The sequence below is a fragment of the Xenopus laevis genome, chromosome 8L (genome assembly GCF_017654675.1).
Source record: "Xenopus laevis strain J_2021 chromosome 8L, Xenopus_laevis_v10.1, whole genome shotgun sequence".
Lineage (NCBI taxonomy): Eukaryota > Metazoa > Chordata > Amphibia > Anura > Pipidae > Xenopus > Xenopus laevis.
In genome coordinates this window covers 126,462,722-126,606,900 of record NC_054385.1, presented here as the reverse complement: position 1 = coordinate 126,606,900, position 144,179 = coordinate 126,462,722, and the positions used below count along the sequence as shown (strand labels likewise).

At 39.8% G+C, this 144,179-nt stretch overlaps 4 protein-coding genes and 1 long non-coding RNA gene across 8 annotated transcripts; 2 read left to right on the top strand and 3 right to left on the bottom strand.

The window, feature by feature from the left end:
- The first annotated feature begins 1,956 nt into the window (after positions 1-1,956).
- Positions 1,957-11,678, top strand: LOC108699416 (high affinity immunoglobulin gamma Fc receptor I). Of its 2 annotated transcripts, none has more exons than XM_018231491.2 (3): positions 1,957-2,542; positions 8,099-8,380; positions 11,276-11,678. In XM_018231491.2, the coding sequence occupies exons 1-3, from the start codon at positions 2,449-2,451 to the stop codon at positions 11,419-11,421; spliced, it is 522 nt and encodes a 173-aa protein (XP_018086980.1). In that variant the 5' UTR covers positions 1,957-2,448; the 3' UTR covers positions 11,422-11,678. The 2 variants fall into 2 exon arrangements, with proteins under 2 accessions (XP_018086980.1, XP_018086979.1); XM_018231490.2 differs by having other exon boundaries at positions 8,099-8,398.
- Positions 11,679-33,512: 21,834 nt separating this feature from the next.
- LOC108699135 (high affinity immunoglobulin gamma Fc receptor I) lies at positions 33,513-54,976 on the bottom strand. Its single transcript, XM_041573593.1, has 11 exons — positions 54,866-54,976; positions 50,383-50,409; positions 48,828-49,088; positions 46,858-47,115; positions 43,810-44,091; positions 42,035-42,172; positions 39,686-39,757; positions 37,907-37,934; positions 36,996-37,063; positions 36,460-36,531; positions 33,513-33,690 (listed from the first exon to the last, which is right to left on the bottom strand). The coding sequence occupies exons 1-11, from the start codon at positions 54,969-54,971 to the stop codon at positions 33,677-33,679; spliced, it is 1,326 nt and encodes a 441-aa protein (XP_041429527.1). The 5' UTR covers positions 54,972-54,976; the 3' UTR covers positions 33,513-33,676.
- Positions 54,977-67,728: 12,752 nt separating this feature from the next.
- On the bottom strand, positions 67,729-105,717 carry LOC121397214 (butyrophilin subfamily 2 member A1-like). 2 transcript variants are annotated; one of them, XM_041573603.1, is made up of 6 exons: positions 105,520-105,717; positions 88,701-88,807; positions 85,104-85,139; positions 82,234-82,578; positions 69,780-69,912; positions 67,729-67,755 (listed from the first exon to the last, which is right to left on the bottom strand). In XM_041573603.1, the coding sequence occupies exons 2-5, from the start codon at positions 88,783-88,785 to the stop codon at positions 69,791-69,793; spliced, it is 588 nt and encodes a 195-aa protein (XP_041429537.1). In that variant the 5' UTR covers positions 88,786-88,807; positions 105,520-105,717; the 3' UTR covers positions 67,729-67,755; positions 69,780-69,790. The 2 variants fall into 2 exon arrangements, 1 of the variants encoding a protein (XP_041429537.1); XR_005963591.1 differs by lacking the exon at positions 67,729-67,755 and adding an exon at positions 80,927-81,130 and having other exon boundaries at positions 69,827-69,912.
- Positions 76,019-78,033, top strand: LOC121397215. The gene is made up of 3 exons (XR_005963592.1): positions 76,019-76,499; positions 77,098-77,156; positions 77,926-78,033. It is a non-coding gene; the product is annotated as an uncharacterized LOC121397215 (long non-coding RNA).
- Positions 105,718-117,568: 11,851 nt separating the features above from the next.
- LOC108699409 (butyrophilin-like protein 1) lies at positions 117,569-138,923 on the bottom strand. 2 transcript variants are annotated; one of them, XM_041573599.1, is made up of 6 exons: positions 138,773-138,923; positions 124,868-124,962; positions 121,776-122,120; positions 120,377-120,637; positions 119,950-120,079; positions 117,569-117,922 (listed from the first exon to the last, which is right to left on the bottom strand). In XM_041573599.1, the coding sequence occupies exons 2-6, from the start codon at positions 124,944-124,946 to the stop codon at positions 117,844-117,846; spliced, it is 894 nt and encodes a 297-aa protein (XP_041429533.1). In that variant the 5' UTR covers positions 124,947-124,962; positions 138,773-138,923; the 3' UTR covers positions 117,569-117,843. The 2 variants fall into 2 exon arrangements, with proteins under 2 accessions (XP_041429533.1, XP_018086970.1); XM_018231481.2 differs by lacking the exon at positions 138,773-138,923 and adding an exon at positions 138,071-138,301.
- Positions 138,924-144,179: the final 5,256 nt, after the last annotated feature.

Here is a 144,179-nt window from a genome sequence, read left to right as displayed (position 1 = left end):
ACTGAATTTGGTCATCGAACGACCAAAGTAAAATTGTTCGAACGTACGATTAATTAAAATTTTAGAGTATGATCGAACAATTTTACTTCGATGTGTGAAGACTTAGAAAAATGGCCTAGAAGGTCCCCATAGGCTAACACAGCACTTCGGCAGGTTTAATTTGGCGAAATATTGAAGTCGAAGTTTTTTTAAAGAGACAGTACTTCGATTATCGAATGGTCGAATATTTGAACGATTTTTACTTCGAATCGAAGTAAATTCGAAAGTCGTAGTATCCTATTCGATGATCGAAGCATCCAAAAAATGACTTCGAATTTCGAAATTTTTTTCTAAGAAAATTCCCTCGAATTCACTTCGACCCTTGATAAATCTGCCCCTTAGTTGCATCTGACAAAAAAAGCATTTTGGTTGTAGGAGATACTTTCCTCATTCGTATGCAAAGCAGAAGGAATTCTGGGAAAAAGCCCAGTTCATCGCTAATGATCGGCAAATAAATTTGCCAGACATGACTTTGCATCGAATTTTCACATTTCACTGCAAGGGAATTAACTAGGGAAACAACGGCGAAAATTCTCCGGTAAAAAATTATTTTGATGCCCATTGACTTCAACGTGAACACAACTACGTTAATTTCAGATGTATTACTGCTTTGAAATATTAAATTTTTTTGTTTTTTTCTCTAATCTTACCTTTTTTTTGCTTAATATGAAAAACGCTCCATGTATCTCTATGGGTAAGTGTATACTTTTACTGTTACTTTAAGTTGTATGACTGAAAAACAAGTTTCGTTTATATCTTGAGCACTTTGTTATTAGTTTTTTTTGTTTTTTTTTACAAATAATCATTCTGGACAAAATTACATTTTTAAATGTTATTATTAAAAATATAAATGCTCTGAGTGTTGTCTGACTCAAATTCTGCTTTTCTTTGCAGTTACAGGTATGGGAAATACAGGTGAGAATTTCTGTAAATTCTAATCTAACTAATCCCCCAGAAATATACAAAAGTTCTTCTACTAAATTCTCTGTTCTATTTCTAATCTATCTTGTTCTCTTCACAGTGATAAATATGTGTTTTCATCCTGGGTGATGTATAAATTAATAGAAAAAATAGTCAATCAAGTTATATTTAAAAAGTAGAGAGGGGTCATTTATACAATTGTTTAGATAATAAGGGTAGTGATGGGCGAATTTATTCACCTGGCGCGAATTTGTGCGACTCGTCGCCAGCAAATATATCCGCGAAACGCCCGTGAAAATTCACTTGCAAACATTCCGCGGCGTCAAAAAAAAATTTGTCGCCAGCGTCGGAAAAAAAGGGGCGCCGCTGTTTTCGGCGAAATTCGCAAATTTTTCATCGAAGCGAAAACGGAGCAAATTCGCCCATCACTAAATAAGGGCATGGAAGTTCCAGTGCAATATATTTGTAAAATAGCTGTGTTTTCAGGAGCTGAGGTCAGGACTGTGGTTTCCTTCTCTCCAAACTGGGCCACAATATCTAAGCAAGCAACTATAACTCTCACATGTAACGTGAGTTCTACTGCTCCATTAACTCAGAGATATTCCTGGTACAAGGACAATGAGAGGATAAAGGGAGAGGAACAGAACTTTAGAATTGAGAATACAGAAGAGAAGGACAGAGGGAATTACCAGTGTCAGACTGGAACCAGTGAGAGAAGTGACCCAGTGACACTGAACGTTATTGGTCGTGAGTTTCCGGACTTCCGGGCTTCTCATACTGATCTGATTATATGTCACATAATATTTTACTCTGATATAATGTTTGGTATAAATATACTACGTACATGTATCAGTAGATCCAAGTCCACATGCCATTAAGATGGGATTCCATGATACCCATTAATAATGTGATATTTGTTTCTACATCTATAATAATAAAATCCAAGTGTCTCTGCGTCCAGTCCGTCCCTGTGTCCGTGGAAATGCGCTACTGCGCATGTGCCCCACGGACCGTCTCTGGCGCATACCTCCCAACTGCGCATATGCTGCATATATGTAGCCAATGAGCACGCCGTACGCTCCCAGCCAATGAGCGCGCAGCACATAGACGTACGTGTTAAGACTGGCGAATGTAGAACCGAGGGAGAGTCAGCACCGGGTGTGATGGGACGTTCAACTATAGACTCCAGGGATTCAGATGTGAGAGCTGCTAATTTACTTAATACAGCCCACAGTGCCGGATCGCTGCTGGAACTTACCGCAACGCCGTTAACATCCACCTCCTTGGCTCATCTCGCGAGACTACGGCGTCACTGCCATGCGTATAAAAGCGCAGTGACGCGACACGTACAGTAACCGCCTTTGAAGGGGGGGAAGTGACGCGTGAGGTCGGAGTGGCTGGGAAGTGCACTGGCTGGGCTGACAGCAGAGGGGAAAAGAGAGCGGAGCTGACAGCAGAGGAGTATCACCACAGTTACAAGTAGTGCTGATGCCTCAATCTCGCGTGATGAGATTTGTGACGTCGGGCTTGGCTGTCAGACTGGAGGCAAGGAGCTGGATAATAACGGCGTTGCGGTACTGCGGTAAGTAGCGCTCCGGGACTGCGGGCTGTGTGAGTAAAAACAGGACAGCTCACAGATAGCGGGTCTGTTGGGCAGCGGGACAATTCTCTGGGCAGTGACACAATTGCTGGGAACATGGCAGAGAGCTGGGAATGCGAGAAGAAAGGAGGGAGCTGAACCACAGTTATACAGGGACTGCTTTTGTTGAGCTCCTGTATTTCACGGCACTCACAGCAGCAACTGCCTCACCTTTACTTTCCCATGGACTTTCTGGCGAGTGAGTGACTGAATAAGTGAGTGAATGATTGAGTGACTGAGTGACTTACTGAGTGACTGTGTGAATGAGTGACTGACTGAGTGAATGAGTGACTGAGTGAGTGAATGAGTGAGTGAATGAGTGACTGACTGAGTGAATGAGTGACTGAGTGAGTGAATGAGTGAGTGAATGAATGAGTGACTAAGTGACTGAGTGAGTGAATGAGTGAGTGATTGAATGAGTGAGTGACTGAAAAAGTGAGTGACTGAGTGACTGAGTGAGTGAATGAGTGAGTGATTGAATGAGTGAGTGACTGAGTGAGTGACTGAGTGACTTACTGAGTGACTGTGTGAATGAGTGACTGACTGAGTGAATGAGTGACTGAGTGAGTGAATGAGTGAGTGAATGAGTGACTGACTGAGTGACTGAGTGAGTGAATGAGTGAGTGAATGAATGAGTGAATGAGTGACTAAGTGACTGAGTGAGTGAATGAGTGAGTGATTGAATGAGTGAGTGACTGAAAAAGTGAGTGACTGAGTGACTGAGTGAGTGAATGAGTGACTGAATGAATGAGTTAATGAGTGAGTGACTGAGTGAGTGAATGAGTGGCTGAATGAGAGCTGGGCTGACAGCAGAGGGGAAGGGAGGAAGGGCGGGCTCACAGCAACAAGCATGTATGTTCTAGCGCCCGTTAATTTAACGGGCTTAATGTCTAGTTATAAAATAATAATTAGGATTAGGTATATAACATGCCCCCAATACCCTCAGCTCTTTCACTGCTTGCTGAACCTTTATACAATGCAAACAGTGTCTATGCACCAGTGTTATGTGTGGTCACAAGATGAAGGTATAGACAGTTTCTGGTGTCAGGCTTTGTAGTCATTGTGTTGCAGCCAAGCTTGCTATCTACTATGGTTTCTAACTAGGGATGCACCGAATCCAGGATTCAGTTTGGGATTTGGCAGGATTCGGATTCGGCTGAATCCTTCTGCCTGGCCGAACCGAATCTGAACCCTAATTTGCATATGCAAATTAGGGGTGGGGAAGGAAATCGCGTGACTTTTTGTCACAAAACAAGGAAGTAAAAAATGTTTTCCCCTTCCCACATTAGTATTCGCATTTGGTTCAGTATTCGGCTGAATCTTTCACGAGGGTTTGGCCTAATCCAAAATAGTGGATTCTGTGCATGCCTATTTCTAACATCAGTGATTTGTCTCATCCACACTAAAAACCACGTGGGATTTTTTTTCTTTCTCCTTTAGCTTAAAACTTTCTGTATTGTCTGGCATTTAATTCATTCATTTGATCACATATAAAGATGGATTGCTCAATGCACATTCCCTGGACCTGTCTCTCTACAAATACTTTATACTTAGCATATGTATACATTATTAAAAATAGTAGGTTTTGGTTACAAATTACAGATCATAAATATCATGCCCTGTACTCAAAGGGCATCAACTCAAAATAACTTTATTGTATGGGGCCAACATTTAGGGGCACATTTACTTAGCTCGAGTGAAGGAATAGAAGGAAAAATACTTTGAATTTCGAATTGGCTACTTCGACCATCGAATTGGCTACTTCGACCTTCGACTGCGACTTTGAATCGAAGTAAAAATCGTTTGACTATTCGATCATTCGATAGTCGAAGTATTGTCTCTTTAAAAAAAAAATCGACCAACTACTTCGCCACCTAAAACCTACAGAACATTTTCGATTTTACATTCGATGGTCGAATATCGAGGGTTAATTAACCCTCGATATCTGACCCATAGTAAATATGCCCCTTAGTCTGTAAAACAAGCCTTTCTCGTGGTGAGATAAATGTGAAATGAAAGTCGTCTTATTATAATTTCATGTACTACTATCCGCCCTAACCAGAAGCACAGATGGACTCTTGTCACTTACCTAGGCACCTAGTGAAGTATCTTTTCTGAGGCCCCTTTAGTTACTTCTGCTAAAAAGGTCTTTGATTTAGTAAATGAGGGACTTCCTTCTGAAACAACCTGCTCCTCTGTGAGTATTACTTGTACCAAACTGGTCTCTAGTGATCAAAATTTGGAACTGAAGTTAATCACTACAAAATAGGTACAACATATACTTGGTAAGTATTATTACAAGATTATATACACAATGTAACGTATGCCTGAATAATTACTGCATGGACTGACCTAAATCTGTCAACTTTTCTTGTGTCTAACCCCTTTGTAATGTGCTATTCAGCCGTCTAGTCTCTCTCTCCACTGCTGAGCTTCCGGTTCCTACACTCAGGCAAACCTCCAGTTAGTATAAGGTGTTTGTGGCTTTGATTCATCAGAGAACCGGCCTATATACTGTACACCTATATACAATCACATAGATAAACTGTATATTTATATATATATATATATATATATATGAATACTTACATTGACTGTAGAAACCTAAGATCACAATAGCCTTGGATATTATGCTTGATTAAAAAAAAATCATCCAATCACTTATGATATTGCAATTCCTGTATGTTATATATGTTAATCAAAGTGTTTAAAAGGGATATTTGCAAAGTGAAAAAATGCCCCCACCACACTTGCATTTACTTATACTTTTGCACAATTTAGCATCACCCACAAATACATACAGATACTATTTAAATGGGTTGTTCACCTTTAAATTAACTTTTAGTATGTTATAGAAGGGTCCAAGCAACTTTCAACTGGTATTCATTTTGTATACTTTTTTTGTCATGGAATATCACTCTATCTCATACTAAAAGTTAATTTAAAGGGATTCTGTCATGATTTTTATGATGTATTTTTTATTTCTAAATGACACTGTTTACACCGCAAATAATTCACTCTACAATATAAAATGTCATTTCTGAACCAACAAGTGTATTTATTTTAGTTGTAATATTGGTGTGTAGGTGCATCTCAGGTCATTTTGCCTGGTCATGTGATTTCAGAAAGAGCCAGCACTTTAGGATGGAACTGCTTTCTGGCAGGCTGTTGTTTCTCCTACTCAATGTAACTGAATGTGTCTCAGTGGGACCTGGATTTTACTATTGAGTGCTGTTCTTAGATCTACCAGGCAGCTGATATCTTGTGTTAGGGAGCTGTTATCTGGTTACCTTCCCATTGTTCTGTTGTTAGGCTGCTGGGGGGGAAAGGGAGGGGGTGATATCACTCCAACTTGCAGTACAGCAGTAGAGAGCAACTAAAGTTTATCAGAGCACAAGTCACATGATTTGGGGCACCTGGGAAATTGACAATATGTCTAGCCCCATGTCAGATTACAAAATTAAATATAAAAAAATCTGTTTGGTCTTTTGAGAAATGAATTTTAGTGGAGAATTCTACTGGAGCAGCACTATTAACTAATGTATTTTGAAAAAAACACATTTCCCATAACAATATCCCTTTAAAGGTAAACAATTCCCTTAAAATAGACATGTCCTCATTTGTGTAGACAGATGAAAAATAGCAGTTGAGAATCTCTGCTTTTTACCTGTTCTCATCAACCAATTGGCTACCCTCAGATAGGAAGGGTCCTACCCCTTCTTGTTCTGTTTTTTATTTACATTTATATATAGGGAGCATTACAGAGAGAAATACTGTATCAGATAATATCCATTCTTGTCATGCAGAGTTTCTGCCAGTCCATTGCATCATACAGTAATTTTTATGTATCTTGTTTCTTCATTCCAGATAGTGTGATTCTGCAGACGCCCCCAAGTGTCTATGGGTGTTTCTGGGGCAAAAACTGCTGGTGGAAAAAAACCTTGAATTGGCAGATGTCCCTATCCCACTTAGAAGATACTTTTGTATGTGCTGGGTTTAGCCCGATAATATGAACATATCGGGGTTTTCAGGTGATAGCCTGAAAAAAAAAATTGAACGATTTGGGAGTAAAGTCCAAAAAATGTGTATGATTCAGGTTTTCGCTCGATTTTATCCAATCCAATTTTTTTCACGTTATTTTAATGACAAATAAAGTAAAATCGTGGATGGGAGTTTCGTCAAGCTTTTTTTATTTATTTAAAAATTAGATAAATTCGATTTTAGTAAATAACCCCCTAAATGGCATTAGTAATCTCTTTTAATGTACATGTTAAGGGCGGTAAATGCACATCCTGCAAGTCACTGGTGGGTGTGGAACAAACTCTGCCTCTGGCCCATCCCCTGTGACATCATTATGTCCCAGTTATGTCTCCAGCTTTCACGATTTATATACTCATGTCAGCATCGAACTGCCCTCTATAGTGATGTCATACGTGGGCAGGTCAGAGGATATATAAGTAGTGAAGGTGCAGTGTAAGGGTAGGGTTTGGCTTGGAAGCGGGCAGGTCGGGGTCAAGTGTATGTTGACTTTGATGACCTGCACATCTGTAATCTCATTGGGGTATATTTATCAAAGAGTGAAGTTAATAGTGAAGTTCCACCACTAGAGTGAAATTCCGCCACTCTCCATTCATTTCTATGGGATTTTTATAGGCGTATTTATCAAAGGGTGAACTTTCACTTTCACCCATTGATAAATACGCCTTTCAAAATCCCATAGAAATCTTGTTGATCATTTTTGCAGAAAGAATGTTTTTCAGATGCCCCCAGACACTTCCTATGAATTCCTGAGCGGGAAGCCTGCCCATATGTAAAATTCTGCCATGGAGCACCCCTATGTCATAAATATGCATACAATTACTCATTAATTTATTCACATCTAAAGCAGAGAATAATGATCCTTTAGAGAGGAGTAACCTCTCCAAAATGTCCCCCAAAAAAATCAGCTGTTAACTAGCTGCCCTAAATACGGATATAGTCAGTTTTTCTCCCGTAAAAGAAAGTCTATTAGTAGTCTCCTCAAACTAAAATGTCACCCTCCTCCTCTGATTTACACATATAATTAAATGTTAACATCAATGTATTCTAACGATCAGTACATGATAAATCTCCATTATGATTGAAAGTATAGGTGTTTTATAAAGATAACATTTTACCTTTGTTTCATTCCTGAATGCAGCAGGCATCTGCAGGATAGTAAAATGGTCATGAAATGTACAGTATAGTACATACACGTTGGGTTAATTAGGTGTAAAGTGATTTCTGGTGAAAGCTTTGGGCCTGGGCTCCTCCTTCTGACACAATATCATGTACCCAATATCTACCACATTCTTTACCATATACACTGTAGGTATTTTAATCTATTTTTTTTGCTGGTTCAATATAACAATCGTTGCATTTTAAAGAGACTTTTATACAATACGTTATGTGGTCCAAGTCAGGAGAGTGAACATGAGCAGTGACCCTAGCTTTTACTAACATGCAGATTGTCTTCTCCAGAACTGTTTTCCAAGCCAGAGATCAGAGCAAATAATAATTCATTACAGGAGGGAGATCTACTGACCATAACCTGCCATACAGTCCTTAATCCAGCCAGAGCCAATACAGAGCTACAGTTTGCTTTCTACAGAAATGGGCACAATGTGCAGGGATTTCATTCATCCAATCATTACACCATCCAATCAGCTCGGCCTCAGGACTCTGGCAGTTACACCTGTCATACAGCAGCTCCATCAGTCAGTGTAACGAAGGGGAGCAAAGAGCTAACCATCTACATACAGGGTGAATATGAAATGCCAGGTAAGGATGTATGCATTACTTTGTATCACTGGCTCATAAGAACAGGTCCAGGAGCCCTTTCCCACATACTGGTTTCCAGTAGTCACTAACGCTGATTTTCTAAGGTTACTAAATGCTACAGAAGAGGGTTTTGCCACTAAAAACATCCCCTTATTATCTAAATAGTGTTCCTTCTGATTTGCCCTTATTATAAGAAAATACCCATGCTGTGTATGGTATAACTTCATATAGACATATATCAGCCTATATCATAATTTTATATTACAGTATCTCTCCATAAAACTGTCAGAAATGTTCCAGGGTTGGTCAGTAATGCATATTACAAGTTAAATGAAAGATGTACAGCTTTATACACCAATCTATTATTATTTATATTAGGTAGCGGAAATTAGGGTTAAATTGATCTTTACATTTATTTGTGAGAAACAATGTCACTCACATATAATCTGGAGCACAATTTTTGCTTTGCCTTCCTCTGGATCAACTGGTGGTTAGGTTAAAAAAAGTAAAAAGGTTGAACTTGATGGATGTGTGTCCTTTTTCAACCTAACTTACTAAGTTACTATGTTACAATGAACTTGCACATCATTCTGATTACACATGCTTGGGAGTGTCAGGGGATGCAAGATAATGGACAGCCCCATACTTAATGCTTGCTTATAATTGCTGTTAAATACACGGCCCCTTCACCTGCCTGAGCTGCGCTCTGAACCTTGTCTTGGATTTTCAAGTATAAGATGTACTGTGCAGCTTGCAGGTGAATAATAATACAGGCACATGCTTCATTTTCCACCTTGTCTACTTTGGCCTCTCCTATTCCTGTTAATACATGATCTCTAGATATTTTTAAATGTTTTTTACTTAAACTCCAACACAACCACAACATTTCACTTGTGACCAAAGTGTTGAAACTTGAGTAGTCTGAGAAGATGGGTATGATATATTCATGGCCACCATAAGGGGGCACTGGCTTCTATATGTTAAGGGGGGATCCTGGCCATTCTGCATTTCCTGGATTAGCCCTGCCCCCCTTGAACTGCAAATTAGGAGCCGATTTGCCCTAAAGGAGCCGAGTTTCTCTGAAGTAGGAGCTGAGTTGCAGCGAAGTAGGAGCCGAGTTGCTCTGACGTAGGAGCTGAGTTGCTCTGACGTAGGAGCCGAGTTGCAGCAGAGTAGGAGCCGAGTTGCTCTGAAGTAGGAGCCGAGTTGTGGTGAATTAGGAACCAAGTTGCTCTGAAGTAGGAGCTGAGTTGCTCTGAAGTAGGAGCTGAGTTGCTCTGAAGTAGGAGCTGAGTTGCAGCGAAGTAGGAGCCGAGTTGCTCTGACGTAGGAGCTGAGTTGCTCTGACGTAGGAGCCGAGTTGCAGCAGAGTAGGAGCCGAGTTGCTCTGAAGTAGGAGTTGTGGTGAATTAGGAACCAAGTTGCTCTGAAGTAGGAGCTGAGTTGCTCTGAAGTAGGAGCTGAGTTGCTCTGAAGTAGGAGCTGAGTTGCTCTGAAGTAGGAGCTGAGTTGCTCTGAAGTAGGAGCTGAGTTGCTCTGACGTAGGAGCTGAGTTGCTCTGACGTAGGAGCCGAGTTGCAGCAGAGTAGGAGCCGAGTTGCTCTGAAGTAGGAGCTGAGTTGTGGTGAATTAGGAACCAAGTTGTGCCAAAGTAGAAGTCGAGTTGCTCCAAAGTAGGAGCCAAGCCATGCTGAACACTATTTTTTTTTTTTTTTTAATCCTTTAGGCACTAATTTTTTGGGAGGCCCTGGCCGCTGATGCTTTTTTTTTAACTTGGGGGGCCCTGGCAGCTGGGGGGCCACAAATGTTTTTTTTTTACTTGGGGGGGGGGCTGGCCACCAACGTTTTTTTTTTTTACTTGTACCAGTCCCTGGCCACCAATGTTGTTTTTTTTTTAACTTGTAGGGGGCTACGGCACCAGTGGGTTTTTTATAACTTGTAGGGTGGCCATGGCACCAGTGTTTTTTTTTTTTTAACTTGTAGGGGGCAACGCAACCAATGTTTTTTAAATTGTATGGGGCCCCAGAAAATTTTGTTGTATGGGGCCCGTGAATACTGATGGTGGCCCATGTTTGTGTTTTTCTATGTTATGCAGGTATATGGAGGCTAGAATCTCACGTATGGCCTTAACTTAATGTCTTCCTTTTGTGAAGCCTAATTGAATTTGAGTAAGGATTGTGGGTAGAATTTGTTGCAGTCTGTCTGCCATGATTTTTGAGAGAAGCTTTAGGTCTTAGTAGTGAGATGGGGTAGACATGACTGCAGTTTGGTTGGGCCATTTTTTTTGGATGAAGGATAATTTGGGCTTCATTTGCTTCTGGCCCTAGTGGGAGATCTTGAGGTGTATTGTTGAAGAGAGTTGAGGTTATGCCGGGTGCTAGGATTTTATACAGTTCAGCACTTAGGACATTTAGCCTGGAACCATGATCTCTAGATACTTGTTTGTTGATACTCCATTAACCTCCTTGCTAAGGTGATAGCTGTCCATGCTAACTAGCCTTGCTGCCTCACTCCCCTTAGATGAGCTTCACAGGTGTAACCTTACACACTTTGTTTTCCTATTTATATTAGCATGCTCCATTTAGACTTGAATAGGGGAAGCGCCAGCTACAATATAATGCCAAAGAGGGTCTTCATTCTCCAACCCCCTTATTTAAGTTTTCACAGGCTACAACTCCCTTTCCCAAGAAACTTCTCATGAGACTTTGGCTTGCTGCTCTCTAGTGACCAGACTTCAAAGTACATGTAACATTCACACTTTTCTGGATAGAAAGTTATAGTGGGATTCTAGTGAAATGTACCAACCCTCCAATGTGTACTTTATGTTGTCATTTTACCGAGAGGTGCAAGTCTAATCTGTTAATATTTTTCTTGCAGGTGGAACAGTGAGAGAGAGAAGTTACACCATAGAGAATATCATAAGGCTTGTCCTGTCTGTATGTATACTCATCTCTGCCTCATTTCTCTGTTACTTCCATAAAAATAATCACGTAGGATTAATAAATCTTCTTATGCGGCTCTAATTCTACTCTCAGATTTCCTTTAGAGACAATAAAAAAAAGTGTAGAAGTGTTAAAACCTTTTAAGTTAAATAAATTAAATTCTTGTTTTCTTTTTGCTCTCATTTGGAACTCTCAAGAGACACATTTTTGGAATTTGTATTTCTTTCATATCAAGAGAGAGAGAGAGAGAGAGAGGTCAACTAATGCTTAATAGGTGTTATCATTCTATAATATTCCTCTTTGTTTTTTTGTATTCAAAATAAACGGTTTTCTGTCCCATAAGCCATCTCATGTTTTTATAATTACATATTTTGTACCATGCTTTGTTGGTTGTCTCTTCTTTTGGGTTCAACTAAGCACTTACAGTGTTTTAAAGCATATAATGCTTCAGACAGGATCCATGTGCATTGTGATGGCATGGTCTATTATAAAGGTAAGTGCAACGTTTGCCCCCAAATCTAATCTGTGTCTGAAATGTTCATGCTTCTTTAGTTTCTTCTCCAGGAATATTTGTAATAAAGAGCACTTCAAATGAATTTTTTTAAAACCCTCTTTATTAGAACATTGGCCATGACTCAGAAAGCAGCAGCATTTCAGATCATTTGGTCTTTTATCAAGCTGCTAAACCACTGCATGTGCAAGAATTTATAGTCAAACATCATAGTTCCATCTACTGGTCATTTATAGGATTGCATCGTCCACAAGCTTGTCTGCAAAAGTTAAGGAATGTCTGACAATTCCTATCCACAGCAGTAAACGAAGGGAGAATTTCACTTCATACAGTCAGGTTTCTTGTAAAAACAGTAAACATTTAATTAAAGTATATTGGAGATAGGTTTCTTTTTCATTAAAGAAAGTAAAAATGGGATTTTATATTTTTGCCTTTCCTTGTCCTTTAAAGCTGCCTATATCGGTCCTTTAGACTGATTCGTGTGTGTGTGGGGGGCTCCCGACACGTCATCCCAATATTGATCAGACAACTTTGATTTTTCTCTGCGATCCAGGACCACATTGGCTAGTTGATGTGGTCCTGCGACCCGTCTGCGCCCATTTGCAGCATTGTAATCCGATCGTTCGGCCTCAGGGTTCACCCGATATCGCCCAGCTGTTAGTGGGCATATCGGGTTAAGATCGCTCGTTTGGCGACCTTGCAGATCTAATAGTGTATGGCCACCTTTAGACAAAGCGTATTGGCTCCAAGAGTTTTTTGAAATTTTCCGACCAATCACACAGGCTAGGACAGACAATGGAGCCAATTTTCCATCTGGCCTCTCTGCACATCTTTCCCTGTCTACACTCTGGGAAAATGAGGGACCTGCTTTGGGAAAACTGGGGACCAAATTACAATAAATTCATTGTGCCCTATTTTTTTCACTCACCCAGCAGATGACTGCACAAAAATAAGTGTCTTTAGGAGGGGCTGTTGAGGTAACGTTTGCTTCACTTGTGGGGCCCATCAGTTTGTCCATAACAGAAAGCAATACCCAGGTGCTCTGGTGCCTCTGTTGAGAAACTAACCTCCGGCGGCAGCAACCTGCAAGTTACCAGGGGTGGCAAAAAAAGCTGCTCCAGGTAACTTTAAAAGCTGAAATTCTGTTTTTAAAATCAGAATTTCAGCTCTGCTAGTGTAGAGTCAGAAAATGAAGGGGGACTGCACACTCTGGGTCTGGGTCATTTATAACGAACAAAAGTTACATAATGCAGTAACAAGCCCAGAGGAGAGCAATTGTGTTCTCCACACAAGACCACTGGAACTGCAAGCACTGGGTGCATCAGAAAGGGTCACCTCATGGCGGCAAGGACCCTTGGATTTCTTATCACAAAATTATTTCAACTCCATGGACCTAGAGGAGGATCAATATTAATGTCATAGAGCCTGAATCTTTGTATGATCTTGCATTTGGCATGTTATGGTACAGTTGGAGAAGCAATTGTGCTCCTGGGGGATGAGTAGGTTACAATCGTCATACATCTACCAACATTTCTGGCTTGTTTGGAACTGGTTACAGAAGTTGAAGTCAGTTGGGTTCATAAATGTACAAATTATCTGCCTGAAAATAACCAGCATCATTGATTTGCTCTATAATCCAATGGCAGAAACTATTAATGAAATAAAGTTCTTCTGCTCACACAAGAATGGAATCAAAATAACAATCTAGATAAATACAAATATCCATATAGCCCAAGCAAGGTACCTACAATTGGTAATGGCCAAATAACGGCCCGCATGAAGGAGGTGTCCACATTTAATTTATATTGACATATTTACCCACACTGATATGGGACTTATCCTCCAAATGCGATTAAACAATATTAGATAGCCAGGACCATGCAATTTAAATTAAAAAGCGATATTTATTAACACCATGCCAAAATTACTAAAACCATTTAAAATAAGCAGCGCTGCTTGGGGGGTGGGGTTCCCATTTCTCCTAAATATGTATTAATAAACAGTCCAATGTAGTATGAGAGGCTGCGTGCACGCTTTGAATCCGAGCCTCCACTGAGTATCAATTGTAACCAGCTTCTAGTCAAAAGCGCCCATCCATACGAGGACCGTGGTTAAACTTTCATAAGCTGAGGAGAGCAATAGATCATCACAACAGATGAAAATGAAACACCAATGAAGTGCTTAGTTCGATGGAGAAAAGGAGATTAGTCCAATTCAAGTTGTGGATAACAAGTGTAGAGCGGCATGTGAGGTGGAACCGGTGTGGGGTTAACACATTGGTGCCCAAAATAGTACAGTTCTGAATAACAGAGACATGGGCTCTAGAGAAGGGGATATCCCCTAAATACATCCGGTGGACATTTGGATTCCAATGGTATGGTGGTATAACAATTACTATGTAGTTGTATGTGTCCCACCGCTCTGCAGCGATTGCTGCACCGAATAAGAAAATTACTGACCGTAGCAGATCACCTCCCACACCGGTTTGTGCAACAGTCCATACTCACATCCGTCTTCCGATATCACTTGTACCTCTGGTGCGCATCATCCCCACCGGGAAGGAGAGCAGAAGAATTCCCCTGGCAGCGCTGTACCTCGACAGCTGTTTCGCCGCTACCCGCGGCTTTGTCAAGAGGCCGACAGACCGGAAATGACATCCTTTTAAGGGTAACGTCACATGACTTCAATATTCGTGATTGCCACACTGTTGCGTGAAATCTTACAATGTCACTGATATCCAGATAATGACATTATTGCAGTAAGTTGCAGTCTAGAGACATCCTTTCCACAAAAGATGAATAGATGGAAAAGTTATAGATGATTCAATGCAACCTTATTTGTATCGATAATTATATGGCCAGTCACTATATTTGTGTACCCCTAAGGCATGGTGATAAAGTACAATTAAAAGATTAATTGACACATAGGCCCTGGACCTATACAGTACACTCAATTATAGATATAGATATATATATAAGTTTAAATCTCAAAGGGTCGCAGAAAATTAGTTAGTTCAATAGCATATAAGCAAATAAAATAAATAAAGAAAAAAAGAAGGAAAAAAGCAAGAAAAGAAAAGGATATTGATACATACACCACATTATTCCAATCCAAAACAAAATTATAGACAAACAAAATTATAAACAAAAATTGTTACATGGATTATGGTCAATAAACTTGCCAATGTGGGCAACCAACTATTCTGCCCATATAGTAAGTAATTAAGTATCCTATTCCGTCATTTATTTACAAAGGCCTGGAAGTTTAAGTGGCCATTGAGACCAAATTCGGATTTATAGGCATTGAGTCTAAAAATCCATGTTGTTTCCAACTGTAATAATTTGTTGTCCAAATCACCCCCCCTGATATCCCCATGTATGCGGTCAATGCCCTGGAAATAGGAACCTGCATAATGTCCATTATGCATGCAAACAATGTGTTTGGCAATTGCTGATAGCAAATTACAATTTCTGATATCACGCATGTGCTCGTATATGCGTCTCCTAAAGGGTCTTTTTGTTTTGCCCACATATTTGCTGCCACAATGGCAAGTGAACAAATAAATTACATGTGTGGTCGTGCAGCACGTATAATGGTACATATCATAATTTACTCTCCCATTTCCAAAACTAGTAGACACTTTGATATATTGGCACTGTTCACAGGCCCCACATTTATAGCTGCCCAATGTTTTGCAGCATGTCAATCTGGATTGTGGTTGGAAATTACTACGAGTAAGTGAGTCGCCAATACTCGTGTTCCTCCTGTAACTGAACTGAGGATAGGGGGACACCAATTTGCCCACAACGGGGTCCTTTGCTAGTATGTTCCAATGTTTGTGTATTGAGGAACGAATTTCATTATCATTGGTGTTATAGGTCAGTACCAATCGTGTTACTTCCTGTGTTTTGGGGGGGGATATTTGGGTGTTGGGGTTCCGACGTTTGTAAAGTAAGTCGTCCCTGTTGAGGGACAGAGCATATTGATAAGCCCTGCGAAGGCAACGTGTTTTATAGCCCCGTAATTTGAATCTCTGATAGAGGGAATAGGCCTCTCGTTTAAAGTCCTCATCTGTCGAACATATTCGCCTCAATCTTATGTATTGACCCTTAGGGATACCCTCAATGCATCTATAGGGGTGCATTGATTGGGCATGTAGGAGGCTATTGCCAGCTGTTTTCTTACGATAAAGATTGGTGGATACGTAACCATCCTGACCTACTTTTATTTCCGTATCCAAAAATTCCAATCTGGTACTATGGTAATTTAAAGTTAAAGTTAGGTTAAATCTGTTGACATTGAGTTTCGCTACGAAGTCCTGTAGTAGTTTCTCTGGGCCCTGCCATATTAGCATGATGTCATCGATATATCTGTGCCAACGTAGCACATGAGGTAAGTATATCTCATATTCCTCAGCCATGAAGACGTGATGCTCCCATTCACCTAAGAATAAATTGGCGTAGCTGGGGGCACATTTAGCGCCCATAGCCACGCCTTGGCGTTGTAAGTAGTAAATGCCGTTAAAAAGAAAAACGTTATGGTGCAAAACGAAGTCTAGTGCTTTCAAAATAAACCTATGTTGGTCAGAAATTGGTTTATGACTGCGTTCAAAGATCGATTGTATAGCATCAAGACCCAGGGAGTGTGGTATACTCATATATAAAGCCTCTACATCCAGCCCCACCAGAATACAGTCCGGCTCCAAAATTAAACCATTGATTTCCCTCAATAGATGAGTGGTATCTAGTATGAATGAGTCTAATTGTGACACCAAAGGTTGTAACACCATATCGATGTATCCACTAATTGGTTCAGTGAGTGATCCACAACCAGATACAATGGGTCTTCCCGGCGGTTCACTGAGGGACTTGTGAACTTTCGGCAGGGCATAGAAAGTGGGAGTTCGTGGATGTGGGACTTTAAGATATTCGAGTGTGTGTTGGTCAATTATACCATCCCGATACGCTTGATCGATCAGGTCAGTTGGTCTCTATGTTCTTGTACATGTGGTAAAAGAATAGGCTTGTACCATTGTTTATTGTTCAAAATTTTGGTACACATAGTGGTATATTGGGAGGAGTCCATAATTACAATGTTGGAACCCTTGTCTGAGGGCTTTATCACAATGTTGGAATTGCCCTTCAACTCCTTGAGGGCCTGGATTTCTTCCTTGGTAAGATTTGTTTTTTTTATATTTTTAGTCAATTGTAAGATGTCCTCCGTGACCCTACGTACAAAAGTGTCAATAGCCCCATTTTCTGAAACGTTAGGGTAACGGCAGGATCTTTTCTTACATGAAGGTAATTTGATTTGGTCGGAGGAATTTTCGGACCATAGATCCTCAATATCTTGCAGTAATAACTGCTCTTCCTCCATTCTGGGGTCATCCCATAGCTCCATAAGAATTTTAAGCGTTTTGAAATCATTCAAATTAAACTGACTGAGGTCAGCAGTGGTCTGTCTATTTTTAGTCCATTGTAATTTTAGGAGTAATTTACGTGCAAATAAGTGAACATCCTTAACTAAGGAAAAGTGATCTAGTGACTTAGAAGGTACAAAAGAAAGTCCCTTTTGTAAAAGACCTGTGACCGTGGGTGTGAAGAGAGTGCTAGATAGATTGATTATTTGTAGGTCATTCTGGGGTGATGGTAAAGCAACATTTCCTGTGACATTCACAGGTTGAGTGACTGTAAAAAACTAGTGCCTGCTGGTGATGGTGTGTCTTGAGATAAGTTGAACAGGAATGGCGCTTGGACGCTTTTCTCCTGGACAACTTGTGACGTGACATTTTCCTTGTGAAATACCGTGTTAAACTTGCGTTTTTTACGATCCATGTGCTTACGTGTGAGTGAAAAAGTGTCAGACCCACTTGTTTCGCTCTCTGAATTTGTGTCCCGATCCGAATTTACTTTGATATTTTTGTTCTGGTGCCTCCCTTGAAAACCCTTTGTGCTCCCATTTCAGTCAAATGTATTTTGAAAATTACGTCTTTTCTTATTCCATTGATAAACGTGTTTGTTCTCATAGTCCAAAATGTCCCTTTCAAATTTCCGTTTTTTTACCTGCATAATTTCGGCATTAAGGTTATCCATAAATAATTTTAAATTATTGTCCAGTCTCCTAAATTCGTCATTGGATTCATATTCCTTCAATTGGTCGCACTATTATTGACCATAATCCATGTAACAATTTTTGTTTATAATTTTGTTTGTCTATAATTTTGTTTTGGATTGGAATAATGTGGTGTATGTATCAATATCCTTTTCTTTTCTTGCTTTTTTCCTTCTTTTTTTCTTTATTTATTTTATTTGCTTATATGCTATTGAACTAACTAATTTTCTGCGACCCTTTGAGATTTAAACTTATATATATATCTATATCTATAATTGAGTGTACTGTATAGGTCCAGGGCCTATGTGTCAATTAATCTTTTAATTGTACTTTATCACCATGCCTTAGGGGTACACAAATATAGTGACTGGCCATATAATTATCGATACAAATAAGGTTGCATTGAATCATCTATAACTTTTCCATCTATTCATCTTTTGTGGAAAGGATGTCTCTAGACTGCAACTTACTGCAATAATGTCATTATCTGGATATCAGTGACATTGTAAGATTTCACGCAACAGTGTGGCAATCACGAATATTGAAGTCATGTGACGTTACCCTTAAAAGGATGTCATTTCCGGTCTGTCGGCCTCTTGACAAAGCCGCGGGTAGCGGCGAAACAGCTGTCGAGGTACAGCGCTGCCAGGGGAATTCTTCTGCTCTCCTTCCCGGTGGGGATGATGCGCACCAGAGGTACAAGTGATATCGGAAGACGGATGTGAGTATGGACTGTTGCACAAACCGGTGTGGGAGGTGATCTGCTACGGTCAGTAATTTTCTTATTCGGTGCAGCAATCGCTGCAGAGCGGTGGGACACATACAACTACATAGTAATTGTTATACCACCATACCATTGGAATCCAAATGTCCACCGGATGTATTTAGGGGATATCCCCTTCTCTAGAGCCCATGTCTCTGTTATTCAGAACTGTACTATTTTGGGCACCAATGTGTTAACCCCACACCGGTTCCGCCTCACATGCCGCTCTACACTTGTTATCCACAACTTGAACTGGACTAATCTCCTTTTCTCCATCGAACTAAGCACTTCATTGGTGTTTCATTTTCATCTGTTGTGATGATCTATTGCTCTCCTCAGCTTATGAAAGTTTAACCACGGTCCTCGTATGGATGGGCGCTTTTGACTAGAAGCTGGTTACAATTGATACTCAGTGGAGGCTCGGATTCAAAGCGTGCACGCAGCCTCTCATACTACATTGGACTGTTTATTAATACATATTTAGGAGAAATGGGAACCCCACCCCCCAAGCAGCGCTGCTTATTTTAAATGGTTTTAGTAATTTTGGCATGGTGTTAATAAATATCGCTTTTTAATTTAAATTGCATGGTCCTGGCTATCTAATATTGTTTAATCGCATTTGGAGGATAAGTCCCATATCAGTGTGGGTAAATAAATCTAGATAAATATTTGCAATGTAATAAAATGTTAAAAAGAGTTGGGGAGCAATACAAGCATCAACAAAATTCCTGGGGGTGCCAAATAAGGGCTGTGATTATATATATTTGGTAGCCCCTATGTGGAGGCTCTGTTTGGTAGTACGCTTGTTTTGTTTCCTATTTATTTGGAAAATAAATGCAGTGCCCAGGCCCGGATTTGTGGCGAGGCCACAAAGGCCCAGGCCTAGGACAGTAAAAATTTAGGAGCGGTATGCCACCAAGCCGCATCCCTAAGGAGCACTGGAGACTCAAAGCTCCCCAGTGCTCCAGTGCTGGAAAGTGCGCTCGCTTGCATATGCCGGCGCTAGGACCATGCAGTGGCGTGCACACCAGAAGAGGCCAGTGAATGGACCATGCAGTCTTGGGGCACCGCTACTCAAAATCCGGCCCTGGCAGTGCCTATCATATTGGCTATTGCTGTCGGGCACAGGCCTGGAGGCACCCCTAGGTCGCTGGGTCCTGGCACCCTGCTGCCGTGATCGTGCACCCTCCACACATGTGCGCATGCATCGGAGTGTTGGGGGTACACATCCCCAGCACTTTGTAGGTTGTGACTGGACTGCATGCCACCCCTAAAATTTTGCCATCCTAGGCCTTTGTGGCCTCTCCACAACTCCGAGCCTGGTCGGGCAGTATCATTTAGTAACACAGAAGTGATTGCCCCCAAGTGATACACACTTACAATGTTAGTATGTCCACTATTCTACCCAATAGGATGAAGCACGTGTGCCAAGGCACTGCGATAAGCCATGTCATTCTACAGTTACAGATTCTTGATGAAACTTCAACAACCACTACTGCCATATAGACATTCAGTTTCTAAAAGCTCTTACCTGAACAGGATCCTTTTGACAAGAAACAGAGAACGAAGAAGACAATTCTAATCTTGGGTAAACCACGGTCTAACCTGCGATGGGAAAATAACCAAATGTGATTAGGAAGCCTCCTCTTCTGTATGTGAAGACAATCAAAAGAATGTAGACCGCACCTCCATTAGAGGGCATGTAAAGGCAAAAAAATAAAATCCCATTTTTACTTTCTTTAATGAAAAAGAAACCTCCAATATACTTTAATTAAAAAATGTGTACCGGTTTTATAAGAACCGTGACTGTATGCAGGGAAATTGTTCCTTCATTTACTGCTGTGGATAGGAATTGTCAGATGGTCCCTAAATGCTGAGCAGGGAAACAATCATACTTATGAACAGCAGGGGGAGCCCCCACCTTACTTACCAGCCATGCAGAACTCAAGCAGCTTTGTTTATGATGATCCCTAAGCAGCCCAGACCACACTGAGCATGTGCAGGGTCAGGGTCAGGCAAAGATGTATAACAAAGTTACAAGATGACAGCCCCCTGTGGCCAACTTTGAAAGCATAAATCATTTGTTTGATTAGTCTTGTGGTGCAGTAAGTTCATGTTTATGTTTAGTATACAAAATACCTAGCCTTATTCTATTTTAGACTTTATTTGTCCTTTAAAAATGTCCTCCATTACTGTTGACTATTGGAAAAAATACATAAGAACATGTAGATGCATCATTGCCCGATGCGTTTTGGGCTCAACTAGTCCTTAGTCGGAAAGGCTCATTTATCAAAGTCCGAATTTATCTCAATATTTTTTGAAAAAAACTCCGACCAAATCCGGGGTTTCTCTCCTTATATATTAACACACTTTCCTGAAAAAATTTTTTGCGGGAACACCTAAAAAAATCATGAAACAAACAAGTCGTACAAACTTTTCAGATTTTCCACCCTAAAACCCGGCGCAGATCAAAATATCTTTGGGACTTCTCCCATTGACTTATATGCAACCTCGGCAGGTCTAAGATGCCAGATTTTTGGATTCTTAGGGTATAATAAATCCCAAAAAATTTGCATTTTCTTAATCACTAAAAATTTGGATTTTATAGTAAAAAAACATGAATTCTTTTTGAGTTTTTGGCATTCGGGGTTTAGTAAATAACCCCCAAAGACTAACAATGAAGAAATCATGCCCTACCAGTAAGGAGCCCCCCTATAAGATATATTGGATCTAACGGTCAATGAATATCTGAATGAAGAGAAACAGATTCTCAGAGAGGGATAGTGATGATAAACTTGATTATTGCAGAAAAGGTACCGAATATTTAGTTGATTAAATTTACAACGTTTCTTATTTCAGTATGCTGAAGCTTATATTAAATTTTAATTTTCACGATAGTTCCACAGGGATACTGTCATGGAAAAACATGTTTTTTTCAAAACACATCAGTTAATAGTGCTGCTCCAGCAGAATTCTGCACTGAAATCCCTTTTTCAAAAGAGCAAATGGAGTTTTTTAATGTCATTTTGAAATCTGACATGGGGCTAGACATATTGTCAGTTTCCCAGGTGCCCCCAGTCATGTGACTTGTGCTGTGATAAATTTCAGTCACTCTTTACTGCTGCACTGCAAGTTGGAGTGATATAACACTCCTCCCTTATCCCCCGGGAGCCCTTGAGCAGAACAATGGGAAAGTAACCAGATAACAGCTCCTTGGTAGATATAAGAACAGTACTCAATAGTAAAAATCCATGTCCCGCTCCGACACCTTCAGTTACATTACGGCTCATTTAACACTGGGCAAATTTGGCCATGGGAAGTTACCTATAGCAACCAATCAGTGATTAGCTTTTTGAAGCCAGCAATTTGATTGGTTGCCATGGGTTACTGCCCATGGGCAAATTTGCCCAATGTTGCTAAATGACCCCCATTAAGTAGGAGAAACAACAGCCTGCCAGAAAGCAGTTCCATCCTAAAGTGCTGGCTCTTTCTGAAAGCACATGACCAGGCAAAATGACCTGAGATGCACCTACACATAAATATTATAACTAAAAATACACTTGCTGGTTCAGGAATGACATTTTATATTGTAGAGTGAATTATTTGAGGTATAAACAGTGTCATTTAGAAATAAAAACTACATCATAAAATCATAGAATCCCTTTAACATCTTTACTCCCTGGACACCTCTCTTCCTACAGATATCTAGAGTGGAAAACTAGAGCAGGAATTTAATCACTTGCCTATATGTTGCCATGGGATCAGCGCTGAATAGACTGACCTGGCAACTTAGCTTGTGCAACAACAGCAGTCGGGTCCTTCACCACTCACACTGTAGAACTTACAATATATGGTAACTAACCTGTTGCAGAAGGAATAAGAGATGTTAGAAGTAAAAACTTTCACACCATTTAATGGTAATCTCTCCATCTGTTCTCCTGCCTGAAGGTATCAATTAGTGTTGATAACCAGGTATGTTACTCTCATCAGAGAGTTACACCAGTATATTTTATTTGGAGGTTATGACTAGTGATGGGCGAATTAGCGCATTTTCGATGAAACTGTTAAAAATTTGCGAAACTGCACCGAAGTCTCATTTTTGAAGTCTTGTTTTTTCCGAAATTTTTGTTGACGCCGGCGAATTTTCGTGGGCGTTTCGCGAATTTTTCCGCCGGCAGCAAATCGCGCAAATTCGCGCCTGGCGAATAAATTCGCCCATCACTAGTAATGACAAAGTCTAATAACTCAGATAGATTTGGGGGACAAAAGCCCCCTCTCAACTGCCATCTATCTGCCCCCTTACCTCTCCCTCCCCACACATTGTGCAGGCACATGGGCAGTTGGGGGCTAGTCAGGAATCAACTTTACCTGTGCAGGCACCTGCAGGCTCTGCATTGGCAAACAAACATGCAGAGATGCAAATGGGCAGAAGATGGTGCCAAGGAACTCCGCTGTGTTGCTCTGCAATTTGAACTCAGATTTCCAAACCGCAGAGACGTAATACAAACAATGTGCAGGGAGGGAGAGTTAAGGGGGCACGTAAACACGCCTCCAACGAGGCACGTGTGACATCACTTCCACCAACCAGCCCGGCCCCCAACCCCTCACTCCCCCAGCTCTTTCACTAGATTTTTTTCAATTTAAAAAATATAAATTTACAGGCACTTAATATAAATATGCCCCTGGGGACAGATAGAGGGCAGTTGAAATGGGGGCTGTGCATCTCGGGGGGGGGAGTTAGTTCTTCCTTAAAGGGATATGCCATTGCTTCACAATTTTCTCCACAATCATTCTTGCTGGCATCCAGGGTCAGACTGGACATGGTGGGGCCCATCGGGTTACTAACTTCGGGGGCCCCCACACGCATGCGCAAACGTTGGCCCTCACACTGGCGCGTGTTCTGGCACGCATGCGTGAGCGCTGACGCGCGGCACATGTGCGCAAATGCCGGCGCCAAAATGTATTTTATTTTGGGGCCCGGAGATCGGGGGAGGGGACTGGGTCAGCGGGGGCCCACCGGGTTTTTTCCCAGTGTCCAGCCAGCCCAGTTCACGTTGCTAGCATCTCATTAAAGGATAAGTAAACCTTAAAAATAAGTAAATGTAAAATTGATGAGGAGGCTATTCTAAGCACTATTTGCAATCTACATTCATTATTTATTTATTTTTCATACGACAATATTAAGGGATACATGTGCTGTTAATATAAATTAAATTTGTTACAACAGCGCCACCTGTTGGTCAGTTTCCCACCAGTCTGACCACCAAGTAGTCAAAGAAGTTGTCAGGAGAAAGAAAGAGGCTGCTCTGATGTTCTTCTGCTTAGGAATAAAATTAGAAACCTTTCTCAAATCTTTCCTAAGCAGAAGAACATCAGAGCAGCCTCTTTCTTTCTCCTGACAACTTCCTTAACTACTTGGTGGTCAGACTGGTGGGAAACTGACCAGCAGGTAGCGCAGTTGTAACAAAATTCATTTATATTAAGTACATGTATCCCTTAATATTAAAAATAAATAAATAATGAATGTACATTACAAAAGTGCTTAGAATAACACTCTCATCAATTTTTAAGGTTTACTTATCCTTTAAGGTTAGGTTAAAGTATTTTTACTGTTTATTGAAAGCATGTTGAAAAGGGGTGTGGACTAGGGATGTAGCGAACTGCCGATTCGGTGTTCGCGAACGCCGTTCGCGAACACCGGCAAAAAATGCGAACGTTCGCGGACAGTTCGCGAACTTCGAACACCCGCTAAAATCGTTCGAATCGAACGATCGAAGGATTTTAATCGTTCGATCGAAGGATTTTCATTCGAATCGAACGATCGAAGCCATTCGATCGAAGGATTTTCATTCGATCGAATGCTTACAATCGTTCGAACGAATGGAAATCGTTCGATTTTTAGCGGTCGAAGGAATTCGAATGGTCGAATGGTCGAACGACTTGTATTCCAATCGAACGCGAACTCAAAATGCGAATGTTCCCAAACGTTCGCGAACATTCGGCGGACGCGAACGGTCGAAGTTCGCGCGAACTAGTTCGCGGACGAACAGTTCGCTACATCCCTAGTGTGGACTGCCACTTTAAATTTGGCCTTTGAAGTTTAGCCTTCAATTATTAATACTGCTTAGAGACTATGCTGCATGTCTCAGCACTTTATCTAGGCAAGACAACAGGATGGGCAGGGAGATCTAGTTCAATAGCAAGATGAGATGACAAGCGATGAGCACATTTTTTCATCAGCCATGGATTCGTAGCGAAATTCTGAAATTTATTAGAGAAACTGCGGCAAATATTCACCATGGAAAAATTTGCCACAACAAAAATGTTCCCCTGAAACAAAAATGTTGTCATAAGAAACGCCTTTTTGCCTTCTTCTGACGTATTGTTATTGCTACTTTTTATTATTCATCTTTCTATTCAGGTCTCTCCTATTCATATTCCAGTCTCTTATTCAAATCAGTGGATGGTTGCTAGGGTAAATTGGACCCTAGCAACCAGATGGCTGAAATTACAAACTGGAGAGCTGCTGAATAAAAAGCTAAATAACTCAAAAAACAGAATAAAAAATAGAAACCAATTGCAATTTATACATATACAGAGAATAATGCAACTGCTATTATAAGATTTAGATTTAAAGGATAAGTAAATAGTGATGTGTGTATCGCTTTGCGAAACAGCGTTAAATACATGAAACACACTGAAGTCAATGGACGACAAAAAATGTTATGCTCGCGCAACAATTTTTCTCTCTCCAAATGCATTAAAGTCTATGGGCATTTTTCTTATGGCGACTTTTTTGTTTTGGCAACGTTTTTGTCCAAATGCATTACAGTCAATGGGTGTTTTTTCTTATAGCGACTTTTTTTGTCTTGACGCCTTTGTCACTGCAAATTTTTTTCTGCCAAATGTTTGGCGCAGTTTCATGAAAAAATGCGCAGATTGTGAAATGCAGAATTTTGACGCAAATCCGCGCTAGCAAAAAAATTCACTCATCACTATAAGTAAACCTTTAAAATGTGTGAATGTAAAATTGATGAGGCGGCTATTCTAAGCACTTTTGTACTTTACATTGATTGTTTTTTTCTTTTTAATTCCAAGATATTAAGGGAAACATGCACTATTAATATAAATGAATTGTGTTACAACAGCGCCACCTGCTGGTCAGTTTCCCACCAGTCTGACCACCAAGTAGTCAAGGAAGTTGTCAGGAGAAAGAAAGAGGCTGCTCTGATGTTCTTCTGTTTAGGACAGGGGTGCCCAACCTGCGGCCCGAGGGCCACATGCGGCCCAGGATGGTTATGAATGCGGCCCAGCTTGAATTTCCGCCAATCCAGAAAAACGCCATGTTGCAATGTCATGTACAGAAAGCGTATGTACACTGTCGCTAATAGTGTGCTTTAAATTTTACATGGGGTGTGTGTGGCTTCCTAAAGCAGGAAAAGCAGTTAACAAGTGAGTGTTTGGTTACTTACAAAGGCAGGTAAGCATTCTTCAGCAGCATCGCAGCACCTACATTTGTAAGCAAATTTTTTCAAGAATGAACACACTAAGGGGCCGATTCATGAAGCTCGAGTGAAGGATTCGAATTAAAAAAACTTCGAATTTCGAAGTGTTTTTTGGGCTACTTCGACCATCGAATGGGCTACTTCGACCTTCGACTACGACTACGAATCGAACGATTCGAACTAAAAATCGTTCGACTATTCGACCATTCGATAGTCGAAGTACTGTCTCTTTAAAAAAACTTCGACCCCCTAGTTCGGCAGCTAAAAGCTACCGAACTCAATGTTAGCCTATGGGGAAGGTCCCCATAGGCTTGCCTAAGAATTTTTGATCGAAGGATATTCCTTCGATCGTTGGATTAAAATCCTTCGATCGTTCGATCGTTCCTAGTCGAATATCGAGGGTTAATTAACCCTCGATATTTGACCCTTCATACATCTGCCCCTAAGAGTAAAATTAGAGCCAAATTATCTGATGAGCACCTTCAGAATTCACTGAGAATTGCAACTACTTCCATTCAACCAGATATCGACACATTCGTTTCACAATGTCAAAAATCCCACTAGGTTTATGATACCCTCTTACCTTTTGCTTTTACAATAAGATAAATCAAAAGCTAGCGTTAGTGTCTGTGTGTATTTCGAGTGTGGCCCCAGAACATTTCTCTTCTGCAAATGTGGCCCAGGGAAGCCAAAAGGTTGGACACCCCTGGCTTAGAAAACAATTAAAAACCTTTCTCAAATCTTTTCCAGCAGGTGGCGCTGTTGTAACAAAATTCATTTATATCAACAGTACATGTATCCTTTAACCCTTTCACTGCCAGCAGATTTGACAAACGTAATGCCAGATCATTTTTGAAAATTGTATGCTCTTTCACTTCAGGGACCTTTCCAGGGAGGGTCTTTTAGTTTACCCAGAAAAACAATATATCATGTATTCAGAACCTAAGCTTTTAAGTTTCAGGCTTAATGGGACTGGCATGAATTTTTCCTGGGAATCATTCAAGAGATACAAGGACAGGGTTGGACTGGGGGGCCTGGGGCCCACCGGGACTACTGTCCAGGGCCCCCCTCCGCCCGCCCCCCTGCTGTGATGAGCTGAGTGGGCGCACCTGCGTGAAGGCGCCTGGGTGTTTGGTGCCAAGCTCATGTGCAGAAGGTGCTGCGCGGCGCCTAAAAAACCCCCTTTTTTCCGGAGATCTGGAGAGGGGTCTGGCCCGGCAGGGGCCAATTAAGGGTCGGGGCCCACCGGGTATTTTCCCAGGGTCCCGCCGGGCAGTCCAACATTGCACAAGGAAGAAACATCAGGGGACACGTGGCACTTGGAAGCCCTGTAATTATTGGGAGATTTTCAGTTTGGGCATGTGATGAGCAATTGGTACAAACAGAAGTGCATTATATATATATATGTGGGGCCTCTGTAACCCTCCAGCTCTTTGGTTTTTACCCTCAATAAATGAGCCCTTTTATTTCTCTCTCTTTTTCACACAGACAAATATAAAACAGTTTATATACATGTTATATCATAAGAGAAACACGACACATCCATAATATACACCGCAGGGTCACACAAGGAATGTTACTCAGTTACATTATATAGAGGTCAGTGCAAGGTGTGTCTTTTCTCTTACACTTGGCACAATTCTCTTTAGTGAGTTTTTATTCACACGCTGTTTACAAACAATTATAGTAGGAAACTGACTGCTGAGGTTTTTACAGTCACTCTGAAAAACTTAAGACACTGGTCGGGTCATATATAAACTCTGCACAGCACATACAGGTATGGATCCATTATTGGGAAATCCATTGTCCAGAAAGCTCTGAATTATGGAAAGGCCATTTCTCATAGACTCAGGTTTATCCAAATAATCAAAACTTTAAAAAATTATTTCCTTTTCCTCTGTAATAATAAAACAGTCGCTTGTACTTGATCCCAACTAAGATATAATTAATCCTTATTGGAAGCAAAACCAGCCTATTGGGTTTATTTAATGTTTATATGATTTTTTAGTAGAATTAAGGTATGAGGATCCAAATTACAGAAAGATCCGTTATCATGTTAACCTCAGGTCCTGAGCATTCTGGATAACAGGTCCCATACCTATGTTTATTTGCATATTGTTGTTCTGCACGTGTTTCCAGTCTTTCTATTTTCTATGAACTGAGATGAGCATTGAGCATAACTATTTGTAAATGACTGGTAACTGAGAGGGGTGTTTGTGTGAGCATGGCTACATAAATATATTGTGGACATTAATTTTACGAATAACATTTCACTGCCATAAAAGTTGTGGTGTAACTCAAAGAGTGTGCACATGAATATTGACTATTTGCAATTATGTCAGATTTATTTATTATCTTGAAAAAAAATCACAGCACAAATAAATGAAATTAATAAAATACACCAATTGTGTCCAGCTTGATAAATGCAAACACGTGCAGGGCAAGTATGTTTATTGGGCGAATTATTCTGCTCTGTGCTATGTTTATAAATGAGCCCCTGTAATGTATTGTTACTAGTGATGGGAGAATAAATTCGCCTGGCACGAATTCGCTTTGAATTCCCGTGTTTCGCCACTGGTGAATAAATTCGCGAATCTCCGGCATCAATTTCGGATTTTCACGTTTTTGTGTGAAAACGTTCGAATTGCTAGATTTTTTCATTTAAAGGTCGAATTGCTCGATTTTTTTGTGAAAAAGTTCAAATTGCTAGATTTTTTACTGAAAACGTTTGAATTGCTTGATTTTTTGGTGAAAACGTTTGAATTGCTCTTTTTTAGTGAAAATGTTCGAATTGCTTGAATTTTTTGTGATAACGTTCAAATTGCTCGATTTTTTAGTGAAACCGTTTGAATTGCTCGATTGTTTGGTGAAAACGTTCGAATTGCTCTATTTTAGTTTAAACGTTCAAATTGCTAATTTTTTATCAGGAAAAGTTTGAATTGCTTGAATTTTTAATGATAAAGTTCGAATTGCATGATTTTTTTGTCAAAATGTTCAAATTGCATTATTTTTTTCGTGAAAACTTTCGCATTTCACAATTTTTTCGTGAAAAGGTTCGAATTTCACGATTTTTTCGTGAACTTTCCTGCAAATTTTTCGTCGTTTCACGAATTTTGTGGGAAATTCGCGACGTTTTCAGGGAAACGAAACAGGAGAAATTCGCCCATCACTAATTGTTGGTTTCTTTTAGAGTAAAAACTGGATCTGTGCAGTTAAAACGTCATTTCAATCCTTTAGGGTAAAACCACACAAGAAATGTGGTTTAAATGATTTAGTTTTAAAGGACAATTAAACCGTTAAAATAAGTGAATGTAAAATTGATGAGGGGGCTATTCTAAGCACTTTTGTCATATACATTCATTATTTATTTGGTTCAATTCCAAGATATTAAGGGATACATGTACTGTTAATATGAATTGATTTTGTTATAGATGTTCAGTAAGCCACTCCCCATAATTAAAATAAAAACTCTGGAGGGGTGCACATAATTAAATTGGCCTGCAATGCCTGGTGAGCACACAAAAATGTAAAGAGGGGGGAATGTAATGCCCCCCTGTTCCCTGCCCCCCCCCAACAATGGGGTCTGCTTCCTCTACTTTTTTTGCCAGTACCCTCACCTCGTTACTATGGCTGAGATGTGCCCGGTATTTGAAAACCTGGGAACTGTTGGACACCCACTGACAAACCTCTCTATTTTCTATGTTTAAGACATCTGGAAACAATGCTGCTTATACAGATTAATACTATGTTTTGATACTCCACTTTCTGTATATGTATGGTATGTATGGCACATATATAGTACCATATCTGATACATTTATGTGATTTTGTTTGTAAAAAAATTATGTTTAATAAAAATGTTAAATTACAAAAAAAGTGATACACTGGGCAATACATTGTGCACGCCGCAAGATAATAAACCATAATATTACATCACACTCACAGGTCTTTAGTGATGAACAAAAAAATAAAATAAAAATATATTTAATAAATAATTATTTTTATTTATCACTTAAAGGAAAACTATACATCAAAAATGAATACTTGAGCAACAGATAGTTTATATCAAATTAAGTTGCATATTAAAGAATCTTATCAAACTGGAATATATATTTAAGTAAATATTGCCCTTTTACATCTCTTCTCTTGAACCCCCATTTAGTGATGGTCTGTGTGCTGCCTCAGAGATCACCTGACCAGAAATACTGAAGCTCTAACTGTAACAGGAAGAAGTGAGGAAGCAAAAGACACAACTCTGTCTGTTATTGGCTCATGTGACCTAATATGTATGGTTTGTTTGTGTGCACAGTGAATCCTACGATCCCAGGGGGCGGCCCTTATCTATTAAAATGGCAGTTTTCTATTTATGATTAACCAATGGCACATACTACTAAAAAATTATTATGAAAATGGTTTATTCACATGAAGCAGAGTCTTACATATGAGCTGTTTTATACAATATATTTTTAAAGAGAACTACATTGTTGAGGTGTATAGTTTTCCTTTAAGACCTGTAAGTGTAGTGTAATATGATGCGTATATAGTGATGGGCGAATTTATTCGCCAGGCGCGAATTCGCGGCGAATTTGCGCGATTCGCGGCAGGCGAATAAATTCGCGAAACGCCCGCGAAAATTCGCCGAAAAAATTCGGCGTCAAAAACGAGACGCTGGCGCCGTTTCGCGAATTTTTCGCGGTTTCGTGAATTTCGCGCGAAATTAGCGAATTTTTTGGCGAAGCGAAACGGCGCAAATTCGCCCATCACTATGCGTATATATATATAGAGAGAGAGAGAGAGAGAGAGAGAGAGAGAGAGAGAGAGAGCGAGAAATCTTTACAGACATTGCCGTCCTGACCCACTGTGTATGGATTAGCTATATTCAGCTGTGTTACAAACTTGAGGCTGATTTACTAAGGCAGGTGATAAATTGCACCGATGCATTTGGTAGTAAATTGTTCTAGGCAACTGCACTTTTAGCATCTATACTATACACAGGTGTGACTAGTAACTTTGAACGCAAAGCTGTAAAACCAAATCCTTGTATGTACTGTACCTCCGCCACAGGCGCAACATTCAAGTGACACTTGACAAATAGCCAATAGGCTGGAAACATGTTGTGCAAACAATAAATCACTTTGAGCACTACAGGCCATTCCTTGTTACAGTTAATCGTGTTTCCACTTTCAGCGCCTATGTTTGTAAATGAGTCCTCATATTTACTCTTCCAATATTCATCTACTTGTTAATCTGTGTGCCTTGGCATTATGTTTATTTATACTGTATGCTTTATTTATGAGCCATTGGCCTCCCGTGTTGTATCTTTCTATCCTGCATGATGCTGTGCTGATTATATATGTATAGAGGATAAATATATGTATGTACAGAGCAAAGTGCCCCTGTTTGATCCTTTTACTGTGCTTTCAGGATAACACAAATAATCTGATTAGTATTGTCTTGCTTTCTGCCTGCATACTTACTCTAGTGCTGCTTACTCTTATTGTAAACTTGAGATATAGTTGTTAATTAAGGTGCAGATCTATCTGTCTGAAATTTGAGCTCACCACAGAAAAACGCACTCACTTTCTATTCATTCCTGTGGGACTTTTAGAATTGTATTTATCATATAGTGAACTATATCTCTGCCCCTTAGTGACAGTATTATCTTACAATGAGGTCACATCCTTTTTACACCTTTAGATTATTATGGGGGCAGATTTCTTCATATTTTTTGTCTTGAAAAAGATTCCTGTAAGGACAAAATGTTGACTTGATTGACTTGATAGCTTTAATACCCCATCAAATATGCAAAAGGTCTAATTTAAGTTTATTTTCTACAGGTTCAACATAAGGCTGAATATTGCAATAGACAATGCATCAAATTAATTAATCCTTCATAATATTTACATTTTGTTTTCCATACTAAATTCTCTTAGGCTGATATTTGATTTTTACTGCAATTACTGTATGTAGGTATATATATATATATATATATATATATATATATATATATATATATATATATATATATATATATATATATATATATATATATATATATATAAATGTAACGCTATAGTAAATTGAGTGGCACTGTTCTCTAACTATGAGCATTACCCCAATAGTTTGCTCCGGATGAGACCTTAATTCCCAGGGGTTGAGCCCTCGCAATGTTGTGGAGGCAGGGTGTTGTATAACTGTAAATAGGTTCTGTGCATAATAATTGGGCACCAGTGGTTAGCAACTTAAACTGAGAACATATTTATTTAAGAGAGTTACATAAGAATGAGTAGGAACATGTAACAACAGTGGATAAGCATATACTCACAGGTACCAATGGTTGGTATAAATCCCCATAGGGGAGAGAACATAAGCAGCACTTGAAGGTACACCCAGCTGTAAGGCTTTATCCTAAGTGGAACCTGAGGGGAATCACTACATCCCTAAATCTGTTCACTTAGTCCCTATCTCTGGGCCATTGGTACTTGGGATCTTAATCCCACTCACACTCTTCAGTGGAGCCTTATACTGCTCAGCTAAATAGCCTGACTATCTGTCACTTCTAGAGTGACCTATAAAACTGTGTATCCTATCCTTACTATACCTGACCTGTCTAGGTTCCACTTCTACCTTCCTTGCTGCTCAGGTAAGGGGATTAACAAAATAGACCCTGAGCACATGGCTGCTCAGGCCTATATACTTAGCACAGTACCATCTACTGGACACTTATTGGACTACAGGGGTCATAGCTAAAGGCAGCATAAGGAAACAGCACCCTCCTAACTGTATGTTGGGACCCAGTTTAGGAATCTATAACACTAGGGGACTCCCTTTTAAATAATAATGGGAGACTAATTTAGCACTCCCCTACAAAAGTTAGATGGGTAGTCTGGCTTTCCTTGTTCCATATCACACCCAATAACTGCGAAGAGCTCCAGAAGTTATCACATCATTTATCTATATGCAAAACTGAAATAAGTCACTTATAACTGCTTTTCTGCTTAGAGTAGCAGCAACTGTACTCATATATTAGAAATAACTTATTTATACCTGTATATCAGGTTCATTTTATAACGGATAACTCAGATGGGTTCACAGTTCTCCTTATTCAGAATACAGTGGTTCATAACCCGATGTATTAATTTTAGCCTCAGAGACCCTGTTTTGCATGTTGATTGGCAGTTTCCACTTGACATGAGGAGTTTACTGATGATGGGTCACAGGATCTTTCTTATTGATTAACTATTTGGAATGTGGGATAAAGAGCAAGGGCATGAATGTTTTTAATAAAAAAAGACAGAAGGTTCTGATGACAATGACACAGAAAAATATGCTCAATTGTTTGTCTTTTTGTTGAGGTTTCATAAACCTTGGTGGAAGATCCAGTCATTTCTTCTTCTACAGACAGGATATCTATCAACTCATCTGACTTTTCAGTTCCACGTAGGTATCACTGTGTTTGTCCTTTTTAAAATATAAAAACACCACAATCATGTCAGCCAGCTAAAAAGATCTGTTTCATTACCAAACAAATAAACAAATTCAACTTATCAAATCCAATTGCTAATTGATAAACACTCACATACACTGTCACATTTTAACTATATGGCAAAAAAAGTATCCAGACACCTACCTGTCCAATTTCTCATTCCCGAACCAAGGGGATTACTATGGTGTTGCCCCTCACTTTGCTGCCATAACAGCAGGGTAGGTTTCTACTAGATTCTGGAACATTTTTGGTGGTATTTGTTTCCTATGAGCCACAGAGGAATTAGTGAGGTTGGGATGGTGGAATATTGTTGGTGGGATTAATATGATGTCCATTGCTACTATAACAGCCCATACTCTTCTGGGAAGGTTCCCACTTTACGGAAGAACATTGTTGGCGAGACTTATATGAAGTTCCCTTTGTTACTATAACAGCACCTACTCTTCCGGGAAGGTTCCCACTAGATATTGGGACATTGTTGGTGGGATTAATATGATGTTCCTTTTGCTGCTATAACAGCCCCTACTCTTCTGGGAAGGCTTCCACTAGATTCTGGAACATTGTTGGTTGTATTTGTTTTCTTTAGCCATAAAGGAATTAATGAGGTTGGGATGGTGGAATATTGTTGGTGGGATTGATATGATGTTCCTTTTGCTGCTATATCAGTCCCTACTCTTCTGGGAAGGTTCCAGATAGATGTTGGAACATTGTTGGTGTGATTAATATGAATTTCCCTTTTCTGCTATAACAGCCCCAACTCTTCTGTTAGGTTTTCACTCTGGAACATTGTTGGTGGGATACGTTTCCTTATATGGAAGGCTCAAAGGAAGTTGGGATGATGGAACATTGTTGGTGGGATTAATATGTAGTTCCCTTTTCTGCTATTACAGCCCCTGCTCCTCTGAGAAGGTTCCTGCTAGATTTGGGAACTGTTGGTGGGTGTTTGTTAATTTTAGACACAAAGGAATTAGTGTGGTTAGTAAGTGGGGACTAATTTTGGAAATGGGGTCTTGTCCACAGTTTAGGTTCCACTTCCTTCTAAAGGAGATCAGTTGGGTTGAGGTCCGGGCTCTGTGCATTCAGGTTCTGCCACTCTCAGCTCAGCAGGCACATTTTGTATGGACCTGGTTCTGTGTATGGGGGCATTATTTACTTAAAACTGTAAAAGGCCCTTTCCGGAGTGTTAACAAAAAGAAAGGCGCACAGGTTTTTCAGGAAAGTCATTGCACTCTGTAGCCTTAAGTTTGCTTTTAATGGAACTAGGGACCCTAGCCCAAAAATGGAAACTACTGTTGCCATTTGCATTACACATTCTAACAGGTAGTATTCTCTGGGAATCTGCCAAACCCAGACTTCTCTGTTACACTGCCACATGGTAAAATGTAATTTATCCCTCCTGAGGACCATTGGTGGTTACCTTTACATCACTTCAGATGTTTGCCATTGTGCATGGTGATTTCAGGTTTGCAAACCAAGAAATAGTTCATGCACTGATCTTTATTTGAACTCAACAATGATCAACTGAGGGCATTTCTGGATACTTTTGGCCATTTAATATAGAAGGAAAGTAGTAACATTCTAGTTGCAGGAAGTCACACCTGAGTAAGATATTGCAGTTGCAATAATAGTAGCACATAATGTTGTACTAAAGACCTTGTTTTTTTGGACTTTATAGATCAATTGGGACAGGTACAGGTTCAGTGTTTTATATAAAAGGATTTTGGATACCTCAGATTTCCATGTTTCCACCTTGCAACATAGATGGTTAGACAATCCACCAGCATATTGGCCTCCTGCTTACAAACCAGTCACAACAAAGGGTGAAGGGAGGGGTTGTCTACCGGGAATTATCTACCTCAAAGGGCTAAGCATGGTTCATTGTATGCCCTGTTTAGCTCACAAAATAACAAAAACCATAGTTTATGACTGAAACAATAGGCAAAAAAGCATGTTCAGTACAAGCCCCATTTATTACACTCATGTTGTACACTCCACTGTCCTTTAAGCTGACAACAAAACATTTAAACATAAAATAAAGCCAATTGTATTATGTGTATATCCTAGTGCACAATGTACTCCGTTCTATTTCGATTTCTTTTCCTGCTTTTTTTAAATTTTGCCACAGGTTATACACCTGAGGGAGCCAACCCAATGTATTGAATAGCTGTGTTGCTTATACAATGATCATTCAATGTATTATTCTTAATGCCCCTAATTCTGAAGTACATCAAACTCCCAGCACTGCTTCACCAACTCATCAGAGCTGCAATTACTGGGAATTGTAATTCTGCAAAATATTTAGTGTAAAAGTGGCCTGTCCATGGCCAAATCTAATTTTTTTTCCGTTTCCCCTGATGCGGGAACTCATAAGAGTCCCATAAATTATAATAGAAATCCCTATAAATGGAAACAGCATTGCGCTCAGATTTAAAGACACAAGAATTGTAATTCTGTGATTGTAAAAGTATTTTTATCAATTGCGCCATCAGACTGAGCCATTATCATATTGGACTAAAATCTTCAATCCTGGCCTGACTATACCTTTTTAAATGCCAAACATATTAGCAAGTTTTGAAATGATTTGAAAGCTACTCCCTATTAACCTGTCCTAATTATGCAGTGTATCTATGGGTAGCACTGTTCCTTTATGTTTATTTAAGTGTGGCATTGGGGATTCAGAATTGCCAGCCATATGGTAGCAGTTCACTGTATAACTTTTGGTAATTGTTGGTCCTGAAACTGACCTTTCCGCAGATGTTGTAAGTCAAGTGTAGCATAAGAAATGTATTGTTCATCCTGGAGATCTCTGGTGGAAACTAAAAGAAAGCAAATAACATTGAGATTGAGGAACTTGGGTCATGTACTGCAAACATGCAGCATCTGGCTCAGGCTTTGTACCCCCATTGGAAGGGCAGATACTCTATAAAAAGGAGAAGGATGGGTATTTTAAAAGACATTTTTAAGGAGGTGTGTGTTACTTTAATGTTGTTGAGCAATGAAAAGAGTAGTGATGTTTTATTGGGAACTCCTGCAACCCTGTGTAAGGTTATGGAGTCAGATTTGCTAATCCCTATGAGTCTTATTCCAATTCCAAGGGAGTCAAACTCAACCGTCCCTCTTGCCCCTATAGCAGTGCATAACAGCTAAAGGTTGTTCCTCACTAGATATGAAGGCAACACACACTTTTTTATCTCATGTAATGCCTTTGTTGCAAAGTAACAAAGTTTGGGGTTATTTCAAACTGATTCATTTCTCAGACATTATCAGTTTGTCTCCTTACAGTTGCAATATTCAGATTGGTCATCATCCCCTGTAGAGCTTGGGCTGTGTGTTGTTTGATTGTCCAGCCTAGAAATCCAAAGATTCAAAATTAATTATATTGCACAATTCCCTGTATGGAGTATTAAGCCTATGTGCTGGTATCTACTACTATTATATTATGAGCAGTAAACGTGATACTAAACTGACATTTATATAATAAATTGCCCAGTGTGAGTGCCCAAAGAGTTGGATGGGGAGCTAAATTTTAACTTATAGTCATGACTTTTTATGACATATACTGTAATTCCTAAGGTTTTCTACAGCCACACTTTGCAGGAAAGGTTTTTGGGTCATGAACAGAACAGATGTAGGTGGATTGAAAAGCTCAAAGTTATGAGCTGTATATTTACCCACTGTTATATATGAAATGAATTACATTAACTTTTAATATGTTATAGAATAGCTCGGTTTAAGTAATTTTTCGATTGGTCTTCATTTTTTCTTTTCATAGGTTTTTAATTATTTGCCTTTTTCTTCTGACTCTTTCCAGCTTTCAAATGGGGGTCACTGAGCCCATCTACAAAACAAATGCTTAATAAGGCTACACATTTTTTTGATACTTTTTATTACTCCTCTTTCTATTCAGGCCTCTCCTATGCATATTCCAGTCTCTTATTCAAATCAGTGCACGGTTGCTAGGGGAATAAACAGCTAAACAACTAAAAAAAAAAAAAAATAATTAAAAATTAAAACCAATTGCAAATTGTCACAGAATATCACTCTCTACATCATATTAACAGTTAATCTAAAGGTGAACAACCCCTTTAAAATGCATTATGTATTCATGGGATAGTTTATTTTCTGTAGCGATTGGGGTACTAAAGGAACTGGACACATGGAATAAATTGGAATTTCAGTGTCTTTACTTACCCAGTAGGACCTAAAGAGGCCTCTGCATCTGCATGGAAAAACAGAATAATTTAGCACTATTAGTAACAAGCTGAGCAAGGGTTGCAGTGGACAACTTATAGAGTTTGGGCCATTGTTCTCTTTCTGCCTCTCTCTTGCTGAAAATAGTACATTGGTCACTTGTCTCTTGAATAGGGATGTCGCGGACTGTTCGCCGGCGAACTTGTTCGCGCGAACATCGACCGTTCGCGTCCGCCGAATGTTCGCGAACGTAACGCAACGTTCGCCCATTTGGGTTCGCCTTAGCTGGCGCTTTTTTTTGCCATTTCTCCCCCAGACCAGCAGATACATGGCAGCCAATCAGGAAGCTCTCCCTCCTGGACCACCCCCACACCCCCTGGACCACTCCCCTTCCATATATAAACTGAAGCCCTGCAGCATTTTTTCATTCTGCCTGTGTGTGCTTGGAAGAGCTAGTGTAGGGAGAGAGCTGTTAGTGATTTGAGGGACAGTTGATAGTAACTTTGCTGGCTAGTAATCTACTTGATACTGCTCTGTATTGTAGGGACAGAACTCTGCAGGGATTTGAGGGACATTTTAGGTTAGTTAGCTTTGCTGACTAGTAATCTACCTTCTACTGCAGTGCTCTGTATGTAGCTGCTGTGGGCAGCTGTCTGTCCTGCTGCTGATCTCTCATCTGCATCTGTTCTTCAAACCACTGCCACCTAGCTGTGTGAGCTTTTTCACATTCTGTCTAAATATCAATAATAATACCGTCTCCAGAAACACCACCTGAGTGACGTAGTGTGATTTCTGCCCTTTACAGCACAAAACGCAGCGCTGTGTCAACAATGGATTTTTTAGAAACATATTTGCCCTTGATCCCCCTCTGGCATGCCACTGTCCAGGTCGTTGCACCCTTTAAACAACTTTAAAATCATTTTTCTGGCCAGAAATGTCTTTTCTAGCTTTTAAAATTCGCCTTCCCATTGAAGTCTATGGGGTTCGCAACGTTCGCGAACCGTTCGCATTTTTGTCCGGACGTTCGCGAACATGTTCGCGAACATTATTTCCGACGTTCGCTACATCCCTACTCTTGAACAACTCTGACATTGTTCCCTTTGTTACTATAACAGCACCTACTCTTCTGGGAAGGTTCCCTCTAGATATTGGGACATTGTTGGTGGGATTAATATGATGTTTCTTTTGCTGCTATAACAGTCCCTACTCTTCTGCAGGGCCGGATTTACATAGAGGGTGCCCCTAGGCCCACTGCCATTCATCGCCCCTGTCCGCTCCCTTTTATTAGTGTAAATTTTCATCATCAATGGGGAAATTTAAAAAAATATTGTATCTCCAGCGCATCCCCAGTGTTTTTGAACCAAAGTGGATTTGGTTGGGCATCATGCCGCCCCCCTAAAATCCCCTAAAATCCTGCCGCCCTAGGCCCGGGCCTAGGTGGCCTTTCCACAAATCCGGGCCTACTCTTCTGGGAAGGTTCCCACTCGATTCTGGAACATTGTTGGTTGTATTTGTTTCCTTTTAGCCATAAAGGAATTAATCAGGTTGGGATGGTGGAACATTGTTGGTGGGATTAATATGAATTTCCCTTTTCTGCTACAACAGTCCCTACTCTTCTGTGAAGGCTTTCACTCTGGAACATTGTTGGTGGGATGTGTTTCCTTATAAGCTCAAAGTAATTATTGAAGTTGGGATGATGGAACATTGTTGGTGGGATTAATATGTAGTTCCCTTTTCTGCTATAACAGCCCCTGCTCCTCTGAGAAGGTTCCTACTGACCTTTCCGCAGATGTTTGAAGTCAAGTGTAGCATAAGAAATGTATTCTTCATCCTGGAGGTCTCTGGTGGAAACTAAAAGAAAGCAAATCATTTTTAGATTGAGGAACTTGTGTGATATACTGCAAACATGCAGCATTCTGGCTCAGGCTTTGTACCCCCATTGGTAGGACTTAAATGATAAGTAAATCTTTACCATAAGTGAATGTAAAATTGATGAGAGTGCTATTCTAAGAACTTTTGTAATTCTCATTCATTATTTATATTTTTTTTAATTCCAAGATATTAAATGACACGTGTACTGTTAATATCCCCTAAGCTTAGCTTCTCAACAGCTGCTCAGAGCCCACTGAACATGTGACTGTCACTTTCCAAGATGGTGACCCCCTGTGACAAGCTTGAAGTTCTGGATCAGGCATGTCCAAAGTGCGGCCCAGGGGCCAATTGCAGACCTCATTGGCTCAGCACTCTTGCTATAGCTCCCACACTAGATAGTACCTCACAGGCTAGAACTTTTCTGGAAGCTACACCACACCAAGATCTGGAATGGAGAAGGATGATATAGAGTCATGCCAATCTTTTCTATCACTATAGGATTCACCTGCCAGTACCACATGATCATCACATGTAGCATCAGATATCACACCTGCTGGGGCTATCATATACTCTACCAGAAAAGCCTGATGGCAAAACCATGCTGTTAGGTTCCTAGACCTATAATTGCACTGGAAACTCTCATTTCTTATGAATGCCTATTTAACCATATCGCTACAAATACACTACAAATTGAAATTTAACAATATTTCTAACAAGCTAACAATTATTCAAGTAATTATTCAAGCAAATGGCCAATCCCGTGGGTGTAAGTGTTCCATAGGTTAGCCAAGACTGCAATTTTGCACCCCTCTGGATTTTAGGTCTTGCAGATATGAAATGGTGCGTGTAAAATCTAAGGATCTTGGTAATCTACTGTTTAAAGTGAGTTAAGTGTTTTTTGTTATAGAAACATGTTTTTATATTAATCATCCTTGTAGAAGGAGAACCACAGCATGAGAATCTGGAAAATTGTCTTGTGCCACAGGGGGCTTTAGCTTTAGTTGGCTAAAGGTACTGACAATGAAAAATTCATGGTTCAGGTATGGGACCTGTTATCCAGATTGTTTAGGACCTGGGGTTTTCCTTATAACGGATCTTTCTGTAATTTTAATCTTAATACCTTAAGTCTACTAGAAAATCATGTAAACATTAAATAACCCCAATAGGCTGGTTTTGCTTCCAATAAGGATTAATTATATCTTAGTTGGGATCAAGTACAAGCTACTGTTTTATTATTACACAGAAAAAGGAAATAATTTTAAAAAATTTGGATTATTTCATTATTATACACAAAAGCCATGAATATCTTGTAAATTATATCCTTATAAACGGTGAGTTCTGATGTCATCAGTTATAAACGGTGAGTTCTGATGTCATCAGTTATAAACGGTGAGTTCTGATGTCATTTCTGTCACATGACTCACTGAAACTTGTGTATTATAATAAATAAAGTACCCCCAGTTGCAAAATATGAGGATATTAGAAGTTACCTCGGAGTTCCATGGCCTCGTGTTTTTATATGGTCATGAAACTCCTCGGTAACTTATAATATCCTTATATTTTACAATAGGGGGTACTTTATTCACTATATAATGGAGTCTATGGGACAGATTCACTAAACGCCGCATTTGCGCTAGCGTCCACTTCGCTCGTTTCGCAACACTTTGCCAGGACAATGCTAATTCACTAAAATCCACTAAAAGTTGCGTCCAGGGCGACGAATGCTGGCAAAGAAGCACCAGCATTACTGTGGCGCTAGCGTTACTCTATTGCACTGGTCTGAGGTGGCGAAGGCAAATCTGGCGCAAGATGTAACATTCAGTAAAATCCGCATCTTAGTGAATTTGCATAGTTATGTCCATTCACCAGAGCGCAACTTCACCAGGCGTAAGGGAGCAAATTACCACTAGAGTCTATCGAAATAACAAAATGACGTCACACTGGCGAATTTTTGCTAAAGTTAGTCACTTCGCCCTTTAGTAAATCTGCCCCTATGGGAGACGCCCATTGTGTAATCCAGAGCTTTCTGGATAACGGGTAATGGATCCCATAGCTGTAGTCCTTAGTCCAGTAGTAAATGTTTTTTAAATAACACCTGTTATAAAGCACCAATGGAGAGGTTTGGGGTACAGTGGTGAAATAAATCCCCGTAGAAATGGACTGTTAGTAGATTGACACCCTAAACAGAATCAAAGGCAGTGACAAAGATGTACATTCAAGATTTCAAGATTTGAAAAGGAACTATACATCCCTTACCTGTCCTGTACGTCTGCCAGTTACAGTGTAGGAGTGAGGGAGCTTTGTTCCTGTACATATATATACAAGCAACTGTGAGGATCAATAGTGCCACCAGGCTCCCACCAATTACGTAGGGTAGATATTTACTGATTCCTCCTGTTGGGTTGGAATAGTCAATGTTAGTAAAAAGTGAATAGTGTCAGTGAATAATGAAAGTCACACACTGTGGTTGGACGTCTGTTTACACAAAAGATTCAGAGAAGTTTTTTGGTGTCAACATTTAAACTCTTTTTTTTTTTAAAAAAAATTGAAGTTATAGTTTCACAGCGTGGTTTCATATATGTACATGGAGTATGAAATTGCTTTATAAGTTCATTAATAATAATACTACAGTCGCTAGGTGGGGAAGAAGGTATATATATATATATATCCTTGATAAAGTCCCAAATGGGGGCCGAAACGTTGGAAAATGCATAAAAGAATAAAATAACACAGTTTTATTCACTGAAGAATGGTGTGCGAGTCCTTCAATCATTTTATATATATATATATATATATATATATATATATGGTATATTTCTTATATATCTATATTATCTATTACCATGCATGTTTCTTTAAAGATAAAGGCAGATATATACCAATAGAAATCATGTAAGAGGGGCCAAAAGATATTTTTGGAGTCTTCAATTAAATACCTACAAACCTATGAAACCCCTTAATGTGACCGGATTTATGTTTCAAAGGATAAGTGAAAAACAGAATGTAAAATTGCTTAAGGTGGATCCTTTAAAAGAGTAAGCTTTATCAGAAAGGTCTATATAAATACATAAGTAAACCCTCAAAGTAATGCTGCTGAGTCCTCTGTCAAAAGAAACATAGCATTCTGGGCTTCTGTATCAGACTAATTTCAGCTTAAACCTTGGGCTTGGGCTTGAGCATGCTCAGTCTGCTTCTCTCTCCCTCTCCTCTTCCCCCCTGCTTTAATCTGAACCCAGAGCTATGAGTGATCAGGGAGAGACTCGGGCAAGAAATATGCTAATATGGCAGCTGCTATCCTAAACCAATAGAGAGTGTTTCTAGAGTTGTTTACTCAGGTATGGTAAAGCATTCTGCAGAATAAATAAAGTGTTATACAGGGTCAGACCGGGAAAAAACCTGGATGGGCCCGACCCTCATGGGCCCCCGCCGGGCCAGACCCCCCTCTCCCGACATTCAGAGTTTAGCAAAAAAAATTCTCGGCGCAGTCTGCGCATGTGCGCCAAGAGAGTGTCGCTGAGATCGCACGCGTGCCGGCACATCACAGTAGGGGGTCCGAAGAGGGGGCCCTGGACAGCAGTCCCGGTGTTATATGTTGCACTATTGTGGCTAATCTATTGGAAATAAACTGCTTCAGTAGCTTTCCTTCTCCTTCAATCTATCCTAGGCATCTCTTCTAATGATACACCTCAGTTGTGATGAAGGTCAATAAAATTACTTTTCACCCACAACACATCCATTAGCTATTTGCCACCCCTAGATATTTGAAGCTTTTCTGGAAGTCTTTATGATAGGCTTTATTAACCTTCTACCAAATCCTTTAAACACTTGAAATGTTAAAAATACTGTTGGACTCTGGATGCTTAGGATGATAGGGACACACTTTTAGATAAACAGATATAAACAGATTTTAACTGCTATAGAAGAACTTCCAGACTTCCAGTTGCAGTGGAGCACTAGGCCCCATGTGTAGACATTGATGACACTTGCTATACCTGCCCTTCTTACCTGCCATATCAGTACATGATATTCACCTTGTATGTAGATGGTTAGCTCTTTGCTCCCCTTCGTTACACTGACTGATGGAGCTGCTGTATGACAGGTGTAACTGCCAGAGTCCTGAGGCCGAGCTGATTGGATGGTGTAATGATTGGATGAATGAAATCCCTGCACATTGTGCCCATTTCTGTAGAAAGCAAACTGTAGCTCTGTATTGGCTCTGGCTGGATTAAGGACTGTATGGCAGGATATATTCAGTAGATCTCCCTCCTGTAATGAATTATTATTTGCTCTGATCTCTGGCCTGGAAAACAGTTCTGGAGAAGACAAAACATATATTAGTAAATGCTACGGTTAGGGTTATGCTCACTCTACTGATGGGGTCATATGCAATACTGTGCACATTATCCTGCAAAATTTGAGGGGCTTTACATTTAAACTCTAAAAAAAAGGAAGCTTAAAGTTGGGAATATTGAAACAATCATAAGAATCATAGAGAAACGTTTATATATAAAGGTCATTTCACTCTTAAAGGAGAACTAAAGCCTAACTAAAGAAGTAGGTAGAAATGTTGTACATGATGTTTTGTGCTTCTGTACCAGCCCAAGGCAACCACAGCCCTTTAGCAGTAAAGATCTGTGTCTCCAAAGATGCCCCAGTAGCTCCCCATCTTCTTTTCTGCTGATTCACTGCACACGCTCTGTGCTGCTGTCAGTTACTGAGCTTAGGGACCCACTCACAATATACAGTACACATAGAATAGAAATGTCACAATATAAGGCTGATTAGTAATTAATACAGATAATTACTACATGGCAGCACAGAAACCAGTGCAATTAGCATCAGAATTTAATAATCAGCAAACCTGTAGCATCAGCTTATATTACAGCCAGGGAAGCTCATTTTCTGCTGGATAATTAGTGACGAGCCCTCAGCTTAGCTTCTCAACAGCCAATCAGAGCCCACTGAGCATGTGAGTGTCACAGACACTTTCCAAGATGGTGACCCCCTGTGACAAGTTTGAAGTCCTGGATCATTGCTGCTATTGACAAGCTCAAACTTAAGCCTCGTGCAATAAGTTCACTATAAAATATGGCATTTTTTGACACATTCATTTTTAGGGTTTAGTTCTCCTTTAATGGTATGTAGGTATGTATTTATGTAAAGGGTGTGCTAAGGGTAGCATCTGGGTATTCTATTGGAAACCTCCTAACTTTTAAGTTATTTAGACACGCAAGTTAAAGAGTGTACAAGGAGCTATGTGGCCTCCTGTACATGATGAATAGGGTCAGAGTTCAGGAAAAGGAAGTGAAAGTGTTTTCCATAAATTATAGATATTTCTTAATTAGAAATGAGCTTATACAGTCATATGAAAAAGTTTGGGAACCCCTCTCAGCCAGCATAATAATTTATTCCACAACAAAAAAGATAACGGTGGTATGTCTTTCATTTCCCAGGAACATCTGAGTACTGGGTGTTTTCTGAACAAAGATTTTTAGTGAAGCAGTATTCAGTTGTATGAAATGAAATCAAATGTGAAAAACTGGCTGTGCAAAAATGTGGGTACCCTTGTAATTTTGCTATTTTGAATGCATGTAACTGCTCAATACTGATAACTGGCAACACCAAATTGGTTGGATTAGCTCGTTAAGATGTTTGACTCTCCTCTGAAGAGTGACAGCATGGGATCCTCAAAGCAACTCTCAAAAGATCTGAAAACAAAGATTGTTCAGTATCATGGTTTAGGGGAGGCTACAAAAAGCTATCTCAGAGGTTTAAACTGTCAGTTGCAACTGTAAGGAATGGAATCAGGAAATGGAAGGCCACAGGCACAGTTGCTGTAAAACCCAGGTCTGGCAGGCCAAGAAAAATACAGGAGCGACATATGAGGAGGATTGTGAGAATGGTTACAGACAACCCAAAGATCACCTCCAAAGACCTGCAAGAACATCTCGCTGCAGATGGTTTATCTGTACATCGTTCTACAATTCAGCACAATTTGCACAAGGAACATCTGTATGGCAGGGGGATGAGAAAGAAGTCCTGTCTGCACTCACACAAACACAAACAGAGTCGCTAGTTGTATGCAAAAGCTCATGTAGACAAGCCACTGTCAATTTGGAACAAAGTGCTTTGGACTGATGAGACAAAAATTTTGTTTGGTCAAACAAAAAGTGCTTTGCATGGCGGAAGAAGAACACTGCCATACTGTCTCGTTTGGTGGAGGTTCCATCATGCTGTGGGGCTGTGTGGCTAGTTCAGGGACTGGGGTCCTTGTTAAAGTCGAGGGTCGGATGAATTTAACCCAATATCAACAAATTCTTCAGGATAATGTTCAAGCATCAGTCACAAAGTTGAAGTTTCACAGGAGTTGGATATTTCAACAAGACAATGACCCTAAACACACTTGGAAATGTACAAAGATATTTATGCAAAGGGACAAGTACAATATTCTGGAATGGCCGTCACAGTCCCCCGACTTGAATATCATGGAAAATCTATGTGATGATTTGAAGCAGACTGTCCATGCTCGGCAGTCATCAAATTTAACTGAACTGGAGAGATTTTATATGGACAAATAGTCAAAAATACCGCCATCCAGAATCCAGACACCCATCAAAGGCTATAGGAGGCGTCTAGAGGCTGTTACATTTGCAAAAGGAGCTCAACTAAGTATTGATGTCATATCTCTGTTGGGGTGCCCAAATGTATGCACCTGTCTAATTTTGTTATGATGCATATTGCATTAATCCAATAAACTTTATGTCACTGCTGAAATACTACTGTTTCCATAAGGCATGTTATATATTAAAAAGAAATTGCTACTTTGAAAGCTCAGCCAATGATAACCAAAGTTCCAAAGAATTAAGAGGGGTTCCCAAACTTTTTCATATGATTGTATAACATAAACTATGCAAGTATAGGTATTCCTTTGTACTAAACCGAATTCCTCAGGGACATCTCTCTCCTAAGCATTACAGATTTCTATATTTTAGCCCAACCTTTTTATTTATTCCTAGATTTATACACTTTTACTAGTACACTCAAGTGAAGGACAAGATAATAAAAACATAGAGATTTACCTTGGATGGTTATGACTATATCAGCAGATGTATAAGGAGCATAATGACGTATTTCTGACGGCAGCAATGCTTTACATCTGTATGTACCAGTCAGTCCCACACTTGCATCCAATGTGACTGTATCATTAGGGGAGGATGATATGTTTACATTATCTTTATAGAAAGTTACATTTTGTGCTGTAGAATTAGGAGTGTAACATCTCAGAGTCAGTTGGTCCCCTTCATAGACACTGGGGGGCGCCTGCAGAATCACACGCTCTGGAATGAAGAAACAATGAACATAAATACATGATACAATGGGACTGGTAGAATCTCTAGAATCTAGAGCTGTACCACCACCTGCACAAAATCTATAACAGAAGGCAGAAGCAATTATTTGGAAGAAGTGCAAGTAACAAAATGGGATTTTTTTTGGGCAACAACTGTGGGAAGCTGATGCACTTGTAACTGCACTTGCACTCTTATAGTAACATTGTAATTTAGGTTGAAAAAAGACATCCATCAAGTTCTAAGTGAAATCTGCATAATTGGTAGTTGAAACAAAGGAAGTATAAAACCCCATCTGAAGTCTCTTTAATTTGTCTCAGAGGGGAAACAATTCCTTCCTGACTCCAAAATGGCAATGGGACCAGTCCCTGGATCAACTTGTACTATGAGCTCTCTCCCATATCCCTGTATTCCCTCACTTGCTAAACACCATCCAACCCCTTCTTATACCTATCTAATGTATCAGCCTGTACCACTGATTCAGGGAGACAATTCCACATCTTCACAGCTCTCACTGTAACAAACCCCTTTATTATATCGGAATAGGTGCCCTTGTGTCTGCTGGAAGGAGAGATTATTATATGATTCCCTTATATATTTATACATAATTATCATATCCCCCCTTAAGCTCCTCTTCTCCCCATAACTGAGAACTATACTCCTAACTAGCTTAGTTGCCTATTCCTTATTCTTATTGAATAAGAAGTGGAAGAAGTAGATCACTCTGTGGTGCTCGCTAGAGTTTTCTGCTGATTGCAGTACCTTCTGGGGCATAAGGTAAGTAAAAACAATCAATTGTTTAATTTAATATTTCCTTCTCCTTTAAGGGCATAAGTGGCTGCATGTTTTTACATCCCAGGTACAGTGTTGAACTGGGGTGTCCCCTCCGGGTTGCTTCATCAGGGGCCCCCATCCCATTTGCAAAGTTCTTGTTTTCTCAAACCATCAGCCTCCACCCTGTCCGAGCAGGTACGTCACAAGTAGGAAGTAAAAGGTGCCCCCACACACCTTTTACTTCCTACATGTGACAGCCATCAAAAGTGGGAGCTCCCAAAGTTTGGAGTTGGGAGCAGACCTGGTTCAGTGAGGCCCACAAGGTTTTTTCCTGGTGTCCCGCTAGTCCAGTAGAACCATGCCTAGGTATGAACGTAAAAGATTGCCAGTTTGTCAAGATCATTTTGTGAAGTTGCTGCATCCTGGATGGAATTAATTGGGCTGGATAGTTTTGTTTCATCTGCAAACACTGATACATTACTTACAATACCCTCCCCTGAGTCATAAAAAATGTATTAAACCCAATACAAAACCCTGTGGGACCCGACTAGGAACCCTTCATAATGTACCACTGACAACCATGTTCCATGATCCCTTTCCTATCCTATGTACAAACAGAACAGAAAGCAATCATTCACGTGGTACTGTATCAAACACATCAAAATCCAAATTATCTACTTATCATAAAGAGTAATTACATTTGTTGGACACAATCTGTTCTTCATAAATCCATTCTGATTATAACTTACAATGCCATTCTCCAGAATGCGCTTTTATATGGTCATGGAACGCCTCGATAACTTATAATATGTATTTTATAAGAGTCGGTACTTTATTTACTAAAGATAATTATGTCCTTACACCAAAGAAAATTACTAAGTGACACATATTCAGATCAGTATGAGAAGTCAGGCAGTCAGAAAACTCACCATTTGTAACATTCAGTGTCACTGGGTCACTTCTCTCACTGGTTCCAGTCTGGCACTGGTAATTCCCTCTGTTCTTCTCTTCTGCATTCTCAATTCTAAAGTTCTGTTCCTCTCCCTTTATCCTTTCATTGTCCTTGTACCAGGAATATCTCTGGTTTTGCAGAGAAGTAGAACCCACGTTACATGTGAGAGTTACAGAGTCATTCTTAGCTATTGTGGCCCAGTTTGGTGAGAAGGAAACCACAGGTCTGACTGCAGCTCCTGAAAAGACAAACATTTATTTCAGCTTGGTCTAATCCATCTACTACATAATCAACAACCACCATTAGATTGTTTTCTATAATTGGATAGAATATTAAAAAAATAAATAAATAAATCAGTGGCGTAACTAGATGTTACTGGGCCCACCAGCAAATTCATGTTAGGGTTCCCAACATAACCAGAGGTTGTCCTTTTTTTACCAATATTTGTTGAAACTGCTCATTAGTAGGGCCTCATCGGGCCCCTATAGTGCCTGGGCCCCCCTGCAGCTGCAGGGTCTGCTTCCTCTGTAGTTACGCCCCTGAATAAATATATATATATTATAAGAGCATTCATAACATTTAATAAGGCAATAAATGGAATAGGAAAGGATCAAATATCAAAAGTTTGTTACTCCTTGAAAAGACATTTAGGGGCACATTTACTAATGGTCGAATATCGAGGGTTAATTAACCCTCGAAGTTAAATCCTTCGACTTCGAATATCAAATTAGAAGGATTTAGCGCTATTCATTCGATCGAACGGTTCGAAGGATTTTAATCCATTGATCGAACGATTTTCCTTCGATCAAAAAAAGCTAGGAAAGCCTATGGGGACCTTCCCCATAGGCTAACATTGATGCTCGGTAGCTTTTAGGTGGCAAAGTAGGTGGTCGAAGTTTTTTTTAAAGAGAGAGTACTTTGACTATCGAATGGTCGAATAGTTGAACGATTTTTATTTTGAAACGTTCGATTCGAAGTCAAGGTCGTAGTCGAAGGTCAAAATAGCCAATTCGATGGTCGAAGTAGCCAAAAAAAACATTCGAAATTCAAAGTTTTTTTCCTTCTAATCCTTCACTCGAGCTAAGTAAATGTGCCCCTTAATATATAAAGTAATAGGTATGCATATTATAATACAGGTATGGGACCTATTATCCAGAATGCTTGGGACCTTGGGTTTTCTGATCATGGGTCTTTCTGTTATTTGGATAACTGATCCCATATCTGCATTAAATGTTATTAAATATCATGATGTTATATAATAAATACTTTCAAGTGTACATTTCCTGAAATTAGTACAGGTATGGGATGCGTTATGCAGAAACCTGTTATCCAGAAAACTCTGAATTACAGCATGGCCATCTCCCATGACTCTATTTTATCTAAATAATCCGAATTTCTAAAAATTATATTTAGAAATTTCTCTGTAATAATAAAAAAGTACTTGGTCCCAGCTACAATATAACCAGCTTCCATACCTGTATAGACATGTGCACAGCTTCCATACCTGTATAGACATGTGCAATAATTCTCACCTGTTTGTTCTTTTCCGTCCACTGCTGCTGCTGAAAAAAAGGACAATTTTGATCAGATTCAAAGTACAGTTTTGATTGAGTTTATATTTCCCAAATTAATATACTACACATTCCTACTAACTGCAAGATTAATGATCAGTGAAAAGTTTTGTTTAACACATGTGTTAAGATGTAACAAAATAAATAAATGAAATAATTTATACTTTCATTCTTTCATACTTACATTCATTTCACAATGTTTTTAATTAAACAAATAGCAAAACAAATGGATCAGTGAAACTATGGCCTCTATTCATTTCAATACTACAGTATATGGTACATTTTGTGTAATAAGTGCAACTTTTGGGGCACATTTACTAAGGGCACCCCCTCTCCCCAGGCCCGGTGCCTTGGGGTTATCCTAGATTCTGCCCTGTCATTCACTCCTCATATCCAGTCACTTATTAAATCATGTCACTTCCACCTAAGGAACATATCCAAAATACGATCATTTATCACCCAAGATGCTGCCAAATTTCTTATTCACTCTCTCATCATATCGCGTCTAGACTACTGTAACTCTCTTTTAATTGGCCTCCCCCTCCAGAGACTGTCACCTCTCCAGTCCATAATGAACACTGCTGCGAGGCTCATACACCTCAGCAACCGCTCCTCCTCTGCCTCGCCATTCTGTCAATCCCTGCACTGGCTTCCGTTACCTTTCAGAATCAAATTCAAATTAATGACCCTGAAATTCAAAGCACTTCATAACTCTGCCCCACCCTACATCTCTGAACTCATCTCTATATACTCACCCACTCGCTTACTATGCTCCTCTACTGACCTGCTACTCAACTCTTCTCTCATTACCTCCTCACATGCTCGCATTCAAGACTTTGCAAGGGCTGCACCCCTCCTCTGGAACGCTCTTCCACGGTCTGTCCGACTTTCTCCCAACCTTTCTGCTTTCAAGAGATCTCTGAAAACGCACTTCTTTCGAGAAGCCTACCCTCACTCTGCTTAACTACCAAACGCAACACCACATACAGTACCACATTTCTCACCCACTTAATTCGATCTTGCCCACCCCCACACCTTGTGTATTACTCCCTTCCCTTTAGAGTGTAAGCTCTTTTGCATAGGGCCTTCCTCACCTTTTGTACCGGTATTAATTGTGATGTTTGTTACTCCATATGTTCTATGTATATAATTCATTTGATTTAGTTGTATAATCACATTTACTTTACAGTGCTACGCAATATGTTGGAGCTATATAAATACATGTTAATAATAATAATAATAATAATAATAATAATAATAATGCTGATTAGTGTCCTCGCAGGGTTTATATTTAGACTCAGCTTTGATGTTTGGTTTCCGCAACTGGAATCATTTCACTGAACTAAGCTTATTTTTTTTGTGCATTCACTTTTATTAATCAAGACGTATTATCACATCAAAAGAATGTATCATTTTGCACAGTATTATTTGCACAGACATCAAATTCACTGATTCATAGACATTGTCAATGTTTACATTTCCATTATCATTGTACATCTTTGATAAATGTTGCACACTGTTAAATTAACTAAACTTAACTAACTGTTACTGCCTTTCTTTCATCTCTATTAGTAAGGTATAGTTGTGTATAAACTAATTCTTTTCTCTTTTCTGATCTTAGATTTACTTGGATGAAGCACTCAAGTTCACCTTTTAGGGTTTTGTTCACCTATAATCATTGGGGTCGCTCTACATATTGGTTGTTATACTTTATAGGTATCCATTTAGCTGCATATGATTCATATTTATTATTTATATAAGCCGTTATTTCTTCCATTAAATATATATAATTTACAATTTGGAACCATTTATCTTTGTTTGGGATAATTTTGCTTCTCCATAGTGGAGGGATTTGTGCTTTAGCTGCAATCAGCAATTGTAAGAGAAACTCTTTTTTCACGCAATCAATTGGTGCATAATTATGGAATAATAGGATTGTTCGGGAATTGACTTGTATTTGTTCTCCCATTATTTTCGAGCATACTTCTGTGACATTTACCCAATATGTTTGTAACATGGGGCATGTTAACCATAGGTGTTCTAAGGTCTCCGTATCCATTTCACATCTCCAACATACATCTCTATCTAACAATCCCATTTTCTTGAGAATTACCGGTGTTCTGTACCACCTGGATAGTAATTTGTAGGACGATTCTGGTAATTTGTTACTTATAGAACACTTATTTACCCTTAGATTAACTAAGCTTCTTAAATACATAGTTGTATAACTTCACATTTGCTTTCATCAGTATTAGAACTATTCTTTTATCAGTTTATATTATGGTGGATATTTTTGCAAATATAAAAGGATGATATTTTGAAGAGATTAACAAAGGTGCATTTGATAATTGTTTCATATACTAGACTAGACCAAGACAAAGGAGGTTTATCAGATGGTTATTTTTCTTTTTATCTTATCAACAAAAGTAGCAACTAGTGACCATAGATAGGTGACAAATAACTTGCACAACATCTTGAAAAAAAAAATCAGTGTAAATTTGTTTTTTAAAGAAAGTCAAATTAAATATAAGGACAAAATGCTTTAGGAACTGTTTATTTTCAGTGTAAGGTTGGATCTCACAAAAGGTCTTTAGAGTTTCAACCAATTTACAAAATCAAAATACACTTAATTGGTTTTCTAAGCTTCAAAGGGTTGATCCCAACTTCTGTTTTGCTTTTAATATCTACATCTATTGAACTTCAAAAGAATGGCTACAAATGGTCAATACGAATTAAAAATAAACATCCCCCTATTATTTGTGATTCTGTATACTCCCCACTTCTTTTATTTAGGGCCAGATTCTAAATGAAGCCAAAATTATTTGAGGATTTATAATTTGGGTTAACAAATACATTTGAAATTTACAAATAATTCAAATCAGTGACCTAGGAAACAGCATCCATGGTTCATAGAAATCAGTAATAAAATTGATCTAATTTACTGTGTCATTCCGAATAAAGTGCTCTGAATTTATCTAATTAAATTAATCTCTTGGACAAGAAAAACTCCAGAGTTTAAAAATAATTCCCCATGTGAGCAGAGCTTTGTACTGGAAGTAGGTGTTTTTACAACTTCAAAACGAAACCAATTGTATCACTATATGTATTGATTTAGAATGGTTCAAGTAAGTAAGTGCAACTCCCATTGACTTCTATAGAACCTCGACAACTTTTACCTGGTGACGTTTTTGTGGTTTAATAAATAAATCTCAACATTTTAGAGCTTTTTTAAAAAAAAATAGGAAAATCACATATATTTAGAGATTCAAAGAAAAAATTTAAATTCAATTGTTGGAAAATGGGCAGCTTAATTTTAAGATAATAATTTTGGTCTCTGTAATAATAAAACAGTAGCTTGTACTTGATCCCAACTAAGATATAATTAATTTGTACTGGAGGCAAAACAACTAAGTCGAGCTTGTTAAATGTTTTAATGATTTTTATCAGACTTAAGGTATGGAGATTTGAATTACAGAATGATCCCTTATCCAGAAAGCCCCAGGATTCTGAATAATAAATCCTATACCTTTCAGATAATTTGGCATCGGCTGGTATTCTATATAATAAAAGTTTTTAATAAGCAAAATATAATATATGATGAAATACTAGTTAGAACTGACTATTTCATATATATATATATATATATATATATATATATATATATATACAGGTATGGGAATCTGTTATCCAGAATGCTGGGGACCTTGGTTTTTCCGGATAACGGATCTTTCCGTAATTTGGGTCTTCAGGCCTTAAGTCTACTAGAAATTAATTTAAACATTAAATAAACCCAATAGGCTGGTTTTGCTTCCAATAAGGATTAATTATATCTTAGTTGGGATCAAGTACAAGCTACTGTTTTATTATTACAGAGAAAAAGGAAATCATTTTAAAAAATTTGGATTATTTGGATAAAATGGAGTCTATGGGAGACAGCCATTCCGTAATTTGGAGCTTTCTGGATATTGGGTTTCCGGATAAGGGATCCTATACCTGTATATATAAATAAACAAAAAAGTCCACACTCATAGGTCTTGTGAAGAAAAAAAATGTGAATTTAATCAACGTTTCGGCTCCTAAACGCAAGCCGTCATCAGGAAGTATATATATATATATATATATATATATATATATATATATATATATATATATAATACAATACAGGATTAAGAGACCATATTTGTAAATTTGGAATATATGTTTACAGTAGATAATATCTTAAAATAACCTTTAAAGCATATCCTTTTAAACATTGCTTGGTGATGTCCCCCTACAAAAAACAATGTATCCCCTATTGTAATTTATGGAGATACCCAAAGTTGCCCAGGGGATAATGACTTGTATAAAAACACCACCAATTCATTTTGTTATTATTTTGAATAATATTTTTTTACATTTTTTTTGGCACTGGCAATACAATAGAAGTAAAACGGGTGCTACTTACTGAGAGAGATAAATAGTAGCAGGACAGACATGATGATCTGAAGCAGGTAATAAGAAACAGGAACATTTAAAACGATAGTCGATCCGTGATAATCTGAAACCAACATCTCGTGTGTCGGGCAGGACTGAAGGGGAAATTGAAAACCACAGACGCAGGGGTTTAGCTCATCTCACAGTGCAGGAAACACAAATTAAAGAAGTATAACCATTAAAGCTAATTGCAAGTAGATAAAGCCAAACATAAGTGAAAATATAGAGAAAAAACGTACAAGCTTGGAATTGGAAAATCTTTTCAGTGAGTATATGGGGCTGATTCAATCAAGGCTAAGGTTGAATCCTTTTTTAATTTCACTTTTTATCAATACTGAGATTGTAACATATTCCTGAATGACTTTGCCAGTTCAAAGCTGGAATTGATGTTGTTGACTAAACCAATGGGCCAGTTGGGAAAATGATTTGATAATTGAGCCAGGTTATTAAAATGTCGTTTTGGTAAAAAAGTAATAAAACGTTTTTACACCAAAAAAGGGTAAATATTTTGAAGAGAAAAGACATTGAAACGTTGGTAAATCTGCCCTACTGTTTGGCAATGATGGAACCAATTTACTGGCACAAAAAAGAAATGCTGGCATTGATATTTACCATAAATCCTCTGCTTAGGTAAAGCAGCCATGAGAGAGTGAATAACATTATTCCAAACTGATCCTTTAGATCAGACATGTCCAAAGGGAGGAGTGGAGGCTGATTAGGATCTTCCAAAGAGTATTTGCTCCCAAGTGCTGTGAGCAACGTACAATTTGGAGCCCGATTTTTCCCACAATGCAGCATTTTCCCCTAAAAATTCCAGCATCATTGCACATGCAAAGGGGTGATTCTTTTGATGCAATTGTGCTACACCCACCGCAGTTGCATCCAATTCACCTAAATGAATGCAATTGCACATGCACTTCACTGCAAGTTCAGAACGGAAGTCAAGAAGGATTGAGCTGCGCTGAGTGCAACTACAGGGAATTGCGAGGAGCGTATGGAATATACAGGGGCTGCAACTGCGCTTGCAAATTTGCCCTCCATAATTTTAAAGGGATTCTGTCATGATTTCTATGTTATAGTTTTAATCACTAAATTACACTGTGTACATTGCATATACAGTGAAACCTCAATTTTAAGTCCCCCGATTTTAAGTTTTGCCGCATTTTACATTTTTTAATTGTGGTCCCACCAATTTATAATCCATTTCAATGGGTGCATTTCACTGATTTTAAGTAATGTTTTCCCGGATTTTACATCAAAATTTAGTCCTGATGTCCCCAAAAACTGTTTTTCCCCCTCTGTGAATGTTATTATTTGTGAAATAAAGAGGTTTAAAATACTAACCAGATGTATATTTTGCCAGGGTTCTGTCTGTAAATGGTCAATTGCAATTAGTCTGCCACTTATACAGTCCTGCACCAATCACTTATTGCTTTAGGTTGTCTATGTGACTGACAGAGAGACTTGCACGTGCCCCCCATAGTGTAACATTAAGGGGCTGATTCATTAAGGGTCGAATATCGAGGGTTAATTAACCCTCGATATTCGACTAGGAATTGAAATCCTTCAACTTCGAATATCGAAGTCGAAGGATTTAGCGCAAATACTGCGATCGTACGATCGAAGGATTATTCCTTCGATCGAACGATTAAATCCTTCGAATCGAACGATTCGAAGGATTTAAATCCAACGATCGAAGGAATATCCTTCGATCAAAAAAAGTTAGCCAAGCCTATGGGGTCCCCATAGGCTAACATTGACTTCGGTAGCTTTTAGCTGCCGAACTAGGGGGTCGAAGTTTTTTTTTAAAGAGACAGTACTTCGACTATCGAATGGTCGATTAGTCAAACGATTTTTAGTTCGAATTCTTCGATTCGAAGTCATAGTCGTAGTCGAAGTAGCCCATTCGATGGTCGAAGTAGCCCAAAAAATACTTTGAATTCGAAGTTTTTTTACTTCGAATCCTTCACTCGAATTTAGTGAATCGGCCCCTAACACTGCAACGTTTAACACTTGTTATTAACACACTAAATATTGTATCTCAAAGTAAAACGGACTCCTGTGCTTATATCCTTTCAGTACTTGAAGAAAAAGTTACTTTAACACATTTCCATAATTATACATTTTCCATTTTTAACATCATTTTTTCCTGGTCCTCTGAAAAATGTAAAATGCGGGTTGTACTGTAATTCATTCTACCATTTAACATTTTATTCTTCAACCAATAAATGTATTTTTATAGTTTTTTTTATATTGGTGTGTAGGATGACATCTCAGGTCATTGTGCTTTCAGAAAGAGCCAGCACTTCATGATCAAACTGCTTTCAGATAAGCTATTGTTTCTCCTAATCAATGGAACTGAAGGAGATGCGGCTTGGATTAGCCAAACTTGGATTTTTACTATTGAGTGCTGTTCACATTTCTACCACTAGGTTGGACACAGGAGCATTTTAGCAATCCAGCAATTCAAGGATATGCTATCTTGTCAACTGTTCATGCTGCTGGGGGGAAAGGGGGTGGTGATATTACTCCAATTTGCAGCGCAATTGAAGTTCATCAAAGCACAAGTCACATGAGTGAGGGCACCTGGGAAACTGACAACATGTCTAGCCCCATGTCAGATTTCAAAATTTAATATAAAAAATCTGTTTGGATTTCAATGCAGGATTCTGCTGAAGGAGCACTATTAACTGATGCATTTTTTACATGGGAAATGTTTTGCCATGACAGTATCCCTTTAAGCATCAAGGGTTCTCCTGTGTACCAGAAATGCAGCACAAACTCAATATGCACTTAGCTTATGTAACTGCCCAGTGTTCATAGTGAAAGGACAGTCTGTCCAGCACACAACAACAATACAGAAAGGTAGCAACAAAAATGCCACATAACCTAATGACCAGTTTTGAGGCCTTAGTATTCATTGTTATGCAGGCACAATCCATAGGAAGGTGTCAGTTAACGGGTGGAGTTCAGGAACCAACTTTTTTATGATTGAAAGACTATACAGGCCAAACTGGGGTTAATGTCCAGCTAGTGATTAGACTATGGGTTACATGTGACTCTAACACTTAAGACAGGGCCTTTGCTAAATGGAAAAATAAAGGTGCGGTGTAGTGAAACTACTACTCCCACAGGCTATTACACAGGAGACAAATGAGCCCAGGGTTGCTTACAATAATGAGGCACATGCAGAATAAAATACCATCAGACTAGAACAGGCAGATGAGACAACTGAGAATGTGACTCCCGGAGGATGTAGTCAAGGCAGTACAGCACCTCCAGGCAGATGTACCCCACACGTGGTCTGGATCTCACCCAGTGGAGGGGTCAGGGAGGAGAACCCAAAGCTTGACACCCTATCCACTGTGGTTCCTTCACTAAAGGCAATCTAGGAGCCTTGTGAAGCTACTCCCTGCTACACCTCCTTGATGGAGCACAAAGCTGCCCTTTCTCTCTTTCCTCACTATCTTACTCTCCTAGAAAGTACTATAACAGATTTAATACTGTCTCTAGCTAACCTCGTTCATGGGGTCCCTGCTCCCTGACTTAAACACTAGAGGTTCAGGGCCTGCTAGGGCAAACTGGCTTTACTGGGCCTTGGTGTACCCAGACTTAGTGGGAACATCCAGATGGTTAGGATACCAGGAGCCAAAGGGGAAGACCCACCCCTTTCCATGCACTATATTTAAGTGTGGCAGGATGTGGTCATTACACCTCTTGGCCAATAACTGGGATATGTAAATGTTAAACTATATACATGGGCTTGTGCCCAGCAACAAGGAAAAGAAGGAAGGTCAGGGATTTAAGGCCATAGGGAAACATTAACCCTATGGGTCCCTACAAAAATGCACTCAAGCCCCTGACCCAGCATTACCTACCTCAAGTGACACTGACATAGCTTAGCAACCTGCACAATTCTATCAGTCCCAGTAGGCAAGAGATGTTTCTATAGGCTGCAGTAGTATTTTCATTTGTAATCGGCCTATGGAAGAATTGCACAGTCCAAGCCCAGCGTGAGCAGATGAAACAATGCAGTGTCAGCAGTTCTCTGTTCCCTTCTGAACTCCAGGTACTTCAGGCCTGGGAAGCAGAAATATGTATATGCCTAAACTCCAACAACAATAGTGACATATTTCTATGGATTTTTATAGATACATATTTCTATTGACTTTTTTCTGCCCTAAAGATCAACCTATATATAACAAGCATGTGCTGCTTATCCTTTACAGATCACCTGAACTGGTGTTAGGTACAGGTATGGGATCTGTTATCCAGAAACCCATTATCCAGAAAGCTCCAAAGTACAGAATGCCCATCTCCCATAGACTCTTTTTTATCCAAATAATCCACATTTTTAAAAATGATTTCCTTTTTCTCTATAATAATAAATCAGAAGCTTGTACTTGATCCCAACTAAGATATAATTAATCCTTATTGGAAGCAAAATCAGCCTATTGGGTTTATTTAATATTTACATGATTCTCTAGTAGACTTAAGGTGTGAAGATCCAAATTACGGAAACATCTGTTATTCGAGAAACCCCAGAGCATGCTGGATAACAGGTCCCGGTACCTGTACGAGGTTCCCTTGCTCCTTGAGGTTTTTGTTGCCTATTGACTTCGATTCCTTTTGTAAATTATTTTAGCAGTTTCGGTGAAACAAAATGGGACAAATTCCCTCATCACTAATAATAACTGTCTCCTCCAGTCAGCAGTGCAACTCATTGAAATCATGGCTGAAGTTATCATTTTTATGTAAGTATTGGGCTGCACAGCTAATAAAGATTTTTTTGGTTATCCCTATGCATTCTACGTGTCGGCCTCCTATACCCTAAGCACCGCATTCTGAATAATTTGGAGAGTCCAGGTGTGTGTGTGTGAAATTACTGAATACCATTCTATGGTGATACTTCACACCTTTGCCCATAGTCACATCACAGACAAGATGTAAAACATTAAAATACATTTATATTCTCATTGTTTCCTTCCTTCTGGTTTCTGTGTAATTGGCAACCCTCGGGCCATTTCAGTTGTGGTCACATCCTGCCATTGGTTTGTTTTCTGAAACTGCAAAAACCAGCAGCGCTGTTGCACCTTACATGTATAGTGAGAATGGTATAATAACTATATTCCACTATAGACTGAATGTGTGTTATTGTGTCACCTGCAAATGTGAGAAGTGATTGTAGAGAAGAGACCCAGACTGTGGTGTATCCGTTTGCTTTCACATCCCTTCAAGATAATAAAGTTCTGCTTTAGGGGATTGCATTTACTTGATTGCTCTTTGAATGTAGGAGGGACATCTTACTGTTGTTATGATCCACTTAAGAGCTAATGATAGAGGTAAATGTTTTTTTTTTGGGGGGGGGGCTTTTTATGCTTTAAAGGATAAGTAAACCTTTAAAGGGATACTGTCATGGGAAAAAAATGTTTTTTTCAAAAGGAATCAGTTAATAGTGCTACTCCGGCAGAATTCTGCACTGAAATCCATTTCTCAAAAGAGCAAACAGATTTTTTTATATTCAATTTTGAAATCTGACATGGGGCTAAACATATTGTCAATTTCCCAGCTGCCCCAAGTCATGTGACTTGTGCACTGATAAACTTCAATCACTCTTTACTGCTGTACTGCAAGTTGGAGTGATATCACCCCCCTCCCTTTCCCCCCCCCCCAGCAGCCAAACAAAAGAACAATGGGAAGGTAACCAGATAACAGCTCCCTAACACAAGATAACAGCTGCCTGGTAGATCTAAGAACAACACTCAATAGTAAAAACCCATGTCCCACTGAGACACATTCAGTTACATTGAGAAGGAAAAACAGCAGCCTGCCAGAAAGCATTTCTCTCCTAAAGTGCAGGCACAAGTCACATGACAAGGGGCAGCTGGGAAATTGACAAAATGTCTATCCCCATGTCAGATTTCAAAACTGAATATAAAAAAATCTGTTTGCTCTTTTGAGAAATGGATTTCAGTGCAGAATTCTGCTGGAGCAGCACTATTAACTGATTCATTTTGGAAAAAATTTTTTTTCCCATGACAGTATCCCTTTAAAATAAGTGAATGTAAAGAATGTAAGAACGTTTGCAATGTACGTTCATCATTTATTTATTTTTATATTCCAAGATATTAAGGGATACATGTACTGTTAATATAAATGAATTTTGTTACAACAGCGCCAGCGTCAGTTTCTGACCACCAAGTAGTCAAGGAAGTTGTCAGGAGAAAGAAAGAGGCTGCTCCGATGTTCTTCTGCTTAGGAAAGATTTGAGAAAGGTTTCTAATTGTTTTCCTAAGCAGAAGAACATCAGAGCAGCTTCTTTCTTTCTCCTGACAACTTCCTTGACTACTTGGTGGTCAGACTGGTGGGAAACTGACCAGCAGGTGGCGCTGTTGTAACAAAATTCATTTATATTAACATTAGATGTATCCCTTAATATCTTGGAGTTAAAAATAAAATTAAAAATTACAAAAGTTCTTGGAATAGTCCCCTCATCAATTTTATATTCACATATTTTAAAGGTTTACTTATCTTTTAAACACCCCTTGATCAGGGGCGTATTTATATTAAGGCACTCGAGGGCCTGTGACTAGGGCGGCAGGTTTTGGGGGGTGGCCCTCAGGTGCCTATACATGTATTTTCTAAACTAAAAAAAAATCGTCCAGCCTCTTCCACGGATTTCCATAGGAAATCCAGTGAAAGAGCTGTGGGGTGAAGGGTAGGGGTCGGGCTGGTTTGCGGAAGTGATGTCATGCGCATGCATCTTGTGACATCACGAGCACCATGCGCCACATAGAGGGCGTGTTTAGGTCTGGTGCCTAGGGCAGTATCGGACCTAAATGCAGTCCTGCCCTTGATATCTTAACCATCACATAACAAGGATACAGACATATGAAAACACATCTCCAAATATAGCTTGTGAGTAACATGTTGCTCTCCAACCCCTTGGATGTTGTTCCCAGTGGCCTCAAAGCAGGAGCTTATTTTTGAATTCCAGGCTTGGAGGCAAGTTTTGGTTGCATAAAATCCACGTGTACTGCCAAACAGAGCCCACATAGGGGCTACCAATCACAGCACTTATTTGGCACCAAAAAAAAATGTTTAATGTTAGTGTTGCTCTCCAACTCCATTTACTTCTGAATGTTGCTCACAGGTTCAAAAGGTTGGGGATCCCTGCTCTAGACAGCAAATACTTGTTTCACCCAAACCCCACCCTTAGGGGCACATTTACTAAGGGTCGAAGTGAATTTTCAAATTCAAAAACTTTGAATTTCGAAGTAATTTTTGGGTACTACGACCATTGAATAGGCTAAAATTAGATTTGAATTGAAAAATCTTCGAATATGCGTCCATTCGAAAATCTAAGTACTGTCTCTTTAAAAAACTTTGACACTTCGCCACCTTAAACCTGCCGAATTGCTGTGTTAGCCTATGGGGACCTCCTCGAACTTATAGCCAGTATTTGTCTAAGTTTTTAGAAGTCAAAGGTTTTGTTTTTTTTTGAAAATTGTTCAATTAAATCATTCGAATCGTTCGATTCGAACGATTTCTACGTTCGATCGAACGATTTGAATTCAATTGAAAATGGCTAAATTCATTAAAAAAAACCTTCGACTATCGAATTTCTACAATTCGATGGTCGAATTTCGAAGTTTTACCGATTCGAAATTCGCCCCTAAGTAAATGTGCCCCTTAGTGTGATGTGGCTTTATGCATCCACTGTAAAGTAACACACAAATTCACTGATTTATATTGAACACAATGGCACTATACTGTGACCAAAAAAGTGCATGTGTATATAGCCTAATTTGGCCAAAAGGTTATTATATTATTATTATTATAGAGTGCATATGATGACTGCTTCTTCTAGAGGTACTCAAGATCAGAACATAAGGCATCACTATCATTTTAATAATGAAAAAATAAAAGAGGCAAACCAAATGCCATAGCCCCCCTCCAAAAAAATAAAAAAACAACAAACCCCAACAAAATTATTTTTAGTTCTTTAAAAACACATTTTATTGTCACAGTATCAAAATGATATCAAACATTTACAAAGTATTCTTTTTAGAATTACAATCCAATGCTTTGGTCCAATTCTTCTTTAGACTGTTATTGGATTGTACAATTGTGGTTGTCCTGCCCAGCAAGGTGACTCATTTTTTTTACTGTATATTGCGCTACTTTTGCATAAAGACCTCTACATTGAAACAATGAATTAATACAGCAAACAGGGATATATACAATAAAAAAATGGAAATTAAAAAAGTAGTGCTGTTAGGAGTGACATTTTCAGAATTGGGATTTTGTCACTTCAAGCACTTTGTGATTATATGACATTAGTGTGATTCTTTTGGCAAAACTTATTTTGGGAACCCTTGGAATAAGCACCACATTCAGGGTTCTGGTGGCTTCAGGGTTTAGCAGTATCAACAGACGCACTTACACAACATTCACACAATGGCACTTAGCACAATTATATAGGAGTGTAAGTACCATTTAAGAATGACATCAATAAGCCCAATATTCATGTCCATTTTAGTGCGGCTGTGATCAGTGAGCACTGGAGTCAGAAGAAAGGAAAGTAATTCGAAAAAGCAAAGGCAGCAGAAAAAAAAGGGGAAGTTTAAAAAGTAGGACATACACTTTAAAGGGATACTGTCAAGGGAAAACATGTTTATTTCAAAACACATCAGTTAAAAGTGCTGCTCTAGCAGAATTCTGCACTGAAATCAGTTTTTCAAAAGAGCAAACTGATTTTTTTATATTTAATTTTGAAATCTGACATGGGGCTAGACATATTGTCAGTTTTCCAGCTGCACCCACTCATCTGACTTGTGCTCTGATAAACTTCAATCACTCTTTACTGCTGTACTCCATGTGATATCACCCCCTCCCTTCCCTCCCAAGCAGCCCATCGGCACTCTATCAACAGAACAACAGCAGCTAACCAGATAGCAGCTACCCGACACCTCTGCTGAAGGATTGCTAACAAGCACTTTGTAAGGCTAGCCCCACCTAGTGGTAGACATAAGAATAGCATCCTTGCCTTTTTCCTGCTTGGGTGCTCTTCTCATGTCTACAACTAGGTAGCAATGCAAGCATGACTTAAGGTGGCCATACACTGAGAGATCCACTCGTTTGGCGATGTAGCCAAACGAGCAGATCTCTCCCCGATATGCCCACCTTGAGGTGGGCAATATCGGGCTGATCCGATCGTGGGCCCTAGGGCCCAACGATCGGATCCTAACGAATAGTAATGGGTGGTCGGATCGCGGGGCGCATCAAAGAATAGATGCGGCCCCACTTTCATCCCATCCGATCGAGATCTGGCCGACTTTCGGGCAGATCTCGATTGGTGAAGCCTGTCGGGGGGCCCCATACACGGGCCAATAAGCTGCTTACACGGTCTGTCGGCAGCTTTAATCAGCCCGTGTATGGCCACCTTTAGTGTCGTGGTATAATACAATGGGAAGGGGAGAAACAATAGCTGTCTCAAAGCAGTCCCATCCTGAAGTGCTGACTCCTTCTCATGACCAGCCAAAATGACCGGAGATGGCTGACTTCACACCAATATTACAGCTAAAACAAAATAACATTTTTGGTTCAAGAATACAATTTTAAATTGTAGAGTGAATTATTTGCAATGTAAACAGTGAACTTTAGAAATATAAAGTAAATCGCAAAAATCATGACAGCACCCCTTGACAAATGAGATCTTTCGCCGATATGTCTACCTTGAGTTGGGGCCGATATCAGACCATAGGATCGAATGATCAGATTACAATGACAGGTATCCAGGCCATAGGAGCGAGAGCCACATCAACAAACCAATGTGATTCTCACCTCGATGGGATGAGTTTAAACTTGTAAAACTCCACAAATCAATATTTGGTTGATTTTTGACCAAATATCAGTTGGTAATGCCCATCGGAATGCCCCATACACAAGCCAATAAGATGCCAACTCAGTCCATCAGCAGCATTAATCAGCCCGTGCATGGCCAGCTTAAACAACCATATACCACCAGTCTGTGTTATGGATTTTAAAAGTCTTCCCAGCTTCACTGTTTTGCCCACCTTTTGGTGTTGTCATTAAGTGCAGGGAATTGTAAGATCTGGAGGATGCGGGTTCAAAATGGACGACTACTGATACATATTCGTCAGCCCTAATGTAGTCGGTCAGATCACCATGAAGATAAAAATAATTGTATCACCTATCATAACGAAGGTACCTGAAATGCTTTTTAAATAGCTTATATGTGTTTTGGGGGAAAATTCCCTTTAAGATGGCTGTACTCTGCGAAACGTGCTTATTTGTAGTGATGAGTGAAGTGTTTTGCATGGTGTGGATTTGCCACGAAATTCTGCCAATTTTTTTGCAAAACCGCAATGAAATATTTTTCCGGGGAAAAAAAAATGGAGTGAGAAACTAACGCCTTGAAAAACTACTCATTGGCCGATACATTTTCTGCAAAAAAAAAAGTGCAGCGGAAAAAAACACCATTAACAAGGTGTTACACTAATTTTTGTGTTTTAATAATTTTCAGCAGTGCAAAACAAGACAGACTCACTCATCACTATCCGTTCAGAGAGGAGGCTAAACAAATGGATCTTGCCCCTATTTGGCAAACCTTGTAGTGGTTTAAATCTGTGATGTAACTAGATATTACTGGGACCCACAGCAAATTTATTTTAGGGCCCCAGACATATCCAGAGGTTGTCCTGTTTTACCAATATATGTTGAGATTGCTCATTAATTAAGGCAAATTTGAACCCCTATACCCCCTGGGCCCCCCTGCAGCCGCAGGGTCTGCTTCCTCTGTAGTTACGCCCCTGGTTTAAATCAGTCTCAACAAAATCATCCAGAGGGCCTATTGAGTAGGTTTGAAAATCCTGAAAGGAGAAGACCACAACATTGTATGTCCAGATATTGGACCAGCAGGTCAATGTGTGAGTTCAGATGATAGATAAGCCAGTAGCTTACAGAAGCAGATTTTTCTTGTTCTGCAAAGGAGGAAAATGATTTTTTTTATTTCAATTATTTTATTATATAGATAATAATGTAACCCAAGTTGTAAAACATAAGAATATTAAGCTAATGTAAGTAAAAAATGTACCCCCTACTGTAAACTATAATGATATTAGTCACTGAGGGATTCTGCGACCATATAAAGGCACAAGGCTGCATGTTGAGTTATACAGGGAACTCTGAGTATCACTCATGTATTATAAGGGACAATGTACCCCCTACTGTAAATGATAAGGATATTAGAAGTGACTGAGGGGTTGATTCTGTGACCATATAAAGGCACAAGGCTGCAGGCTGAGTTATACAGGGAACTCTGAGTATCACTCATGTATTATAAGGGATAATGTACCCCCCTACTATAAATGATAAGGATATTAGAAGTCACTGAGGGGTTATGTGACCATATAAAGGCACAAGGCTGCAGGCTGAGTTATACAGGGAACTCTGAGTATCACTCATGTATTATAATGGATAATGTACCCCCTACTGTAAATGATAAGGATATTAGAAGTCACTGAGGGGTTGTTCTGTGACCATATACAGGCACAAGGCTGCAGGCTGAGTTATACAGGGAACTCTGAGTATCACTCATGTATTATAAGGGATAATGTACCCCCTACTGTAAATGATAAGGATATTAGAAGTCACTGAGGGGTTGTTCTGTGACCATATAAAGGCACAAGGCTGCAGGCTGAGTTATACAGGGAACTCTGAGTATCACTCATGTATTATAAGGGATAATGTACCCCCTACTGTAAATGATAAGGATATTAGAAGTCACTGAGGGGTTGTTCTGTGACCATATAAAGACACAAGGCTGCAGGTTGAGGTATACAGGGAACTCTGAGTATCACTCATGTATTATAAGGGATAATGTACCCCCTACTGTAAATGATAAGGATATTAGAAGTCAGGGGTTGTTCTGTGACCATATATAGGCTCAAGGCAACATGACAAGTGTTTTTTACAATCCTATGCAATTTTCCCAGCGCTTCCCTTAACTTTTATTAAGTGGGCTCACCTTCTTAATTGGGTCACACCGTAAAGACCAAAAGATTCATCAATACACGTTGTATTTCTCACTTGAGAAAGGGTCCTTGCTGACTCGAAACATGTGTATTTTGGAATAAAAGTTTTGCAGCACAGTACTGCAGATGCTTTGTGGCCTCCTTCATACAACGTGTATTGATAAGTGTTTTTTACAAGTCATGGAACTCCAGGGTGACTTTTAGTATCTGCATATTTCACAACATTATTTGTTATGTTCCAGTGATTCACGGTACACAAATCACTGAGCACGGATTATAACGTATGACTTCTCTAAGCACTATTTATATAGTAAACAAAGAACCCCATATTATAAAATATAAGTAAAGTAATGGGAGACTCATGGGAGACAGCAAGGCTAAGTGAAAATATATGAATACAATGGAAATGCTACTGATTTGGCCAAATTACCTACAATCACACATAAGAGAGGGTATAGACAGTGCCGGGCCAGACCAACCAGGCGCCCTATACAACCTGGCCAGAAGGAACGCGCGCATAAAGAGGACGTGCATATGAACATGACAATCGCGCATGCATGAAAAGGCTCCGTACACTCCGGCCAGAGCAGCAAGCAGGGACCGGACTAGAGGGGTAGGAGGCAGAGAAGGTGCGTGCCTAGTGCCCCCACAGCTTTGCACCCTAGGCATGTGCCTGCTCTGCCTACCCCTAGTTCCGGCCCTGGGTATAGACCAATCATTTTACATATATATTTATATACACACACATATAACAACACAGTAGTGTAACACTCACATGAGTCACACTTTGCTGCAAGTTCATCTGCAAAGGAAGGAGAGAGACCACATTATAGTTTGCTGTCTGAAAATAATATTTAGGAAGAAAACTAGGTTGGAAATAAAAAGGTTAGAATACCACACACAAGACCCACAGCAACACTCTTGCCTTATAAAACTAAATTTACATCATCTTCGGTAACATTTCTAAATATATACCTTATGTAAATGATACTGTTGCTTACATTACCTTCAGATTTATACAGAGGGTCTGGTAGTTTTTGGACCATAAGAATTCATTTCCTTTTTGTTCCTTTTGAAAGATCAGTTACGGCTTATGGTTTCACCACTGTGAAGTGAATGTGCTTCCAGCTAACTAAACCATACCTCCCAACATTTTGGAAATAGAAAGAGGGACAAAAAGATTTTGCTCACAGAGTGCGGCAATTTTTTCGACAACTCCCATTTTTGTGGCCACACCCCGTAATTACCATGTCCATTTTACAAAATGTGGCAGGTTATGAAAGTTTAAACACATTTCTGTGGTTTTATATATTATTATAAATTTGCTAATGAAGTGAATTGCTCTTAAAGCTGCAAGTCAAAGTTTCCCCAAGAGACCTGCTTATCTTATATTGTTAGAAACATTGTAGCTTTTTCTGGGGGTTCAATGTAGGTGATCAAAGAGAAAGTCAGGACATTTCAGTAACAAACGGGGACTGTGGGTTGAGCTGTCAAAATCGGGACTGTCCTGTGAAAAACGTGACAGTTGGGAGGTATGGTATCTTCACTGATCTATATGGGTATAACTGATATCTACTTCTCATACACAGTCACTAAGGGGATTATTTATCAAAGGTCCAATCAGGGGAAATCCTGGCCCCTCTACTGCCTGAGGCAGCTTGCAGTTTCTGCTGCCGGAGGGGGTCCACAAGGGCGGCAGAGAGGGCCAGGATGCTAGTTTTCAAACTGGAAATTCAGCTCTTCTAGCGCAGAGAGCGCAATTATGCTCTCTGCGATAGAAGAAATGAATTTCTGGTTTGAAAACCGGAAATTCGGCTCTTAAAGTACCAGGAGCAGCATTTTTGCCGCCCCTGGTACCTAGTGGGGCGCTGCCGTCTGAGGCGAGAGTCTCAACTCACCTCATTGGCCAAGCGCCCCTGGGTCCAATTCCGAATCTATGAAAATCAGAGGTCATTTATGAAAAAACTTGAACGTCTAATATTCGATCGATGTCCTGACCTGAAAATTCAAATCGAATTTGAATCTAATTCTGAAAAAAAACTCGAATATCAAGAAGGCAAATAACATATTCAAATGCTTCAACAGACCTCTACCATTGACTTGTAAATGAACTTGGCAGGTTTTTGGTGGTGAAAATTCAAATTAGAACTATTTCCATGGTCGAGATGTGATAAATCTCATATTCAAATTTACATTCGAATTGGTGCTTTTAAATTTGAATTTGTGAGTTTTGACACAAAAAAATCAAAAATTTGAATTTCAAATTTACCATTCAAACCTTAATAATTCTGCTCCTAAATCTTGCCCTTTCCTCAGAACTCCCAGTTACCCTTAAATTTCTCTTTCTTTCCGTCTGACCCAAATTAACCAGTGACCCAGTATAATGTGGGAATGAGGCTGTGACAAACACATTTGTTGTGTAGCCTAATTGCACAGATATCTAATTAATTAGCAACTAGGGATATTCTTGGGATTTCTGGATAATGAGTCTTTCTGTAATTTGGATTTCCACACCTCAAGTCTACTAAAATTAATTTAAACATGAAATAAACCCACGGCTGGTTTTGCCACCAATAAGGATTAATTATATCTTAGTTGGGATCAAGTACAAGCTACTGTTTTATTATTACACAGAAAAAGGAAATCATGTTTTTCAAAATTAGAATTATTTGCTTACAATAGAACTTTCTGGATGATGGATTATCTATCTGTATTATTATTTGGTACATGTATCAGTGCAGGGTAATTTTAATCTGGAATAATAATTGAAAATCTATATAAAGTATGAGTTATATAAGAAGCTAATGAATATATTTAGACACTTACTGAACTTCTGCTCAAAGCAGGAATATAATAGCAATTATATAAATGTGTAAACCAGGGATGAGGTTGTTGCTGCTGCTATGGCCGATAAGAATGCGTCCACGGCTGCGGGTCTCTGGAGAAGATTTCTTGATTTCTGTATGGATTAAAAAAAGTAAAAAAAACCTTGAAAGTCACACATAGAACAGTTATATCATATGGAATCGAACACAGAAGACCCATAACACCAGGCAAGGTTCTATAATTTCAGTTATTCATTAAGGGGCCCATTTACTAAGATTCGATGTCAATTTTCGAATTCAAAAACTTCGAATTTTTCAAAGTGATTTTTGGGTACTTTGACCATCGAATAGGCCAAAATTTGATTTTAATTGAAAAAACTTCAACTTTGAAAATCGAAGTACTGTCTCTTTAAAAAACGTTGACTTCGAAAATCAAAGTACTGTCTCTTTAAAAAAAAACTTCGACACTTCGCCACCTTAAACCTGCCGAATTGCTGTTTAGCCTATGGGGGACCTCCTAAAAACGTTGGCTTTTTTTGAGTAGTTGAAGTATTTTTTTGTAAAATCGTTAGAATTGTTCAATTCGAACGATTTAATTGATCTATCGAAAGATTTTAACTTTGATTGAAAACAGACGTTTTCGATTGAAAAAATACTACGGCTATCGAAGTATCAAATTCGATGGTCGAATTTTGACGTTTTTTAACTTCGAAATTCGACCCTAAGTATATGTGCCCCTATATATATATAGGGAATAAAATAATGAGCATAATAATGTACCATATAATTAATTTTTTGGAAGTATTTTAGGTACTTGATCAATATCAAGTATCTTATAGGAACAAAATAAAGCAATAAAAATACTCCACCCTTAGTCTACTCACCTAAAATCAATGCACTGGATTGCCTACTTTATCATTTACTTGCACCAGTCAGTAGAAAGAACAAAAAAATTGGTGTGCTTGGTCAAATTTGTTTTCCTACAATCCTTTGCTTTTTCCCAAAATTCCTCAGTCTTAATGGGCACCACAAAAATGTTGATGCCACTGCAAAACACAAGCTATGCACTAACATGGTTTACTTTCTGATCAACTGCATACAAAGTGCATGGGTGACAATGTGGATAATCTCTGGATTACCTTCCATTTGAGTTTTGTTTATCTGTCAGAAAATAATGTGTGTGGACAAAATGCACTAATGGTACCATGGATATAGAAGGGGCACCAAGGTAAGCAGCGGGGTTATTTATTAAAGTTATTTATATAAAAAAAGTTTTTTTATCTATAAAATTTTACTTTTTAGTGGAAAAAAGAACTCAAAGTTTTTGAGATTTATTATATCCTGAGGATGGAAAAAGCCTGAATCCGAAAATACTCCATCGCAGACCTGCCGAGGCCTGCGTTGGAATTACCGTATATACTCGAGTATAAACCGACCCGAGTATAAGCCGAGGTACCTAATTTTACCTACGAAAACTGGGAAAACTTATTGACTCTAGTATAAGCCTAGACACATCTACAGCCCTGTCTCCCAGCAGCGCACATTCTGCCAAAGAGAACCCCCCCCCAGCGGATTTCTTTGCAAAGTTGATGGTGACTGAGAATTGCCAAACGGATTACTGTGTGCATTGTCCCACTGTCCCCACTACCATGTGCAGAGGGCGCTGTGTGATATTGCCATCACTGTTAATCTTTCGTATAACCAACAGAGGGTGCTGTGTGATATTGCCATCACTGTTAATCTTTCATATAACCAACAGATGGCGCTGTGTGATATTGCCATCACTGTTAATCTTTCGTATAACCAACAGAGAGCGCTGTGTGATATTGCCATCACTTTTAATCCTTCATATAACCAACAGAGGGCGCTGTGTGATATTGCAGTCACTGTTATTCTTTCATATAACCAACAGAGGGCGCTGTGTGATATTGCCATCACTGTTAATCCTTCATATAACCAACAGAGGGTGATGTGATATTGCCATCACTGTTAATCTTTCGTATAACCAACAGAGGGCGCTGTGTGATATTGCAGTCACTGTTAATCCTTCATATAACCAACAGAGGGTGCTGTGTGATATTGTAGTCACTGTTATTCTTTCATATAACCAACAGAGGGCGCTGTGTGATATTGCAGTCTCTCCCCAAGTGAACTGTTGGTATAGGAATGATTAAAAGTGACTGCAATCTCAGCTACTGCCCGCTGACCCGAGTATAAGCCGAGGTAGACTTTTTCAGCACATTTTGGATGCTGAAAAACTCGGCTTATACTCGAGTATATACAGTAATCAGAAAATCTGACTATTTCAGGCTTTTTGGGCAAAAATCTGAAAAATTATAACATTTCGGGAAAAAGTCCCAAAAAGTTCCGAATAAAGCAATTTGGGAAAAAAAGCCAAAAAAAATCATACAATTCAGATTTTTGCACGATTTTATCGAGTTTTTACCTGAACCGATTACATTTTTCTTTTTTAATAACAAATAAGGTAAAATCGTGGATTCTAGTTTGGTCGAACTTTTTTTTTTTTTGTAATCAAAGTTTGTTTATTGAACAAATATAGAAAATAACATGTATGAGGCATACAGAGTGCATTAATCAAGAAATATGGTCCAGTAGTGTACAGATAGTGTTCTCGTATACATCACATATAACAATAAATCATAAGAAAAAAAAATTTACTAACCATTGATAGTACGTATTCGACTAGATTTTTCACCAAACATTCCCTCAATGCTGCTTTATCGACATCACTTGCAGAACCATATAAACAAGCCAGATCAACTTTTGTTGTTTCCCCCATAAATAGGTGCAGGATCTAGCCATAACCATACAGGGACATTATAATACCGTAGATTGGGACACTTGTAGAACTAATGAAAGTAACTGAAAAGAAACTGAAAAGACATATCTCTCTTGGTAGCCTATAGCTTGTTAGTCAATTTGCGCAATATACTCCCTCCAAGGAAGCCAAATGGCCATATAATTATTATATTTATTGTTCAAAGAAGCTGTTAACTCCTCCATGAGACAGATATCATTAACTATTTGAAACCATTTATCTTTACAAGGAAGAGTGGTAGTCCGCCACAACAAGGGTATTTGAGATTTGGCTGCTATTAATAACTGTCTCAATAAATCTCGCTTGGAAGAGTTCACAGGTTCAAAGTTGTGGAAAAGTAGGATAGCTGGAGCATCCCAGTGAACCGGTTCACCAATAATGCTAGAACTAACCGCAAATACAGTATTCCAGTATGAATGTAGTAAAGAACATTTGAACCATAAGTGTTCCAGTGTACCAGGTTCTACCTTACATCGCCAGCATAAATCATTGTCTATCAAGCCCATTCTTTTAAGAGCTTCTGGTGTCCTATACCATCTGGATAATAGTTTATAAGAGGATTCTTGCAACCTATTACTAATGGAGCATTTATTGACATTCAAAATAATTCTATCCCAGTCACCATCAGTCAGTGTAATATGAAGGTCTTCCTCCCATTTTTTGGTAAAAACAGGGTAACCTGGGTATTTCCTATTAAGAATCAGTCGATACAATAATGATAGCCCATGTTTCAGGGGGGTTGAAATTATGCATAATTGCTCAAAATCAGTTAAAGGCCTAATTAAAGACCCTTTAGATTGAAGCAATTGTAGAAAATGTTTTACTTGGTAACATCTCCATTCATCTCTTTTATGCCAGTTATCTTTTATTCCTCCACCTGGACCTAGGAGGCACAGGAGATGCTTAACCAGAGGGTTAGACATGCCAAAAGCATTATCATAGCCTGCATCCAAGCAACCAGGCGGAAACTCTACATTATTAGATAAAGGCGTCAGAGGGGAAGGGTAGGGTGCTAGCTGGTACTTACTATTAAGCCTATGCCAAACTGTTAAACTGTTATTAAGAAAAACTTGCGTCTTCGCCGCTGGAACTATGTGATCTTTACTTATCCATGGTAGGCTAGCCAAGGTACGGCCTGTCCATATATTGTCCATGGTACGCCACTGAATCGGCGAATCTATTTTAGTATATTCCAATATTAGAGAGAGGATCGCAGCCTGATAATAGGATTCAAAATCAGGAACAGCAAGACCTCCCTTCCGTTTAGGTTGGTAGAGGGTTTTCCTGTTCAGTCTCCCCCTCTTGGATTGCCAAATATAAGAAAATATCATACCATTCAAATCTTTAAAAAATGTTTTAGAAACTGCTATAGGAAGAGTTGAAAACAAATAGATAAATTTGGGTAGAACACTCATTTTAATACTATTAATTCTGCCCTTCCAAGTAAGATTTTTCTTCCCCCATCGCATAAGAGTAAGTTTAGTTTCTTTGAGAAGTGGTACATAATTCAAGTCAAAAAGATCTTTAGGGTCTGCTGAAATATATACTCCTAGAAATTTAATCATTTTGTCTTGCCATTTGAACGGAAAGGAATCTCGAAGTTGTTTTTGAAGGGCTGGGGTGAGATTTATCGATAAAGCTTCCGATTTCCCCATATTGATTTTGTAATTTGATAACCTCCCATAAGAATGAAGCTCTTTCAAAATATTAGGTAAGGAAACAACTGGATTAGAAACTAATAACAATAAGTCATCAGCAAAAACCGCTGCTTTATGATGCTGAAGAGGAGATTGCAAACCCGAAATATCTACATTTTTTCTTAGTGCCACTAATAAGTACTCCATACAGATCACATAAAGCAGTGGGGACAGTGGGCAACCTTGGCGGGTACCATTGCGGATATTGAAGGGTGCTGACAAAATTCCATTAACCCTAACCTGTGCTGAGGGTATAGTGTAAAGTGACATAATTTTGTCTATATATAATTTAGGCAATTCCAGTGTCTCCAATGCTAGTTCTAAAAAGTCCCAACCAACTCGGTCAAACGCCTTCTCCGCATCTGTAGAGAGCAATAAGGATGGCGTTTTCTTAATGCTGTTCCAAATCATTCCATTAATTACTCTAATTGTATTTTCTTTCGCCTCTCTCCCTTGTACGAAACCCACTTGATCTCTGTGTATGCAGTGTGGTAGAATCGGTTTCAATCGCTGTGCTAAAATTTTAGTAAAAATTTTGAGATCTAAATTTAAAAGTGAAATTGGCCTATAATTTCCACAAACTGTGTGGTCTTTATCCGGTTTTGGAATAAGTGATATATGGGCTAACAAAAAGTCGGAGTTCAATGGAGATTCCTTGGAAACAGCATTAAAAAAAGGGAGTAAGACCGGTATAATATTTGACTCACATAATTTATAAAATTTAGCAGTATAGCCGTCTGGACCAGGTGCTTTGTTTAGTTTTAGTTTTTTGATAGCGTCTTGTATCTCAGGTCCCGTAATAGGATCTGCAAGGGTTTGTCTATATTTGTCGGGTATGCGAGGGAGTGCATTGGAATCTAAATAAATTTTAATCGCTTCTCTCAGGGTAGCTTTTCCTTTTACGGAGAGTGTGTTGAGATTATACAGGCGCTCATAATATTCTTTGAAAGTTTCCGCTATTTTGTTGGGGGTCCATTGTAAGTTCCCCGCCGAGTCTCTAATCTGTCTAACGTTGGCCAGAATTTGTTTACTTTTTAGTGCTTTAGCTAATAATCTACCCGTTTTATTGCCATGTTCAAAGTATTTTTGTCTAACTCTAGATAGAACATGTTTGATTTGATCATTAAGTAATTTATGTAAATCCAGTCTAGCCAATGTCAGTTGGTGCAGTAAATCAGTAGATTGGGTAATTTTGTGTTTCTCTTCCAAATGTAAAATCTGATCCATCAATTTTTGTGTCTGCTCCTGTCTAGCTTTTTTCAACCTAGACCCATGCTTAATCAAAATTCCCCTTGCCAGGCACTTTAATGCCTGCCACTTGGAATGTAATGATGCTGGATCAGTTTGTAGGGCTTCTCTATAAGTTGATAAAGTATCTTGAAGTTCCGTAATACAATCTATATCATCCAGTAGTGATTCATTCAATTTCCACCTCCAAGGGGTACATGGATTGTGGGGTATCCGCAATTTTAATTGTACTGCGGCATGGTCAGACCAAATAATATTATGTATTTTTGAGAAGGAAATCCAATCAAGATACTGTTGCGACATCAGAAGATAGTCTATCCTGGAATAAGTTTGTCTAGCATTAGAGAAAAAAGTATAATCTTTTTCATTTTCATGAAAGCATCGCCATGTATCTACTAGTCTAGCCCGATTGAGAGTTCTCTTCACCTTGTTCAAAGTAGCAAACGGTAATGGCGAGATGCCTTTTGAATTATCTAATAAAGGATTCAAGACCATGTTCAGGTCACCTCCTATCAAAATTAGGCCTTCAGCAAAGGCTTCTAAAGTCCGTAGCAATTTGAGTAAATAATCAGCCTGGTGTGTATTAGGAAGGTAGACACTTCCTAACGTGCATTTGGTATTGAATAAAGTGCCCTTAGTAAATACATACCGACCTTCCTCATCTTTAATAGTAGCAGAACTATGGTAGGTAATATGCTTATGTATGCCAATCGCCACACCTTTAGTTTTAGTATCGGGATTGTTGCTTAAAAACCATTGTGAGTAATTACTAAATTTCTCTAGTACATTATCTTGTCCTCTAAGATGGGTTTCTTGTAACATTAATATGTGTGCTTTTTGCTTATACATTTCCCTAAACAGTTTACTCCTTTTTTCAGGAATGTTCAGCCCATTGATATTCAAGGATATTACATTAACTTCAGCCATTGTTAATCAGGTAAGTATGAGGCTTAGCATTTGCAAAAAATTTCCGTAATCTAGCAAAAAGTATGGTCTGAAAGTAGTCAAAAACCAAATTAATCGTTGCAGCACTGCTTGGTACAATGGTAGTAAAACCGAAAAATAAACATCTATGAAACTTAGGTAACGTAAACAAATCAAAATAGTATTGGGGTAATAGGAGCCCTCTACATGAGTGGCTAGAAATCGACAGACAAGGTCTGTCGGAAACCCCTGGGGGGGTGGTAAACACCATAACCATGGCTGTGTGGGCTCGCTGTCGCCACACCCGGTGTACAAATCAATAAAAAGTATAAGCATGACCTAACGTGAACTGCTAGATTAAGACTAAAGCAGGTCTCTATATTAAGCTACAAAGACTGTAAAAGAATTTCAACGTCGAGTAAAATCACTCACATATCATAGCAGTCACCTGAACAACAAGGAACTTCTCAGAAAAAAAAAAAAAAAAAAAAAGGAAATGCCATAACCCTGGTTAGGGTGGATGAGAATAGAGAAAGTCCAGTGTTCTTGTCAGCCGTCCGGTTTGTGGCACTTTTCAGGTGTCATTTTGTTCTTTTTCTTCTTACTTTTAGGTGTGGATACGTCAGTCCAGCTTTCCTTATCGGGCAATTCCGGGATAGCAGGAGCCAATGTAAGTTTTTCCCATTCTGACAGGTCAGGTTCCTCAATGCCACATATTTTGCAAAATTGGGATACGTCATCAGGATTTGAGAGCGATGCCGTTCTTCCTTCCTTGGATACTTGTATACCAAAGGGATACGTCCAGCGATATAGAAGCCCCTTGTCTTTCAGCTTCAGAAGGAGTGGTTGGATAGATCTGCGTTGCTGCAATGTGTACCAGGAGAGGTCCTGTAGGATAATAACCTCCGAGTTCATGAAGGAAACGGATCTCAATTTCCTAGCCTTAGCTATAATTTCCTCCTTCAGACCAAATCTGGTAATACAACAGATAACATCTCTGGGTTTATCCTTGGGGGTACCCCTGGGTTTGAGTGCTCTGTGTGCTCTTTCCAAATCAATATCAAATGAAGTTGGTTTGTCTAGCACTTGCCGAAATAGTTGCGACACAGTGTCCATAAGGTTTTCCCCTTCAGGCTGTTCCGGGATTCCCCTGAGACGGATATTATTGCGTCTCCCTCTATTGTCCAAATCATCCAATCTCCTCTGCATCGTGGCAATGACTTTTGTGTAATGCGTATTAGCAGCAGTCAAGGCCTCCACTGTAGTTTCCACACAGTCATTTCTAGTTTCAATTTCTAGAACACGTGAGTGTAGAGAGGCCATCTCTGTTTTTATGCCAGCTATCTCCTCCTTCAACGTGCTTTTAAACTGTGTAATCATGTCAGCTAAGTCCGTTTTAGTAGGAAGGGATTTTAAATGCGCAATTGTAATCTGTTCAGAACTTACAGATTCGCTGTCGGACTCATCAGCGGGACTTCTAGCACGCCGTGGCGCCATCTTGGATCCCTGACGACACTGTTCAGAGTCTGTCGATGTGAAGAACTGCTTCAATAAGCGCTGTGAGTCTTTCGCTTTAACGCTCCTGCATTCCTCACCATCATATTCTTTAGTTTTACCATGTTTGCCCATGATTCCAATCCACAGCAGGCGAAACACCGGGTCTGTGTAGCGGAGCTCCGGTCTTATGCGACTGCCATGCTCGGCGGTTAACCACGCCCCCGGTCGAACTTTTTTAATTGAAATACTTTTGATAAATAAGGCCCCCAATGTTGGATTTTGCATCTCATTTAATGTAGCCGCCTCTAGGGCTCACTGAAACATCAGATAACAAGATTGCCACATAAAATGTAGTTATGGGCAGATTTACTTTGGCACACCAGGTGCAAATAGCCCTAAACAGCACAGCATTCTGTATATCATTTTTTTATAGCATTTTTATGGGAGAAAAAGCAAAAGACTGGTTGATACATGAAGCTCGGGCTGTTGGGGATAAAGAGACTTTTATACCAATTCATGAATCTGTTGGGTGGGTGTCTTTTAAAAAAAAAAAATTCAATTAAAAAGAACAGTTAATTACTTAACATTTATATTACCAAATAGGATAGGCAGCAATTGACAATGTTACCAGATACAGTATATTATTTACCATTGAGTGGGACAAAGTACGATAGCACTATGGACCATATTTCTCATGGGCACCTATTAACTGAGGAGCGCCGAGCAGCGCCTTCACGCATGTGCGCTCAGCGAATCAGAGTAGGGGGCGGGGATTGGAGGGGGCCCTGGATAGTAGTCCCGGTGGGCCCCAGGCCCCCCAATCCGACCCTGCCCAGGGCAATGGTTTGTGCAGGCTGAGAAATCTGCAGCAAAGTGCAGAGCAATTTGAGACACAAAGAACCCTGTGCTTAACCTCTGCGACAGACAGTCAGTAAGTACAAGGCTTTCCTGTGTCCCCATGCTCATAAACTTACATGCTTTCAGCTAGGGGGACGTCAGGGGCTGGGCTTGTGCCCCCAAAAAGCTCCCCCAACTCCATTCTAGAGTTATGTCTCTGTGTATTATTTTGCCCCTGTTTTTGTACTTTTTGGGGATTATTTATTAAAGTCTGATTACCAAAAACTCAAAATATATAGTATTTTTTACTATAAAATCAAAATTTTTAGTGGAGAAAAAAACCTCGATTTTTTTTGAGATTTATTATGACCCGAGTTTGGAAAAAATCATAATCTGAAAAACCAGCATCTCAGATCTGCCGAGGTTGTATATAATTCAATGGGAGGGGTCCCTATCCTATTTGGAAGTTTCTGTAGTCTCCTCTGGAATTAGTCAGAAAATCTCAATATTTCTGACTTTTCGGGCAAAAATCTGAAAAAATTCGGACTTTTTAGAATTTTGTGCGATTTGGGAAAAAAATGTTTGTGTTTGTCTCCAATACAATGAAATTGTGCTTTTTTAATAATAAATAAGGTCACATCATGGATTCTAGTTTGGTCGCACTTTATTTTATTAAAATAATAAGAAAAATTTAGATTTTGATAAATAAGGCCCTCCATGTTGACTAGTGATGAGTGAAAAATTTTGACATGTACAGATTCATTGTAAACTTGTCAAAACCATGTCAAAAGTTTGCAGCGGCTCGTTTTGCTTTGTGCGTCAAAAAAAGAAGCACGGCAGAAAAAAAAACATGCAACAAAAAGAACGAGCAACAAACGTATATGTTTATATTTTATTCTTGCCCTCTCCTTCCACATCAACCAAAGGGATCTATGCCGTCCCACTGTCCATATATGGACATAAACATAAATATATAGTTTATTCATTTTGAGCTACAAATCACCCAGATATTATCTTTTGTTGGTCAGATGTATTATTAGTTGTGGCTGTGTTTGTAAGCTCGTAGTAATACATAAACTATAGATGGTACTTTATGCTTAAACGGCAACATAGTGTAGTAGTAGGTACCATTACTAATCAACTAGAGGTAATGTCAAAATGTCACAGACATGTTTTTAAGAAATTGACAACATGTGTAAACTTTTTTCTTTTTAAAAAGCAGTTGTAGCCTAGTGAATAGGAGACCTCTAACTATGTCTGAAATGTGTGTAGCAGTGAAAAATGCATGTGATGTTGCCCTCCCAAAGCAGAAACAAGTAGTGATGGGCGAATTTATTCACCAGGCGCGAATTCGCGGCAAATTTGCGCGATTCGCCACCAGCGAATAAATTCACGAAACACCCGCGAAAATTAGCCCGAAAAATTTGCCGGCGTAAAAAACGGGCGCCGTCGTCAAAAAAACGGACGCCGGCATCAAAAACGAGCACCGGAGTCAAAAACGAGACGCCGGCGCCGTTTTGCGCAAATTCGCCCATTACTAGAAACAAGGAACCATGAAAAAAACGCTCATTGACTGTAGCTGACTAAAAAACTGGCCCACTATAACTGTCACAGTCTGTAACTAGAACCCTGGAGACTGCTTAAAAACATCTCTCCTTTTTAGTGAAACAGAAAACATCTGGCAGGACAGGTACAGATTCCTTTTGGAACCCCAGAACGTTCTGCAGTGAGCTGACATGGAACCTGAACACTATGGAAATAGGTTTGGCAGAAGCCATAAGAACATTGAGTGTAATTATTTTTAAGGGTCAACATAAGTGATGAGCCAATCTGTCCCGTTTTGCTTCACCAAAAAATTTGCAAAATGGCGAAAACTTTGTGAAACTTTTTTATCGCTTGTCCGTTTTGTAACCAGCTACAGTCAATGGGCGTTTTTTTCATGGTACCTTGTTTCTGCTTTGGGATGGGCAAAATCACATGCATTTTCAAGGTTGAGGTTCTTGCTGCGGAGTCTGTGGCTCATGATTTCAAATCTATATGGTCTAGTTTTCATCAAAATCTGGTGAAATCTTCTGTTCTCCAGAAAATTGCTGGATAGTCACTGACCTGGTCCTCCATTCCAAATTAGGGACTCAGCCTGGTTATCTACCAAGACTCCATCTACCTTCTCCCAACTTGGCTGCATATTTCAGTTTATGATGAAGAATATCATAAATCTGGTTGCATTTTCCTCCTAGACTGAATCTCACATTTAGTTTCTTGATAGACCTTTTGGAGCCCCTGATTGGTGGTCCTGAATTGGGTGTGGTTCTGTTATGTGTACAAGGATAAATAAAGAGAAACAACATGAGTCTTACAAAAAAAAGACAATATTTACTTATAATTAGTGCATAAAGACCAGCATTTCAGCCCTGAGGAAGACTCACAAGTGAGGCCAAAACTGTCAGTTTGTTTGTCTTTTTTTTGCAAATCCTGTGCTTTGTCAAACTCTATTCTTATTAAGCCTCATCAACTGGGTTTTGTGCTGTGTGTAGCGAGTCAATGCTAACCTCCACAACCTTACAAAGTTTATTTCATCAGCAAATATACAATATTTACTTTGGAATCATTGCATAAAGCCAATAAAACATTAAAGGGTAAGATGCTAAAATAATGTGTCACAGCTCTATTTAGCCCCTTTTTAGTTAAAGGAATACTGTCATGGGAAAAAAAAAAATTCAAAATGAATCAGTTAATAGTGCTGCTCCAGCAGAATTCTGCACTGAAATCCATTTCTCAAAAGAGCAAACACATTTTTTTATATTCAATTTTGAAATCTGACATGGAGCTAGACATTTTGTCAATTTCCCAGCTGCTCCTGGTCATGTGACTTGTGCCTGCACTTTAGGAGAGAAATGCTTTCTGGCAGGCTGCTGTTTTTCCTTCTCAATGTAACTGAATGTGTCTCAGTGGGACATGGGATTTTACTATTGAGTGTTGTTCTTAGATCTACCAGGCAGCTGTTATCTTGTGTTAGGGAGCTGCTATCTGGTTACCTTCCCATTGTTCCTTTGTTTGGCTGCTGGGGGGGAGGGGGGTGATAACACTCCAACTTGCAGTACAGCAGTAAAGAGTGATTGAAGTTTATCAGAGCACAAGTCACATGACTTGGGGCAGCTGGGAAATTGACAATATGTCTAGCCCCATGTCAGATTTCAAAATTAAATATAAAAAAATCTGTTTGCTCTTTTGAAAAATGGATTTCAGTGCAGAATTCTGCTGGAGCAGCACTATTAACTGATTCATTTTGAAAAACATTTTTTTTCCCATGACAGTATCCCTTTAAGTTTAGAATGCTACCATATTAATGATTCATTGCCAAATAAAAGGGCCCTGATTAACTTCTTTGGACGAGAAAATAAAACACCACTTACCAGTGACATTTAACTCAACAGTTCCTCTGCCATGATGATCATCAGATTCAAAGTAACAATAGTAGGCTCCACAATCTTCAAATGTGACGTTCTGAATAAGTAAAGCCACTGCTCCTCTAGTGATGTTCTGTTTCAGGAGTTTGGTTCTGTGAGCAAACTGCTCCATCTGCTTTAACTTGTCTTCTTCTCCTCTATTGTACATGTGCACATAGGGGGGGTATATATTTCTGAACCAGACAATTAACATTTTCTCCGCGTTCATCTCAGGAACCAGACTGCAATGTAAAGTGGCATCGGAAGAAAAAGGAGCAGACACTGGTGATACTGACGAGACCATAAATCTGACTGGAAAATATAACAAGAGCAGAAAAAACAAAAGAAAGCTGTTTTTACTATAAATTCAGCATCTGGAATTGAAAAAAAATGTGTTAATTGTTTAGCAGGCAAACAAATGGATAAATGAGGTTTTAGGTTACAAATAAAAAGTTACAAAGCTTATGTGATAATACTCTTAGAAAACAAGCAAATAATTTAAATTGTCCTAATTTAAAACTGACTGACTTATTACCCTCCCCTGTTTGGCCATGCAATCAATACTGAAATATTCATTTATCAAAAACTCATCCTTTATTTATACAATTAAGTTGAATTAAGTTCTTTCCTTCCCATAAAATAAAGCAGGAATGGACTGAAGCCCCCAACTATATATATATATATATATATATATATATATATATATATATATATATATATATATATATATATATATAAGTAATTCCAGCAGAATTATTATTTATGATCAGTTGATTATAAACGTGCCATATGATAAATTCACAATATATTCAGTACATTTTAGTTATACAGACATGGGGATAATCTGGACAGAAAATTATTACACAATGGATTGTTTTAGTTAAATACAGGTATAGGATCCGTTATCCAGAACTCTCTGAATTATGGAAAGGCCGTCTCCCATAGACTCCATTTTATCCAAATAATCCAATTCTTTTTCACTGTAGTATTTAAACAGTACATTGAAAACCCCAGGTCTCGAGCATTCTGGATAACAGGTCCCATACCTGTACCTACAGATCAGAGATTGCCTGAAATTACAAGCTTTTTTTAGGCATTTTTTTTGCAAAAATTTGACTTCCCAACATCTTGATTTAAATATATCCATTTATATATAATATTTTACTATGTAATTTTATCTGGTGTGGATAATTGATACATTGGGTTACCATTGTAGTATATACATATATAGTCATACACAATTTAATTGTGCTGAATGTGAAAGGATTTATATACAACTATGTGAATAACAAATCTGGATATAATTATATCAATTTCCTGAGCACTGATACAGGACATACCAACCATCTTCTTGACCCCTTTCAATCAGGTTTCTGTACATATCAATCTACTGAAATGTCTAATGTCCTTTAATGAAATTCATGCTGCCCAGCGACACTATTCCATATAAAAACACTGCCCTTCTTCTTTCCTCTACTGCTGAAACACTGGTCCAAATTGTTGCGTGTCAGAATTGCTGCGTGCATAAAAATTGTTGCACATAAAAATTACTCTGATACCATTGACTTTAATGCATTTGGATTATAGAGTCGCTAGAATATAAATTGCCGCTCGTGTCAAAATTGTTGCGCTTCAAAATTATATTGAAAAATTTCTCGCTGAAGAGAAATGGGACAGATTCCCCATCACTGAAATCTGACAACACAGTTCACCAAAGTCACACGAGTGTAATGAAACTACAACTAAAGACATATTTGTTGACCCCTGGTATGATATACCCACAGCTGTACTATATTGTTAAAGGCAATGGCTATTTGGAAGGCTTCTAAATGATTGGTAGAAAGGCAAAAAAGGACCGCACATGCTCACCGCTCTCCCCTCAAGTCAGGTGCTCCGTCCAACAGTGTCCCCACTGTAAACACGACAATAACTCGAAAGGCAGACGGCACTTCTGAAAATAGGTTTTATTGGAATTCCTGCTGGAAAAAACCTGACGCGTTTCGGGAGTTATCCCTTAGTCATAGGTTAGTCTAAATGATTGGTGTAGTGTAACTACATTTTATGGAATATGTTGTGTTTTAATGGCATTCCACATTGTTCATGGTCAGATTATGTTGTTATTCCATTGTCTATTTAGTGGGGGCTCCTACACATCATGGGTTTATTTTGAAGGAAAGCATGTTTTTAATTGTGTCTTAATGGTATAACTAAAGGCACTAAAGGTATTTTTGATAAATTTAAATACAAGTATTGTGAAACATATATCGGTATCCCAAAACCCTAAACAAATCTTGGCTCACGCTTCTGCCTCTAACAAACGACTTTCTCTTCGGGAGGAGCCCTCCGCTACTCGGATGCTGCCAGGTCTTAAAATGAGAGGACATGGGGGGGGGGAGTTCTGGGCAGGCAAGGGAACCGTAACATATAGAGGAAGGATGGAGGACAGTGGTGGAACAGGCCAGGTGCAGTACAGGATCAGGAAGCAGGAGCGTCAGGATAAACAGGTCGGGGTCAAAACCAATAGGTAGCATGGTACAAAGTCAGGATCCAGTAGAGTGGTCAATAACAGGCACTGGCTGGTTCAGGCAGTGATATCGCAAAGGTTAAAAACAGGCAAAGGTCAGCAACAGTAAATCAGACTAAAATCACACCCAGAAACTATCTGAAATAGACCTACATCAGGCAATGAGTTATTGCAGAGCAGGGGGTTTTATAGCCAGACTAAAGGCAACAGGTGAAAAAAGCCATGCGACTTGCAATTACATGGAAGCAATAGGAGTGAACCAAGGCTTTAACTGCTATAATCCAACCAAATTCAGTTTTCTGTCATCCCTTACCATTATGTCCATCTGCTTGAAATCCTTCAAGATCCCCTGCATAGAAATAAAAAAGCTCAGTAAAAAACATGCATGCGATAAATAGGGATTGAGCTGAACATACTTTTCTCTGAGTTATTTAAGTTTTTATTAACTGACCATATAATGGGGCAGATTCACTAAAGGGTGAAGTGGCCGTCGCTAGAAATCCAATCCACAGGGACATCGGCAATTCACTAACAGGTGCAGATGAAAATTAACTAGTGAAAGAGACCGACGCTAGTGTTCGTTCGCACTTTATCCCCAGGTGACTTTTCGCTATGACGAATGGTCATTGCTCCGCAAATTCACTAAATTGAGGATTTTAACAAACGTTACCTCTTTTGGCAGATTTTTCTTCACCACCTTAAACCAGGAGAACTGCTGAAACAAAGCTATATCTTCCACAATCTGATGTCAATGACATCATATCCTGTACCGTGGAAAGTCATGAAAAGTGTAAAAAATGCAGGCGACTTTTCTATTTTTAAAGCGGCATTGTCTTCAAAAGTCGATTTTTGTGTTAACCTGTTTTTATAACACATTTGAGGGGCATGCCACATATATTTTAGGGTGGGCTCAAGTCTAGGGCATTAAAGGAGCTTTTATGTCTTTATTTTGCTTCCTTGGACATGTGTAATAAAAATTGGCCACTTCAAGCATTTGCACCAACATCTCTAAAAAAGATGTTGGTGTAAAGACTTTTATGCACCTTCCCTATTCAACTAAGCATAAGTTACTAGCGAATCTGCTGTACCTTCAGATGAAAATAAAAATGTTCTGATGTTGTTCTGCTCAGCAAAGCTCGTTTCATCTGAAGGTACAGTACTTCTAACTGGAAGTCCATCTAACTGTACAGTTACAGGAACTGACTAGCAGGTGGCACCGTTGTTACAAAAGTCATTATATTGGCAGTTAAAAATTGAAAGGAACAGTAACACCAAAAAATGAAAGTGGTTTAAAGTAATACAAATATCATGTAGTGTTGCCATGCGCTGGTAAAAACAGGTGTGTTTGCTTCAGAAACACTACTATAGTTTATATAAACAAGCTGCTGTGAAGCCATGGGGGCAGCCATTCAAGCACAGGATACACAGTACATAACAGATAAGTACTACTATAGTTTATATAAACAAGCTGCTGTGTAGCCATGGGGGCAGCCATTCAAGCACAGGATACACAGTAGATAACAGATTAGTACTACTATAGTTTATATAAACAAGCTGCTGTGTAGCCATGGGGGCAGCCATTCAAGTACTACTATAGTTTATATAAACAAGCTGCTGTGTAGCCATGGGGGCAGCCATTCAAGCACAGGATACACAGTAAATAACAGATAAGTACTACTATAGTTTATATAAACAAGCTGCTGTGTAGCCATGGGGGCAGCCATTCAAGCACAGGATACACAGTAGATAACAGATAAGTACTACTATAGTTTATATAAACAAGCTGCTGTGTAGCCATGGGGGTAGCCATTCAAGCACAGGATACACAGTAGATAACAGATAAGTACTACTATAGTTTATATAAACAAGCTGCTGTGTAGCCATGGGGGCAGCCATTCAAGCACAGGATACACAGTAGATAACAGATAAGTACTACTATAGTTTATATAAACAAGCTGCTGTGTAGCCATGGGGGCAGCCATTCAAGCACATGATACACAGTAGATAACAGATAAGTACTACTATAGTTTATATAAACAAGCTGCTGTGTAGCCATGGGGGCAGCCATTCAAGCACAGGATACACAGTAGATAACAGATAAGTACTACTATAGTTTATATAAACAAGCTGCTGTGTAGCCATGGGGGCAGCCATTCAAGCACAGGATACACAGCAGATAACAGATAAGTACTACTATAGTTTATATAAACAAGTTGCTGTGTAGCCATGGGGGCAGCCATTCAAGCACAGAATACACAGCAGATAACAGATAAGTACTACTATAGTTTATATAAACAAGCTGATGTGTAGCCATGGGGGCAGCCATTCAAGCACAGGATACACAGTAGATAACAGATAAGTACTACTATAGTTTATATAAACAAGCTGCTGTGTAGCCATGGGGGCAGCCATTCAAGCACAGGATACACAGTAGATAACAGATAAATACTACTATAGTTTATATAAACAAGCTGCTGTGTAGCCATGGGGGCAGCCATTCAAGCACAGGATACACAGTAGATAACAGATAAGTACTACTATAGTTTATATAAACAAGCTGCTGTGTAGCCATGGGGGTAGCCATTCAAGCACAGGATACACAGTAGATAACAGATAAGTACTACTATAGTTTATATAAACAAGCTGCTGTGTAGCCATGGGGGCAGCCATTCAAGCACAGGATACACAGTAGATAACAGATAAGTACTACTATAGTTTATATAAACAAGCTGCTGTGTAGCCATGGGGGCAGCCATGAAGCATATTGTAGGTAGGGTTGTCACCTGTCTGGTTTTAACCCAGACAGCCTGATTTTTTGAAGGGCTGTCCTGGTCAAAACTGCCTACCCAGTTTTATAAATTAGGAAAACAGGGCAGGATTCTCTGTGATTAAACCCACCACTGCCCCTGATGTCACAGCCTGCTCCTATCACATCATGACCCCACCCCCATTGCATCACAGCCCCACCCCCTGCCCAGAGTTAAATGGGCCAAAAAGTGGCAACCCTATTTGTAGGTCAGTGTCTAGTGAGCACATTATAGGGCAATTCACTTTTCTGAGCTGCTCCCTCATGCCCAGTCTGCTAATTCACCTGCACAGCCTGGTGAGGAGTCACTGCGTGGATTAAAAAGCACATGCACATTAGCCAAGTCAGTTTCATTGAAGCGTGTGCTTGCAGTTTTCACAATGCAGCTCATAAATCTCCATAGATGGTTATTAAACATGCACAAGCACTTTGTTATATGGATGGATGAGGATGTAGTACATTGGTAGGGTGGGATGTGACAGTGCTAAAGGAACCTTATCACCTCAAATATGTTTGGACCAATTTACACCTGCACAGAAACCCATAGCAACCAATCAGTGATCTGATCATCTGATTGGTTGACCTTGATTACTGCCCATATACAAATTTACCCAGAGTTTATAAAGGAGCCCAATAATGTGTTTGACCCCAACAATCAGACAGGGAGTGGACTCCCGGTGCAAACAACACAGTGATGTGTAAGGAAAGAGGTGCTTGAATTAAGAGTTTTGGGATTCAGACATGCAATGTACATAACATGCTGGAAGCTTCTGAATGGGGTTGGTCTTTTTTAATATGATGCAGAGAGTGATATTCTGAGACAATTTGCAATTGGCTGTAATGTTTTATTATTTGTAGTTTTTAAGATATTTCGATTTTTTGAGCATCTTACTGGTTTGAATGAGAAATTGGAATATGAATAGGAGAGGCCTGAATAGAAAAATGAGTAATGAAAAGCAATAACAGTAAATGTGTAGCCAGACTATAAAAAATAAATAATGAAGGCTAATTGAAAAGTTGCTTAGAATTGGTCTTTTTATGACATACTAAAAGTTGACATAAAGGTGAACCACCCCTTTAACCAAAGAGATACATAAGACTTACCTGAGTTGTGAACATTGGATGACCCAAATTGCAAAACAATAATGATCAACTGAAACAGGGGTCGGTGTGTTATGGGTGACAACATCCTTCCCAACAAACACCTAAATCTGGAAGGACAGAAATAAACATATAAACACATAACTTACAAATGAATGTAGGGTTTTGTCTTCTTATAATCGATAGTCGATATTCTCACCTGTCTGCTGGGAGGGAAATTATACGACTATATTCAGAATCTGTTAAATGTTATTCATATTCATGTTGTGTCTCCAGCATAAGCTGTCACCATGCTAACATATTCTACAATTCATTTGCTCGGAGCTCCCTCCTCTGGACACTTGCTGTAAGTGCACAAGGTCACTTCCTATATCCATTTTACACCTCCATAAGGCTTATGGCAGAATTTGGACTAATCAGGCTACCGTACGCCCACCATGTGACCTAGAGCAATGCCTTGTAGGAGCCATGACTTCATTTTACAGACCACGCTGCTGGAAGAAGCACACAGTTCTGCATCTCCCTTATGATAGAATCGCTGGGAAGGAAATAGTTACACCAAAACACCTCCACAGCTGCCAGAACCCCCAGAGACATTGCTACAGAGACATTTATGCCAGTATATATATTTTATGCTGCAGTTATATGTTCATTTGCATGTTTTTATATAGTTCATTGCAAGCACACTTATTATATTTTCTGCTGTTTGTATTACAGTTTCACCTCTATTCCATTTGCTTAACCAGTAAAATATACAGACTTCAAGCTTAGTCTCTTTATTGGATTGTGGGAAGGTTTAGCTGCATGTCAAACTACACACTGCCCCAGGGTAATACGTAGTGAGGCCAGAACAGTGAAACAGCGCTACCTCAAAGGCGGGATTGAACTGTATCTCACTGCATGCGCAGTAAAACAGCAGCTACCACACAAGTGATCAATCCGGCTACGCTGCGAGCGCAGATAACATCACATTATAGCGATCCAGATACGGCCACGGCTATTAACTCATTGCAGCACAAAGAAGCCACTACAGCAAAAACAGGCAAAGGCTTATCCAGCGTCGCATAATGTCACAGAAGAAGTCATCTTCACTAGTGACCAGGTCCCAAGTTTCAGGCTCCTCTCATCGATCATCTGTTACCAAGGCAAAGGCAGAAGCCGCAAAGGCCCGTGCCGCCTTTGCAGAGAGGGAAATGGAGGCAAAAATAGAGCGAGAAAGCCTAGAAGCAGAAACAAAGGTAAAGAGAGCACTCTTAGAAGCAAAGAGAAAAATAGAGAGTGAATGGTTGAAGCTGAGGCAAGGATGAAGAGCGCACGCTTAGAAGCATCCCTAGAAAAACTGGCCATAGAGAAAGAAGCTGCAGCAACCTTAGCGGAAGCCGAGGCTCTAGAGATGATTGTATACCCTGACAGTGAAAGACACAGCAAAGTATCCGATCTGGAGATTGAATCCCAAGATCCACTACAACGCACCAAAGAGTACGTCTACCAGCACTCCAAACAGGATACAGATTCTGTTTCAGCACAATAACCAGACCAACATGCTGCTCCAGGGCCAGACCAAGGACATCATACACCTCCAAAGGCCAGCAGCAAGTCACAAAGGCACGTCGAGCAAAATGATCCTGCCTACAACAACCACTTCAACCAGGTACCCAAGCCTAAGGTTAACCCTGCACCTACCTCCTCAGCTGTGTCACAATGGTATGTCACAGTCCAGCCTAAAAGAGAACCTCCAGACAGGTATGACTATACAACACCTTTCACTATTATACACAACCACCTACCTATACTGGTACTAACCAGGTCACAATGGACTTTACAACTTCAAAAGTTCAATGACCGCCCAGAAGGCTTCAGAACCTGGTGATCCTCCTTCCAAAACAAAGGTTTAGACCTTTCATACAGTGAGGAAATCGACCTCCTTATCAAATACATGAACTGAGTCTGCAGAGCATGCCAAAAGGATCAGAGTAATTAACATAAAACCCAGAGACTGGTCTCAGAATGATCTGGCACAGACTTAATGAGTGCTATGGCTCAGCAGAGGTTCATGCACTCTTCAAGAGAATTGATGACTTCCCTAAAATAACCAATAAAAGTTACCAAAAACTTAGGGAATTAAGTGACTTGTTAATGGAACTACAAGTAGCCAAAACTAAAGGAGACTTACCAGGGCTTGCATTCCTGGACACAGCCAGAGGTGTTAACCCCATAGTACAAAAATTGCCCTATAACTTACAAGAGCGGTGGATGGCACACAGGTCAAAATTCAAAGAAATGCACAATGTTCCATTTCCTCCTTTCACCGTATTCATGGACATTGTATACCAACAAGCCAAGATGAGAAATGACCCCAGTTTTGATTTCACTTTGCCACATGCCACCCTTTCAGTACCTAATACTTGCAAAGCAGCAGTAACAGTACAAAAAACTAATGCCTCCTCTTTAGATTTCTTTCACAGATCTGCAGAACCTTCTCATGAGGAGACGAGGAATAAAGACCCTGGTAAGCAGTGTCCTTTACACTAGAAGCCTCACCCCCTTCTGAAATGCAGAGCCTTCAGAGAGAAGTCCATAGAGGTCCATAGAGGACCGCAAAGCTTTCCTAAAGGAAAACAACATCTGCTACAGGTGCTGTTCATCAACATCTCATCTTGCCAAGGACTGTAAGGTCGGTGTAAAATGCATAGAATGTGACAGCACGCATCACAACACAGCTTTACACCCTGGGTCAGCCCCATGGACTGTATCTTATACCAAGAGCGCCAGCAAGCATGGCGGGGAGGAAGATGACAGTGCCACAAACACCACAGAGGTCAGTTCTCATTGCACAGAAATCTGCAACGGTGCCATAGGCAGCAGATCCTGCTCCAAAATTTGCCTGGTCAAAGTATACCCGACAGGCCAAACAGATAAAGGCATTAAGCTCTATGCAATCCTGGATGACCAGAGCAACAGATCTTTAGCCTGCCCAGCTTTCTTTGATGCATTTAATGTCAAGGGCCCAAACACGCCTTACTCTTGAAAAACATGTGCAGGAGTTATTGAGACAGCAGGAAGAAGGGCATCCGGCTACCAAGTAGAGTCCATAGATGGAAAGGTATGCCTACCCTTACCAACTATAATTGAATGCAACCAGATCCCCGATAATAGATCTGAAATCCCTACACCAGACATTGCTAAGCATCATGTACACCTGAAACGCATAATGCACTTAATCCTCGAACTCGACCCTAAGGCTCAGATAATGCTTCTCCTTGGAAGGGATATCCTGCAGGTCCACAAAGCAAGGGACCAGATAAATGGCCTTATGCCCAGAAGCTAGACCTCGGATGGGTCATAATTGGAGATGCTTGCCTTGGAAGTGTACACAAACCAGTCTGGGTAAACAGCATGCTGACAAACACACTCGAAAATGGACACTCCCTCCATTTTTCCACCATGCCACAACCAGTTCCTAATAAAGGAAAAACCTTACAGCACCAGCCTGGTACACACACCCCTAAACATTTCCGATGATAATCTCACCTGTGACAGTGATCAAGATCATTTAAGAGAGGGAGTTCTCCTTTGTTTCCACAAAGACTCTATTGCCTTTATTGCTGACATTCAACAAATGTTTCATTGTTTTCTTGGCAGAGAGAAAGACAGAAATTTCCTGAGATTCCTTTGGTTCAGAGATAACGATCCTTCTAAAGACATCGCAGAGTACCGCAAGAGGGTGCACATCTTCGGCAACAGTCCTTCACCCGCAGTCGCAATTTACGGGCTCAGGCGCTCTGCTCAGGAATGTGAGGTAAGGTACGGGTCAAATGTTGCACAATTGGTAGAAAGAGACTTCTACGAGGATGACTGCTTAAAGTCCTCACCCTCAAGTGAAGCCGCAGTCAGCCTTCTCAAAAGAGCACAAGAAGCACTTGCCTGCTCCAACCTCAGGCTCCACAAAATAGCTTCTAATAGCAAAGCAGTGATGGAAGCCTTCCCTTCCCAAGACCATTCAAATGATCTAAGAGACTTAGACTTGGGAGCTGATTCCTTACCTGTGCAACGGAGCCTTGGGCTTCTGTGGGACTTAAAGTCTGATACCTTTGCCTTCCAAGTAAACAGAGAAGAAAAACCCTTCACTCGCAGAGGTGTTCTGTCCACAATAAATAGCCTGTATGATCCCCTAGGATACGCTGCTCCTGTCACCATACAAGGTACAGCACTTTTAAGAGACTTAACCCAGGAATCATCTGATTGGGACACCCAACTGGCTCCTGACAAAGGTAATTCATAGGGAGAATGGAGAAGTTCGCTAAAGGCTCTCGACAACCTTTGTGTTACACGTCCATATGCCCCGGTACCTTCTACAGAGGTACAAAGCCAAAGACTTTGTATGTTCTCTGATGCTTCGGTTAAGGCCATAGCTGCTGTAGCATACCTTAAAACTGTGGATATCTATGGACAATGTCACATTGGGTTTGTTATTGCCAAGGCAAAACTGGCACCAATCCCAGAACACACTATAACCAGACTAGAACTCTGTGCTGCATTCCTAGCCGTAGAGCTAGCAGAGCTCATCACAACAGAGACAGGCATAGAACTCAAAGAGACTGTATTCTACACAGGCAGCAAGGTAGTACTAGGCTACATCTATAAAGAAACCAGAAGGTTTTATTTTTTTGTCAGAAACAGGGTGCTCAGAATCAGACGATCCACACATCCAGGACAGTGGAACTATGTACCCACGGACTAGAACCCTGCAGATCATGCAACCAGAGTTGTTGCCGCAAGTCAGCTTAAAGACACAACTCGGCTCTCGGAACCAGCGTTCTTTTACACCACAAGAAACAAACTTGTCCCTAAAGACAGCACTTTGAGGAAGCTTCACTCATTCCTTGAACAAACTGGCCAATTGAGAGTAGGAGGCCGTCTTGCAAATACCTTCTGGGATAGATGGAGAAAGCAATACATCTCCACTTTGCAGCCACTTTGCAAATGGCAAACTACCAAGCCCAACCTAGTGATGTTGAAAGACTGTCAGGCACAGAGGAGTGAATGGTCCTTGGGTCTTGTCACCAATACATTTCCAAGTGAGGATGGGAGAGTCCATAAAGTTGAGGTCAAGATCTCCAAGCAAGGAGAAACCAAATTGTTCTTCAGACCAGTGACTGAACTGACTGTTGTCTCCTGAGAAATAAAGTGGTGGCATCCATAGACGCCAAACGGGGAGTGTTGTGTCTCCAGCATAAGTTGTCACCATGCTAACATATTCTTCAATTCATTTTACTCGGAGCTCCCTCCTCTGGACACTTGCTGTAAGTGCACAAGGTCACTTCCTATATCCATTTTACACCTCCATAAAGCTTATGGCAGCATTTGGACTAATCAGGCTACCGTACGCCCACCATGTGACCTAGGAAATAGTTACACCAAAACACCTCCACAGCTGCCAGAAACCCCAGAGACATTGCTGCATAGACATTTATGCCAGAATATATATTTTATACTGCAGTTATATGTTCATTTGCATGTTTTTATATAGTTCATTGCAAGCATACTTATTATATTTTCTGCTGTTTGTATTACAGTTTCATCTCTATTCCACTTGCTTAACCAGTAAAATCTACAGACTTCAAGCTTAGTCTTTTTATTGGATTGTGGGAAGGTTTAGCTGCATGTCAAACTACACACTGCCCCAGGGTAATACGTAGCGAGGACAGAACAACGCCTACACATTTAAGGGGCAGATTTATTAAGATTCCAATGGTAAATTCAAATTTGAATTTTCAAATTTTGTTTTGTGTCAAAACTCACAAATTCAAATTAAAAAGCACCAACTTGAATGTAAATTTGAATGTGAGAATGATCACACCTCGACCCTGGAAACAGTTCTAATTTGAATATTTGCCACTTAAAACCCGCTGAGGTCATTTACAAGTCAATGGCAGAGGTCCAGTGAACCATTTCAATATGTTTATTGCCTTCCTGACTTTCTAGGGGAAAAACTTTGAGGGGAAAACTCAATTCGAATTCTATTTGAATTTGTGGGTCGGGACTATTCAATCAAATATTAGGCATTCAAGTTTTTAATTAATAACCTTCCATTTCAAGTTGTGGGTACATTTGAATTTATTAGAGTAAAAAAAATTCAATAAGGGGCAGATTTATCAAGGGTCGAATTTCGAAGTGATAAATACTTCGAAATTCGACCATCGAATTGGTTTACTTTGATATCGAATATCGAAGTTGAAGTTTTGTTCATCGAATTTGGCCGTTTTGCGGTCGAAGTGAAATTGTTCGATTGAACAATGAAATCCTTTGAATCGAAAGATGCGAACAATTTCATCATTCAATCGAACGATTTTACTTCGACTTCAAAAAACATAGAAAAATGTTCTAGAAGGTCCCCATAGGCTAACAAAGCAATTCGGCAGGTTTAAGATGGTAGAGTTTTGAAGTCAAAGTTTTTTAAAGAGACAGTACTTCTATTATCGAATGGTCGAATAGTCAAAGTATTTTTACTTCAAATCAAAGTTGAAGTAGCCTATTCAATGGTTGAAGTATCCAAAAAATTACTTTGAAATTCGAATTTTTTTACTTTGAAAATTCCCTCAAATTCACTTCGACCCTTGATAAATCTGCCCCATAGATTCAAAATTTGACCGTAGTATTTTCCCAGCATGTGGACATCCAATATCTAGAAAATTCTGAATTACGGGAAGACCATCTACCACAAAACCCAATTTAGGCAAATAATCTTAATTAATGAGAATGATTTTCCCTGTAATAATAAAAATACTTCTTTTGTATTTGATAGTTACACGTCTGCATGAATCCATATTGGAGGCAAAACAACCCTATTGGGTTTATTTCATGTTTAAAGGGTTTTTAGCAAACTTAAGGTATGGAGATCCAAATTATGGTAAAAAACCCATATCCAGATAACCCTGGTCCCAAAAACTACAGGATACTTCATCCCATAACTGTAATGTAGAATGGATTGTATAATAATTCAGAGCTATGTTGAATGTACATATCGCAAATGACCCAAAAGTGTTTTAATTCTGTCGTGAAACTCTGTGGTAACTTTTAAGAATTTAGAAATTCCACCCATGAGTTGGTATGAATGGGGATCTCCATCAGCTTTAAACATTTGGGTACTGCCATTTTTTCTGCTCAAAACTGCCCAAGCTCTGTCTATTTGCAGAGGTTCTGTTGGGAACTGCTTTTAAGATCTAAAATCTGACTTGGTCATAATATCTCACACAAGAATGAAGCGCTCACCTCCGTCTCTTTTCCCTTGAGGACCAGGTGCTTAGCAGTCAATTTCCCACTCTGCCATGGGTATCAATCATAATATCTATGATAATTGTAGATTTTAGTATCACAATAGCCTTTGATATTATGTCTGTCCAAGAAATCATCCAAGTCCCTCTTATAGTCATTAACTGAATCAGCATCACAACATCACCCGGCAGTGCATTCCACAACCTCACTGTCCTGACTGTGAAGAACCCCCTACGTTGCTTCAAATGAAAGTTCTTTTCTTCTAGTCTAAAGGGGAGACCTCTGGTACGGTGATCCACTTTATGGGTAAAAAGGTCCCCTGCTATTTGTCTATAATGTCCTCTAATGTACTTGTAAAGTCTAATCATGTCCCCTAACAAGCACCTTTTTTCCAGAGAAAACAACCCCAACCTTGTCAGTCTCCCCTCATAATTTAAAGGACAAGGAAAGGTAAAAAAATAAAATCCAATTTTTACTTTCTTTAATGAAAAAGAAACCTATTTTCAATATACGTTAATTAAAAAATGTGTACCGTTTTTATAAGAAACCTGACTGTATGCAGTAAAATTCTCCCTTCATTTACTGCTGTGGATAGGAATTGTCAGACGGTCCCTAACTGCTGGGCAGGAAAACAATCATACTTATGAACAGCAGGGGGAGCCCCCGCCTTACTTCCCAGCCATGCAGAACTCAAGCAGCTTTGTTTATGATGATCCCTAAGCAGCCCAGACCACACTGAGCATGTGCAAGGTCAGGGTCAGGCAAAGATGTATAACAAAGTTACAAGATGACAGCCCCCTGTGGCCAACTTTGAAAGCATAAATCATTTGTTTGATTAGGCTTGTGGTGCAGTAAGTTCATGTTTATGTTTAGTATACAAAATACAGAATTTCTAGCCTTATTCTATTTTAGACTTTCCTTGTCCTTTAAGTCTTCCGTCCCTCTAACCAGTTTAGTTGCACTTAGTCTCTGCACTCTCTCCAGCTCATTTATATCCCTCTTAATGACTGGAGTCCAAAACTGCCCCCCATACTCCAGATGAGGCCTCACCATGGTCCTATAAAGAGACAATTATGTTTTCATCCCTTGAGTTAATGCCCTTTTTTATACAAGACAGAACTTTATTTGCTTTAGTAGCCACAGAATGACACTGCCCAGAATTAGACAACGTGTTATCTACAAAGACCCCTAGATCCTTCTCATTTAAGGAAACCCCCAACACACTGCCATTTAGGGGGTTATTTATCTAAGGTTTAGTGTTAGAGTTTTGTTATACTCAAATGAACCTGAATGAACACACTTAAATGGTATGAATGGATTGAATGGGAAAAACCTGATTCTGTGAGTTTGAGTCCCGCAGGCTGGTAACATCTTCAAATGGTTCAAGGGACCTTTGCATCGACTCCTACATGACCTCAACAGGCTTAAGTTGGTGTATTTTTGTATTTGAGTTAGGGTAGGGGTATAACAAATCTAGACAGATCACTCTGCAAAGTGGCAGCATCCTGCATGGAACCTATAGTTCTGCACAATTTAGTCTCATCTGCAGAAATAGAAACAGTACTTTCAATGCCCACCTCCAGGTCATTAATAAACAAGTTGAAAAGCAAAAGACCTAGTACAGAGCCCTGTAGTACTTTTTTGTAGTTTTACACCTCATATAAGACTGTAAATGTGTTGATTTTGCAGTACCTGAAATGACAGATCTTGTGGGGTGTCTTCATTTTTGGGTCCCTATATGCCACATACTTTGGTATACCTATGCATATTGGGCATTGAACTCTTCAGTGGACCCCAGGCATTCATATTTAGGGGGTACATAATGATATGTGGGAGATACGAAGCTTCAAAATTGAAGTTTTGAGGTGATTTTCAGAAATGTCGCCAAATGTAGGAAAGCTTTGTGACTTGGTGCTTTGGAGTAGAAAGACATGCATACACAATTTGTATTCAAGGGAATGTGTTTTTTCCAAAAATATATGGCATTCTGGGGTGAACATTCATTTTTATACCTTTGCTCCTCAAAAAATGCTGTAAATGTGTTGATTTTGCAGTATCAGGCATTACAGAACCGATGGCTCGTATGAGGTGTCTTTATTTTGCGGCCCCTATTTGCAACATACTTTGGTAAACCTACGCATATCAGACATAAAACAATTCAGCTGACCCCAGGCATTCATATTTAGGTTGTTTTATTTGGTTACCAAATAATACGTGGGAAATATGATGCTGTAGACTGGAAGATTTGAAGTCATTTTTCAAAAAAATGATAACTTTAGGAAATAATTGCGACTTGATAGTGTGGAGTACATAGATATATTTACCCATTTTGGATTCTTCTGTTCTTTCCACTAATGTGTACTTTTCTAGGGTAAACCTACTGTTAGTGGAATATTTGGCCTTGAAATCAGATGTGTGCAGTTTTGTGGATCAGTACTCTGTAAATCTGGTAGTGTACTGTTTGGAGTTTTTGACCTATATAAGTGAGAAATCTCCATAAAAAATATATTTGGTATAGAACTTTCCAAATCTGCTGTGTTCTTGCGCATAAAATAAATGATGTTTCTGATATATGTGTTTGTATTATGGGGAACATGTTTTTTTTTTTCATGTTTAGACACTTAGAATTTCTTTTTACACAAGAATTTCACCAAAATTCAAGCTTATTTTGAAAGCTTAGGTTGTCCTGAAAAAAAACTATATATTATTTTCCTAGAAAAACCACCTCAGGAAAGGCCCTAAATTGAAAGAGTTTGCTGCACCACAAAGCCTAATCAAACAAATGATTTATGCTTTCAAAGTTGGCCACAGGGGTCTGTCATCTTGTAACTTTGTTATACATCTTTGCCTGACCCTGACCTTGCACATGCTCAGTGTGGTCTGGGCTGCTTAGGGATCATCATAAACAAAGCTGCTTGAGTTCTGCATGGCTGGGAAGTAAGGCGGGGGCTCCCCCTGCTGTTCATAAGTATGATTGTTTCCCTGCTCAGCAGTTCGGGACCGTCTGACAATTCCTATCCACAGCAATAAATGAAGGGAGAATTTTACTGCATAGAGTCTGGTTTCTTATAAAAACGGTACACATTTTTAAATTAAAGTATATTGGAGATAGGTTTCTTTTTCATTAAAGAAAGTAAAAATTGGATTTTATTTTTTTGCCTTTCCTTGTCCTTTAATTGAACCTGGCATAAATAACTGTGCCTATAACTGTTAAATACAATCCACAATTAACTAAAGTCTTGTTCTTAGAAACAGACTTGCTTCTGCCATATCCACCTTCATAGAAGCTCTTAAATCTGATTCAATTATATTCAGTTCTTGTATTTAAAGTTATTTTGAGAGGTGGAGACTCCGATTCCACAGCTCTGCAACAAAGTCTAAGTAGATTACATCCACAGCTCTGCAACAAAGTAAATTACATCCACTGCCATCCCAGAGTCGAGGTTCCTGCTCACCTACTCATAAGATGGAATCAAATGGCAAAAATTTGTTAAAAGGAGGCAGACAGGGTGAAGGCAGCACCACAAGGCACAAATACCAATGGAGCAGAGGACACATATGATTCTTACCCTCATGAGGGGAGCGGAGAGAGCAGCCATGGAGACCCATGAGAGATCATAGCCACAGGACTTGTTAGTATATAATATTTCAGATGCTGCCTGATTACCTTTGCAAATAACTCTAACACAGAGGGCCGTTTCCTACACTTTCTCACTTGATATTTAGTAACAAATATTTTTTCATAATTTGAGACTTAAAAGTCATAAGTACAGGGGTGTTCTTGGACCTCTGGCTGCCCTGAGGAGACCTTTCAGATACTGCCTGCACCACCCCACTTACAATGCAATGCAATACGAACAACTTTTACAATTTCATTAACCACATAGAGGAAATGGCATTTATTGCAGTCGTCACATATACAATCCTTCCAGAACCCCCTTTTAATTGCTTATAAAATTGCACTACAGGAAAACATTTTAAATAACCCCAAATGGGGAACATATACCTGTTTGCATTGTAGACAGGGTTGCTTTAATCATAGGGCCAATGGGGCATCTGGCCAGGACCCACTAATTTGGCGGAGCCACTATGCCATGAAGATTCTTTTTTAATTTTATCCTAAAAGACTGGAAAAGGTGTGTCCTGTATATGTCCTACTGGTGCTCAGTCTTAAACACCATGGAGTCCAACAAATAATTTGGGAACAAAAGGATAAATGCAGAATTACTGCTACAGTGCAAATTTATTGCAACCCATACAACATGTTTCAGGCAGCACATGCCCCTTTTTTAAGTGTGTACAGGCCCGGATTTGTGGAAAGGCCACCAAGGCCCTGGCCTAGGGCGGCAGGAGTTTAGGGGGTGGCATGAAGCGCAACAACACCCACATTGGTTCAGAAACACTGGGGATGCACAGGTGCAATTGTTTTTTAATTCCCCATGCAAAAATCCCCATTGCACCGGTCCCGATGATGAAAATTTGCTCGAATAAAGGGGAGGGCACAGGGGCAATTAACGGCAGCGGACCTAGGGACGCCTGATATGTAAATCTGGGTGTTCCGGTACTTGGGAGTGTGCTAGCATGCACAGGGGGGTTTTGCATCTAAGGGGCCAGCGCTAGGGCCATTCGGCGACGTTAAGAGGTGCACAAGTGAGCAAAGACTACGGCACTGGACTGGACTGGACGCTTAAATCCAGCCCTGCCAGCAAAGGGCCAACCAGAAAAGGGAACCAATGATGCACAGATTAATACTGCAGGGATTAATAAACAACAGTAGGCTGCACATAATTAACCTTATCAAATTGTAGGGATGCACCGAATCCACTTTTTTGGATTCGGCCGAACCCCCGAATCCTTCATGAAGGATTCGGCTGAATACCGAACCGAATCCGAACCCTAATTTGCATATGAAATTAGGGGTGGGAAGGGGAAAACATTTTTTACTTCCTTGTTTTCTGACAAAAAGTCACACAATTTCCCTCCCCGCCCCTGATTTGCATATGCAAATTAGGATTCGGATTCGGTTCGGCCGGACAGAAGGATTCGGCCGAATCCGAATCCTGCTGAAAAAGGCCGAATCCCGAACCGAATCCTGGATTCGGTGCATCCCTATCATATTGTAAGAGTAGTTTGTGAATGTTGCCCCCTCTTTTATGTAATTTTGCTTGTTCAATTACCAGCCACTTCAGTTGTGTCTGATTGTGGCCATAGGTAACAAAATGCCTAGAAACTGGTGTATCGGTTGGGGTTCCTGCCTTGTAGTTCCTAATATTGCTTCTATGTTCTTTGATGCGTTCTTTCACTGCTAGTTTGGCCTACATAGGCCAATCCACAAGGACATTTCAACATTTAAATTATGTTTTTGGTATCACACGTGGAGAAGTCCCGTAGACATATTGTGTTGCCTTTAGTGGGGTGACACACCACCTTAATTATTGAACAGCAGCATATCTAGCTATCAGGTAAGTTAATGCAATCCTTGGGGGGGTCACATTATTTAATTTCCTAGGTGTGTTCCCTTACTGCCCACTAGGTGGAGGCACTGTGCTTTAAGTAAGGGTTCACAAACAGAAAGGTGCCCTGTGTATGCTGGAGTAAGACAATGCCCTGAAAGGAGTACACCTTCAGTAAAACTGTGCTGTCACTGAGCAGCCATCCTCCAGCTAAATATTGCAAATGGCCAGTCCCCTGCATTCATTTATTGTCCCTGTGCAACTCCCTTTAGTTTATTATTGTCACTGGGCGGCTCCTCTTCCATCTATTAGTAGTACAGTTTTCTGGAAAAAAATACCGGCCTTCCGATATATTTATCTTTTTTCCCTATTAATAACATTGGGATCACTGACCTTCCTATATATTTATCTTTATTCCCTATTAATAACATTGGGATCACTGACCTTCCTATATATTTATCTTTATTCCCTATTAATAACATTGGGATCACTGACCTTCCTATATATTTATCTTTATTCCCTATTAATAACATTGGGATCACTGACCTTCCTATATATTTATCTTTATTCCCTATTAATAACATTGGGATCACTGACCTTCCTATAGATTTATCTTTATTCCCTATTAATAACATTGGGATCACTGACCTTCCTATATATTTATCTTTATTCCCTATTAATAACATTGGGATCACTGACCTTCCTATATATTTATCTTTATTCCCTATTAATAATATTGGGATCACTGACCTTCCTATATATTCATCTTTATTCCCTATTAATAACATTGGGATCACTGACCTTCCTATATATTTATCTTTTTTCCCTATTAATAACATTGGGATCAACCATCATTTTTACCGGCCAGGTCAGTAAAATACCGGCCAGGTGGCGACCCTAACAGTAAGGATACCGTCTGATAACATATTACTGCAGAAGGGAACCTGAATAGTAACTGGTGAGGCTGATTGCCACTAGACCTGGATGACTGCAAATTGTTATCATGTCTACAGAGTTTGATTATGATTGCAGTTGCAGGTATTGATGCCATTATTTGAAGGTATTTACATCCAAAGATTCTCCTTACACTTCCGTATAGCCGTGCTCAGCACTCATGGATCTCTCCTGCCTCCTGTTCTGGATATTGGGTCTTTTTATATGGTGGAATGATGGTGCTATTAACTCTGACAACAGTGATACCAGGGCTCCCAGTATGAGCCAAATCAATATGTTCAGCAAACCTGTTTAGAAAGAATCACATGCAGATGTCATTTTGATGGTGAGCACCAAAACTTATGTCGCCCCAATCTGATTTGCATCAAAACATAATATAATTATGTATATTTTGTCAGAATTGTGTCAGAAGGAACTTTGCATGTTGCATTAATTTCCATAGTCCTAAAATAGCAAAATTATGACTATGAATACAATTTATTAAGAGGCAGAGCACCTTAAAATATTAATTAAAGGGATCCTGTTATCAGAAAACATGTTTTTTTTCCCAAAACACGTCAGTTAATAGTGCTGCTCCAGCAGAATTCTGCACTGAAATCCATTTCTCAAAAGAGCAAACTGATTTTTTTATATTCAATTTTGAAATCTGACATGGGGCTAGACATTTTGTCAATTTCCCAGCTGCCCCTGGTCATGTGACTTGTGCCTGCACTTTAGGAAAGAAATGCTTTCTGGCAGGCTGCTGTTTTTCCTTCTCAATGTAACTGAAGGAGTCTCAGTGGGACATGAGTTTTTACTATTGAGTGTTGTTCTTAGATCTACCAGACAGCTGTTATCTTGCGTTAGGGAGCTGTTATCTGGTTACCTTCCCATTGTTCTTTTGTTTGGCTGCTGGGGGGGAAAAAGGGAGGGGGGTGATATCAGTCCAACTTGCAGTACAGCAGTAAAGAGTGATTGAAGTTTATCAGAGCACAAGTCACATGACATGGGGCAGCTGGGAAATTGACAATATGTCTAGCCCCATGTCAGATTTCAAAATTAAATATAAAAAAATCTGTTTGCTCTTTTGAGAAATGGATTTCAGTGCAGAATTCTGATGGAGAAGCACTATTAACTGATTCATTTTGAAAAAAAAATGTTTTCCCATGACAGTATTGTAAGGGCCCGAAGGCACAGTTGTAGTGCGGACCAAGGAGGAGGCAGGTAGTTGAACCAAAGTTCGCAGTAACAGAAGGATGAGGCAAGAGAGTAGTCAAAAGTCCAGGCAATAGTTCAATCCAGGCAGAGAAGGGTCAATCCGAATAACAGGCAAGGTTGCTACACAGGAATCAATCAATAATAACACACCCAGGAATACAAGAAGTTAAACCTATACTTGGGCAATGTCTGTAGTGTCCAGAAGGCTTTATATAGGCCAGGATTGGCGCCAAAGTTTGGGCGCAATGGCGTCATGACGCTGACGCTGGCGTCTTGACACTGGCGACCATTCCATCGCCGGCGACCAATCGGCAGGCAGGAAGACGCTGGCGTCATAGTGCTGCGACCAGCAGGATCCACATGGAGAGGGAAGGAGTCGCCATTTTGGACGCCGTCGCCATCTTGGATGTGAGTAGTGACTTCCATTTCCATTACAAGTATCCCTTTAATATAATATAATTTAATATAGGATCCCTTATCCGGAAACCCGAGATCCAGAAAGCTCCAAATTACGGAATGGCTGTCTCCCATAGACTCTATTTTATCCAAATAATCCAAATTTTTAAAAATGATTTCCTTTTTCTCTGTAATAAAACAGTATCTTGTAATTGATCACAACTAAGATATAATTAATCCTTATTGGAAGCAAAACCAGCCTATTGGGTTTATTTAATGTTTAAAGGAATTTCTAGTAGACTTAAGGCATGAAGACTCAAATTACGGAGAGATCTGTTATCCGGAAAACCCCAGGTCCTGAACATTCTGGAAAACAGGTCCCATACCTGTACAAATGCAATTTGGTCTTTATTTTCTATCTTTTAACTTTTTGTTATTTTTTTTTTTGCCCTATTGGTTGTTATGGCTTAAGGCAGCCATACACAGGTCTATAAAAGCTGCCACTTCAAAGCCTTTGTAAGGGTAGGGGCACACGGCGCGATTTCGCCGCGATTCTGCGCTGGGCGAGTTGTCGCTGCGTTTTTTAAGCCGAAATAGCTTTGCTAACTTTGGCGCTGGCGTCAATGCAAATCGCGGCGAAATCGCTGCGCTAATTCACATGCGGCGATTCTTTTTCTACTGTCGCCCGGAAACGCCCAGCGAGGCAACTTCGGGCGACAATAGAAAAAGAATCGCCGCGTGTGAATTAGCGCTGCGATTTCGCCGCGATTTGCATTGACGCCAGCGCCAAAGTTAACAAAGCTATTTCGGTTTAAAACCCGCTTAAAACCGCAGCGACAACTCGCCCAGCGCAGAATCGCGGCGAAATCGCGCCGTGTGCCCCTACCCTAAGGAGCCATACTGATGGCCTGTCTGGTTGATATCTGGGTGGACTGCCTCCACAATTACACAATCAGTCACAGCACTTTCCAATTCTCACAAGCACTGACAAGCCTTTTTAATAATCTGGGAAAACAAAATGGAAAACAGGTCTGAACAGGTAAGAGAAAAGAGTGGGGTTTTTTCGCACTGTTAATGTCCATAATAGCTTTTTATATATGGCAAAAAAAAAAGACAAATTGTGAATATTTATGCACACGCTCTACATTTTAGCTTTCAGGAAAAAACTTGAGCAACGCAACCTTTTGTGAATAAAAATGCGCTGCGCAAAAATTTATAAGTGACCCCCACTGTATGGAAATGACAGGAAGGTGAATGAAAAGCAGCAGAATACATTGGGGCAGAGGGTGGGAGAAACCAGAAGTCAGAACTATAAGGCAGAACCGCACCCAACCCAATGAAGAGAGAACAGAGAGGAATGCAGGCACATAACATACATACCATGAATAATGAGATGCAGCAGGGGAGCCTGTGTCAGTAGAATAATTATATACACAAATACAATATACAACCTCTATGTTTTGTCTATGATCTGTGAGGTGAACCTTTTTTTTTATGAGACATAGACATTCCTATGGGTCCCTGTACTGGCAAACACCCTCATGTACCTTCTCAATTCTCTTCCTCAAACTCCCCACTGGCCCCTCTGCTCTTCTGTTCTGCCCAGTCTTCTTCTCCGCTTCTTTTTTCCAGAAGTTCTTATTGCTTAAAGGTGCCGTTTGGTTTAGGAGTCGGTGGTGCACAAGGTTTAATACGCAGCTTTTTATATTCACAGCAACACTCTGACACCAACAGCAGCAGCAGAGGAGGAGTGAGACTAGATATGAGTCTGTACCTGTTTCCATGGGCTTTTTCCAACAGTATAAACTGCTCAAGGGTTACCAGGTTGGGTTTTCTGCTAAACTGGTTTCTATTTTAAAGCTGCAGCACGTTTACAAAATAGAAACCCCAAAAGGTAAAGGTTGGGGCTGGTTTTTGCCTGTCCTAAAATCAATTTTTTTCCCTATTAATAACATTGGGATCAACCTTGATTTTTACCGGCCAGGCTGGTAAAATACCGAGCAGGTGGCAACCCTACTTCCTATAAGTGATATCATAAGAAAATGTCACCAGCAGGGAAAAGATCTAATTAGTCAGGAAAAGGATTTATAGACCATGATATGTTTTAAAATGTAGGGACTTGCAGGCAAGAAGAGGGCCCGTCTTCCTTAAACTTAAAGAGATGCCACTAGAGGCTATAAAGGGTTTCTGCTCAGCAGGGTACAGCTTATGGCCCCTGCTAAACTTGAATGGGAGTTTCCACCAACTAAACTTTAAGACACAAGAGATTATCAGTTCTGCTCCTGAGACTCCAGCGCCACCAAGTTGCACAAGATTCCAGTGACACAAGCTTTGAAGCATGATTTATATTTAGCATGTTTCTTGTGGATTTTGGTTGTAAATCTAGTTTTAAATTTGTTTTCACCTTTGTGTTTTCTAAGCATAAACAGTTCTACATGTAGGAAATCAAGGAGCCATTTATACCTGATTATGCACATTTGTAAAGGGGGATTAGATCTGAACAGCTGCCAAATCTCCATCCAGTCCCCTGAGCAGTTTGACTCCTTCTAATGAAACTGGAGGGGAATTGTAGATACAAAACACAGTTTGAAGAGCAGCAGGGGTGTGTATTGGAGACATTTTGCAGGCTGGCAGGGTTACAAGTGGCCTAGTCTAGGGGTGCACATAAATTAAATCCAACCCTATAGACAGGGAGGAGTGAGAAAGAGAAAAGAGAAGTGAGGAGCATATTATTCTGGGGGAGGGTAAAGCCACCATTGGGCAGGGTCGTTGAGGAGGTACGTGTATGAGACCTGTTATCCAGAATTCTTGGAACCTGGGGTTTTCCAGATTATGGATTTTTCCGTAATTTTAGTCTTCATACCTTAAGTCTACTAGAAAATCATGTAAACATTAAATAAACCCAATAGGCTGGTTTATCTTCCAATAAGGATTAATTATATCTTAGTTGGCATCAAGTACAAGCTAGTTTTTATTATTACTGAGAAAAAGGGGAAAAAATTGATTATTTAATTATAATAGTATCTAGGAGAGATGGCCTTTCCATTATTTGGAGCTTTATGGATACTGGGTTTCTGGATAACGGATCCCATACTTATATTAGCCCATAATGTTCTATTCACTTGATGTTATTAAATTTCACCTCAAATTCACACGTTAATGACAATTCCATTTTTTTTTTAAATCATCTAGTGTTTATTTAAAGAATGAAAGAGTTAATCACTGGAGGTTGCCATTTTGGTAGTCATCCCCCCCCCCCCCCAGTAATTACCATTGCTTACCTTGTATAATGAACAGAGATTGTACCTAAATAATACACACACTTGGGAATTCATCAACTTTTATTACTACTATAATAAAAAAAAAAGAGAAGGACATTTTATTTTACAAAAAAAAGTGTCATAAAAAAGATAAGTAAATAACTGGTAGAGATTCTTTTTAGAGAACACATACAAAACAAAGCATAAGTGTATAAATCAGCAGGTCTTAATAGGTAATTCAATATTAAAGGAACAGTTATATACACTGTAAAGTCCCTGTGCAAGAAACAAGTACTCAAAAAGTCCTTTTCAGGGCAGTTTATTCAAAGCTCATTATCAGCAGCTGCACAGGAGACTATTAATTAGTATTATTAGTCCATCTATGCTCGACAAAACCAGGAAGTTACAGGAACTAAAGTGAGACTGATTTTATTTTCTTGTTTAGTGTCAGAAGTAAATTCTGTAAATGATATCCTTATAATACACAAAAGCCATGACTATCTTGTAAATGATATCCTTATAAACGGTGAGTTCTGATGTCATCAGTTATAAACGGGTTCTGATGTCATTTGTCACATGACTCACTGAAATGTGTGTATTATAATAAATAAAGTACCCCCAGTTGTAAAATATGAGGGTATTAGAAGTTACCTCGGAGTTCCATGACCCGTATAAAAACACTCGGCCTCGGTTACTTATAATATCCTTATATTTTACAAGAGGGGGTACTTTATTCACTATATAATTGGTGTATATTGATGTCAATTGTCACATGACTCTCTGAAACGTGTGTAATGGATATTAATGAGGCAAAGAGAAGGGGGGCAATTCTGGTATCCACATCTGCACAGAGCTGAGCGGAGCAGAGATCAGCATGAAAAACATGAAAACAGGTATTTTGCAGCTAAACTCCACTATGTGTAGCAACACATACAGGTGGAAACTGTACTTTTAAATGCAGAAAGATAGGGAGGGATAACCCACTGTGAAACACAACATAGAGGATACATTTGGCACGATTTAAAGGGCACTTATCATCAGGAAAAAAATGGAGTGCAGGCCTATAACTCTGCTGGGAAAAACAGTTTTTTGATAAGTGCCCAGCCTAGCTGCTACCCCGGGCAAATGCCCCTAACTCTTTACTTACACCTTTGTGCAGATGCTGTCCAGCGGAGTTCACGGGTACCATTTTCTTTTCTTTGGTAATCTTCGGAATGAAACCAGTGAAGCAGCACATTCACAGTTGGAGCAATTTTCTGTGTTGCGACAACTGCGCATGTGCCGAAACTCAGGAAAATTGACGAAGCGCCAGTCTCTTTGCAAAGATTATCGAAGTGGCTGAAGATGGCGCCTGTGAACCCTGCTGGACAGAATCAGCTTGGAGGGGTAAGTAAAGAACAGTGAACACTGGCACCTGAGGAAGGATCAGATAGATCCGAAACACGTAGTGCTACCGAATAAAGAATCACTTGATTGATGATACTGGTTCTCCAGAGTGGTGATTTTTGATTTATGAAGATAAGGAGAAGTGGCCTAATACTATAAGGACAGAAAGAGGGCCTCTTACCTACAACTAACCTAATTATTTTGGGTAAGTAAAGACTTAGGGGCATATGCCTGGGTAGGCAGCTAGGCTGGAGGGGAGGAGGGAGAGGGTCTGTGTAGGGTAGGGTTTTTTTTATTTAGGGGTTGTTTCTCCTTTAAGAATAAGTTTCCTCAGTTTCATAATCTACAGTACATTATACCATTGAAAGATCCAGAGAATTCTCTGTACACAAGTCTGAACATCTATACTGGATGGTTATGATCTCTGAGTCATCAGGTGACACTGCAATAAACACAGAGCCAATTATGTAATGGAAATCAGGTCATGGGCTCAGGAATACTCCATAAAATCATTGTCTGGGAACACAGAGGGACTGAAAAAAACTGCCTGTGGTCTGACCAATCAGAATCTGAAATTCTTTTTGGAAATCATGGATGCTGTGTCCTCGGGCCCGGATTTGTTTGCTCCCTGCCATCCACAACTGTCTCCCACTGAAAACATTTGCCCCACTCTAAAAGGAAAAATATGACAGAAGAGACCCCAAACTCTCCTATATCTGATCACTGAGCTTGTCTTTGCAGTGATTTGCGTTGATTTTTAGTTTTGTTTTGAATGTTTTAGTTGTATTTTATTTGAAGTCTAGATCCTGTATGTGTGTTGGGGTTCCAGAAAGTTCCAGGAGGTAAGACAGAGTTTATTATTTTCTGCTAGAATGCCAGTTCTTTGGACGAGTGTATGCACTTGAGATTTGTGGGGTCATAGATTCAAGATGGATGTTTTTCCAATCTGAGGCAAATTGGAGAGGCTTCAGGTGTTTTTGCCTTCCTCTGGATCAACTGGCAGTTAGGCAGGTAATTACAGACTTTAAAGGTTGAACTTGATGGGCGTGTGTCCTTTTTTCAACCTAACTTATTATTATATTATGAGTCCAATAGAAGTTCAGAGGGTCTTTTACAGGTTACTTTTTTTTCTGTAGCTGGCTTTGGAACTTAAACAGCTTATATAGTGGAGCAAAGAAACCCCATCCTAAGGGCTCTTACTGATGAGCGGTTGAAGCTGCGCTCCCCTGCGTTCCGTTTTTCTGCGTTCAGCCGCAGGGGAGCACAAGAATAGACGCATTAGGTTTTTTCCAATGGGGCTGTACTCACATAGGCGCGTGTAGGCGCCGAACGCAGGTTGAGACGCAACATGCTGCATTTTTCCCGCGTTCGGCACCTACAGCGCAAATTTGCCTTACTTTAAAAAAAAAATCTTTCAGTGATTTTGTCAAATTTATGTTTGAGGAAAAATTACATTTTAACAGAGATATAAACTTCATTTGATGGTAAACTGAAAAAGTATGAATGTGTTTCTTGAAACTCAAAACATGTGGGGATAGTTTGTTTGTACATGGTACAGTATTCTGTGTTAACTAATAGATTATTTATTATGGTGTAAAATTCTACAATTGGCAATGTTTCGAGCCTATACAAGACCATTTGTCAAGGCTTAAGAAACGTTGCCACTATTTTGAGCTAAATAAATAACTCACAACTGATTTCACAGCATCGGATGTGCCATTGGTGTTTGGTTTGTGGTTACAGTGAGAGCTGTGAAGATGTGGAATTGTCTCCCTGAATCAGTGGTACAGGCTGATACATTAGATAGCTTTAAGAAGGGGTTGGATGGTGTTTAGCAAGTGAGGGAATACAGGGATATGGGAAATAACTCATAGTACAAGTTGATCCAGGGACTGGTCCCATTGCCATTTTGGAGTCAGGAAGGAATTTTTCCCCCTCTGAGGCAAATTGGAGAGACTTCAGATGGGGTTTTACCTTCCTCTGGATCAACTGGCAGTTAGGCAGGTTAAAAAAAGTTAAGGTTGAACTTGATGGACGTGTGTCTTTTTTCAACCTAACTTACTATGTTACTATGACAGGCGTACAGCTAGACCTTTATGGGCACATCAAGAGAACCCTCCAACCTACGGAATAGTGATTGATAATGTCCTTTTGGAAATATACCCACGTGATCAGAAATGGCATGTTACCAGATATACACTAGAAAAATAATCACAGATAGAATTGCTGGCTTTCTTTATGTTTTCTGTTTTTTTGATGCAATATGATTTATTCACAAAAAAATGCATCATTTTAACATACAATTAATGACATCGATGTATACAATGAAAGAGACACACTTCTAATACAAATACAGTGGTTTTTTTTTGCATTTGAAGTAGCTTTGAATTTATCTAATAAATTCTAAAAAAAAAAAAAAAAAAGCAAATGAAAACTATCTGACAGGGAAATGACACAATATTTTAAATACTATACTATTGGCAATACATAATTGTAAACAAATACATAATACAGTAACATTCAAGTGCTTGTAAGAGATATTTTAGAGCGGGGATTACTATACTTCTACCATGCGTCCAGGGCCGCCAATAGAAATCACGGGGCCCCGTACAACAAAAATTTTTGGCCCCCGCCTACTCCAGCCCCCAAGCCCCACCCCAGATGCTGCCCACTCCAAACCAGACAGCACTAAAAAAGGTAACCCCCCCCACACACACACACACAAGTTATAGAAAGTTTTTGATGGTCAGGGCCCCCATATAAGTTAAGAAAATGGTTAGGGCCCAAATAATTGGTGACCAGGGCTCCCCTATAAGTAAAAAAAAAAAAAAAGCATTGGCACCAGGGCCGATCATATAAGTTTTTTTTTTTTTTAAACATTTGGCCCCCTTACAAGTTTAAAAAAAATTGGGGCCCCAGAGAATATTTTTGAAAAAAAAAACATTGGCACCAGGGCCCCCCATAAAAGTTTTTTTTTAAAAAAAACATAATTTTTACCTGCCAGATGGCAACCCTACCCCCAGCTGCAATACTGCATATTAACCCCTTAAAATAGCAGTAATGCTCACTAGCATAGCCAGAACAACTGCCACTACCCTGCAAGCCACTAAACACACATCACATACAACAACACAGCGCATGAACTCCCCTTGTATTACATCACAACACCCCCTTTACAAAACTACACAAACCTTAGAATTAGAATTTTGAGCAATTTTTTGTGTACTTCGACAAGGGATTAGTCCAAAATCCGAAATCGAAAAAAAACCCGAAAATTCTAATATCGAATTTATCATGTAGGGGCATATTTATCAAGGGTCGAATTTTGAATTGAAAAAACTTTGAAATCTGAATTCAAAAAGACCAATCGAAACAAAGTTGAAGTTTTGTTTGTCGATTAGGTCAGTTTTCAATCGAATAGGTCCGTATTCAGCCGAATTTGAATTGTACGAATCGAAGGGATAGCGCATTTGATCAATTCGATTCGAAGTTTTTCCCAAAAAAAACTTAGATTTTTCAAAGTCCACCAATTGACTCCAAACAGGTTCTAGGAGGTCCCCCATAGGCTAAAATGGCAATTTGGCAGGTTTTAGATGGCGAATGGTCGAAGTCGAATTTTTAAAGAGACAATACATGATAAATTTTGATATGCAAATTTTTGAATTTTTTTCAAATTTGAATCGAACTTGGACTATTCCCTAGTCGAAGTACACAAAAAATAGCTAGAAATTTTTATTATTTTCAATTCGAAAATTCTCCTCAACCATTGATAAATCTGCCCCGTACTGTCTCTTTAAAAATTCGACTTCGACCAAATACGGACCTATTCGATTGAAAATGGACCTATTCGACCAAAAAATTGAATTTGAAATTTCGAAGTTTTTTCAATTTGAAATTCGACCCTTGATAAATATGCCCCTTAGTGAAACTATACAGAACTGCAAGAAGTATAGGTGTGGGACCTGTTATCCAGAATGTTTAGGGCCTGGAGTTTGCCAGATAAGGGGTCGTTCCATACTTATGAATACCATACTAAAAGTCACTTAACCCTGTAAGTGCCATAGAATATAGGGACAAATTCACTAAAGTGTGAAGCACCTTACGCTAGCACAAATTCGCCAGCGTGACGTCATTTTGTTTCTTTGCCGATTTACTAACAGGCGCTGGCGTCAATTCACTAGCAAAGTGGACCTACTCTAGCGCTACTTTGCACCCTTACGCCAGGCGAAGTTGCGATATGGCGAAGGGACGTAACTACGTTAATTCACTAACTTGCTCAATTTACTGAACGTTACCTCTTGCGCCAGACTTGCCTTCGCCACCTGAGACCAGGCAAAGTGCAATAGAGTAGATAGGGATTGCTTCAAAAAAAGTTTAAAGTCCCAAAAAACGCTGATGTCTTTTCCTTTTTTAAGGGTGATAGGCTGAAAAAGATCATACATTTTTTTGGGGTACCCTCCTTCCCCCCTACATTTCCTAACATACGGCACCTAAACTATACACTGGGCTCATGTGTAGGGCAATATAACAACTCTATTTTATTATTTTATGAAGCTTTCCCAGGCTTGTGTAGTGTAATGTATTTGCTGCTACATATACGTCCATTGTACTTTAACTTGGCGCCGTATGCAAATTAGGCATCGCTAGTGCAACTTTGCTTTCCTTGACGAATTAACGCTAGCGCAAATTCGCTACCTTTCGCCTCCCTGAGCGCAACTTCGGATTTTAGTGAATTAGCGGCGCCCTGTCGAAGTGCGGCAAAGCCTGCGCTAGCGCAACTCCGCAGGTTAGTGAATTTGCCCCATAGAATCTACGTTGTCTGGATAAAAGCACCTAAGTGTCACATAATGTAGATGTTACATTCTACGGCCCTTAGGCAACAAGAGAAGATTTTGGCTGTTTTATTGAATTTTAGTGATTTATTGCATTCAGCATTTCTATGTAACATGTTTTTGCCATTTGAAATTTTTTCTGCTGTATATCCATTTAGGTGCCTGTAAGTCACAGTTTGGTAAATCTATGCATCAAACTATTCAGTAGAGACCTGGAGTTCATATTTAGGATGTTTTATGCTGATACCTTTGTAACGCTTTTCTGGCCTAATCTGCCAATTAGGAGTTAAGGGTGACCAGCTAGATAGTGAGCATGGGTTACAATGCGAATCTTCACCCAGGGCAGAGCCTTCGCCAAATGGAAGCTTCCCCTTTAAGCTATAGTTGAACTACAACTCACAGGCATATAAGTGCAAATAGAAGAATGGACGCCAGGAGGTTCTTTTAAAAGGGTAAAACAGGAGCACAGGTTTATTATGCCAAAGGCAAATGACCACAGGTTTACTTACAACAGTTCTGAGGACACAGCAGATGGAATCACTTTGGACAGTAAAGGTTCACAGTCAAACAGATGCGACTCCCAAAGGATATTGCAGATAGGTGTACATCAAATCCCAGTTCAACCGACGTTGCACAGTGAGGGGATCGGGATCTATCAGGTAGGTTTCAGGTAGTCCTTTGCTCACCTACTGCCCTATCAACTGAGTTCCCTGCTCTAAAGGCAAACAGGCCTTGTGGGAAGCTACTCCCTACTAAAATCCTCGTTGGAGCGACAGCTGCTCTTTCTGCTACACCTCTCTGTCTTTCTCTCCTAGAGAGAACTATAACAGTATCTTACTATTCTAGCTGGTCCTCGTTCACGGGGTTACCTGGTCCCCGACTTAGCACTAAAGGTGTCAGGTCCCTTTAGGGTAAAGGCTTACTGGGGCCTATGGTGATCCCAGGCTCAATGGAGATTCACCCAGCAGCAGCACCAGGAGCCAAAGAGGAAGAGGACACTCCCTGCACAACACTATATAGCAGTGTGGCAGGGGAGTGTCATTACACTCTTTGTCCAATAGGTGTGGGTGTTACACTTTACCAGTTACAAGGGCTTGGCCCAATAACAAGGGAAAAGAGAAATACATACAAACAGTAGGGGATTAACTCTATAGGGATAGGATATCCTATAGGTCCCTACATACACCCGGGGGAAAAATCCATTTCGTCCCGACAATGGTGAAATGATATAGACACAATAGTAACAAAGTGAATATATAAGTGCAAACCAACAATACCATTGAACATCACTCTTCTGGTATCCTCTCCTGAGGAATACCTGGTAACAATGGGTACTGTGGAGAAAAGAACAGTAAAGAGCAAAAGTGCAATACTGTATTGGATAAGTTTCAGTGCAAATAACTTCAGTTGCATAACTTTATTACATTCATGAGGTCCTTATAGGAACACTCAGGCACTTAACTTACGACACTTGAACCATCCATAGTGTATCAGGAGGTCCAGGCACAGGCTTGGCTGAAAAGAAAAATTAGCATAGATTTCTTTTCACACATGAACACTCATTTTAATTGCAGTTGAGTTACATGACCCCACCATAACCAAAAGCTTTATTCATATCACCCCCCCCCTACCCAAGTGTACAAAGTCACTGAGAGCCACTTGGGGAGTAGTAAGGGAAAGAATAAAGGTGCTACTCAGCGAGTAGTTAGAGGTAGAAGAGTTTTTGGTGGGGGCTCAGCAGTCTTTGTCTCATGAACCCAACTATTTACAAGTTCCAGACAATGTTCAGAAGTCCAGAAATGGAACAATGAGTGAACAAACACAAAATGAAGAAGGCCCAAAACTTGGGGCATCAATCTTGAAGAACAATGAAGAAGGCCCAAAACTTGGGGCAATCAAACGACGTCCTCAAGCGTAAACAAATCATCTCTAAGAGGAATTCTCACTCTTAGAGGCATACTGAAAAGTTACAACACACAGGGTCCAGCCGGATCCACTGTGGACAGCTCAAACATTCACCCCATACTTCTCCAGGGTGTGTTCGTATGACAAATAGTAGGAAGGGTGAGGTTTTTCTACCTTCCCTCCATTAGGCAGAGTGGTTGACAAGCTGAAGAAGCGGTCCTCTTGAAACTTCCCACAACTTTTAACATGGTGCTTTAAGATGGTACGCCCATACCACCATTCGCTGAGGGTGTCACAGAGGAAGACCATGTCACGCTGCCGCTTCTGTGGATCGCTTTGAAACAATCCCTTGGGTCCCACATCTGTTTTCTTTAAAAGTTCTCCATAAAGCCATTCTTCCAAATTCTTCTCTACTTCGTCATAAACCCACTCAGGTGCATAGGGCATTGGATAACCCCAACGGTCACGAACACGGGCATTGATAATACGTTGCACCCTTGAAACTGTGCGTGCCTTCTTGGGGTCGGCCCTTCCCTGAGAGACCCAGAAACCTTGTGCCTCTGGAGAAAGCAAGGGTTTTGACAAGCAGGCAACAGGCTGCTGAGATTTTGGAAGCTCTGATGGAACCACTGTGGATGATGCCTCATCCTTTGGTGCAGTGGTTGGCTTAGGAGTAGCAGGCCTAGGCGTGGCCGGCTTGGGTGTGGCCGGCCTAGGAGTGATAGGCCTAGGTACAACATCAGGGTTCCTACGCATAGTACTCCCCCTCCCTCTGGGTGGAACACGTGTATCCTCACTTTTTGTGGCTGCATCCCCACTAGCGCCTACTCCATGTGAAATAGACAAAGCTTTTATAGGAACAAGCAGGCTTTGCTTGCTGGGTGGACAACCTGAGGATAGGTGAAGAGGATATGCGGGAACAGGTGCAGGAGCAGAGTCTCCTGACACTGAAGACAGTCCATCTGTGTCTGTAGCGATGGATTTTGTCTTTATGCCCTTTTTAGGATCAGCATAAAGTACATAGGGACCTAACCAGCACTCGTGAAAACAATGAGGGCACGATGAGTGGAAATTACAGGTCTCTGTGGATAGTTCACGGGTACAGTGCCCGCAATAGGGAACAACTATCCGGTTATAGTGGACATTTAGTTTTTCTCCATATGTCCCGGCCCAAATATATCTAAGGCCAAAGTCTACATCTTCTATGTCCTCATCCGAGAACAGCGGAGCCCCAGATAGGTTTTCCTCCGCATCCGCCCAACCTTCCCAAGAATGGTCAGCCATAATAATAGGGAAAAGGTTTTACCAGTATGAAGAAATGTAGATAGTAAGTCCTCCACTATACCCGCAGCCGCAGGGTAATCAGTAGTGAAGTCCGGAAGGTCCGCACGTGGATGGGCCACAGCCGTGGTCCGTGATGGTGCAGCACCTTGAACAGGAGCGATGTAGAAATCCTCCGGTTTGCTGAAAAGGAAAACGGTAACAAGCAGGTACCGCTTGGAGTGAAGAGTGGAAGTGCGGTGAAACTTCTAGGCAGCCGCCGGAAGTCCACAGGCACTAACAGGTGGAGTAGTGATGCACACGTCCTCTCTCTGCAAAGTCTCTTCACAAAATGGCGGCGGGACGTGACGTCAGGGACCGCCTTAATCCCAAAGCGCGCCAACAGTTACAGCGCGGGAAAAAAATTGGCGCCAGCGAAATCTCGCGCTCGCGAGACTTGAGCTATGGCGCAGGCTCGTGTATCGGGAATAGAACCTCCAAGCCCGAACCCACGGCCCTGAGATACTAGGGGAAAAATACCTAGCAAATTTTGTGGAAAAAGATGTGCAGGCAGCCTTTTGCCAATCAGGTCCGCCGCCTGTCACGAAAATTTAAAGCGACAGTGCACAAAAACACTAAATCACAAAAATACAAAAATAGCCTGGATTTAGGGGCGTGGCCCCACGTTGGGCGCCAAAATGTAACGCGGTCCCCATAGGCTTTCCAAGTTTTTTCTGATCGAAGGATAATCCTTCGATCGCTGGATTAAAATCTTTCGAATCGTTCCAGGGTTAATTAACCCTCGATATTCGACCCTTGATACATCTGCCCCTTAATGTTCCTAAAGAATCTATAAAGTTCTAGGTCCAGTTCAAAAAAATCTGGATGTGTTACTAAGCCAAACGACAGACCCTTAGACAGAAGTATGTTTTTATCCATCCAAAATTTTGATCTTTTCCTCTATTTCTCTCAATTTTTACCAATCTTATTTGTAGGATCTGTAGAATGCCTTGCACCACTTGCCTTATTCATAGGGGATAATAAAGGAGTACAGAGTGCACTAAGTAAAAAAAAGTCTCCCAAAATACAGTATGGAGCCTTTATTATAGACTAAAAAAGGTTTCTATAGAGTAAATTCTATGGGGCAGATTTATTAAGGGTTGAATTAGCATTTTTGAAAAAAAAAAAAAAGGACTTCTCCTTCAACAGTACTTTCTTCTATAAGGCATCAGGCACCACACAGACCTCTTTCCCATAGGATTTCATTTTCAGGAGGCAAAGCAGTTTCAGCAGAACACTTTCTTTCTCTGCAAATGAATAGGCAATTATTATATTGCAATGTGCATGCTGTTCTGTTTGTTCTATATAAATATATTCTTATTTATACAGAAGATAAATGGATACAAAATAAGTTTCACTAATTCAATAGCATGTTCAAACTGTTTTTAAATATATACTGCTCCATATATTCTTCTGTGGTTTACTATTAAAATCAGTGTCGGACTGAGACACCAGGGGCCCACCCAAAAACCTTTGACCAGGGGCCCACCAAAGAACCATAGACCAAGGGCCCACTCTCAGTACTATTATTATTCTTCTCCTCACTCAACCTCTATTCTCCTAGTCTCTTTTCTTTACATATTATAATCTATTATTTCATCTATTTAGCCTCTTTGTTCTCAAAGAAATAGGAAATGGCCATGAAATAAGCCAAATGTTTAGCAGCACAAGGGCCCCCTAACACCTGGGCCTCCTGGAATCCTGGTATCCTGGTGGGCCAGTCCGACACTGATTGAAATAAGTGAATAAGTACTGAACTGACACATAGGGGCAGATTCACTAAAGGGCAGATTGTCGCCAACAACTGCTTCACACCACTTCTGCCAGGCGAAACTTCTTTACCACTACGCTAATTCACTAAAATGCAAAGTTGCGTCCTGTGTGCCGAACGCTGATGATTTTTCGCTAGCGTTATTTCGGCAGTGCGAGCGTTTCAATGCAAAATTACGCTATCGATCGTTTCTGCCTAGCAAAATGTCATTAGTCCTCTTATGCTTGTAAGGGTACCCTCCGGTGGATTAAAGGCCAAGTACACCAACATGTTGTAAACCAAAGAATATATTTACTCGTTGCACTTACATACATTTATCGATTCACTTTTGTTCCAAGACATGCAGACACTTGCACCACAATATTCTTTTGCTCCCAGTCTTGCCAAGGATTTCACTCCTTTATGTTCAAGCACCCCAGCCTAGGGTCCACAAACACATACCTTTCTGGGGTTACTCACCACCTCCCGGTCCTGACACAACTGACATATATACGCTATGCCTTGCCTCCACCTGGGCAGGAATTTCCTGTGACACCTTCCAGTCCTTACAGTCCGGCATACACTCTATGCCCCTCTGTCCTACTCCGGATAGGAATTTCCCAACCCCTCCTTCAGGATGTCTTGGCCTCACTAACTGAAGTACTTCACACTGGTGCCCTGTCACTGTCTACATCCAAAATGTGTTCCATCCCTTTGCGTGTGTCTCCCCTATAAATACCCTTTCTGGTTTCAGTCACTATGGTAACATTTCCCTTGCATGTGTTGTCCCTAAGCCTATCCATGCACCTCCCCATCTACTAATCACATGAAACCTTTCCTCACCCAAATGATTTACAATACTGCCATAATGTAGTGACTCTTACACATTACATCTTCAATTTCAAAACATTTTTAATCATTCAACATTTACAATTTTTCATTTTACACAATTCACAAACACATTTAGCACACAACACCCACTCACCCTCTTACATGCTTAGGTCAATTAAAGTCATATGGACGTCTTTATAAGAGCTGTTAGTGCAAATGCTTGAAGTGGCCACTTTTTAACTTTTTAAATGTTAACCCCAAAAAGTTTAATAGCTAGGATTTTGCAGGCAATCCTGCTTAAAAAAAAAGGAAAAGTCGCCAGCGTTTTTACAACTTAAATGTATTTCCGACAAACAGGATATTATATAAATGACGACTGAGGAAGATGAAGCTTCATTTTAGCACTTCGTCTGGTCTGAGGTGGTGAAGTCAACTCTGGCGAAAGAGGCAATGTACAGTAAAATTTGAACTTCACTGAATTTGCGGAGTAGCGACCGTTAACCAGAACAAAAAGTCACCTAGTGACGGTGATGTCCCTGTGGATGTGATTTTGGGCGAAATGTCCCTAGCGTTACCCACTTCACCCTTTAGTAAATCTGCCCCATAGTCTCTGTGTGCAATCAGAACAAGACACATTGTTGTATAAAAAAGAGAGTTATACCAGGGAGACGATAAATATCTTTAGGTACTTACTGAGCTTTTTTCCATAGGTAAAATATACATAATAATACCATGCAAATAATTAATACACAGGAGATGATGATGATGATGTAAAAATACCAATTGCAGCTCTCTGGAGAAGGCTTTATCTCTGTATAGATTTCTAAAAGAACAAAAAAAAAGTCACAAACAGAACAGTTAAGCTTCTATCATTTACACTTTTCACTAAATTCTTTTTTGTAATGTATAATATATGTATAATATATATTATACACATAGCATGGAATAAAAAGCCATTATGAAAATGCCCTATGTACAGTATATTTATCACCCCTTGATAAACACTTTTGAACACCCTGTTTAACAAACAAGATACATAAACAGATGAAGTTTAAAGAACTAATATTTCAAGCAAAGTATCCAAGTAAATAAAAATGTACCCCTTGGAAAGGAAACTCACCTGGGATGAGTGCGCTGGACTGTCTGCTTTCAGTTATATAGTTTGTAACAGTGCAGGTAATGTTGGAGCCGGGTATTACTGGGATAACGCTGGTCACACCAAACAAATCATCTTCTCTTAACACTTCTGTCCATGATGAGTTTAATGGGTTTCTAGCACTGTCAGTCCATATCACATAAGGTTGGGGGAACCATCCGTATGACTCACAGACTACAAAGCCATTTAGTTCTGTATATGAAACATTGGGCACACTACCAATAACTAAGAGAAATTAGGGGAAAAAAACGAATTAATCATGTTAGATTACAGTTACAAAGTTTGAAACAATTCCCCTTTACGGCGAAGAACATTATTGCACCAAATACACTCACCATTAAAGGAATGGTATGAAAGCTAAAATTACATCCTGCCTATTGTTTTCATTTTAAAAAAATCCATATTTTCCTTTTTTTGCCATTATAAAGCACCAATTTAAGTTATTCTATCTTCAACTCATTATCAGGGTCTTCTTAGTGGACAGGTATTTAGTTTTATCAGATTCTCCATTGGTCTGCACAAAAGGAATGGACAGGAAGTACTAAGCTGAAACTGGCTTCATATTGCAGTGTCAGAAATAATAATAATAAAAAACCCTGAAATTTCTTATTTAAAACAATGGGGAAAAAAATGTTTAGCATAAGCCCTATTCAGGGGTTTATATTGTCCCTTTAACATACTGTAACTTTTAAAGGCTCATTAATAAATGTAGCACGAGTAGGGATGGGCGAATTCTTTCACCTTGACGGCCATAGATTTGTATGGCGCCGCGCGTCCAAAAAAAAAATACGCAGCGCGTCAGAAAATTGTTGACGCCCATACAGTTTAATGCCCGTCGGCAACATTTTGACGGCTGCGAATTTTTGGCGAACCGAAACAGGTCAAATTCGTCCAAATCTAAGCACAAGTCATTAAGAGCACTTTCGTGTGCCAATTTTTTTTTCCCACAATGAAATGTTTATTCCAGTAGTACTGTGGCCATGGGTTGAACAGCACCCAATGCAATTGCACCTCATTTACTGAACTCAGTGAAACAGGTACAAGTTGCAGCTAGCATTTGGGGTGGCATCATGTTTCGCATGATTCTGAACACAAAAATATTAGGCCAACTATCAAAGGAATATTTGTTCCTCCACCAGAAGTGCAAACTAATGGTGAATGGGGAAGTGTGGGTAAACAATATTATTTGTCCAAAAAATGCTAGCATCGAGCCCTATGCCACCTGCACTGGTTCCAGTTTGAGCAGCCATGTAGATGACCCAGCCTGTCCATAACGCACATGTGTGCTCTATTGGCTTGCACTTTCTATGGGGTAAACTATTTTCCTGATACCCTTTAAATAAGAAAATAAATCTCTGCTTACCAGTGCCTTTTAACTCAACAGTTGCTTTGCCATGGTGATCATCAGACTCAAAATAACAATAATATTTTCCCAAATCTTTAATTGTGACTTTCCTGATAAGCAACGCCATGCCGCCTCTAGTGATGTTCTGTTTTAGGAGTTTAGTTCTGTTAGCAAACTGCGCCATCTGTTTTGACTTATCTTCCGCTCCTCTATTGTACATGTGCACATAAGGAATGTATGACGTTCTGAACCAATTAATTTCCATGTTCTCTGCGTTCATCTCAGGAACCCGATTACAATATAAAGTGGCATCGGAACCGATAGGGACAGACACGGATGATACTGAGGAGACAGTAAATCTGACTGGAAAATATAAAAAAGAATGCGTAATTGTTAAAAAGACAATCGAAAGCAATGTTTACTATAAATTAAGCTTCTGGAATTGAAAGTTTTGTTTTTTATTGGACTTTAAGCAAATAAAAGGCAATATAATATTACCGTATATACTCGAGTATAAGCCGAGTTTTTCAGCCCCCAAAATATGCTGAAAAACTCTACCTCGGCTTATACTCGGGTCAAGCGCAAAAACGGTCGCCGGCGTCTAATAATAGTCGCCGGCATCTAAGAATAGTTGCCGGTTCCTAAGAATAGTCGCCAGTGTCCAAGAATAATCTCCAAGAATATTCGCCGGCATCCAAGAATGGTCGCTGGCATCCAAAAACGAGACGCCGGCACCTCCATTGGGAGAAGAAACCCTCAATTTTTTGATTGAAACTTACCAGAAGCTGCTGCATTTCTCACCCTCGGCTTATACTCGAGTCAATAAGCTTTCCCAGTTTTTGGAGGTAAAATTAGGTACCTCGGCTTATACTCGGGACGGCTTATACTCGAGTATATACGGTAATTATATTACTGAGCCTAATTTACTCTATGGACTTTGATACTACTGAGCTGATTCCAGCAGAAAGAAAATCACATTATTATTATTGTTAACATGTATTTAAGAGGCGACATGGAATTGTATATACCCTTCTATTGTACCCTACAATAGAAGGGTATATACAACAAACACATAGATTACATACAAAACTACACAACTGGATGCAACTGACAGTTTTGGGGATCAAATTATAAGATATAAAGAAAAGGATATGTAGGAATTCATAGGGGTTACTTCAGCTGTGTTCTGGAAAACCCCTGGTTTGGCCAGCAAAGAGTTGGGCCTCATTTAGAGATGGGGAGTGTTTCCTTTTCCAGATTGAAGTGTGCCCCTGGTAGTTCCAGATTTGGCCAAGAGATGTCAGTATTACTTAAGTCGTGAAATATAACCCAAAAGAGGTGCCTTTATTCAAACGCAAAAAAGATCTTTCACAACTATTAGTTGAGGTCTGACAAAGTCAGAGCAACAAACAAAAATTTTTTTACAGGAAAAGAAAAAAGAAACCCCACCAATAGTTATGATTCAAAGGTTGACAGGAAAATTCTAATAGGTGATGCACCCTACTTATTTAACAACAATAATTCATAAGAAATTATACTAAAAAAAGAAAGATTTTAAAGTGCCTGTGCCGTTATAACCACATTAACATTTCCTCAATACTTTGAGATTGGAAAATTGAAAAATCGAACTAATTCAATTCATCTGTGAGATAATATTACTCCATAAATTCATCCATAAATAGAAAAATTCATTATTTAAGTAAAGTGTAGTGCAATAATTTAGAGTATTAGACACAAAAAATTAATTAGTTGAATTAAAAAGTAGTTAAAAATGACCAAATATGTTAGTGGGTTAAAAAATGTAGTCACAATCCAAAAAAATTAGATATTAGAAATTAGAAAAAATAGATGGGGGAGTTGTCCCGTATTTGAGCAAAAGAGGATTACTGAGAACGCCAGTAATCCTCTTTTGCTCAAATTGAATCTTTTTGTAAATTCGGTCTATAACTAATAGTCTGGTTGGGTTATTTTCAACGGAAGTGGGGGCAAGAATTTTGGGGTCAAATCCTCTTCTACTCTATACAATCTCTTACAATCTTCTTTCCATTCTAAGGGGCCGACGGTTTGTGGCTTTTTAGGGTTACTTAGCCTCTTTTAAATATCTAGGGCAAGTTAAATACCAAGGCCACAGCCCTGGTTACCATGTCCTGCCTTATCTTTGTGGTGTCCCAGGCTCTAGAAAAAATCAGGTAGCTAGTTTATGGGACAACTCCACCATCTATTTTTTCTAATTTCTAATATCTAATTTTTTTGGATTGTGACTACATTTTTTAACCCACTACCATGTTTGGTCATTTTTAACTAATTTTTAATTCAACTAATTAATTATTTGGGTCTAATACTCTAAATTATTGCACTGCACTTTACTTAAATAATGAATTTTTCTATTTATGGATGAATTTATGGAGTAATATTATCTCACAGATGAATTGAATTAGTTCGATTTTTCAATTTTTCAATCTCAAAGTATTCAGGAAAAGTTAATGTGGTTATAACGGCACAGGCACTTTAAAATCTTTCTTTTTTTAGTATAATTTCTTATGAATTATTGTTGTTAAATAAGTAGGGTGCATCACCTATTAGAATTTTCCTGTCAACCTTAGAATCATAACTATTGGTGGGGTTTCTTCTTAACTATAAACCACAGCCACTCTCACATGGTGCCCAAGCAGTGGAACTGGTAAACTCTTTAGTTCTGTTCTTAAGCCATACATAGGTCTGGAATGAGACTCAAAATAGCCCCTGGCATTTCAAATACACAGATACCCAACCAGCCCACCCACAGGCCCAACAAATTGTGGCTAAAGCACTTTAAGCTTCTTACAGCATCTTAAAGCAGCCCCTCTGGCATTTGCCAATGTCTACAGATTGCCAGTCTGTACCTGGCCATATTATAATACATTCTGTAGTATTTTGTCTGTTGAGAGCTGATATTTTGTTTAAATCTGCCCTGGATTCACATACATGTTGATTTAAGTATGGAAAGAAATGGCTGAATTAAGAGCTTCTAACAAAAAAGGATTTAGACATGTAATGTTTATGATATGCTGGCATTTGCTTGAAGAGAATACCTCAATCCAGCACAATAATCTTTAGGACATAAGACTTACCTGACTGCCCTGATGTCCCAAGCCACAGCAAGCCAGTAATGATAAACTGAATCAAGGGTTGGTGCATTATGGGAGGCATCCTCTCCAACAAACATCTGCAAAGGCAAAAATCAACATATAAAAACCTAGCTTCATTCAGTCAATGCCAGGCCAGCTGACCGTGTCATCTCACACACCTTGGTGTGCATAAACATGCATGAATAGGCAAACATGCTCTCTCTCTCTCTCGCTACATGGGAAAAAACAGCACATGAGTGAGGGGAGTGGAGACATGGAACCAGATTAGGGGTAGAAGACAGAGAAGGCACATGTCTCTTATGCATACCCCTAGTTCCCGCCCTGAATTCAATACATACCTACATAGTCCATATACTAATTTGCCGGGCAGGAGAAGCTATATATAGAATGATAAATGTTTAATGCCTACCACTAGTATTATCTTGTACAAGTATGGGATCTCTTATCCAGAAACTCAATGTCCAGAAAGCTCCAAATGTCAGGAATGGCATGGTTAAATTATTTTAGTTGCCTTAAAGGAACAGTTAAAATAAAAACTGGGTAAATAGATAAGATGTGCAAAATAAAAACGGATATAATTATGTAACCCTATCTTGGCCACCACCTGTTTCATAGCATATACACCATTAATAGCTTATCATTCACAGGTCCTGAATCGCCTTTGCAAAATGAAAGGGTACTGGACATTTCTCCCATGGCAGTGCCTCCACCTAGTGGAATCCAGGGATACACCTACAGGTGGCTCCACTAGGAACAAATAATTATGCACGCGTTCAGTAACAAACTTTATATAAGAAGGAAATAAAGCAAAATGCAGTTACACAATACAATTTCACACTATGTCATTTCAAATAGTGTTTCACACTTGGAAAAAGAGGGGATGAAAAGAATAATTTGTATGCTCCTGGGTTTTCATCCATTGCTCAGTGTTTGATAAATGCATGCTTCATCTGTCAAGAGTATAATGTTGGTCTTGGTATGTGTTGACTTATTTTCCAATTGGCCTGAGACTTTCTCCTTTGTCAAAGCAGATGCTGCAAGTACTACTAAATTACTTATTTGAGAACTATAAGTTCTGATAGAGTTATCCATTTTGAGAATACTTTAATGGAAACTATTTTTATCAATATCAGTTACATACACCTATAGACCAAAAACCTGTAAGGCCAAGCTTACCAAAGCAGTTAAAACAGTAGGATGTACATGGGTAGAAGCACTCTCCCTTGTACGTGCACTTGTCTCTATATGCTCTACCTCCTTCTTCTAAACACAGGTTGTCGCCATATACAGGGAGCAAAAGTGCCGCATCTGGGTGTGGACATACTTCCACAGGGGCCACTATATCAGTAACTGCCCCTGACGCACCTGTGTATTTCTGCACCAAGAATTCCCTATGGGCTCCTCCGCTCTCTTGTTCTGCTCAGTCTTCTCACCAGGGTCATGGCAAGATACTAGTTTGACTGTTTAGTGGGCTTGTTATTAGTTTTGCCCAGGCTGTAGTACTACAAAACTGCTTTGCTCACACTACTTACTGTATATTACTAAGCTGGCAGGAGAGATATTATTCAGAGGGAGAGAAACAGTAGAGGCAATGCCAGGAAAGGTGCCACCTGACCAGGATATAGTCCCAGGAATACCCAAAGGAATTCACCCCTAAATCCTAAAATGATTGGCCTTCAAACAAGGGCCTGATCAATAGTTTGGGCTCCTGGAGATGTGCAGATCGTCTAATTGTAATTTCTTCTGTATGTGAGAAATGAATGGTCTGAACCTCTACCACACTTTCTTTCCTATTTCCTTACTTTTATACAGTGTATGCTGTTGTATCTTGTTTAATATACAAAATTAAATATGTAGGGATGTGTAAAATAGTCACCCCTAGTATTATTGTCAGGCAGTCCCTCCATGTTATAGACACCTATCTGGGTCCTAAAATACAGTTGGGAGGGGTACTGTTTGCTCTTTCTGCTCTAAGCTAGGCCCCTGCTACTTCTAACAGTGACCAGCAGATGGCACTGTGCTGGGATATAAAAGGCTCTGAAGCCATGCTTTCAGGGTCCATTTTGTGCTGGCTCTAGCCTGAGCTAACAGGCAGAGTTTGTGTGGAACCTGATTGTTTTAGGATTAGTCAGGATAGGCTATTCACCATTATAGGTCACTCTAGGAGTGACAGATAGACAGGTTATTTAGCTGAGCAGCTCAAGGCTCCGACGAGGAGAGTTAGAGGGATTAAGATCCCAGGTACTAATAGCCCAGAAGTAGGGGATAAGTGTATAGGAACAGGGTAGATAGATTCCCCTAAGGTTCCTCTTAGGGAAAAGGCTGAAAGCTGGGTGTACCTTTATTGCTGCTGAGCACGTCTTCTTGCCTGTGGGGACTTATATTGACCAAAAGGTGCTGTGAGTATTGCCTATTCAATGTGATGCCAAATCCTGTCATGCTCTATTATATACTCCACTGAGGATTGTGTATGTTCAATAAATCTGTTCATGTTTAAGTTATAAGAACCACTGGTGCCCAATTATTATACCCTGAATCCAGTTACAGTTGCACTACACCTTACCTCCACACCGTTGCGAGGGCTCACTCCTTAAGATTATAGGTCTCACCTGGAGCACATTTATTGGGAGTGGAGCTCAATAGTGGTGTAAATAACACACAATTTACTATAGCGCTACAAATATATAGCTGATAAAAACATATCCTCAGTAATGACATTGTATAATAATTAAATATAGGTACATTTATACGTTGTTTTTTTCTACTCAAGGGACACCTCTTCTTTAGTGGCGCAGGGTGAATACTTTCTCAGCCCCACAAAAAAAACACCTCAGTGCCTGGAGTGTCTCCACTCATTATTTGATTGGCTGACTTCGGCAGGTCAACTGACCTCTGCTGACTAATAAATCTCTTAAAGGGGTGGTTGACCATTAAATTAACTTTTAGGGGCACATTTACTAAGGGTCGAAGTGAATTCGAAGTGAATATTCAAATTAAAAACTATGAATTTCAAAGTATTTTTTGGGTACTTCGACCATCGAATAGGCCAAATTCGACTTCAATTCAAAGTGAAAATGTTTCGACTGTTCGACCATACGATAATCAAAGTACTGTCTCTTTAAAAAACTTCGACACTTCACCACCTTAAACCTGCCAAAATAGTTTGAATCGGTCAATTCGAAGTACGATCGTAATATGATTGTACGGTCTTAAAAATTCTACGAATTCGACAAAAGATAATCAAAGTACTGTCTCTTTAAAAAACTTCGACACTTCACCACCTTAAACCTGCCGAATTGCTATGTTAGCCTATGGGGACCTCCTAGAACCTAGAAAGTTTTTAGAAGTCAAAGTAAAATAGTACAATTAAATCGTTTGAATCGTTCAATTCGACTTCGATGTCTACGAATTCGACTTCGAATGTCGAACTAACCAATTCGATGGTCGAATTTCGAAGTTTTTTGCACTTCGACCCTTGATAAATCTGCCCCTTAATATGTTATAGAACAGTCAATTCTAAGCAACTTTTCAACTGGCTTTCATTATTTATTTTTTATAGTTTTTAAATTGTCTTCTTCTTCTGACTCTTTCAAATGGGGGTCACTGGCCCCATCTAAAAAAACAAATGCTCTGTAAGGCTACCAATATATTGTTATTGCTACTTGTTACTACTCATCTTTCTATTCAGGCCTTTTTTATTCACATTCCAGCCACTCATTCAAATCAATTCATGGTTTCTAGGGTAATTTGGACACTAGCAACCATATGGCTAAAAATTGCAAACGGGAGAGCTACTGAATATAAAGTTAAATAACTGAAAAAACACAAACAATAACAAATTAAAATCAATTGCAAATTGTCTCAGACATCATACCAACAGTTACCTCAAAGGTGAACAACCCCTTTAAAACTGAAGTTGCTTTATCATCTTTGATTCCCTCTTATCCATTTTGCTACCCACTACCCACCCACTGAGTTCTGGCTGCCATTTTGTTTTGACTTCAACTTTTTTATCCAGCACTGATTGCTCAAGCCCCTGGGGACAAATGAGAACATGAGTCAAGTGTATAAATATATTCATGTGACTCTATTATCTACAAGTCATGAGTCAAACCAACAGCAACAGACCATGGTCAAGGGAAATTTACCCAGGGTCTGATATTCACATGTTAGTCTGTTTCCTTCAAAACAATAAGGCTGGGAATCAGTTCATGTGACAGAGGCTCAAGTTTCAGCTTCAGAAGAAAGAAATATTTTACTGTTTCCAGTTCTCAGGAGGAGTCATTCAGAGAGATCTGCTATGGTACATGCAGGAAAATCTCATTATATTCTGCATTGGCTGTAGCTTCATGTAAGTCCTGATCAGCCAGATTCCTGTTCCTGGTTGTAGTTCAAAATAAACTGGATCCCAGTCAGTGTTCCCTTTAATTCCTTCTCGGCTATGTGTGCAGTAAAAGAGAAATTTTCTATCATACTTAACGAAAATTTCTCATTGTTGAATGAGCCTTAAGCCCCACTGGCGCCTGCTTGCCCTGTGAATTGTATGCCTTCTGAATCAGGCTCACAATCCATCTAGCAATCGTAGATTTTGCTGGAGACTCCCCTTTACGGGACCCTGCTGGAATTACAAACAGCCTATTAGTCTTTCTCATAGGCTGCATCACTGTTAAATAATGTTTTAGCATTCTCACTGGATCCAATTTTCGGGAAATCAACGCATTAACGGAATACTTTGGCAGAACAGGTAACACTGTTTCTCGTGAGAAATGAAAAAGCGAGGTTACTTTGGGAAGAAAAGCATCATGAGGCCTTAATCGGACTTTGTCCGGCCAAAAAGCAATATCTTGACCTTTCATTGAAAAGGCTTGAAGCAGACTTACTCTGGCTGCTGAACCAATTGTTATCAGAAACACAGTCTTTGATGTCACCAACCACAATGATGCTTCTTTCAAAGGCTCAAAAGGGGAATAGCAAAGGGCCTTGAGTTCCAATGGAAGATCCCAGCGAGGTGATAATATCCTCTTTGGAGGACACATTTTTATGGCTGCTGTAAAGAAACGTTTAACCATCGGATGTTTTTCCCACTGAATTTCTGTCATAGCCGACAAGGCTGCCACATGAACTTTTAAAGTTCTGTATTTCAGACCTTTTGTTAAACCTTCCTGCAGGAAATCAAGAATCTGGCACAAAGGAGGCAGAAGAACCTCTATTGCCTTCTGTTTCTGCCACAGAAATCTTTCCCAGATCTTGTAATAAGTCGAAAAAACTAGAGCTAAATATTTCCTGCGCTCAGTCCCTATGCCATCAAATGAAGGGAAAGAGGATCTGGGTGAAACACTAGCCCTTGCAACAACAAATCCTTCCTCGATGGAAGTGGCCATGGTTCTTCTATTGCTAGCCTCCTTAGCAGTGGAAACCACAGTCACCGAGGCCAGTGAGCCTCTGCCCAGAGCAATATCAGAACTACCTCCTTAATTAGCCGAGGGCTCTTCGTCCCACCTTGCCTCTTCACATAAGACACTGCAGTTGCATCGCTCTCAACTTTACTGCTATTCCCTGGATCTGTGCCGCAAATACCAATAAGGCCTGATAAATTGCCCTGATCTCCAACACATCTGCATGTATTCTGCAACTCTTTTGTTTCCAGGAGCCTTGAGCTAACTTGTCCTCCAGAAGAGCTCCCCAGCCTTGGGAGGAAGCATCTGTTGACAGGATCCTCCATTCTATTGCAGAAAGAGGAAAACCTTTTCCCAAATTCTCGGGGTCTTTCCACCACTGAAGACTGCTCTTGAGACCAGGAGACAGTTGAATCTGTTGACTCCAATCCTTGGATCAACGATCGGAGAAACAAAAAATCTGTCTTGAGAAAGGACTGAAACAAACTCTATTTTGTATCCTCTTCTTAAGACTGCTAAGACCCACTGGTCTGTAATTGAACTTTCCCACACGTGAACAAACGTCACCCACTTCCATGTCTTCAACCGGATAATTGTCAGGAAGATTTTTTAGCAGAGAGGGACTGCTTAAATCTTCCTCCCCTGGTTGAGAAGGACTGACCTCCTCTCCATGATTGTCTGGCTGCCAAATAGCTTGTCTCGCTGATACAGATACCGACATTAACCTGGAAGCCAGACGTGAAAGATCCACTGCTGCCTCAGACATGAACGCAACTGCATCTTCAATTCTGCCAAGTCTGTGCTTATCCCTACATTATCTGATCCCTCCGTAACAGCTTTATCTAAACTATCAACCCAGAGGGACACTGCCTTAGCCACACAGACCAGTGAAACTGTTGGTTTAAAGGAAGCTCCGGCCACTTGATATGCCTACCATAGTTCAGACTCAATTCTCCTATCCATCGGATCTTTCAGCACTGAAGAATCATCTATTGGAAGCATTGTCTTCTTTGCCAAATGTATTACCGGTGAATCCACTGTTGGTGCCGAATCCCAGATTTTAGTATCCTGCTCCTTGAAAGGATAAAGCTTTGCAAATCTTGTAGCCAGAGAAGTGAAATATCTTTTTTGCCGCTTTTCCCCACTCTGTAGTAATCAACTCTGATACCTCAGAAAAAAGTGGAAAAAACTCCTTCTGGTTTAGATGAAGAAGGAAGTACTTTGGATTTCTTTTGAGACTCCGCAGAGTCCTCTACTCCCAATACCAATCTCACCGCTTTAATTAATGGATGCACTAACGAGAGATTGAAGGATGATGGTTCTGCCTCTTCTTCATCTTCATCTGACATTATGTCCGAAATGTTAGTTTCCAATAAATTTTCATTCTTTGAAGATGAAAAAGAAAGCTCCTCTTCTCTGGAACCTGAAGCCTCTGGCCTGAGTGGCATCTCTCTGCAGGGACTGGTGTTCCCAGCAGGGCCGGCACTAGGGGTAGGCAGAGTAGGTACGTGCCTAGGGCCAAAGCTGGGAGGTCGCCTACCCCAAGTCCGGTTCCCTTCTCTGCCCGATACTCTGCATTTCTTCCTGCGCTTCTTAAAAAGCAACTGCAGAACACATAGTAATAGACTCTGTATGAGAAGAGGATCCGAGTGTATTAACCAGCCGTTAAGATTAATAGTGACCTGACAGAAAAACCGGATTGATAAGGGCCTCCAGCACCTAAGCACACGCCAAACTGTCTGCACTGCAGGATCTCCACAGCGCAACGCTCATGCGGATCCAATGATACAGACGAGCTAACATGCCAGGACTCCTCCCATTGTGCACCCTGTCGCACTGAATGACCCAATGCGCACGTCACCGCTTCCGCTCCTCTGTAACAGCGCCATCTTGGAAACTGGCATCTGACACTGGAGCTAATGCACGAACACTCTGCAGACCCCTGTGACGATCTCTCAAATCATCAACCAGGGATTGCCTTGGCACTGGAATTTTCACCCATTCCTGAGAGGGCTTCACACAACAGTCTCCACTGAATGAATAACCCTCAACCTCTTTTTCTCCAACCTTTACAACTTGCATTGGATTTGAACTTCTGCCAGCTCCCCCTGCTGATCCATAAAGAAAATAGAACAAAAAGAAAAAAGACAAGGTGGTAAAGAAGCTGGAGGTTTTTTGTTTTGGTTTTGGTTGGGACTTAATCCATAGTAATGCTGACATGAAGAGTGGCCAGGCAAAAAATATTTTGGGCAGACATTTGAAATCTGTGTGTGTAGTTTTTTTTTTCAGAATTGTTACAAAATGTAGTGGTTTTTTGCAGGGAATATTCTTTGTGGCTGACATTAGAGGGAACATTGAGTCATTTAGTTATTAAAAGCAAACTTAACTCAGAACACTCAGCTGAACTGCGAACGTATCAGTAAAGGAGGAAGTTGTGTGAGTAAATTCACAGAAAACAGAACTGAGACTTCAGTAAGTCGATAACCACAGCAAACAGACACAGGCACATCAGCACATTGTCACACTGAATTTCACACAATGTGCAGCAGTCAGTGGGCAGTTTCACTAACCGAGCAGCAGGGCCAGAACTAGGGTTGGCAGAGTAGGTGCTCACCTAGGGCGCAATCATGGGGGGGCGCACTTTTAAGGGTTTTTTTTTTCTTTACCTTTAATAGTTTTTCAATTTTATAAACCACCTGTTCCAAACCCCTCTTGCCCATGATTCGTACTGCAGACTGAAGCACTCCCCCCCCCCCTTGGCTCCTGCTGGCAAAAGTACATATTTGGGGGAAATATTGTGGATTTTTTTGGCTGCTGGAGGCACAGGTACAGATTGGAAGCAATATGAGGGATTGGCTGCTGCTGGCTCAGGTACATGGGGCAATATGGTGGCTACTGGCACAGGTACACAGATGTTTGGGGCAATGATGGATTTTTGGCTCCTGCTGGCACAGGTAGAAATTAGGGATTATGATGAATTTTTTTCGCAGTCGCTGGAATAGGTTCTGATTGGGGGCTTGGGAGCAATCTGAGGGATTGACTGCCATTGGAACAGGTACAAATGGGGGCAATATGAATGGTAAGGTGGGAAATGGTAATGCAGGACCAGGTGCGGGGGGGGGGCACTGATTGAAGCCCTTGCCTAGGTTGCCAAAATACCTTGGCCCGGCCCTGCAGAGGAGGGAGACGAACAAGGGATTAACCTACTGGGTCATACACAGACTGAGCGTTAAATCAGAGTACAGGGATATTTCTAAGTATATGTCACAGTATGGGCTGTGTCTTACATTAATTATTAATCACAGAAAAAGGTAACAGGGATTTAAAATTCAAAGTCACTCCTGCCAAATTCAAACAAGGGCTAACATGGAGGTGTAACAGGATTTTGGACTATTTAGGCCAACGGGGGTTACAAACAGCTAGTATACTAGAGCATGAATTACACTTGACTCTAACACTTAAGGCAGGGTCTTCGCAAAGTGGAAGAAATCCAAAGTTAATTCTCAATTGGTCAGTTTGGCTCAATATGCGCTCTACATCGCTATCTTTATAATCGAAAATAGCAGTGGTCCTTGAATCCACAGACCCAGCTTGCATAGCACTACAGCGGTAACCAGGGCCACCATTAGAAATCACGGGGCCCCGTACTGACGACCAAGCTCCACCCCATATCCCGCCCACTCCACATCGCAGTTAAAAGACATCAGCGCTAAAAAAGTAATCCCCCCAAACAAGTTGTAAAAAGCTATTGATGGTCAGGGCCCCCTTATAAATAATTGGGGCCCCAAAAAAAAAAAAACTTTTTTTTTTTTTAAAAACATTGCTGGCAGGGGCCCCCTTATAAGTTAAAAAAAAACTTGGGGCCCCAACAAAAAAAAATGTAAAAAAACCTAAAAAAAACCCAAACATTGGTGGCAGGGGCCCCCTTATAAGTTAAAAACAAATTGGGATCCCAAAAAAAAAATGTAAAAAAACATTTTTTTTTAAAAAAAAACTGGTGGCAGGGGCCCCCTTACAAGTTAAAAAAAATTGGGGCCGCCAAAAAAATAATTCTATTTTTAAAAAAAAAAAAAAAAAAAACAATGGTGGCAAGGGGCCCCTTACGAGATAAAAAAAAAAATTGGGGCCCCAAAAAAAAATGTTTTAAAAAAAAGATTGGTGGCAGGGGCCTATAGAATATTAAAATAATACATTGGTGGCCAGGGGATTAAAAAAAAAACACAAACTGGTGTTCAGTAGAATTGAACTCATGGCTTCAGTACTTCAACTTCGCCTCCTTTCGTGACTTCGGGTCTTTGCGCTGCTTCAGGACTTCGGCTTCGGCTGTTTTCGTGACTTCGGGTCTTTTCGGCGCTTCATGACTTCGGGACTTCGGCTTTTTCCGTGACTTCGGGTCTTTTCGGCATCGGTTTCGGCTTTTCGGCACTTCCGCATTTGGCAACGCAAGAGGCAAGACGTACGGCTCGGGCGCTTGTAAGGGGGGCCCGGATCTTCAAAAAATGCAGCGCTGCCGGGCCCCCCTTCATGCCCGGGCCCGGTACGCTTGTCCCACCCCTGATGGCGGCTCTGGCGGTAACGCTGACATTATGCAAGCTGGGTCTGTGGATTCAAGGACCACTGCTATTTTCGATTATAAAGATAGCGATGTAGAGCGCATATTGAGCCAAAGTGACCAATTGAGAATTAACTGTGGAACCCCTGATACGAATGACCCTGTTCTTGGGCTGTTGCAGCTCGAAAAAAAACTTTTACACTTGAGTGTTTACCACTGTCTGGAATAAAAAGTTGTTTGCAGCAATACTGCTGGAGTTCCTATTCCTTCTCTTATACTTGAATCAAACAGAACAAACTTTTATTTGTCAAATGATCCACAGGTTATTTACAACAGTACAGAGGCATTTGCAGAATATATAGGCACACGTGTCAGCAGGGCCGGACTGGGGGTAAAAAGCAGCCCGGGCAAAAAAAATCAAAGCAGCCCACATGTAAAAGTGTGATGATCTTGTACAAATCCACTCATATATTGGGGTAAAAAAATGCAAAAAATTATGTGCATAAAGAGCTGCCGTTCTTTCTTAAGTGTAATTCATGTAAAAATATGTTAAAGATTCTGCAGCCTTGTGCCTTTATATGGTCACAGAACCCCTCAGTGACTTCTAATATCCTTATCATTTACAGTAGGGGGTACAGTATCCCTTATAATACTTGAGTGATACTCAGAGATCCCTGTATAACTCAGCCTGCAGCCTTGTGTCTTTATATGGTCACAGAACAACCCCTCAGTGACTTATAATATCCTTATCATTTACAGTAGGGTATAGGGTTACTATAGGCACCATCTCTCCCTACTATACCTGCTATCCCACACTCCCTTCCCAGAGACTATTATCCCACTGTTACTATAGGCACCATCTCTCCCTACTATACCTGCTATCCCACAGTCACACTCCCTTCCCAGAGACTATTATCCCACTGTTACTATAGGCACCATCTTTCTCTACTATACCTGCTATCCCACAGTCACACTCCCTTCCCAGAGACTATTATCCCACTGTTACTATAGGCACCATCTCTCCCTACTATACCTGCTATCCCACAGTCACACTCCCTTCCCAGAGACTATTATCCCACTATTACTATAGGCACCATCTCTCCCTACTATACCTGCTATCCCACAGTCACACTCCCTTCCCAGAGACTATTATCCCACTGTTACTATAGGCACCATCTCTCCCTACTATACCTGTTATCCCACATTCACACTCCCTTCCCAGAGACTATTATCCACTGTTACTATAGGCACCATCTCTCCCTACTATACCTGCTATCCCACAGTCACACTCCCTTCCCAGAGACTATTATCCCACTGTTACTATAGACACCATCTCTCCCTACTATACCTGCTATCCCACAGTCACACTCCCTTCCCAGAGACTATTATCCACTGTTACTATAGGCACCATCTCTCCCTACTATACCTGCTATCCCACAGTCACACTCCCTTCCCAGAGACTATTATCCCACTGTTACTATAGGCACCATCTCTCCAGCATAAATAAATTATGGGGGTAGGATAAGACCAGCCCAAGAAGACTAAACAATCCCCAATATAATGAGAATGAAAGGTGGACAGCGCTCAGTAGGATCTTCTGATCCCCCCCCCATTGCAGGGGCCTTACTTATAGCACAGGGTACTCCATGATGGGCTGGTAACCTGGGAAGCTACTCCCTGTTACACCTCCTTGATGGAGCAAAGAGCTTCTCTTTCTCTCTTCCCTCACTGTCTTACTCTCTTAGAGAGTCTATAACATTATATTCCTACCACTCACTAGCCTCATTCACTGGGTCCCTGCTCCCCGACTTCCACACTAGAGGTTCAGGTCCCTATAGGCACATGGCTTTACTGGGCCTTGTTGTACCCAGGCTCCCTGGAACATCCAACTGGATCAGCAAACAGAAGCCAAAGAGGAAGCTCCACCATTTACCAGTTTAAATTACAACTAGATACATGGGCATCTGCTCAGTAACTAGGGAGATCAGGAAGTGTAGGGATTTAAAGTCATAGGGGCACATTAACTCTATGGGTCCCTTCATAGGCCTATTTGGATTTTTAGTGGATATACTGAGGAAAAGGATCACTGGGAGGACTAAATGGGGGGGAAAAGTTAATAAACTGAGTAAAGGAGTGTGCAATATGTTATGTGGCAAATACACCCTAAAACAACTGAATAGTAAACATCCCACCTATATTTCAGTAATTCAGTATTATCATAATGATTAATTATACAGAGGCAGACGTAGTTATACTCGGTCTCTCTTCTTCCCACACAAAAGCCACAATGTATGTTCTACTAAACGTCTGTGTGCAGCACATTTAGAAACCATTACTTTTAGACAGACGTTTAGTAGAACATACATTGTGGCTTGTGTGTGGGAAGAAGAGAAACCGAGTATAACTACGTCTGCCTCTGTATAATTAATCATTATGATAATACTGAATTACTGAAATTATTAAATGCCCCAAGACTCCTAACAATATTAAACAGTTGCAGAGCCAACTTTATTAGCAGTGGCCCAAACACATAGCAGAATAAAGCAAAATGCCAGGTTGCTGACAACTCCCTGCATCCTTCTACACAATGCCTCAATTAAATGGTCCCTGAGAAGAATTAAATTAATGCTTTTGACTGGTGTTTAATTTAGGTCTGAGACACCCAATATTAGAGGGAAATTGTGGAAGCACTCAAGGCTAAATCAAAATATATTTAAATATAATGGAAGTGCTACTTACAATGCACTTCCCTGGGCCCCTGTCTCATAAGTAATTCAGTATAAATGCAAATGCATGTGTTTACAAAACAGGGGTTTTTAGTTACCAAAGTTATGATCATAAAATTGAAAAGCCACCATACCACGTCAAGGTAAACCCCATATGGCGGTCCCTAACTTACTTATTAAAAAGAAATATTTCTCTGCATAATAGCATTACCTGTGTTCAGTGTATGTTGAGTATTGGGACACCCAATATGCCCACAACCAATCAAAGTGACTTTCCTCTATTGTGCAAATTAGAGCATTTGTCTAAAGTGCATTCACCCTCACTCTTACAGCAATGTACCTCTCCTTCCTCTTCTCATCTCACTGTCATTTTCTCAAAATTCGCTCAAGGTTAATTATAAAATGTACAATTTAGATATTAGGTCAATGAAATCCTTGATAAAACCCATCATCATAAATGTACATGGCATAGCAAATCAAATTGCAGAAATTGCCCTTAAGTCTTAATTACCTTTTAAACGTTTTCTCCATTTCTGGTGTTGATCTTGTATGATAGGGGCAGCAAGACAGGCAGCAGATAGAAGCACAGCTGGAAATGTGTCCCAAGCTAATTTCTGGTAACTCAGAAAGCCACAGACTAATGTTACTTGTGTGAGGTTTCCCTTTTTCTGACTGAGACACAGACACTCTGTGCTGAGAATAAAACTGTTACAAAAGGGAACTGACGTTTAAGGAACAGGAGCAAAACAAACAGTGTCAGGCTGCGGTAAGGTCAGAACTCAATAAACGAATGGTGTGTGCTGGGTCACGCAGTGAGGAAACGCAGCTCTGCAACACGACTGTCGGGTAAAGACACAGCATGCAGCGTTCACATCCAGCAGTCGTGTCGGATACATGTAGTTTGTAGCTGTGCGACCCAGAGCACCACATTGTTTTGTGGAATTCTTCCCTAAGTCTCTAGTATTGGTGACAAATGTAACTGTGCACAACCAATGCTGGAGAACTGGGAACTGGCACTTATATAACAGTGTCACAAACTGTAACCTACAGCACCTTAATACCCCTCCGAATTGTGTCTATAAGTTACCCTCCCATTTAGACTGTAAGCCCTATTCAGATATTAGGTCAATGAAATCCTTGATAGAACCCATCATCATAAATGTACATGGCATAGCAAATCAAATTTAAGTAATTGCCCTTAAGTCTTAATTACCTTTAAAGTTTTCTCCATTTCTGGTGTTGATCTTGTTTGATAGGGGCCAGAAGGCAGGCAGCAGATAGAAGCAGAACTTGAAATCATAAATAACATAAACTGTGGTTTTCTTCACCCTCTTCCCCTTTGCAAGCAAGAAAAAAGAAAGCCACAGGCTCATGTGACAGAACTGAAGCAGACGCTCTATGCTGGGAATAAAACTGTTACGAAGGGGAACTGATGTTTATTGGGTAGGAAAAATACAAACAGTTTCAGGCTGCTTGTTGTTCTCCCTGTACTTTTCTGGGGCAGATTTCTCAAAGGTCGAAGTGAAAATTCAATTTAGAAAAATTCAAATGTCAAGCTATTTTTTGTATATTTCGACTAGGGAATAGTCTGAATTCGATATGAATTTTAAAAAAATGTGAAAATTGGAATATTGAAATTTATCATGTACTGTCTCCTTAAAAATTCAACTACGCCTATCTAAAACCTGCCGAATTGCTGTTTTAGCCTATGGGGGACCTCCTAGAACCTACTTGGAGTCAATTGGGTCTTTTAAAAAAAAAAACTTTGATTGGAATTCGATCGAGTGCGCTATTACTTCAATAAGTATGATTGGAATTCGATTGAATACAGACTATTCACCCGAAGAAAGACAATTAGTCTTTTTTAATAAGTCTCAGTTGGCCTTTTTTTTTATTCGAATTTTGAAGTTATGGGAGTTCAGAAAAACTGTAAAGTACAATATATCCTCTTTCCCCAGTCTTCTCCAATATAGGAATGGCCTGTGTTTGGTTGGAGAGGTCGGCGCCTCTCCCAATATGCCTCAAATAGAAAAAATACCAAACAACAAAAGCCAGTGTAGCTGCGTATTTTAAACCATACGTGAATTTACATAATTAATCCATCAATCAAAAGTGAATACGAGATTAGCCCATACATAGTGAAAAAATGCTAATAGTGAAACAAAATCTAATGTCCAAAAGATATACCAAAACCGCACTTAATTGAGAAAAATATAAAATAAAAAAGGAAAATAGAAAAATCTCCAAACGAAAAATAATGAAAGTGCATAGGACAAAGTTCTCCTTTTATGTGGGAAGTCCTACCTGAGGGTTGGTCGCTGAACGAGCCCTTTATCCCCTATTCAGTCCATACAGAGATCACATCTAATACATGTTTATTTTTATACACAATGTTATTTATACAGCTTATATAAGTGTACAATTGTATACTCAATATTGTTTATACAGCTAATATACAAAAATTGGTAATTGACCAGTGCAAATAATTAATGTCTATCTTACCCTATCAGTAGTAAGCAGATCAGTGAAAAAATCTAAAAGAAAATAGCAAGGGTTAGTATAAGAAATGGATAATATGTATCAAAAAGAACATTGAAACAATCTTTCAAAAACGGTTTAAAGTGGACCCGTCACCCAGACATAAAAATCTGTATAATAAAAGTCCTTTTTAAATTAAATCTAAAATCCAATTTCTTTTTTTTATTAAAGCATTCATAGCTGTTGTAAACTCTTTTAAAAATATCAGCTGTCAATCAAATATTGTCTGCCCCGCCTCTATGCCTTAGGCAATTACTTTCACTTTCCATTCAGCACTTCCTACATGTCACTGCTCTCCCCACATTCCCCCTTTCTCTTCACCATTTAATTGTGTAACCAGGACATGGGGATGGACATCAGGTCCCCCATTCTGGTGCACAAACAAGATTCTGAGATGATACAAGGCTTGTCTTAATAACAGTGTCCACAAAATGGCTCCTTCCTAGTTGCTATAATTTTGAATTCCCAGACTGAAGGAAACAAGATTCAAATAATTTATACAGTGTAATTAAAGTTCATTTTGCTTGACTAACATGATAAAATAGGATTTGGATCATTTTGTTTGGGTGACGGGTCCCCTTTAAAAGATTAAAATTAGATACACTCCCTTCCTATAGGTAGCAATTCATGTTAAATTCCTCATTCAGACCTCTTGGATACTTTGTTTGTAATTGCCAAATCCAGAAGCATTCCTTTTGTAGCAGTTTTCTTTTTGTATCTCTTTTGTTTCTCCCATGTATTTTATCTACAATCTGACATCTTAGTTGGGCTATTCCATGTCCCTGTTCACTGACATGTTTTGCTTGTGTGGTTCCTTTTTTCTCTTTTGTCTTTACTGTTTTCTTCCTGTGGTGGTTTGTAATTGCGTATAACTGATTTATGTTCGTTAAGTCTGATTTTCATACTTCTACTTGTTTGGCCGACATATGCTAGCCCGCATGGGCATTTTATACAGTAGATAATGTTAGTACTATCGCATGTGTGAAAACCTTTTATTTTATGTTTTGTCCCTTTCAGTGGGTGTTGAACTACTTCACCTTGTATAATGCCGTTACAATGGCTACAATTTCTGCACGGGAAAGTGCCATTAACCTCCCTAGAAATACTGTTTTTATTTTTCTGTTCTTTTTGTTTCGATTTTATACAGTCACCCACAGATCTTCCTCTCTTATAAGAAAACAGTGGGGGCTGGTGAAAGAGTTTACCATGTTTGGGATCTGCTTTTAGTGTTCCCCAATATTTTAAAATGGTTTTGCAAACTACTGTGGCATTGGTGTCATATGTGGGGATGAAAGGTTTTCTATTTTGTGTCCCAGTTCTAGGTCTTTTGTAAGTTGTTTCTGTCGGTAGGTTCTTTGTACACAGGGGTGATGAATTTATCCTCCGTGAATGTTATATTCACATCCAAAAAGTGTAGTGTATTAGGGTGATATTCCAATGTAAATTTTATTGTACTGTGGATTCCATTTATTCCAAAAATTCTAGAAGTTTCTCTTTCGAGCTATTCCAGATGAAAAAAGTATCAACCACATATCTTACATAATTCTGTATGTGCGCACTGTACTCAGTATTAGTTAATATGTATGTATTCTCAAAATCCATGAATACATTGGCGTATGTGGGCGACATGTTTGTTTGTTGCACAGCCTTGTAGTTGCAGAAAAAATTCATTTTCAAATTTAAAATAATTTTTAGACAGTACTATTTCCAGTAATGTACATAAAAAATAAATTTTATGATTTGGGAAACTGGTGTGAGTTAGAAGAGATCTTACACACTCAACCCCTTCATCCTGAGTCATAGATGTATACAGGTCTTTAGCATCTAGGGAACACAAAAAGAATTCCCCCTGTAGTCAAAAATTCTGTGTTGACTGTAAGACAATATTTCAACTTCCTCTTATTGCGGATCTACATAGACTTCAGTGTTTTGTAGTGTACTTCATTATGCAATTGTCTATGGCTTCTAAAATATTTGTCAGCTCTGGTAACGATGATGGAATCATTTTGCTCCAAAGATTTCAGAGCTAATTGTTCTTGTTTGTTAATGTTTTTTTGTAATACCTTTTTTGTTTTTCCCATTCTTTTAATTTTTTCATAATGTTTTTCCATCGTTACCAGAGTTTCAAAGCTCTCAATATTAGGGAAGATACTTGGGGGTTTAAAATTACTTTTTATGCCCAGTTTTTAAGGCGAGACAAAGTTTTATCTTTCTTGGGAAGTAATCCCTTGTCAGCAAAAAACATTTTTAGTTTAAGGAACCTTACAAACTTGAATTTTTTTTTAGTAAACTCAAATGGAGTATTGGTACATATGGGCACAAAGTTAAGTCCTTTGTTAAGTACTGAAAGTTCAGCGGGATTTAGAGTATAGGTAGAGAAATTAAAAATATTGTTTACCTCCGCTTCCTCTGTCCTCTGGAGTTCCGGGTTTTCAGGGTATCTAGCTGATTTTCTTTTCTTTTTGCCCGGGTGGAGTGTGGACCTGCTCCTAAAAAAGCCGGTGAGGTAGTGAAGTATGGGCTAATCCCTTATACACTTTTGATTGATGGATTAATTATGTAAATTCACGTATGGTTAAAAACACGCAGCTGAGAGAGAATCTGCATGTCTGATGAAGGGGCATGCCCCCGAAACGTTACATCTCAGTGACCGGGGTTCTCCCCGCTACACTGGCTTTTGTTGTTTGGTATTTTTTCTATTTGAGGCATATTGGGAGAGGCGCCGACCCCTCCAACCAAACACAGGCCATTCCTATATTGGAGAAGACTGGGGAAAGAGGATATATTGTACTTTACTGACTACTACATCGGCGATCCTACTAGTACCCTACCATCCCAAAGATGTCATTTGCAGATATTTCTGCACTCACCGATTAGAAGGCGGAAACATTTGGGTTTACAGAGGCTGAAAGGAAGCGCATCTTGAACTCTGCACACAACTTACCGATTCAAATACTGCCAGCCATACCCGACCTCTTCCGAAAACTGGAGCAATTAAGACGCCGTGAGACTGCATGGGCTCTACATTCCTCCTCACTCACGGAGTAGGCCAAAGCACACCAAATCCCGCGTGGACTGCGTATATGTCTGAACTTGGTTTTATTCAAGGAAGACTGGGAATTCCTACAGAAATGGCAAGGCATTTTAAACAGATGCAGCTTGGACTTGATAACACTCACGATCCAGCAATTACAGATGGGTCTAAAAGATATCAATCAACAAATCCACACCATGGAGGACGACTACAAGTCCAAGATTACAAAGGAAGACGATACTACACTACGGGAACTGGATCAGAGAATAGAGAAATTGCAACTGGAAATTTTGCAGACCAAGCTGCGAAAATTTCGGCGGGACACCCGCGACTACGAGAAAGGCAAAGTATACCGCTGGAAAGACTCAAGGAAAGGACAACGCAGATGGAAACGATTCCCACAAACCACACTGGGTTCACAATCAAGCGCATCGGAAAATTCATCAGCTATTTCCTCGCAGGACTCCTTCACTACCTCACCGGCTTTTTAAGGAGCAGGTCCACACTCCACCCGGGCAAAAAGAAAAGACCAAGAAAATCAGCTAGATACCCCGAAAACCAGGAACTACAGAGGACAGAGGAAGTGGAGGTAAACAATATTGTTAATTTTTCTACCTATAGTCTAAATCCCGCTGAACTTTCAGTACTTAACAAAGGACTTAACTTTGTACCCATATGTACGAATACTCCATTTGAGTTTACTAAAGATTTTTTCAAGTTTGTAAGGTTCCTAAAACTAAAAATGTTTTTTGCTGACAAGAGATTACTTCCGAAGAAAGATGAAACTTTGTCTCGCCTCAAAAACAAATTGGGCCTAAAAAGAAATTTTAACCCCCCAAGTACCTTCCCTAATATTGAGAGCTTTGAAACTCTGGTAACGATGGAAATGGAACAACATTATGAAAAAATTAAAAGAATGGGAAAAACAAAAAAGGTATTACAAAAAAAACATTAACAAACAAGAACAATTAGCTCTGAAATCTTTGGAGCAAAATGATTCCATCATCGTTACCAGAGCTGACAAAGGGGGCGCTACAGTCATTCTAAA

Coding starts and splice junctions, on each gene's coding strand:
- LOC108699416 (XM_018231490.2), top strand. CDS start 2,449: ATGCCTCAATCTCGCGTGATGAGATTTGTGACGTCGGGCTTGGCTGTC. Junction 2,543..8,098: donor AACGGCGTTGCGGTACTGCG/GTAAGTAGCGCT, acceptor TGTCTTCTCCAG/AACTGTTTTCCAAGCCAGAG. Junction 8,399..11,275: donor GGGTGAATATGAAATGCCAG/GTAAGGATGTAT, acceptor TTTTTCTTGCAG/GTGGAACAGTGAGAGAGAGA.
- LOC108699135 (XM_041573593.1), bottom strand. CDS start 54,971: ATGTTGGTTTCAGATTATCACGGATCGACTATCGTTTTAAATGTTCCT. Junction 37,064..37,906: donor GCCTCTTTAGGTCCTACTGG/GTAAGTAAAGAC, acceptor TTGGATTTCTAG/GCTGGACAATCAAACAACAC. Junction 36,532..36,995: donor CCAATCTGAATATTGCAACT/GTAAGGAGACAA, acceptor GCTTTCTTTTAG/TTTCCACCAGAGATCTCCAG.
- LOC121397214 (XM_041573603.1), bottom strand. CDS start 88,785: ATGTTGTCACCCATAACACACCGACCCCTGTTTCAGTTGATCATTATT. Junction 82,579..85,103: donor TCAAGCAGATGGACATAATG/GTAAGGGATGAC, acceptor TATATTTTCCAG/TCAGATTTATGGTCTCGTCA. Junction 69,913..82,233: donor TGTTGAGTTAAATGTCACTG/GTAAGTGGTGTT, acceptor TAATCCATACAG/AAATCAAGAAATCTTCTCCA.
- LOC108699409 (XM_018231481.2), bottom strand. CDS start 138,090: ATGGAGAAAACGTTTAAAAG. Junction 124,963..138,070: donor ATGGAGAAAACGTTTAAAAG/GTAATTAAGACT, acceptor TTGCCTTTGCAG/ATGTTTGTTGGAGAGGATGC. Junction 122,121..124,867: donor TGGGACATCAGGGCAGTCAG/GTAAGTCTTATG, acceptor TATATTTTCCAG/TCAGATTTACTGTCTCCTCA.